The sequence below is a fragment of the Triplophysa rosa genome, linkage group LG17, assembly GCF_024868665.1.
Source record: "Triplophysa rosa linkage group LG17, Trosa_1v2, whole genome shotgun sequence".
In the NCBI taxonomy this organism is placed as follows: domain Eukaryota; kingdom Metazoa; phylum Chordata; class Actinopteri; order Cypriniformes; family Nemacheilidae; genus Triplophysa; species Triplophysa rosa.
The window spans coordinates 9134283-9241766 of NC_079906.1; the positions used below are offsets into that span (position 1 = coordinate 9134283).

Genomic DNA, 107484 nt, shown 5'->3' on the forward strand with positions numbered 1-107484 from the left:
AAATGAATTAATCTTGTATAACAAAAAATAAACAAATAAATTATAAAATGTCAAAAGCATATACCAAAAACTATACATCTAAAAATAAGTTATTCAAAACTATGATATATTGTTCTCTTATTTTTTTGGACATATTGTTACCTTATTTTTTGGACATTTGCTCGTAATTATAGCACTCATATCAAGTTATCAAGCCATTGGTTCCTCTAAATCACCTTTCTTTAATTCGAACTCGTAATGCCAGGCCAGCCATCACCAAAATCATGACCATTGTCATCTACGTCATCAAAACGAGTCATCCAGGACATTCATACATGACTACTGCACTGCAGAAATAAAGACTTCTTTGTTAATTTATTTCCCCTTGATTGATTTGTAGGGAAAATCTGCAGAACGGATTTAAACATGATAAAATGTGTTAAATGGAGAATAATGCAAGTCTTTAAAAACCGTGCAACAATACAATAAACATACATAGAAGGGGCGGACTGTGCATGGACCCCGCTGATGAGTGATAGACAGAACAGCACGAGAACTCGAGCACGAGGTTGCAGAAAACATAAATCGAACAAGGGATATTGAAACCTCGTATTTGAGCTAAATCATGAAAATATTCAATTTAATTCAAATCTATAGTGCTTTTGACAAGTTTGCATAACTGCAAAGCAGATTTACAAATACATTGTACACCAAACACTAGAAATATAAATAAAACATGGAAAACAGGAAAATTATAAAAAGCAGTTTTTTTCTGTACATACACAATTACCAGAATGGGAAAAAACATGAAAGCATGCTGGGGCTTTGAATGCTCTCCTAGAAAGACTGAGGTAAGAATCTTAATAATTGATTAGAAGAGACGTGGAATGCTACATTTTCATTGTGCCAATTGTAAAAATGTGTCTTAACAGTCACCGAAGCGTCTGCCAATGTACTGCACGCCATCTTAAAGAACTGGCGGAAAAACGTAGATATTGATATGTAAATGAAATAAAAAAATCTCATGTAGGTTTTATGCCAGGAGCACCCTTATATTTTTGTCCACTAATTACATTTTTTTACATTTGGCAGACAAAATTGCATCAAAGCAAGGTACGCATGTATCAGTTAAATAGCAGTAAATGTGGTGCAAGTTCTAATATATTGAATGTAAACTGTTTTACTCCAGAAGTTACTATTAATACATCAGATTAATGGCCCGATGCTCTCAACACGTTCTCCGCACCGCTGGCAGTCCCACAATGAACCACGTGAGCGTGAATCTCAACTTCCATAGCAATGAATTACAAGCGTTTGCTGTCCAGTGGAAAGGAAACCCACTGCTAAATTCAATTTTTGGTTAAATTATTCAACTTTAGTATTTAAATTATTCCAATTATTAATCCTTTTAATAGTTAATATACAATTTTATTTTTGCTATTAAACTCAACAGCAATTCATATAAAATCTTAAACTTTACGTAACATTTTTTTTAAATGGCACTTTCAATATAATGTTTTGATCAAATAACAGGGAATCATTTTTATTTACCCTTAATAAATATGTAAATAAAATATTCTGTATATTTTAACATTGTCTTTATGTGTTACTACTATCTGTATTAATATGCATTTACTGTAAAGCTGCTGTGCAACATTGTAAATAGTTGAAAAGCACTATAGAACATTTACATTTAAGCATTTGGCAGACGCTTTTATCCAAAGCGACTTACATTGCATGATATTATACATTTGTATCAGAGTACGTGCAATCCCTAGGATCGGACCCATGACCTTGGCATTGCTAGCGCCATGCTCTAACCACTGAGCCACAGGAAAGCTTACAGAAAAAAGACAAAGCTCAAATCAGTGCATAAATGTTCCTTTATTCATTCCAGCTTTATTCTGAAATCACACATTTCTTCAGATTCCAAGAAAGAGACAAATAAATCAAACCCTCAAAACATTTCCCATAGATTTTTTGTCTTTACAAAATCTTTTTAATGAACACAAAACAAGCAGTGGAGTCAGCAGCACCTCTGTCTCGTCTCTAATATTTGACCACATTTTGAGCTCTGAAGCAACGTGTAATGATTAAAGGTTCTAATACAGTCAAGTGCTTAAAGACCAACTAAGTATTTTGCTTTTCCAGAAGGTATTTATGAATTAACTGAATAAATAAACTGCATAGTTCTGCACAATTCTAAATTGATGTATTTTAAGCCGTTTTAAAGAAAAATGGCAAATTTTCACATATTTCAGTATACAAACTAAGCATAATTTTTTGGTTCAAAGAGTAACTATCTGAACAGGGTCACACAGATGAGGGGGTGAGATGTGTCTGCAGCTGGCTGACTGCTACCCCAAGACCCCCAAAATATCACTGAAACCCAAAACCAACAAACACTAAGTTATCATTGATCGAATCTGGATAAACATCCCAGTTAAGCTTTAACTGTTGGGACTGATCTGTAATACTGAGTATTTGGTGTTGTACAATGTTGCTGCTATTGAATTAAACTTCCTGCAGGTCTGGGTATGAAAAGAATGGAGAGAAGCTGCTATTGATGGATAAAGTGAAACATAAGCCGGTGATTGTGGGAAGGATAGAGGCAGAAGGTAGTGACAGGAGTGAATGATAAACTTCAGAGCTGTTTACTTTGTGTGAACCATTGAGGTGCTGAAGAGCAACTTCTGCTTTTTCTTCTTTTTCTTCCCCCCTTTCTCCTCTGAAGAGAAAAAAGGCAAATCACAAAAATGCAATATATGAAATCTCCAGTCTTCACACATTCAGTAGAGCAAAAGACTCACCGTTGATAGGAATAGCATGTGCTGGGGTTTGATTACCGTGATCCAGCTGAGACAGAGCCGCCTCGAAGGCTTGACTGAAAGAGTTCTGGAAATTGGGTACAGGGACCCGATCAGAGCCGTCACTCTCTCCATCACTGTCTGCTGGTGGAAGGGCCAGGAACATGTCCACACACCCTTGAGGAAAACAAACCAGGTCAAATTAGTACAAAATGATGCTATCAAGACACGGCGTATAGACACAAGTATAAGAGTAAAGAGAATCCTGTGAGACTCACCTTTCTTTGGGGTGGTCTTAGGCCCACCATCCACACGAGCTCTCCCATCTTTCAGCATCTGCACCGCAGAGAAGTCATCAAATTAACACACTCAAATTAGGGTAACTTCATGCAACTCGGAGTCAGAGAATTACCTGAGCAAAGGACATGCAGTGAGAATCCTCCTCTACACTAGTAGCGACACTGACAGAGGGACTGTGTTCACTCAGATTGGGAAACATCACTCCATCTATAATAGAAATAAATTAAAATAATTCATGAGCACAAAAGATGAAAAAAGTCGGAATGTAAGAGGGTGTGTGTGTTACCGGAAGAAGGGCTGCTGCTCAGAGGAGAGGGTGGTCCCAACAGGAACTCTGGGGGTTGCGCTAGTGGGCTGTAATGAGGAGGAGATCCAAAAGCAGGAAACTGCTGGAGGTTCTCAAGTCCAATGTGCACCTCTGGATCTAACAGACAAACATCCACCTCACTCTTTATTCACACCATTAAAACATGCTCATATTTACATGTTTTACATGTCATGCCTCATTTCCTCACAATCGGTGCCTTGTTTTATCAATGAAAAATATCCATATATGCAAAAATATCCAAATATCCAATATACATCATCGTTCTCACATTTGCCTTGTTTTCGGTTCTCCTCCATCTCAATCCTCTTCTCCCTTCTTTTCTCATCCCTCGCCTTCTTCTGCCTCAGGCGCTTCCGTTTCTCCAAGTCATCTTCCAAAGAAAAGAGAAAAAGACGTTTAATACACATTATTAATGCTTTCTTTTCCAGGTTTATCATTTTGCTTAGTACATTAGAAAGTTATCACACTTTTCTCAATATCGTGCTGCTTTTTTATCTCTCTGGGTTAATGGCGAGACAATGAGAGATAATGCACGTGTGTACCTGAGAAGCTGTCCAGGGTCTCTTTGGAGACAATCGGTGGCTGAAGGTTGAGTTCACAGAGGCTGAACTCGCACGTGAGCGGCAGGTGAGAAAGATAACGGTGCCTGCGACGAATATCCTACAAATGAATTACATGCCCGTTAGTCTCTACAGGGTAAGTGTAACCGGCCCTACTTGAACCCACTCGAACCATTGATCGGTCAAGCATGGAAGACAGATAACAATAAACTTTTGACCAGTTAGATCTGCATTATTTTAGTTTACTAAAATGAAAACTTGGAAAATGTTTCTGTTCATTGAAATCAAATAAAATGTTGACCTAAAAAATATTGGAAAAACTTTTTGAAAATTGAAAAAAAAAACGGAAATGTTGCCTCAAAAATAAACTGAAATACGTTTACAGCACTAAATTATAATAATAAACAAAAACTAAAATAAAAGTAAAATAAAAAATTATCTTATGTAGCAACATGAAAATTAACAGATAAATTATAACAAATGCATATACCAAAATTGCTAAAACTTTAAAATTAACATAAAAACTAAAAATCTAAAAATGAAAGCCAATTTAAAATATTAAAACTAAAATAAAAAATATTGTAAATGTAAAATCAACCAAATTTTGAACGTTGATTTTGTTCAGAATTTTCTCTTGAGTTTTAGAGGCAAAATATATGGGTGAAAAATGACAGAACCCCCACAAAATAATCGATCGCACTATCATCCTTGACCTCAAATATTTCTCCAGGAAAAGAATGATCAAAATCAACATTTTTAGTCAGGACACACAGTAGACACAGAATGACCTCAAGGTTTCTATGTGGGTTTCGAGAAAAAGCAATTAGCATTAGTGTGTGTTAAAAAGTGTACAAACCTCAGTGACAGTCTGTCCATCAATCTCCACTACAGTAGCGGTGATAGACTGAGGGCTGTTCTCCAAACTTCCATATTCCCTCAACAGACAGCGCACATTCACTGGATGCAGGAACATCTGCTGACCATCTTCGGCTACAGAGACAGATTTACAGGATATAGTCTTTCTTAAACAGAGCTGCGGGGTATAAAATAAGCTGAATAGTAGACCTGTAAGCCATTACATACACACCTTGATAGAAGTAGTAATATGGGCCATGATTAGAGTTCTGTGGTGGGCCTGCTTCATTCTGACCGCTCTGAGAGGTCTCTTCAACAGGTTTATCCTCAACAGATCCTGCAGGCATCTCTTCAGCCCCCTCAGAAACATGCCGAGGAGCCGTTTCTTCCACCTTTTCCTCGTGAGCCCCCTGTATCTCATCATCAAATGCTGAGGCATACTGCAGCACAGGCTGTGGTGGGACATATAATGTGAATTCAAGCAATTCTCACAAATATTTATTAAATACCCGAGAAGAGATTCTGTATTCATATACTCTATAGACCGTTTCAAAGTGATAACATAAACTTTACGTTACTGCGCATGCGCGCGTTCATGGACTGCCCTCAACTTCCGGTACACATTCGCAAACAATAGAGTGCCTGTAGATTATTTCTGATAACAAGCAAAAGAAACCGATAAGAACCTTTACTTGGCCAACTCTTCAATGTTTTGAATTTAGACTGCGATACCAAGCGCAACCGCTAGATGGCAATGGCCCATGCAGTTTCTTTAAATGCGACAAAACAACAGGACCCATTCAACAAATTGTTACACACATACAACAAAATTCAACAAATCATTTATTATACAATAAATTAATATGAACGTAAATTAAATAAAACATAAATAGTTATTATATTATCAGACACTAGCAAAACGCATACCGGAAGTTAACTGCAGCGCAAGCATCCGATGAAACGGTCTATAATGCTGTATAATACTACGACCATCATGATCATGGCGTTTCACTCAAACGAGTAAAGACGTCTCTACTGACCTTGCAGCTTTGGATGTTCTTGACACAGGTCACCTCTGGAGAGGGGTTCTCACAGAGAGACAGTTTCCTCATATCTGCTATGTCAGCAGAGGCATCGTCCTTACGGCGAGACTTCAGGAGTCCCTCCTCTCGTTCCTTTTGATGATGATAAAATTATGATGAGCTTTACATTTCTCTGTGCAGGGGATAATGAACTACAAGTAGTGTAACAAAACTCAATGTAGTGTCATTTAAACGGTAACAAGTAACATTTGATCAAAACTGACTTATAATTACGTTTATGTAACAAAAGTACTGTTCCCTTAAAGCTTTGTCTAACAATTTGTTTCAAAACGCCTTTCCAACACTAACTGTGTTCATACGCAAGTGTGAATGCATGCCTTACCTGTAGCATTAGTAATGCGCTCTGTATGAAACAGGCCTGTGGGTCGTCTTTCTCCTGGCTGAGCTGCATCTGGAGAGCCTCCCTCTCTTCAGCCAGCAAACCCCAAACCTGCCCCTTAGATGCCAACAGTAGCTTAGAGTATGAACTCAAATGCACATCTGTAGCAGATGAAAAACACAAGAAGTCAAAAGTGAAAAAAAATATTACGATGAACAAGAATCTCACAAACAGAAAGTCTCGCCTCCAAAACGAATCGGCTCCTCTACTTTAATCCACTGGGCGCTAGGAAGAGCCACCAGCGATCCTTTCTCTCTCCGCATCAGACGCATAGTGATGACATCACCGGTCACGTACTGATGGGTCTCCATGGCAACCACACTGAAACATGTGTTACATGACATAAATACACACATGTATTGGTGATTGGTGATACACACACAACAGGTGATTCCAGTACAAACCTCTTGAGGTCAGTGCTGTGCACGGCCTCATAACAAATGGGGCACTTGGACCAACTCTTCTCACTCAGAGAGAGGTAGTGCAGCATACACGGCCAACAATAAATGTGGCCACAACGCGTCATGTGGGCCGCCACAGGGGGATACAGGCAGATCGGACACGACGGCACCTCGTGACTGTTGATGCGCTGGGTGGAATGATAAAGATGTTATAGGCGATTGGTTGTTGCATCATTATAAGAGCGTAAAGATGCGTGTGCATTCTAAAACAGAATTAATAAATGATTGCGATTCCTCACCACTTGCTGCACACAGTCCCAGTCCACCAAAGTGTCTGGATCCGTGAAGTGGGCTTGATAGTCCTGATCATCAATTACCACAAACTGGCAACTGGGGGACAAAAGGAAAATAGAAATTTGAGAAACTATTACTAATAGGACTTACAGCTATAAATAAACTACAGTAACTACAGAAGGCGTCAGTTTTAAGCTGTTTCAGACTTGCTTTGCACAGAAATACTGTGTTGTAGTAGAGAACCAGTTCTCTGGCCATTGTTACATCTAACATCTATCGAAGTGAAATTCTGCTGTACTCACTTAGCCTGCAGGAACAGCTCCTTGTTAAAAGGCTTGTGTTTGTGACCCCACTTGTTGCGGCGACCCCAGCAGGAATGGCCATCTCCTCCGGAGCCTAAATGGCCTCCTCGTGGCTCGAACGTGAAGTTGAGCAGGTGATTCAGACTTATCTTCTTCGGTCCAGCAAATTGAGCCGGGCTAAACTCTGCCCGGCGGTTCTCTACTACCTAAAGAAAAAAGCTTGCAGTTTATCACGGTCAAAAATGACAAGCCCGCTTGTTTTCTCGGTTAAAAGATATTTCAACTTTGACTACTTTCTGGTACTAACATGATTATCACAATTGTAATATACAATAAAGAAACAGAAAGAGCAAATAAATCATTTCTTAATAGGGCTGTCAATCGATAAATCACATCCAGAATAAAAGTTTGTGTTTACCTAATACAGTATATGTCTGTGTACTGTGCTGTGCATATTAATTTTATAATTATAAAAACATACACAAATAATATAAAAATAAATATTTATGTTTATTTTTAATTATTGGCAATTATAAATAATACCTGTAAATATTTCCTAAATATGTATACATGTATGTGTATATGTTTATAAAAACACATTTTATTAAAGACATATATTATTTAAACACAAATTTTTATTCAGGATGCGATTAATTGCGATTAACCATTTAACAGCACTATCATTACTTAAAGGGATAGTCACCCAAAAATAAAAAGTCTCATCATTTACTCGCCCTCTTGTCATTTCAAACCTGTATGACTTTCTTTCTTCCGCAGAACAAAAAGAAGATAGTTTGATGAAAGTTGGTAACCAAACAGCACTGGCCCCCGTTCACTTCTATTGTATGGACAAAACCAATGCAAGTGAAAGGGGTCCAGACTTAGGGATGCACCGAATGTTCGGCCACCGAATATATTCGGCCGAAAATAGCAAAAAACACATGTTCGGTATTCGGCCGAATATGTGAAATGGCCGAATAAATTTTACCGAACATGACTCGAGAAACGATCAACTAGCAACCAGCGCAGAGAGAGAGAGAGAGAGAGAGAGAGAGAGACGTGCGCTTTATTACTGCCGAAAACATTTTGGCAGTGTGTGTGTGGAGCATTTTAAGGTGTCAGAGAAAGACACAGCACGGGACTTGCCGCACGGAAGTAAATTTCCAAAAGAAAGCGTCTTTACCGGTCGGTAACTTTACTTCAGACGGGAGCGGGCTGTCTGACAGTAGCCCCGCCGCTCGCGACATCCTTTGACATCATACAGTGGTCGCGCGCACACAGTTCCGTGTACTAAACAACTTGTCAAAGTATGTTCTGTGCATCCCGGCCACGAGTGCACCAGAGAACAGTCAGCTTCTGTGGGCGGAGTTTGGAGGAGAGACGTGAACTGATGGTTGTCAGTCAGCATCAGTCAGAATTGCTTGCATTGGATGTTTTTTTTTTCTCAAATCATTTTGCAATGTAGCCTATAATAATCCAACAGTTTTAGTTTATTCGTATTTTTAGTTTATAGGCCTAATGTGGAATGACAGTTTTTAATGAACTGTTTTGTTGTAGGGGTACAGAGTAACATTCTTTTACCAGTCAGTTATAGGCCTAATTAATATAGGCTATTAAATTTTTTGTTTTAATGTATTTTGTTTTGCTCAATTTTATATTAAGTTGTATTGTATTTTATTGAAAAGCAAGACACATTTTTAAAAGCAAATTTTGACTATTCAGTTTGTGCAATAGTGAAAAAAATAGCTTAATAAATAGAAGAAATGCAAAAAACATATTCGGTGTTCGGTATTATTCGGCCTTCGGCCAAGTGTTTCACATCATGTTCGGCTTCGGCCAAGAATGTTAGATTCGGTGCATCCCTAGGTCCAGTTAACAACATCCTTCAAAATATCTTCTTTTGTGTTCATCGAAAGAAAGTCATACAGGTTTGAAATGACAAGAGAGTGATAAATGATGACAGAATTTTCATTTTTGGCTGAACTTTAAATGTATTTAATGCATTAAAGGCACCTCTTCTCTTCTCCCACCACCAGTGAGTCCATACTGTCGATCCCCACCGCCACCTCTCTGAGGGGGTCTCTTGTCAAAATTCTTGCTTTTATGCGGCTGGGAGCGGCGTGGGCCCGGAAAGCTCTCACCCTTGGGAAAAGTGGGCTCACGCTTACGGGTGTAGCGCTTTGAGCCCCCATTATTTTTACCATCTAAAGGAAAAGAAAAAAGTGTTTCAGTAAAATATTTTACTTGTCAGCATAAAACAAGTACATAGATGCTAAATAAACAAAGGAAACACATCCAACAACAAGTTCAGAAATGAACGGTCAATATTACAATCACTTTTATACATAAAAACACGCATCTCATTTACTAATTCACATCACTCGGTTTTGACTTAGTGGTTAAACAACATTGCAAAAAGGTTTTGGTTTTGTGGCATTTTTCATTGCTTTGCCAAAATGTACACTGGTCTAACATAATCAACCCAAGCACATGTGTTTCAGAGAGAAGCACATGATAAGAGTCGTGCAGAACTTATCAACCAGCAGCAGAGGATCATGGGCCTACATCAAAACATTAGCAAAACCCAAGACAGAGAACAGACAACTCTGTTAATGTTAGCATTTACAGTAGGGGGCATTCCACCACTGATTCTTCCTCTGGTCACGTGGCAGACTGCTGTCAAGAATAGATCCTGATAACCATCTACCAAAAACGAGGGGGGATAAACTAATGTACTCTGGCGGGTATAAAACGTTCATGGAACTCTAGTTTGTTTGAGATCAGCGTTAATAGTTTTAAAGAAGTATTTATAAAGTGTGTTTGGAAACGTAAAAACACCACGTGGAACAGGCCTATATGGTGTAAAGTGACATTACGTCGTTGCGGATTATGTATCAAAATTAGGCATACACTGATATTGGTAAGATTTTACATTACTTGGTCAATGTAAATAATAGACGGATCAAACTAACGTACCAGTTGCTACGTCATCTTGGCAAACACAAACAAAACCACGCCGTTTTGCACTTTCTTTTATTTCATGCTATAACGTAACGTTACGTGCGTTGACGTCATTTATAAAAGGCTTATCGTTTACCTGTTTTGGTCTTAGAATCTGTAGGAGTCGGGCCTGTTGAGCCAGAACGGGGCGGGATCTTCGTGTTGCTGCTGTTGTTGGCATTTGGGTTTTTCTCCATGTTGAGGCCGAACTCCGGTGAGAGAGCCGCCGAGCTCTCTAGCATTAAACGGAACAAAAGGGGAACAGAACGGACTGCTGCAAACGCGGGTCAGGCGACGGAGGCCCTTATTCATTTCTGTCAAACGCGGAGACCCCATTACGGCGACATCTTGACCACAAACAAACCGAGAAAAACAGAGAGACACAATCCAAATGTCTCTGTAAAAAAGCTGTTCGTTAACACAAAAAACAAGCGCCCAAAAAAACGGGGCCTCGCCCCTTGAAAAGTGTCGTTTTTCTCCGGCGTGGGAAACGTCTCGCCCCACAAGGCGTTAACCGCTCTCCGAAAAGGGAAAGCGGGTGGATTATTGGGTTTTAACCCAAAATTTCCTTTGCAAAATAAAGTCTCACTTATGGCGACAGGACGCCAATCGGGAAGCGCAAATACCCGGATGAGGGTTATAAGCCTCGCAGGGTTTACGAAGTGCGCGTGCGCGCATGTACAGCCTCTGATTGGTGCGATGAAGTGAACCGTGACAGTCATGTCATTAAGCACGTGTTACTGTTAATATTTAATTTTATTTTGACAAAGCAAACTTTTAATGAAGTTATATAATTGACTTTTAAGAATAACGATGCTTTATTTTGTTTACTAAACGACTGTTTGTTGACTATAGTAACATTGTTTTCCATCATTACAAAAGTTTTAAAACACTCATAATAAACATTATCTATACAGCACACCAAGCATATTAGTAGTAATATCTCTGTAATAAGTAAATGATTTACAAATAACAGAATGAATGAAACATGTTCACAAATAAAATGAAGTCAATGAACTTATATTAATATCACAACTTACACTAACAAAAATATCTGTCAACAATTTATTTACTGTTCATATTTATAACATATAAAAGATTTTCCCTGTCATGGTAACACAATTGCTTCATGTCATTATTTGCAGCTACAAATTTAACTTGTTATTGTTGGTTTTAGGTTTATTCATCGTCATCATCGCTGCCTTCTTCATCATCTGCCTCCTCCCCTTTGACATTAACCAGTGAACAATTTAGGATTGCTCTTCTGACCTGTTGTTTTTCAGCTGTTAGGGAAGAGAGTGTGTATATATGTAAATCCTTTACATGAGTCACACTAAGTACCAACGTAAAATATAAAGCCATCAAAGTACCATCTGGCACATGAGTAGCAAAAATGTAAAATCTTTTTAACATTTCTAGAGTTGTGTGGCACACCAATAGGGGTACTCTATTTCATTTCATTATTTTATATTATTTCATAGTACTTCCCATATTATGGGATTGTTGTAAAAGGCATGATAACAAAACTTACCATCTGTTTTGCAGTCTAGCAGCATTCTGTGGAGTTGCTGTCTATTGTACTGAGCGAGAAACTTCTGACATGTTTTAATTGTCCCTGTGGTTGAAAGCAGGGAATGACACTGATATAAAATAACATGATATGTGAAATGTGCCGTGCTCCAACCACCCTAATATCTAACAAAGAAAATGTCAGATAAAATGAATTTGTACTCATATACTCGACACTTTAATGGTACGTACTCAAAGTAAACTGGACAGATTTAAAAACAATTCTTTTTTTCAGCACTTGATCTCAGCCTTTGACCACAACAATATTTAAAGGCAATTTCTACCCAATAAACTATTTTGGAGCTTGGCATAACTAAAAGGATGTATTTTTGTTATCAAAATAAGCAAAGCTGCCAGTGTTGCCAACTTTCAATTAAAAGTAGCATCAACTGCTTAGTAAATGTAGCTGGCTAGATGATGTCATACATATGAATCCACTGATCTATATAAATATAACAGTATGTCAGTGGGCAAATCTTGGAATCTAGATAAGGTTTGTCCAAGAAAGTGCAAGATTTGTCCCTAGATGACTGAAAAGTCCCAAAAGGGGTGGGAAGGTAAAATCCCTAAATTTTAGCTGTTTTAATGCTTGTTTTGTTATATTTTTCAAACCGGTTTAGGTCTAGCCCTCTGGTTGAGGACCACTAACATAAGAGTGTCATGTGACCCTTAAAGCTTCAAAGCAGAATTCTCAATATGAAAGGGCCAATGTTAGACAAGTAATTTAACCACACCTCTCTTACCTCCTACATGTATGCAGTTGAAGAAGCATTGCACATTCTGACCTCTGTTCTCAAGGTGTGTAATGAAAGGAAGTGCAGACCAGATGAGCCTAAAGTGCCCTTTCCTGCAGCGTATAAAGACCACTCCAGTGAGGGCATTCAGGTATTTCACTACAGAAATTAGAGTCAACACATTTCTTTAATAAGTCACTTAATACAGCTTGCATTAGAAAGTACTGATAATTAAAAAATGATTAAATATTGAACAGAATGTTTTTATTGAATTATCCTTATCCATAAGTGACCAATGTAAATAAGACCGTCATAAACAAACAACATAACATTTCTGCTTACCATTAACACCGATGTTAAAAAGCGCTGACCCGTAGTCTCCGTGTGCACGGTTCACGGCTGCTCTGAGTGTATGGTGAATGGCTCTCTCGTCCATCAACTCAAGACTGCTCCGTTCAGGTACACAGACCTCGCAGAGCAAATACCTGTACAGTCGACATGATAAGACGTTAAAATTGGTTATCAAAAGTTGTAAATAGTGCGCACTTTTTTGTTACCTTGATTTAAATCGGACCATTTTTCAACACGTGCGTGACTTGCTTTGAAAACACTGCACTATACTTCCGGGTATCTTTTTCATCCAATAATAATCCTCTACGGTAAAAAGGGGCGGGATTGTAAAGTGACGTCAAAATCATAAAGATAGACGCAAGTTAAAGTTGTCGGTTTTTATTAATATACCTCACCCAGGTATATATATATATATGTGTGTGTGTGTGTGTGTGTGTGTGTGTGTGTTGCAGTGTAACAGCATATATTTTTGTTATTTATATTTATATATATATATATATAATTTATTTTAATTTGTATTTAGTATTATATATTAGTAGCATCAATGCAAGGAACAATTTATTTTTCTTTTATTTAATTAATCCTTTTAATATTATGTAATAAGTTTGCGGTATTTTCCCTGGCTCTTTGTTCTTTTTGTTCATTTTCTCTTTTTTTTGTTAACATTGTATTGCTCAAGATTAATAAAACAAAGTTTCTGAAAAGATGTATTCTGTCACGGGTACTTTATTTCATATGCCCCAGCAACAACGTTTTACTGTATGTTTGGACATTTCTTGTGTTGATGTAGGGAAGAAATGGTCAGTAACGTTTTAAATTGTGCTTTAGCAAATGTACGTACAAATGTCTTATTTCTCTGTTGCAAAGTTTTTGTGTACATTCTTTAAGCCTCCGATAGAGGGCGCTAGACAACAACATACATTTAGCCCAAAAGAGGCGCATGTGGTTACAGGTTATTTGTCACTGAAAACATGAACAATTTATTATTACATATTAATAACAATAATTTATTGTTCAAACAAATAACAATAACATGCAAATAACTTTGTCTTAAAATTATGTAGCGTATCTAACCCATAACCTACAACATTTCAACTATGTACTTCTTTACTCGTTTTTATCTTTTGATTACAAAAAAGTTATTACAGTGCTCGAAAGTCATTTTGAAATGTCTCTGGAAAGTTGCAATGAAGCGCAAAGCTGCATGTCCTTGTGGCACAGAAGTGGTGCCAGCGGTCCCCGCCTTACATTGGCACTGATGCTTAGAGATGGTGATGGTGGGTGTGTGCGCGTGATCAGCACAGATCTGTACAGAGTGGATGTGTCTGTGCAACATACACCACAGCTCTGTATGGCACCAGCCTGCAATCACGGAAGCGTGAACCTGTGTTGCTGTGGATAATTCCAGGCTGAGGATACAGGTGCTTTCAGAGGCACTAAATCGTGTCATCAGGGGAACAGTGTGCGCACACTTTAGTTACAGTTAGTGAAAGATGTGGATCTACGCAAGTATTTTAACATGTGTGCTTCTTTTGGCCAGTGAAGCAAGAGCTTTGAACAAGGTAAGATGTTTATGTTTTTTTGTTTGTCTTAAAAAGAACACTGACTAAACTAGATTGCGAACAACACACTTCATTTACGCACAGATTACGCACAGTTTAGATGGTTTTGACGGAGTACAATGTTCTGATTTCGTCTATTTTGGCTCGGTTCTATCAGCTGTATGACAAGTGCATTTATCATTAATCAATATTCACAATTAATGTCTAAAATGTTGGATTATCATGTTGCGCATGGTGTATTTTGGAGCTTAACTCCAGTCAAATGATGAGAAACAGTGAAAATAGTCTTGATTTTGTAATGCATGGGAGTGTATGTATTGAACTTTTTAAAACATATTTTTATCTATCTGGCAATTGTGTAATAAAATGAAACGTCAGGTCAAAATTAGTTTTGCTTATCATCTCTGTTAATAAAGAATTTAGAAACGCAAAACTTGTTGCAAATGATGGTATATTATATATAGTTTTGCTCATTAGCATTTTATTTAGTGCTTTTTGCACAAATTATACACAAAGGCCCGGTTTAACAGACACGTCTTAGTTTAAGCCAGGGCTATGCCTTGGTTGAATTAAGATATTTATGTCGCTTTTATGAAAATGCCTTTACATTACTGGTGTGCATCTTGAGACAAAACAATGTCACTGATATATTTTAAGATATTTCTGGGCAAGTTATATTCAGTTAAGACAGGTCACACATTCCTTGTAGTCTGAGACTAGCTTTAAGCCTTGTCTGTGAAACCGGGCCAAAGTTTCACAGACAAGTCTTAGTTTAAGCCAGGACTATTCCTTAGTTAAATTAGGATTTTTAATAACTTTTTTAAAAATGCATTAAAAAATATTACTGGCGCACCTTGAGACAACACAAAGGTACTGATATAGTTAATGATATTTCAGCACAAGTTATGTTCAGTTAAGACAGCTCAAACATTCATTTTAGCCTGGGACTAGCCTAAGCCTTGTCTGTGAAACCGGGCAAAAGTAAATTAGTAGGTTGACCACAATAGTAAATTAGTCAATATCTTAAACGTGGGACTTATTATTAAAAGAGAGAGTGAGTAAGTGGGCATATCCTTTAAAATCAGTCAAATAACTTCAATAACACGCACAGAGAGGAGAGCAACATATTTTGGCACATATCCCGTGGCCTAAATTACTACTGGCACTGCCAGAACATTCCAAACTTTAATCCCTAAGATGTCATGGCGATATAATTCAATTGGCATTTTAGTCCTCTGACCTTACTCCAGACCCAGTCCAGCTCTTTTAGCATAAGGCAATCAGAAATGACCACAAGGCTATAAGCACTGTAATTTCTCACGCAACCGTGCATTGTAAAACGCCTTACTGTATTTAACAGTTACCCCCCCCCCAACATTACAGTCAATGTGGATTGAAAGCAATATTTCAAACTGTGGTAACTGTGAAACTGGCGTTGCTGATCCAGTCAGACAGATGGCCAGTTACTGTCATTTACTGAGAGACATCTGTCATTTCTTCAGAAAACCATGACATTTGGTTCAAACTTACTCTGACGGGGTGTGTGAGTGTGTTTTGGGCTTGGTGCCGAGTATAGTAATTGGAGAAGAGGTCTGCTGGGGTTAAAAACAATATATATCTGCTTGCACAGCTGTAGCACTTAAGAACAACCCAGAACAGTCCCATAGAAACATACCCTACCCTCTTATGACTGTGTGTATGTGTGTGTGTGTGTGTGTGTCTCAGACTGTGTAACCCTAACTAATTGTATTATGTTTTGAAATGTTTAAAGCCTCTTTTTTGTTGGTTTAATGTATTAAGAGGTGAGAGGGTTAAAAAGCCTATACAGGGCTATGATAATAAATCTTCTTACTAGTTAGCTGAAAATCCTGTGAGAGCTACAATGTATTGTTTTGTTTCAAGCAATGGTATTGATTTAGGTTCATTTTATTTATTTATTTATCTTATTACTATTGGCAGTATACACCCAAAAGCAGGATCTTGGAAATAATGCCAGTCGTAGAAATGTTTGCTGGAGGGATGTGTAAATACACTCCCTTTGAGAGATCATGTGGAGAGTACGAAAAGAGATAATGATAGAGGGATGAAAAACTATGAGGTTGATGCTATAAAAGAAGGGAGGCAGAGAAAGGTCTACTGGTGTGTCCTGTTAATATTGCTCTCTGTTGGTTGTAGTTGCTTTACCAATGCCAATCCAGCAGTTCCTGTTTATAAAACACATCTACCGCAGGATTTAAACTGGGAATATCTGGGAACATCTGTATCCCATTGACATCGTCACAGCTTGTACCGAGCAGTCACGGATCACCATCATAGGCGATGTCCAGATCTTTCAGGACGACCATATTTTAATCCAGACCAGACAGAGAGCCTCAAAATGCTGCAATATTGCCAATATTTCCTTATACAGAAATTTACATAAGATGTGATCTTCGACCTTGTGGTTTATGGATGAACAGGAAATACATTGGTTATATGGTGAAAAAAATGTGGCCGTTCGGTGGCCCTTCTATGGGTAACTGCTGACCGGCCTGCACAGTTATAACCTGCGGTCTGGACCACAGTAGATGATGTTTGGTTGAAGTTTATTTGCCAGTGTCAACTCGCGCTCTTTGCAGCTGCTTTAGGTCTGACTGTCGGGTTACTTAGCAATTATTTTTAAGTATAATATTCACTTTGTCGTGTACATGTCAGATGCCCTCATAACTATTAAAGCAGTAATGCCTGTCATTGGAAATGAGTAGTGATGAGAAAGCTCTTTAAAGGAATCGTTCACTAAAAATCTAGTCATCATTCTTTCACACTCATGCCGTTCAAAACCCGTGTGACGTACTTTCTTCTGTGAAACACAAAAGAAGATTTCGAGAAATGTCTCAGTGGTTTTGTGGCCATACAACGGAAGTCAACGGGGACCAGTGTTGTTGAGTTACCAACATTCTTCAAAATATCTTCTTTTGTGTTCTGCAGAAGGAAGAAAGTCAAACAGGTTTGAAATGACAAGAGGGTGAGTAAATAAAATCACTTAAAGATTGTCTATTTGATGGTCAAATAGTCTGTTACAGTCTTTGATCAGATTTGACTTTTGAAGGAATCATCTGAAATACTGATAATATCTGTTATACATCCACCATCTGTTTATGGTTCTCAGCCATCTTTTGGCTATATTGAAGGTTGTGACACATAAACACGCTCTGCTGGAATGTGGATGTGTGTCCCCAAAATCAACAAGTACTCACTAAGGTTATTGACACGTATCTTCTAATGGCGTGTGTGTGATGGAAATGTCTAGCTGTGTCTTCAGATCCAAATCCATTGTTTTGTCTTAGTCTGGGATTGCGCTAAAAACAATGGATTAAATTCACAAAATGAGTCTTGTACGCTGACATGTTTTGTTAGGATAGTACATATGATGGATTAATTGTTTTCATTTAGCTTGAATTTTTGTTATCCGTCCCAAAGAATAATAAAGGCACACATTAGATGTGAACTGTGACCGCTGTCGCACATCAAAGAGATTCATCTTTGAAATTTCAGAACGCCCAAGACAGCTTCCAGTGTTTTTAAAGAGTGGGATCATCTTGAAATCAAGCCATAAACTTGGGGGTCATTTCAAAGTCTTAGATTAGAAAAGGACCCTCATAACCTGAGCTACATCACCAGGCACAGGGTTATTGGGTTAAGAGGCCTTTTCAGGAACGCGGCCAATGTTGACAACTGCTGCGGCCAAGTATTTTTGGAAAAACAATTATCTTATCTAAGCATTCCCTGTTTGGTGGCTTGCGAGGTGCGCTGGTACAGTACGACCAAATGTCTGTATAGCATGTTTAGATAACAGACGTGTTTGTTTGCATGACACGTAACAGTTGGAATGCCATTTGTTTAATTGTCGTATACTTTATGTGATAAGAATAGATGTTGTGTGTCTCTTCTGGGTTTCCTTACAGTCAAGTTGAACGTAAGGATTCGTTCCCAGTGAATATTGCACCCATAGATGCTGACAGCAAAAGTGGATGTGGTGGGAATTTTTTTCCAATGAAACTAGCATACAAAGAACTAAGTATGCCTTCATGCATGATACAGACACCAAAATTACCATAACACACTCTTTCATTCTTGTTAACAAGGGATCGCATTGTCAGAGCTCTGTAGGGTATGGACACTGTAAGTTTGTGGGAGTATGTTTGCAAGTGTTACAAGAATTTTCACCTAATAAACGCATTTAAACAAGGAAAACCATTCAGCGGAATGTGTTTTTAAGAAATTACTGACAGACTGAAGCTTTTTAATGTCCTTAAATTAGACCCACTCGCCAGGCTGAGCTTACACAATAGAACAGCACGGCTTTATTAAAACCTTCCACTTCAAGCTGACAGTAGCTCCGTTTTTATATGGCACCCTGTGTGTTTCATTGTGTAGTTGTCATGCAACTGCGTGATTAGCTTAGTGTAGTCTCCAGAAAGACAATCGAACTGCTTTTTATCTGTCAGTCAAGTTTATTTCCAATTAAATGGAAACTTGTTGGTCTAGTAATACTCATAACCGCATTTATTCATTTCTAAAACAACTTCTATTAAAGGTATAGTTTACCCGAATATAAAAATCCTGTATTCACCTTCATGTCATTCAAAACCTGTATATGATGATATTTTGATTGATATCTCAGTAGTTTTGTGTCCATACAATGGAAGTCAATGGGGCAGATGTTGTTTGGTTACCAACATTCTTCAAAATATCTTAATAATTATAATAATAATAATAAACATTTAGTTATATAGCACTTTTCATATATAAAATGGTACTCAAAGTGCTTCACAGGTGCAAAAACAGTAAAATATTACAAATGACATAATATAATAATGATACAAAAAAAGAAGACAGAAAGTCATACAGGTTTGAAATGGCATTAGGGTGAATAAAAGATAGATAGATTTTAACCTATAACAGTGTCCATGGCTTTTAACTTTATGATTAAGGTTTTCCTACAATATTGCTTTCAACAGTTATCATCATACAGTTATTCAACAGTTATCGCATACATATTGATTTAATTACCATGAACAAAAATAAGTCTCAAAATACATGTCATAATTTCACAGATTCTAATTAGCGTGAAAAATGACTACATGTTAGATTAGGTTACCTCAAAATTAACCTTTAGATGACATCATGGATAAGGTATTTAAGTGTGTGGTGGTTTTTGTTGCTATTTAGCATTCTGAAAAAAGTCAAAAAATCAATAGGGCCTTTTTACTCCGTGGTAGCAAGATCAGACCACGGCAGGTCTCAAAAGCACCAAGACAGACAAACAAAAAGATCTTATAATGAAGAATTTCTGAAATGTTGAATTATTTTCACTGTCTGTAAGCTGTTCCACGTGTGCAATGGTGAAGTATTTACAGCGATCTCTAAATATCATTGGTGATAAATGACAGCTCTGAGCTCTTTGGGCTATCAGTTTGGGAGCATGAGAGCTACTGTTAGATGGAAGAGGAACTCAATGTCTGTCAGATGTTGTAGGTGATGTCACCTGAGGGACAGATTCACTGGCTCAGTGCACTAACCGCTAACAGGGTAGACACTTTAGAGCTGTCCCTAAGTGCTTGAGATTGTGGCGGTGTTGTGGAAAAGCAGGTCCCCTAGACAAATGAGTCCACCCCTGCGTCTCAATTCACCTTATACTATGCCCTAATAGTAGGTACTGTTTTTGTTTTGGAAGAGTAGATGCTTTTGAGTGCATATCAAAAGAGTATGCATACACTGGGACACACTAACGTGTGATGGAAGTGACGATTTTTGCCTGTGATCCTTAACAAACTCAAACATCAAAATACAACTCCCTTTTGCATTTAAACATTTCTTCATTTATTATTTGTCATGTAATGTGTACTGTATAGTTTAATTTATTGATTCAGTTACATATCATGAATTTAATTTATTCATTTTACTAAACTCCGCCCTCTCGCGGTTGGTTGTGTGTGATATCAGCCGTCTGAGTGTGCATTGATCTACACTTAAATTTCACCAAAAACAGTAGAGCATCCGGGAACTTTATACTCATTTCAACACACTAGATTTGGGACATACTAATAGAATTTTCGAATACTATTAGGACGGATAGTATGCAAATTGGGACGCAGTGCATGTAAGGACTCCAAAGTGAATCTACCTTTCAATCTTTGATGGGTACTTTATGTAGTGCCTGATTAAAAATCAAACAAACCATTTTATGATGTGTCGTCTGACTTGTGTTATGAGTAAGTTTATTCATTATTTTAGTTTATTAGTAATGTTTCCATCTGCCTATTTTTATGCGCATTTTGGGATATCTTATAAAAAGCACAGGATGCGCCAAGATGTGCATAAATTCTAAAACGCACATACATTTTTTATTGAGTTGGATAAATATTTATTTGTAAGTAATTTTTTAATATTATTAGTATATTATTAATTATATCAATTATTCATTAAAAAGACAATCTACAGTTCTCATATTAGAGAAACTTTTATTTTCCTTAGTGATGTTTGGTGCCAGTTTTTCAGCAAGTTACAGTTTTCTTCTCTTTGCCCCACTGGATGGAAAGCATGTTTTATTCAAAAATGTTTTATGCAAAAATTCAATTTTGCGTAAAAGTTAAATGTGTAACTTTGGATGGAAACATAGCTAGTGTCAAATAAACATCATTATTTATTAATTGTATTCATTTTTTCTGTTAAAGAAATAGAGTACTTAATTGATTAATATTTATTTATTTTGTCTCTGTTATCGTCTTATTATATTTTACTATATTTTCTGAATGTGCATATTAATATATATGTAAGCAATAAGGTACGAGAAGCTGTGCTTTCATGTCATGCCTAACAACGCCCTTCGGCTGTGACCTATTCATGATAAAGCACTAGCCTCAAGTACAATATTGCTTTTATAAAACGGTTCACACAATACAAATGTTAAAGCTGAAAAAAAGGAATCAATGCAACTTTCATGAAGTAAAATCACTTAAAGTCTTCCTTCCGCTGGAGAAAATAGTCCCTGATCGACTGTAAACAGCAACAGAATGTGCGTAGAGATACACAGAATTGTTAGGTGAAGTGGTCATAGCTGTATCGTATCGTGAATAAAGCACAACTATTGACCCGTCGGAATTGAGGACTGGAACTAACTGTTTTATAATATAAAGTAAAACATTCTTGTTCTTGTGTCTGTGTAAATACTAGTTATCGCTACAAAATCAGCCAGGCCGCCTATACTTTACACAAGTCTGAAGTACCTACCCATAATCACAGCAATCCTTAATAGTTTTTGATCGGGCATTACAAATGGCTACCCCCTAGGCAGCCTCCTTTAGCTCGGGGGGATCTAATTGTTCGGGACAGGTCTTGAGTACTTTACATTTCCAAGATTTTGGTCAGTCTGATAAACCTGCACATCTGTGCATCATTACATTTTCTTAACCATATGTCGTCATTCCACATTTGTTTGTTTTGTGCGTTTCGGCCCTGTGGCTCCACATATTCCTTAAAATGTTACCGCTACCGTTCACAGAGCTCGATTTATATTCTCTGTTAATGTCAGTTCTGCAGCTTTTGAAGTACATATGGCCGGCATCAAACAGATCGTAGCACCATATATGGTCAGCTTCTATATTCAACAACACCTGGCTTTTATGAAGCTTAATATTACTTCAATTATTGCTTTATTGCACAAGTACCTCTGGAAATGATATTCATGTGTAACTCATTGAAAGCAGAGACAATGGAAGGCCGTTGTTGTGAAAATGAGCGATACTCTGTCAAACTGTGAGGTACTGGAAGAGGATGTGGTTGAGAAGTAAGTTGTTTATAGGAGAAGGTGCAAATCCACCCTGGTCCCATCCCTGTGCAGAATTTATGAGAATTTCAAGCCCCAGGCCATCTTCAAAGTCAGTGCCATGGTAAAAGTCGTTTTACCGGTCAGGCTAGCTTTAACTGACAACAGATGCGTGCATGTGAAGAAAGGGAGAAGGAATAGTTTACTGTATCTTCTTCTAAGTTTGGGGAGTCTTGATTCATAAAATCTGGCTTTATGGATAGATTTTGTCTTGAGTGTTTTGTGTCGCATGGAATTACTGATAAGCCTTTAAACGGGTTGTACAACGGCACACAATCCACCGGGAAAGAGTTGTGGCGAGTTCAAATAGTGGGCAAATGTTATAGGGACTGGTAAGGTTTTACTGCAGTGACGTCCTCAGGGGCCGGAGTGTAACGGCTGATCACTTCCAGAACATCAGGGTTCAAACAAGAGGCCATATCTGTTGAGCGGTTCAGGGTAAATTAGCAGGGTAAATTCGGTTTGGTGTAGAAAGGCTTTAAACTAATGATTTAAGATGGACGTGAATAGGTTAAATGTCTTGTTTTCTTCTAAATTGCATCATGGTATTCACCTGGCACTTGGTGGGATTTTTGTTTAGCCTGACTGTATTATTGGTATTAGGGGTGTCACTATATACCAAGGGTGTCCAAAGTCGGTCCTGGGGGCCGGAGTCCTGCAGAGTAAATTATTATTTCTTAATTTTAAAAAACGATATTGTAATAATATTGTTACATCGGTGTTGGGCCCGCTATAATGTAAAAATCTCATACCATGACACCCCTAAATTTGTTACCTTGGCATTTCGGTATTCTGGAGTAATACATTAATTTCTCCTTTTCTATTGTATTTTCTGTTTAAATGTAAAATAATGATAATAAATGATCAAATAAACTTATAACTATTAGCATTATTAATAGAAAGGAGTTATGTTTCATGATTTGTGCCAAAACACCACCTATGTGTGTTTAATCATTTAATTTCTAAATCATTGGCATCAGAAGGGAGTTGGTTCGCTCTTTGCTGCTGTAACAGTTTTCATTCTGGAAAGGTTTTCCACTAAATGTTGGAACATGACTGCAGGCATGTGCTGCCATTCAGACACAAGAGCATCAGGGAGGTCAGGAACTCATGTTGGGTGATGGGGTCTGGCTCACTGCCGCCATTTGAATTCATCCCAAAGGTGTTAATTGGGTTCAGAGCTGGGCTTTGTGAAGACCATTCATCAGAAAACAACCGGAAGCGTTCCAACATATGGCACTGTGCCTCCAGAGTTTGAATCCCAGCTCGAGGTCCTGTGCCAAATTCTGCCCCTCTCTCTCTCTCCACCCTGTACCTTCCTGTCAAATCCATTCTGTCTTATTAAAAATAAAGGCAGGAAAAAAAACGTAAAAAAGATTTGTCGGAAATTAAGTGGCCTAGAGAATCCTGGGTGTCCACATACTTATGTTAATGTAGCGTATATTTCTGCAGCCATTTGCTTTACATTTTCATTTTTTCTCATTCACAGATTTTTGGTGATATTGAGCCAGTGAGAATGACATCTGAAGGCTCAGACTGCCGCTGTAAGTGCGTGATGAGACCGCTGAGCATTGAAGCGTGCAGCCGGCTCCGTGACGGAAGCTTACGAGTGGATGACTTTTACACCGTGGAGACGGTGAGCTCAGGCTCGGACTGTAAATGCTCCTGCACGGCTCCTCCCTCCTCACTAAACCCATGTGAGAATGAATGGAGAACAGAGAAACTGAGGAAACAAGCTCCTGAACTTCTCAAGGTAAACAAACAAATAAACAAAAAAAAGTATGTGTGTTTCCAGGGATCGAACCCATGACTAAGTGAGCTAGATTAGTGGAGAAATGAAATTAGCTTCAATTGATATTGATTTCCACTGAAAATAATTTGACCTGTCCCTCAGTAAAATAAAATACAAACAAAAAATGTAATAGTCAGAAATCCACAATTGAAGTCTGCTGCGTAATCTTTGTACATTTCCTCATAGACTTTCATAACCTCTGGCATTTTTTGTTTGTTTAACAAATCGAGTCAAAATCATCTTCAGCGGTAATCAATAGCATGTGACAGATCCTAAAACAAAGCTGAACTTTTTTGAACGTTTAACATTTCTTTATTTACACACACACCAACTTAATAAAGACGATCTGTGTTCACAAGAGTTAAAATTTATTTGCCGAAACTAAGTAGCCCATAGCAAAAATGAAGTATTATCTGGCACTTAAACCAAGTTACATCAAACAGCCATGCAGATATACTTATATATATCAATATTATGCATTAATTATGAAATGGAAATGTACATATTAACCATATATGGGTAGTTGACAAACATACCGTGCATGTGTCCTATGGTGTGAAATAGCAAAAAAATTGAAAACAGACTGTTAACAATATATTATTTTATATTATTAATATGTATAATATAAAATAGCATAAGGGAGATTTATCATCATTGTTTTTTTATTACATTTTTGCTGTCCAACCATAGGACATATTTACTGTTTTATTATGCAACTACTCATATACAGTTAAAAAGAACAATATAATCATTCAAAGAGTTTCTTATTAATTTAAAAGAGTGTCAAAAGGGTCAAAAGTTTGCTTGGATCATCACACCCTAAATAGTCAAAAATGTTTTTACAGATCATTTAACAGTAATGGACACCTGTGTGTGTTGCAAGTGAAGACATTTTTAGGGCTTGAAGCTGGAAATCTGTTACAACTGTTAGTTCAGACAAATGTCCTTCATTTTAACGTGTTTGTGTCTAGCTCCATTCAATGGTGGATCTGCTGGAAGGAACGTTGTACAGTATGGATCTGATGAAGGTCCACGCTTACATGAACAAGGTGGTGGCTCAGATGAACACATTAGAAGAGGTAACCAGTTGTATATCAAATCTAAAACATCTATCAAGCTTCAAGCTATTGATCCTAATGCAACTATGTTTCTTTCAGACCATAAAGACAAACCATACACGGGAAAATGATTTTGTAAGGGATAGCGTTTTGAATCTGTCCAATCAGCTGAAGCGATACGAGAACTACTCTGACATAATGGTCAGCATCAAGAAGGAGATCTCCAGTCTGAGTCTACAGCTACTGCAGAAAGACGCAGCTACAGATAATAAAGCACAGGTATGACACAACATCATTTGCACGACCCCATTTACACAAACATAAAATTACCGTATTTTCAATTGATTTCAGGGCACAGAAAATAAAAAGTCTAAGGAGGTTGTAAAACCGGCCAACAAGAAGACCCCAGTGGTCAAACCTCCATCCAAACAGCCTAAAGACAAACCAGTGAAGCCCAAGAAAGAAACCCCCGCCAAACCAGCCAAACCTGCAAAACCAAACCCCACCACCAAAACCAAGACCCTGGGCCACCAGACTGGTGTCATAAGGGGGATCACATACTACAAAGCTTCTAAGGGAGACGACACCGAGACATATTCAGCTGGGAGAGGAGAGAGAGGTATAAACTGTAGAGATATGTCATTCAGTACACGCTGTTGATCAATTCATGTTTTTGAAACCACTTCATAAAGTTGAAGGTAAAAGGTCTATATGTACAGACTAGATAGGCGGTTTTAAGTTTTTAAAGGTTCTTTAAGGTATTTTGTATTAACACCTCAGATTCAACTCGCATTTTATACAGAAAATTTTACTATTTGCATAGACTATGTTTTTAATGTAGGCCTAATGATTTTAAGGAATTTGAGATATAAGCACATTGTTTGCACCTGTACTTTTTATGACCTATGGTTCTAAAACACTTTCCTGCACCTCTGCTGTATTCTGTATTACACTGTGAAGTCACCCGGTTAAAATCCTCAACAAGTCAACAACAGTTAAAAGTTACTGGAGGTATGGGAGCAGAAAGCTTAAAGACCATTTATTGTTTATATTTCACAAGCCCCTAATCTCCTAAAGACACCTCATAAGCAAGACTGGATCTCCAACATATCCTCTATAAAAGTCTTCCATAATGCCCTCACTCGTATATCTGACTCCTTGTTAAAATACTTTGGAACACCAGAATAGCTCATGGTTGGAAACACAGAATCACTTTTTATGAATCTGGACCTGAGTTCTGTAGGTGGGGTAGTGAGAGAATTTTTGTAGACTATAAATATGGATTTGTATGAGTTTTAGGGCATGTTTTAACACCTCTTCTGGAAAAGCCTTGTTTGGAAAAGTTGTTCTCTTTTCAGTTCGCCCAAACTTTTAAAATCTGTTCTGTTTTATTCACCCTCGTGTTCTTCCAAACCCGTCTGACTTTCTTTCATAGAACCAAAAAAGATGTTCTGGTGCACTTCTTTATATAAAGTGAATGGGGCATCAACTTTCAAAGCTTTCAGGATCACAGCCTTACCACTTTGCATCATATTAAAAGTCTGTAAAATAGCACCGTGTGGACATTCTATTGGGCACCTCTATTGGGCTGTTATTGTAATTCAATAATCAAATCAATGAGTTGAACTTGGAAAAATTGTTAATTTCTCAATTTCAAGCATTAAATTTAATTTAATGTTACACAGTTTTTGACATGGCCTTCCTTACTTAATATTAAAGGGATAGTTCAACCAAAAGTGAAAATTTTGTCATCATTTACTCACCCTCGGGTTGTCTTTGTTCTGCTAAACACAAAGGAAGAATGTCAGTAACCAAACAGATCTCATCTCCTATTAACTACCATAGTAAGGAAAATAAATACTATGGGAGTCAGTTCATTTTCGGGTGAACTATCCCTTAAAAGATGAAGATTATATTTTCATATAATGTTCCTTACATTATGTTGGAGGATTTTATGTAGAAAACAATAAATCATAATCAGATCAAATGACTCCTTTAGCTGTTTTTTACAGGCAGGGTGATCAAAATAATTTCCTTTTGATTTAGGAGAACAATGATGGATGTCATGATTTTTAATTAATAATTAAATACATTTTTGGTATTGTTTCAGAGTTTTATGGACCACAGTAATAATATAAAAAAATATATATATTTTTTTTGTATCTTGACAGACCCATCCCTCATTCATTTTTTAAATGATACATTTTAATTCATAATATTTTATTTATTCAAATGTAATTAATACTTTTTAATTATAAAAAGTTAGTCCAGGAATATTTCAGTTTGTGGAAGAAAGCCTTGTGACATGAGCTTGGGTGTGTAATGTATTTTGGATGAAGTAATTTCACCCAATTTACTTCTCACCTGTATACATCACAACTTACAAAAACAAAACAGTTGGCACAATTACATAATTGTAATTATAATACAATATAATTGTAATAATCGTAATTCAACTTGCCTTAGGAGACTTAAAAAATATAAACAAATAAAAATTAAATCAAATTGTATAGATTTAATACAGACATACAGTATACTACTAACACATGCATACAGAAAGTTAAGTCAAAATAATTATATATGTACTTGGGACACATAAGAAGAAAACCTTTACACAGAATAGCTGACAATTCTGTCCCCAAACTCACATGTGCAATTTCAGCTAAATTCTCCTTTTTGTCCATAATCAAAATGTAAAATGATTGCATGCTGTGATTAAAAATATTGTGTCCAAAACTGTTACACTAATGGCTCCGTGTCCTTGTATGACAGAGAGTTTGTTTTAATATCTGATACACTTATGTCTGCCCCCCTCTCTTGTTTAATGTTCCAGACAGTCCTACAGTGCAGGAAGAGAAAGCTCAGATTAGGGTCTCTCCTCTCATATTGTTTTACGGGGATCTGTTGTACATGGCCTGAGATGAAATGGGCTCAGTTTAGGAATGTTGAATCCAAACATTGTAGGCAGAGACTGGGTTACAATGCAGGAAGTTTCCTCAAGTGTAACATCTCATTAATAATTCCTTTGATGTGAGGCGGAGGAATCAGAATGATTGAACAGAACAAGGCTTTGCGATTCTCTCTCCCTTCTCTGATTTTTCAGAAAACCCAGCCAAAGCTCATGCTGTCCACCAACCTGAGGACAAGAGGAGTTCTGAGCTGGAAGATCCTGAAATAAATTCGACAGTACCTCCAACAACAACCACCACCAGTACGCTCGTTACTATGACAACCACAAGCACCACACTAGCAACCATCAGTCATGAAGCTCTCATCATGGACTCAACCATGTCCACACCAGCACCAGAGAAGATGGTAGACACGGAGACTGTCGAACTGAACGCCACAAAATCCAATGGAGGAAAAGTCAACTTACATAAAGCAGGTACAGTTTCTTACAACTTTCTACTTTTCTAGTTCAACCAAAAAGGAAAATGCTGCCATCATTTACTCACCCCTATGTTATTCCAAACCTGTATGAATTTTTTTCTTCAGCAGAACACAAAAGAAGATATTTTAAAGATTGTTGGTAACCAAACAACATTGGCCCCACGACTTCCATGGACACAAAATAAATTCTCAAAATATCTCAAAAGAAAGAGTCATATACAGGTTTTGCAAAACAAGTAGGTGAATAATTGATGACAGAATTTTTATTTTTAGGTGAACTATCCCTTTAAGCCGTTCCAGTTGGTTTCTAGCTGGTATGGCCGGTCATCCACTTGGTCTCCCAACCAAGTTTGGCCAAGTTGAGAGACTTGAGAGAGACAAAGCTGGTTTAATTGTTCTTTACTTCTTTAAAATAAAGATATGTCATTAAGTACCCTTTTGTTCTTTAAAAAGGTAAATCTCTAGATTGTGAAGGCACCATAGCATCGTTGGAGATGCCAGATAAGCATCACAGCTACGGACGAAATGAAGGAGCCTGGATGAAAGATCCAATGGCGAAGGACAACAAGATCTATGTGACAAACTACTACTATGGAAATAACCTTGTGGAGTTTAGAAATCTGGAAAACTTTAAACAAGGTAGGGACAAGCAACTGTAGAAATAGGTCATATCTCCATCTTTTGATCTTTATTGTTCCATATCATCAATCGCAGGTCGCTGGAGTAACCTCTACAAGCTTCCCTACAACTGGATAGGAACGGGCCATGTGGTCTACAACGGAGCCTTATACTATAACAGAGCCTTCACCAAAAACATCATCAAATACGATTTGCGAATGCGCTATGTAGCGGCTTGGACTCTGCTTCACGACGCGGTCTACGAGGACACCACGCCCTGGAAATGGAGAGGCCATTCGGACATCGATTTTGCCGTGGACGAAAGCGGACTCTGGGTGATCTACCCGGCGCTTGATTACGACTACTCGCAGAACGAGGTCATCGTCCTCAGCAAGCTGGACCCAGGCGACCTCTCCATGAAGAAGGAAACCACATGGAGGACCGGACTGAAGCGTAACTCGTACGGAAACTGCTTCATTGTGTGCGGCGTGCTGTATGCCGTCGACGTCTACAATCAGAAGGAGGGTGAGGTTTCGTATGCTTATGACACACACACGAACACAGAGGCCGCTCCACATCTGCCGTTCAACAAAGAGTACGCCTTCGTGACCCAAGTGGACTACAATCCTAAAGAGAAGGTGCTGTATGCCTGGGACAATGGTCATCAGCTTACCTACAATATTCAGTTTGTGGGACAGTGATGTTTTGGGTCTAAAATCAGACACTGTTTTAATCCCTGTTCCAAGGTGGTGGTATGGTGACTGAGCTGAGAGGGTACATAGTGAGTTCTCTAAAATGAGTGCTCATTATTTGGGAATATGTATTATTTTCTGAACTGAAATGTTTGAGGACTAAAAGTTGAGAAAATGGGATGTCTCAGATTTATGTTGTTCATGATCAGGACCCCAAATTATATACCACTTGTCTATAGGTACAGGTAAATAACGTTCTAAAGAAACAAACAAGAATATGTAATAATTTTACACAATTTATGGAAGAATGTTTTCTCTTTTTTCTTCTGGTTGTGTAATAATATCACTTACAGGAGCTATATGTAGAAAGAAACTCTTATTAGTGACACCGATTGGAGTTAAGTGAATTGCAGCCAGCATCCAAACACTTCATAGTGACACAAGCTTGATTCAGCCAAAACAGTGATTGAACGTGATTCACCCACATCACGTTGAAAGATGAGATCTTTCAAAATTAAGGCAATTCTCTCGGGATCACGCATAGACATCCCTTGGATTTTCCAGGCAAAAATGTGAGTCCTTAAAGGGATAGTTCACCCAAATTCTGTCTCACCCTTATGTAATTTCATACCTGTATAAATTACTTTGTTCCGATGAAAACTGAGAAAGATATTTGGAAGAATGTTAGTAATTTTCAGTTCCTGGACATCATTGACTACCATAGTAGGAAAAATTAAATGGTAGTCAAAGGTGCCCGAGAACTCTTTGTTTTCCTAAATTCTTCAAAATATATCATTATGTGTTCAACAGAACAAAAAAATACAATATTTTTTCCTACTATGGTAGTGGATGATGTCCCAGAACTGAAAATTGCTAACATTCTTCCGAATATCTTTCTCTGTGTTCATTGGAACTAAGAAATTTATACTGGTTGGAAACAACCTGAGGGTGAGTAAATGATGACAAATTTTTCATTTTTGGATGAACTATCCCTTAAAAAATCAGACTACAGGCTTTCATAAACAACCTAGGAAATCAGGAAAGGTCTTGTTTTTAATAAAAAGCAATTAATTTATGAAAATCTGTACATATAGCCGCTTTAACTACAGTAACGGTCTCAATTTAGATTAGGGTCCTATACTCCTTACTAACTAACTATTAACTACAACAGTAAACTTCTTCTTATTGCTTAGTTGTTAGGATTAGGTGTCATAAGGATGTAGAATAAGGTCATGCAGAATAAGGCATTATATGTGCTTTATACGTAATAATAAACAGCCAATAAGCATACTAATAAACAACTAGTTGATAGTGAGGATTGGGCACTAATCTAAAGTGATACCACAATTACACATTGGAGTGTTTGACATGCACAAATCAAAAATAGAATTTTAAGTTTTATGTAAATGTCTTTCATTTCAGTTGTTTGTTTCACTGTAAATACAGTTCCAAGAATAGGTTTTACATTATTCGTATCATTGTGTAAGATTATATTCACTCAACATACACAATTACTCCTGGATGAGTTACGTCTCTTCTGTATGTTACAATTATGTGTAAAACTTCACATTTTGCGCAAGAGAATAAAATGACCTCAACTGCTGTGTCACAATGTTCTCTTTATTGGTATAGAGCTATACAGTATGAACAATATAAACATTTAGATTTGCAATTAATCCTGGTTTCTCTCTGGTTCAAATTCTCTGTTTTCAGGAAATGGAAAAAACACTTTTAACTGATTAAACACTGTGTTGTCAAAGTTGACAAGAACGTTTAATACTTTTTATTGGTTAGATATTTGCAAAACCCAGTGACAAACATAAAGAGTGACTAATAATAATGATTAATGGCAATAAAATAAAAATCACAAAATATGGAGATATAAGGTTTCACAATGGGGGCTTTTGCACTGCAGGAACGATTTCATAGTTCCGAAAGGACTTGCCAGAAATACCCAATTTTTGTTGTTTTCGCACCGTAGGAACCGGACGGAATTTTACTTCGGGAGAACTTTTTTGGAGGAACACTTTGGCCGTTTCTCAATTCCAAGAACGCAAAGAACGGAATCGTGTTCTCGTGGAGACCGATCTTGCGAGGCAGCCTCGGAAGAACGAACTTGGATGGACGCGCCATAGTGACTTCTGGGACTTCAAGCGGGTTCCGTACGCGTACAAGGCTGTATTCGATGCAACATTTATATCGAGAACCCAACCGGGTACTTTCATGCGTTCTCTGTTCTTGGGTGTTTCTCAAACGCAAGGACACATAGTGAGGCTGCCTCTTGCCTATAGAGCAGTCCTTCTAAAGGTAGATGTTTAGAGTACTCTTCGACATTAAACGCTAGAATGAGACGGTCTAGTAAGAGCACATGGCAGCGTCATTACTGCTTCTGCCTCCGCGGTTACTTTAAAGAGAGAAGTCATGTGTGACCACAGAAAAATAAATAAAATCATAGAGAGAGCATCTCCTATTGTTCATTTTATTTTCAGTCGTGCATAATAATGCTGTGCATAACAACGCAACAGTTCATTTTTAGCTCAGGTCCATTCAATAATATTAACAGATACAACTTTTCATTTTAATAATGTCATGTACCATATTATAAATCTACACACATATTGAATTACTCATTTTCTGCATTTTTTGTCTTTTATTACATAAAAATGATGTGAAGAAAGTGCTGACTAGATTCTCGCAATGTTTCTTTGGGAACGTGTGCAAAGGATTGTGGGTGATTTCAGGCAGCGAAGGATAGAGTTGTTGTATCCTGCAAAACAGCCTGAACGAAGGACACAAAGCGAAAGCTTCCATCCAACTGTTTGAGATGTCCTTCGGCGGCACTTGATGACATGGCAGCCGAGATTTGCAACCTGCCCAGCATGCGTCCTTGCATTTGAGAAACACCCCTTGTGTTCTTGAGTATTGAAATTGACTTTCACGGTTATTGATGACGTAGAGCGAGAACACAAGGACACAAGACCGCTGAAGAACGCATATTGAGAAACGGCCATAGTTCATGAACGACAGCTCTCTTTTCCGGTCGGAAAGCGCCTAAAGAGTGGAACGATAGCAGGTACACAATACAGTGTGCAACCATAAACAATGAAGAAACATGTCATTTAGCTACCACTAATCAATGAATGTCTTTGTAACTACATTGTAGGGGCAATTTATCACGGGCAAGCACTATTCACATCTCTTCAGAACATCTCACTCAATACATATTTTCATCTGGCCTACATTTTATTCAATATGAGGATTAACAGTAATATATGTAAGATGTTATTTTACACACGTTGAGCACCATGGCACGTTTTTCTCATCCAGGTCTGAGGTCAACTTCATTCTGTCTGAACAGGAAAGGAGAAACGCAACTTGAATGTTTTCATGAAGTCATTTTTTGTATTTGGGAGGTCTGGGTGTGGTGATGATTGACTGACACATGGGTGTGTAGCGCTTGCATGCACTCAGGAGAGGTGCTGTAAAGTATTATAAGAAGAACTGGGTGGAGGTTCGGCATTAATGTGACGCAGGATTAACCCACAAGACACTTATCTAAACTATACACTGATCTAAACATGGACAAATGAGCCGTAGCAGGTCAGGGTTGTGCAGCTCCGGGGTCTCGGACACCCTAAAGGTCCTCTTGGCTTCTCTACAAGTTGCATTGTGTGTCAAGAAGTCTGCTCACCCTTTCCAATACACACCCTAATCTAAATCACTGGGACCTCTAGTCATCTATTCATTGTTTTTAAAGCCATTGTAGGCTCAAGGGTACGAGAATCAAGGACATGATTGACATGTTGCAGAATTCTATACATGATCTCTGCGATTTTAATGATTTTTCTCAGAAAGTGGATTTAAATTCCTGCCCAGCAGTGACTGTGACCTCACTACAGATTTTCTTGTCTTTATTGGAGCTTACTGACATTTTTCTACAAGTTTTTGGTTTAATGCTTTCAGGGTGGATTTAAAGGAATCTTGACCTTCATGTCGTTCCGAACTTGTATGACTATCTTTATTCTGCAGAACGCAAAAGAAGATATTTTGAAGTATGTTGTGAAATCAAACAACATTGGCCCCCATTGACTTCCATTGTATGAACACAAAACCACTGAGACATTTCTCAAAATATCTTCTTTGTGTTCCACATACAAAAATAATACAGGTTTGGAATGACAAGAGGGTAAGTATATGAAAAAAAATGAGTAAACTGTCCCTTTAAGGCTTACAAAACAAAAGCAAAGGCTGACCACAAGAGGATTGAAAGTGATTATGACAAAATCACAGCAAGAAATCCCCAGAACCCCCCCACTTACGCAAGGCACGGAGCAAAGGAGCATTGCATTGATTTGGCAATCGAAAACGTCTGGCTCCACCTCATATCATATTTTACGAATTATAATACTGAGAACTTGCTTAAGACAGCGATTCTGATTTGTATCTGGAAAGCCATCAAAAACAAGAATATGCGTGATGTTTGTAACAGACTGCTGCTATAATTAAAAAAATCTTTGCTCCAAAAAATAAAGAGTTGGTGGGGTGTGACTCGTTCAGGGTTTGCAACAAAGAACTCATTGACTGATTCCTTTACACGCATCCTGGTGTGTGGTACATGCATTTGTCTAACAGGATGTGAGGGGTATGACTGGAAGAATGAGCAGTGACCCTTGTGGTTCTTACACAGGCACACATCGAGTGAAAGGGCACTGTAGGAAGCTGTTGGTAAAGAAAACACAATGCACGTTTAAGAAGGATGTAAGATGTGGAGTCTGAAGAATTGAAAGGTCCCACTCATGAGGAAAAATGTGAGGCTGTGTTTTGTTGTTGCACTTTGGTAAAGTGCTTCAACCAGGACAGGTTTTTCAACACAATCTCAAGGCAAAATCTTAAAGTGATAGTTCACCCAAAAATGAAAATTCTGTCATCAATTACTCACCCTCAGATTGTACCAAACCTGTATAAATGTATTTGTTCTGCTGAAAACACACAATATTTTGAAGAATGTCAGTAACCGAGCATACCGAGCCATAGTAGGGAAAATAAATGCTGGTGAGTAAATGATGACAGAATTTTCATTTTTGGGTGAACTATCCCTTTAACTTTTTTAAGAAGTGGCTAATTCGTATAAATTTGTACGATCTCAATTGTACACTTTTGCACAATCATTTAAACCTGTATGACTTTGTTCTGAAGAACACAAAAGATGATATTTTGAAAAATGTTGGTCACCAAACAACATTGTCCCCCATTGATTTCCATTGTATGGACACAAAACCACTGAGAAATTTCAAAATATTTTTTAGGAGTTGCACAGAATAAAGAGTCATTTACAGGTTTGGAATGACATGAGGGTGAATAAATGTTGACAGAATTTAGATTTTGGGGCGAGCTATCCTTTTTAGGGCTAAGTGAGAATTATAAGGCCTTATTAAAATTGATATGAATCTTTGCATACATGTAAGGGCTCTACGAGAGCGGCATTTAAATAAACACACATACACCACATGTGTTACATTTAGAAATTATTACAATAAAATTGCATGTTTTATTGTGCAAATGTGGCAGTCCAGTTCAAACATATTCCTTCCAAATAGATGTTGAAAGTGCTCCCATCTGTCTATTTTTTTTTAATTGATTTGTTGTTTTTTGTTGGTGTAGCGTTTTCATGGATGACGCACAAATCCACAAGGAACAAGAGGAAAGTGCAAAAGGTTTAATAACAAAAGGTGTAAAAATCCACAAAAACAAAGTCCAAAACAGGTCAAAATCCAAGGGCCCAAACAGGGTAATCCAACGAACAGAAACATCCACGGACCACACAGGGTAACTCCACACGAGTAAGCCATTAACCTAAGTAACATTACATTAATACTGGACCAAGACCACTAAAACAGGCAGGGTATAAATAATGTCCAGATAACCAGGATGATGGGGTGCAGGTGTGAATGTCAATGAATGAGGGACAGGTGAAAGTCATAAGTATTTGATGACTCACATGTGCATGCAAAAACAAAAAGGGACAGGTAAGGGAGCGTGGCAAAAGAACATCCTTGGGGGGGAAATGGGATAAAAAGGACTAGGGACCGACGGGAGTGTCACAATTGGTCCAACTTAAAATGGTTGCCTTAAAATTTTAAGTTAATTAAACTTAAAAATATTAGTTAAATCAATGATTTTGAATATTTTTAAATTGAAGTAAGGCAACCAAGTAACTTATTTTTTTAAGTTGAACCAACAAATTTATTAATTATCAATAGAATGGATCCAGAGCGGCCCATTTTTACTTTGCAAAGATGGCCTTTTCACTGCTTGCTTTGAGGGCAAACAGACGAAAATCTCACAATTTTACAATATTTCACTATGAGAAGCACTGGAATACTGGAATACCGTACTTCACAGAAAGCCCTCAAAACATCTGTTTGAAATCATTCAAAATACTTGTATTTGTAATTTGTACACCGTCAGAACCCAAGGGTAATAATGTCAGAATATTAAAAAAGGATCTTTACTATTACCCTGACAAGAGGTATGATTCACCCAAGAATGTTATTTAGCTGTGATCTGCATCATTTCTCTTTCCAAATGTAGGCCTGGTGCATTTGTTTCATGTTAGCTCTGAAATTTCAGCATCTGGGAATCATAGCTTGATTGTTCCCATAATGCAACATTGTCTTGAAATGGACCTTGGTGTAACACTTATCACCCACAATGCTGCTAGTCTGAGCCGAGACAGGAGGCTGAATTAAATGCCAGACTTTCAAATTCCATTTTGTCTTAACATAGAGCAAATGTCATGCATGAGAAGAGGGTTCAGACAGAGAATAATGGGCCGTGTTGTGACAGAAAAAGCAGAAAATATTCTGATCGTGATGTAATAAGCTGCAGTCACAGGGGCTTTGTGGTTGCAAGTTAAAATGCGCCTAATGTCTTTAATGCATCAAATTAAATAGAAACTAAAATGACAGCAAAGGGTCACAGGAATCACAAGGGACACATTTGTACAAAGTAGCATTACCTCAGTAAATCCATGTTAGAGAAATAAAGGAAAAACTTCCCAGAGTATGAGACGTCAGACATCTCTAGTTTGATGCTTTCCTGTGGCTCAGTGGTAACAGCATGGCGCTAACAACGCCAAGGGCCGTGGGTTCGATCCCAGGGGATTGCACATACTTTGAAACAAAATGTATAGGATAATGCAATGTAAGTCGCTTTGGATAAAAGCATCTGCCAAATGCGTAAATGTAAATGTAAATGTGATGATGAGAAATCTAAACTTACCTTTTTTATAAAAGGAATACATGATGACGGTGAATAAATGACAGAATCTGACAGACATTTTGAGGTAAACTCATATAGGCCTAGTGGAGGATGTGTCTTGTTCTGAAAAGGGTACCAAACCTCCAAACACGAGCAGCACAGATTACTTCCAGACACGTTGATAGAAGACACACGAGAGGCGGAACACGAAAGACAAAACACATAAAATGTAATGAGGCAAAAATTGTTTTTATTGATTCAGCAGTTTGGGCAATGGTGCTTGAAAGAGCAAACATGTAAGAAAGGAGGTGAGCGGGTTGGACAGCTGCTGGGTTTAACACAATGGTCAGGCAAAAGGCCAAGGCAAATACACACACATCACAGTTAAACACGCGCTCAATCACCAGGCCACACAAACACACGCACGTAAACCCAGCGATGGTGTTAAATGCCAGAGTAATCAAGTCTCACATGCTATATCCACACTGTGTTCACCACCACTGGATACAACGTCATAATGTAAATACGACCTTGTGATTCGAGTCATTCGGCTGTGAAAGTATCTCTTTCAACACTCAGGGGTCAAACAAATCCAAGCACAATAAACACAAGGTGAAGAGGCAATATATTGTAATCAATGTTTCAGAGGTGCGGGCTGGTGGATGAAACGTGGGCTCTTCAATGAGGTTTACAGGTCCAAATGAGACTAAATGATGCCTTTGAAGGGCACATTGAACTTTTTAAAAACTTTCCCAAAATTTTTTTAAAATGAGTTTTACAAGTTAGTGTTAGTTTTTAACACCTACACCCACTTTGGATGATAGAAGACTGTGGACGACTTCAAAGAAAACAGGGCGTATGATCTCCTCTGAATGAAACACTCACCCTCAAGTTGTTTCAAACCTGTATAAATATCTTTGTTCTGTTGAACACAAAAGAAGATCATTTGAAGAATGTGGGAAACACCAAACGGGTCACCATTAACTACCAGAGTAGTTTTCTTACCTACTACGGTAGTGTCCCAGAACTGTTTGATTAGAAACATTCTTCCAAATATCTTTCTCTGTGTTCATCAGAACAAAGAAATTTATACAGGTTTGAAACAACATGAGGGTCTCAATTTTTTTGTGGGTGAACTCTTCACTCAGAAAGCACAGACATTCAAAACAGGCCTAAATCTGAAATATACACGCATTCTGATGACATCAGTCTAAGCAGTGAATGCACGGGCTATTCCATGTTTGTGAGCACATTTGGCAGTGACACTGCACACGGTTGCCCAGGCTGTGAGGTCACAGACACACAGATGACCCATATAATAAACCATCAACACGTGTGACATCAAGCACAACTGCATCAAGCTCAGGTCCAACCATTAGAAAAGGGAATAAAAACAGCTCCTTAATATTTAATTTGCTCTGCCTACCAATAAGATGCAAGGAGAACAAACATGCTTTTGCTTGTCTCTCCAGGTATTCAAATTTTTCGTTATCCAGAAAACCTTATAGTGTGTATTTGAGCAATAATACCCCTTACTTATAGCTTCGCTTCTGTGCTTTAACTAAAATACCATGTTGAACACAAAATGAGATATTATGAAGAATGTACCGTTCTGGGGCACTTTTGACTACCATTGTCATTTTTCCTATGGTTGTCAAGAATGTCCCAGACTGTCAGTTACTAACATTCTTCCAAATATCTTTGTGTTCAACCAAACAAATATATTTATACAGGTTTGGAACAACTTGACGGCAAGTAAATGTTGACGGAATTTTTATTTTTGGGTGAACTGTCCCTTTAAATGGTAGTACATTTTTTGCAAGGGTAGAATTGTATGACAAAAAACAAGATGTAGACAAAAATATTGATAGAACTCTGGACTGTGTCTGTTTATTACAACAAAGTGTTGCTATCTATCAGCAGTACAGCAGAGTCTTGTTATTCGTGTATATGTTTGGAAAGCAATGAACTTCAGGTCAGTTTTTGAAGTGTTGAGTGATTTTAACTGAAGACTTTCTGTCTCTCTCTTTATTTGCAAACAATTCTGTTAGCCTATAAGTCATGAGTAATCGGAATCTTGTCAAATGTTTCTTTCCTTTAGGCAATGGTAATATATTTATACATAAAAAACTATGCTGTCAACAACAACTGTCCCCATAGGCCATGCTCTCTCTACCATAAGACTAAAACCTTTTGTTGGAAACATTTTCTGTGCCTGATAAAAACATTATTTCACCAATGCTGAAAATGTTTTTCTTGACAGCTTTTAAAAGGACCATTTTAATTTCTGTCAATAAATCTCACACACTGGTGGAATTCAGACCAGAGTTTTTTGGCACCTGTTAATGCTGAATTACGATTGCGTGTATTTCACACCTAAAAACTCAAGTCACACATTCTGTCATTAAGGACTAGCTATCCGCCCAAGGTCATGTTCGGTGTATAACATTTCACAAAAAAAACACTAATCACATATTTCCTGTTCCAGCTCTGTTCCCGTTCAAGCCCAAATGTGAGGAAACAACAAGGCAACCTGAACCCAAAACATGCACTTACATTTATTATTTTAAGTAATGCCTTCAAAAAACTCCCAGAAACCCCTAATTAAATCATCCAGTACCCCTGGGCCCAGTTTTTCAAAAAAATGTAATCTGGATCAAATAGATCCCAAACGAGTTCAAAGTTTTGAAAAACCCAAACGGCAGGTTTGATCCAGATCAAATGTAAAATCGGATTACATGTTCTGATCTTAGTTCAGAATCCATCTTTTGCTTTTGAAAAACCCATTTCCAAGATTTGATCCAATCCGTGATCCGAAATCCCACTGGATTACTTTAGAAAAACTGGTCCCAGGTGATTCTAATACAAGCCATACAAGGCAGAGGCTTCGCTTTAATCTGGCTCGCTATGTGTCATGTTTCACGGGTGAGACACAAGGACAAAGGTACAGAGGACCCAGACGCAGACAGCGGGTTAACAAGACATTTAATAAAATATAAATACAAAACAAAGACCCACGTGTGGGAAAATAACAAAGATAAAAACAGGAACACAGACTAACTAAACTAGACAGGACTAAAAAATAACATTCACCATATAAACTACAAAAGACTAGACTACACTGACAACACATGAACTCACCACAAGCAACACACACACAAAAGTACAATGATCCAGCACAAGACAGAAGACACAGGGGCATTAAATAAGGGGACAAATCAAGAGGGAACAGGTGTGGGGCATGAACTAATAACGAGCAATAATGAGGAGACGAAAGGGCGGGAACAGAGACGCAACACCGGAGAGTGGAAGGCCAACAGGGTCAAAACGCCACTCTCCACATGAAACAAGAGGTTCTGTCATGGTTCTGCCACTAGGTCAAGAAAAGCAAGACAAGATGGGGCAGAACCATGACACTATGTTTATCTTATATATATTATCTTATTATTATATTAAGAATATCTTATTATATATATTTTTTTACATATTTACAAGCTTATTGTTTTATGCAAATCCACATATAAAATCTGCTCCATAGAGCCAAAGCCTACATTAGCCATAAAGCGAAATGGGTCAAACACAATTACATTTCTCTCTACGACATGCTAAAACTTTAATGTAAATGATATAACTGGATTTACTGCCTTACTGTTCTTCGAGCAGATTCAGCCCAGGCATCTGAAAAATGTTCGGTTTAATGCGCGGATGATAAATTGCCCACAGATGTTGGAGTGGGATACAGTGTGACGAGAGATTTACTCGCCCCCAGAGAACAGGTGATGCAGCATGTTATGAAATCAGATCGCCCAGCTTCTTACAAAAGATTGCCTCGGTTCACAGACTCGACCGACTCTGAAACCGATGATATTCAGTTGCTGCGCCAAAGCAAACAAGAAATAAAAAAGTTTAGGAAAGTAAACAGCCCTATCACCAGGAGCTTTCTCAGTTTGAATTTGAGAAGTTTGAAGTTTGGTGTCTGGAGAGAAAGAAACAATAGCTAACCACCATGCCAAAAATCATGTTGAACGTTGTACTTTTTCCCTTTTGGAGGATGTATTGACAGAAATGCAATATAATATACATAACTATGTCTTCGGCGGTGTATGAAGACCTTATATAATGAAGCATTATGTTTTTATTACCTTAGAATGAGCTATTTCTATCTACATACATCGCAGGTCCCCTTACATGGAATTCACCATGTTGTTTCTACAGTAGCCCTAAACTGACAAACTGCTCTACAGAGCGTTTAGTATACATTATCTCCTTCGGCAAAGAAACGAAATGTGACGACATAGTTCTGTGTCAGTCACCATAGTGTTTCAAAAGGGAGGGGTGGAGTGAGCCGTTGGTTGCAATTCGCAACATCACCGCTAGATGCCGCTTAATTTCATACACTGGGCCTTTAATTTAAACAGTTATTTCTATAACCCAATACAAACATGGGGTATAAAGTGTGTACGTAAGGGAATTAAGGTGAAGCGGGTACATTTTTCAATGTTAAAACACAGCTTAATTTCAGTCGTGAACCCTGCGGCAAAACATTGTCTTTGCTTGAGCATCTTGAGCATCTCAACACAACAACCAATGGCACGAGTTCAGGGCGGGAATATCTTTTGGGTGACCAATGAAAGGAAAGAGGGTGTTGAGAATTTTTTTTAAATGTTTTACAATTTGGGAAATTATTTGCAATTGGTGATAGTGGTGCATAAATGACACATTTACATTTTAATCTTTAAAAAATAGAGACTGCCTATCAAACTCTTTTGCAAGCACACAAAAAGTTATTAAACCTCTTGAATCTTTATTTACCTCACACATATCTTACTGCAGGGTGATATAACAATATTGTGATGGTCCACATATGCTGGATAGACGGATAAAGAGGCAATATAAAAGTGGATTTACTGGGGTCGTCCACTTAGCAGATGTTGGCAGGGCATTGACTCTTACTTGTAAAAGCCAGGTGGGAAGACCAGGAGCTGAAGTGAATGCCTAGACGCTCACTCCATAGAACTGACTGTTTGGTTTTTATGAAGGAAAGGGCTGTATCTCTAAATCCAGAGAAATAATCACAAAGGAGATACATTATAGTGAATACATAAACCACCGGTTTATTCATTATTTAAAGGAATAGTTCATCCTAAAATAAAAATTCTGTCATCACTTTTTCACCCTCATGTCATTCAAAATCTGTATATGATTATTTATTCTGTGGAACAATGTCTCAGCGGTTTTGCATCCACACAATGGAAGTAAATGGGGGCCAATGTTCTTTAAAATATCTTGTTTTGTGTTCTGCAGAAGAAAGAAAGTCAAACAGATTTGAAATGACATGAGGGTGAATAAATTATGTATTTATTTTCATTTTTGTGTGAACCATCACTTTACGTCAACCTAAGGAAGAGGCAGTCAACAAAATGTTATAAAAAAATGTTTGTCTAAATGAGGAAAAAGACATCTTTAAGCTAAAAAAATGTAAAGCTAATCTTAAACCTGTGTATTTTTCCTTCTTCTGCAAAACACAAAAGAAGATATTTTTTTAAATGTCGGTAACCAAAAACCGTTGGTCCCCATTAACTTCTATTGTATGGACAAAAAAAAACAAAAGTCAAGGGGGACCAACTGTTTTCTGTTAACAACATTCTTAAAACGAACTTCTTTTGTGTTCTGCAGAAGAAAGAAAGTCATACAGATTCGAAATGACAAGAGGGTGAATAAATGAGGACAGAATTATCATTTTGAAGGTGAACTATTCCTTTAAGGACATTATCCTAGGGTCTGAGACGAGAGGGGGTCACCGGAAGAATGGGGCTCCACCCTAACAATTCTGGCCTGGGCCCCATAAAACTTATTGACAGCTCTGATACATCAACTGTGGGAGGTGTGTGAGAGAGTCTCGTGTGATTTAGACTTCAAACTGAGAGTTAAAAAACACAAACACATTCATAAGTAATCACTATCTTAACCCTCGGGCTGCCTCACCAGCCACTTGAGCTTCTACAGCACTGAACTGTTTGCTTGAGATGATATTAAAGTCGGTTTCTTCACATTCCTTACCCTAAGACTCCACTCAGTGAATCCATCACCATCTGTCTGCTTTGATCCAAGTAAAACGTCCAGAGAAAGAATGAGAGCACAGCTGATAGTGAGCATCAATTGCGTTCTCAAAGAGATGATCCAATGCGAACACAGCACCGCGCAAATCGGATTAAACAAGAATGCGTGTTAACGTACTTTACTGCAGAAATAAAGATGATCACTGCAAAAACCGTGGTTGGATCTCACCACAGGGTTTCAGTATCTGTTCTCACTGCTGGAGGCCAGTTTCAATGCAACTAATATGAAATCATGTTTATATTGCAATAAGGCACTTGCTCCATATGTGAAAATCAACAGAGGTCTGAATAAAGGAGAGACTTCTTGGATGTACCTCAAGTGTCGGACTGCCCCATGTCACTGGATGAATAGGTACAGTAAAACCATGGTATGCTGTGTCATTTACATTATGTATAATGCAATGTTGGTGTTGGCTTATGTTGGGAAAGTTGTCATTATACAGCGAATGGGAGAGATATTGGAAAAATATGGATTTTTTTGTATTTATTAAAACTGTAGACTTCGGATTCCATTTGTACTGGGACATTACATATGTGAAACAGCTATTTCATAGCAATAACTGACAAGGAATTAAACACATATCTTCGGTAAAACACATCAGAACAATTTTATTATGCTTGCCTGCTGATACGCCAAAACATTCAAAACCTATTCCACTTGTTTTGCAGCGGTATTCTCAACAGAGATTACATCACACAATCCACTGCAAGGTGATGGACGAATTGCCACAGGTCAGCAGCCCCAATGGATTATAGGGGCTTGTATAGGCCAAAGTGTTGACAGACAGATAGGGCATCAAGTATGCTGTAAACGTTTTGATAACATTCTAATCAAATTCACAACTTTCTTTCTTCTGCAGAAAACAAAAGATGATATTTTGAAGAATCTGGAAACCAAACAACTAGCCTCCATTGATATTCATTGTATGGACACAAAACCACTGAGACATTTCTCAAAATATCTTATTTTGTGTTCAACAGACGAACGAGTCACATGCAGGATCTGAATGACATGAGGGTGAATAAATAATGACATCATTTTAAATGTTTGGTGAACTATCCATTTAAAGTTGTAGTAGATTGGAAAGGAATCAAAGTGACGTTCTATTGGAATGAATACAGTGATCTTAAATCTAAGGTTTTCCTTCCATTAGCTAGGAGACATCATCATACCCTGACAGTTTAACAATGGGCGGGAGACTGAGGAAGAGAACGGGTAAAACGTTAATCCATCTGTTTTTCGTAAGATGCAGTTAGTGGGTAAATTGCAGATTGCAAAAGCTTTCCCATGCAAACGTTCGCACAAGGTGGTTTGCAGATGCCAAGATCAATCTCACAAACTCACATTTCCTGGAATAGGTTAACTTTTCCAAAACACGGAAGCGTTGAGCGTGCCACGGTTAAAAACCGAAACACATAATTACGTACAGCTAATACCAGGTTGTGTTGTTGTCTCCATGGATAACATAATTGGGTCTTGCTCGATCACCTCTACCACCAGACGTTAAACAAACAGTGAACCAAACTAAAGCGTTCCCTTGGAAACTACAAAGATGGTCAGACCTTCAACAAAGAGACATCCATACTTCTGAAGTGCAGTTTAAAACAAACTCTGGGTCTGGGATCTAAACGTTATTGCCAGGTAAGACTAAAGCTGATTCAAATCTTTTGATGGAGTCTTCCCATGCATTTCTGTTTTAACAAAGGAATGGAGACTTACATTCTCTTTGTAGGGATGGGTCAGATGAAAGAGACCTGCTGTCTGTATCACTTTTGTTAGTGGATCATTTAAGGATTTACAGATGTTGTATAGTTTATGGGTGTATGGGATCGGTGTAGTGAGAAGCTGTTGGGGTCTGTCTTCATGTACTCATTCTGAACATTACACGCGAGGCACTGTACAATGTAAAAGTTGCTGGTTTTTCTTGTGTAAAAAATGTCATTCTTATGATGACTTCAAATCAAACCTATATGTATGACTTTTGTACAAATGCTGTGAGGAGAACACACTGTAAAAATCAACTAGTAAGATTTACTTAAAATTTGAGCACACAGTAAATTTTACTTTAAAAACTTTGTAAAAAAAAATGTACACAAAAACTAAGTCAATCCTATAGTTGTGTTTTACACTGCATGTAGACAGTGTATAAAGAGCATGCAATAGCACGCAGGTGCATGCATACTATAAATAACGCATAGAAAACATTGGGCTCTTGTTTTTGCATCTGTTCCAAAATGGTTCACATACCTTATTCTGCCATTAAATCATGAAATAAACACATGATTTACACATGATAAACACAGGTTTTTGAAACAACATGTAATATGTAAAGACAAATTCATGCTAACTTGATGTTTTTCTATTGATGACGTCCTGATTGCTAATACTGTTATACAAGCATTCCATACAGCAAACACAAGGCTTTTCATCATGGGATTGTACCATATCTGAATGTCCAAAATCATAAAACATCAAACGCTGAACAAAAGTTATGTAAAGTCGTACTCAGCTACAGCTTGCATTCTTTGAATGAGTAATACTATTACAGTTAAACCAAACATGGCATTTATTTTTGTCTTTTTACATTTGCTATAGGTGGCACTAGGTAAGCACTTTATTCAGTAGAGTGACTCAACCCATGAACAATCATGGGCACAGCCATGTGATGCCTTTCTGCCCCTTGAGATGTTTCAGAGACCTCACAGGATTCATGAGAAACGCCGGCTCAATGGCATGGAACCCCACGCTGAAACAAAGACTGCAACTACAGATCACAAACCAGAGAGGGGTCCCATCTCTCGACACATTTACAGAAAATGGACGTGGATCATCTTCTCCAAACACTGGTGTCTATAGCAACACCACGCTTCAGGGGAGGTCTCTTAAAGATTCAAGACACCTCTCGGAGAAAACCTCCAGGAAATCATTCATAGGCAGAAAAGCATTGCTTATAGGTAATCTATCAAAGCATTTAACATGAGCAAAATGGTTAGCAAAGTATGAAATATATTCAGACATTGCATGGGGTAGTGAACACATTAAAACAACTTAATATAACATGAAAACAGAACATAAAAACATAACATAATGTACCTGGCAGTGTTGCTGATTAAGGTTAAGAATGATTTTCTTCTATTAATTGTGGTCTGTAATCAATTATTCATGTTTTGTCATCTGTTTTTCTGTTCTCCCAGTATGTTGGGTGTGATGTGTTCTAACACTTGAAAACACAACATAACATGAAACCATAACACAACATAAGAACATTACATGAACACAAAACATAAAAACATAACACATGAAACACAGAATAACATAACATAAAAACAGAACATAAAATCATAATCAAAACCACATAACATTAAAACAACATCATACAACATAAAAAACGTAAATTAACATGACAAAACATAAAGACGACATGAAACATAAAGACAACACAACATAACATAACATAAGCACCTTACACGACAAGAAACATAACATTACAACATAACATGAAAACATAACATAAATACATAACAGAACACGAAAACATTACATATCATGAAAAAAATAATATAACATAATATGAAAATAATGTAATACAACATAAAAACATAACATGAAAACAACATAACATGAAAACACAAAATTAAAAACATACCATGAAAACATAACATAAACACATAACAGAACATGAAAAGATTACATGTCATGAAAGAAATAACATAACATGAAATCATAACAGAGCATGAAAACATAACATGAAATCAAGACATCACATAACAAAACATAAAAAACATAATAAAAACAACAATACAACGTGAAAACATAACATAAACACTTAACGTTATACATGTGGCCACAATACAACATAACGTGAAAACAAAACATAACATACATCCTGTAAAATAACGGAAATATTCTGGCAGCTGCAAGGGCGCCAGAAATAAAGCGTAAAATAAGTTTTTCCTGTAAAACTACATGTTTTCCCCGTTTTTCTTGCAAATTTGTGGGCTTTTTCTGTAATTTTACTTTTTTGTCCGTATTTAAAAAAAACATGAGTTTTTTACATTATACGAGGAAAAAATGTAAAAAAACTGAATAATAATGAAAACAAAATAGCATAACATGAAAACATCATTTAACAGTCAGTGTTGTTAAACCCTTCACGAAGGTTCAGGATGACTTCATACTGCTGGACCACAGTTTAAACACAATTAAACATGATCTGTGTTCATGTTCTCGCAGCGTGTGGGGTGCGGTGCGTTCTGTCACCGCGACCCACCAATTGCTCCGCATCATCAGCCTATAAAGATGAGAAAGATAGACCCCGTTCCTCTCCTGCAAGAGGTGAAAGAGTTGAGAAACAGATGGATGGATGGGCTGTGTATTCTGGGATAAAGAGAACAGAGGAAAGACAGAGAGCGAGGAACAGTATAAAGAGAGAGAGAGTAACAAAGGATTTAACACAAAGGCCTTCCACTGTACCACTGGAGAATCAGACGGGACGTCGAGCACACAGCACACCAGGTATCACAATGACATGCGCACAGAGGCTCCAGTCTAACTGGTCACATGACTGAACAGTTACATGTCATCAGATATTCAGATTCACATCAGTGTCTGGCTTAACTCTGGTCGGAAAGCAACAGATGAATGCATTTATCTGTCAAAGACAGATTCAAATATGTGACCCAGTCTTTGAAATCCAGGCTAAAGCCTCAGAATTTGATTATGAGATAATGAGCATCAAAGTTTGATTTCAAGCATTCATTAAAAAAATATCAGAAATCACAAAAAAATTACTTTAGCTGGGTTTTACGGGCAGGTTCACATATTACGTTAACATGATATTTCTAAACCCACATGAATTGTTCAGTTTAATATGAGCAAGAATTTAAATGATATGAAGATGAAAATAATGAAAAGTCAAAGAGTTTTTTCCTTGTTTGAAAATGCTTTACAGAGATCTACTAGGGATTTTTTCATGGGATCTGGGACAAGTGTAGTTAATGACCTGGTAACATGAGATTGAATGAATTGTTTATATTGTCTCAAATGTCTCACTGATCAGAATGATAAACTAGCAAAGGAACATTGTTGCTATATAAAGAATGATCAATTTATTATGTATATGTAAATGTAAATGTGTGTACTGTATACATAAATACAAATACGTATTCTTCATTTTCATTACTCAAATCTCCCCTACTGATTCTGATTCATTCTTCCTTCAAAAAGAAATCCCCACGTGCAAGATTCTCTGGAGAAGAAAAGACGATCAAAGTTTCCTCCAAAATGGACCTCAACACACCGCTGAGGACCAGAGACCAGATCTGACTCCATTTCTACATCTCTACCTGCCTTCATACCAGCCCAAGAAGAAAAGAGAAGAGCCAATGGAGAAACAAGAGAACAGGTAAAAACAAAAAAGGTCATTAAAAAGCATTCCTATATAATTCAGTATAACAGAGGAACAAGTTGGAGGGAATTAACTGGCTAGCATGTTGGAACGACAGAAATAATAGTCTCATCATTGTGCAATGAGCACAAAGGCAGTTAATGAGAGTACATGAGTGATATCATAAGCTCTCCGGGCCATTGGGGCAGTATTAAATGACACATTCTACACTTTTTGGTTTGTGTCCTGCATTCTGCGGATGACAGTTTGATGTTCTCACTTTAGTGGGAACGCACAATAGAGACTGTCTGTGGTAACTTAGCATTAAATAGCATTAATCTTATAGATACAGATTTAAGCTCAACAAATGCACAGAGCAAACATTCCCGAGCTTAAAAGTGATAAAGCTGGATATAGCTCTTATTTAACCATGAATCACTGAACCTGCCTGTAACATAAAAGCATGTATTAAGGTAACAGGGCATACAGTCACATCCCATTGAATTGAAGTTGTGTGTTTTCATCGTTTCCAATGACTACGCTGCTCACTGCTTTTGATGGAGGGATTGTAAGTCATGTTTTGAGTTGTTCGGTATCTCGGTATCTTAGCAGCTGAGATACAGCTGCAGGTCCGGCTGCAAATTTCATTTCCCATTTGGTCTTTGCAGGTTTAGCTCATGTTCCAGACTAGCTAAATGCTTTTCTCTGAACAAGAGTCTCAGGGGCGCAGCAACCGAGACCTTATTTAGATTTAGTATGCAATCCCTTTTTGGAAATTCGAAGGCTTTTTAAAAGTAATCCTCCAGACAAACAGTCTTGAAAGGGCTACAAATATGTCAACTTTATACCCCAAGTGTACAGCAAATTATTTGGATTGATTAATTGTCTTAAGGGTAGGATAACAAAGATGTCGTATAAGCAGCCAGCTCACACTTTGGATTGTAGTAAGTGTTGACAATTTGTTTTCCTTTAAAGTTTGGAGATTCACAACAAGCAAGCCGTCACAGAGGAAGTTAGAGAGCATGATGTCATCACAGAGAGCCAAAACCAAGACATCACCGTCAACAAAATAAATGAAGAACGACAACATGATTTCACAGATGGCATACAATATGACATCACCAATACCAGTCGGCATGACATTTCAGTTGGCAAAACGCAAGAGGAAAACTTTGAGAATGACATCACAGAGGGAAAAAAATCACAGAGCATCACAGATAATGAAGTCACGCAACAAAATCAATGTGATATTACTGACGTTGGTGAATCTAACAATGTCCCAGAAGACAAGGAACAAAATGACACGCAGGAAAAAAAGAACATACATAGCAGAACTCTTCATACCAGAAGAGTGAGCAAAACCTCTGATGGCAAACTCATGGGCAAAACACGTTATCCCGCCCCAGCTACGGCTCTTACATTCCCATATTCCCTAATGGACAGAAATCCCTCTCCCACTGTTAGTGTCCTGCCATCGTTTTATGGAACGCCGTTTGGCTGTCGCATCAGAAAGTTCAACACTCCCGAGCACGGCAGTTCCAAGACACGAACCAGAAAAGTCTACAATGACATCAGATTTATAAAGCCGACGAATGACATGCGACATGCCATAGAAACAAAAGGAAACCGATGCTTGTTACAAACAAAGGCTGACGCCGTAATCAGCCCCCGCCCCAAAATAATGAGCACTGAGAGGGGGGTCCCGCCTCATAAAATGAAAACCACCAAGACGTTTTTGTGGGGACCAGAGGGGCCCCAAGAAACGAAGACAGTGTGCGAGTTGCAGAGTCCTGTGAACAGGTGGAGAAGCTCGGATTAATGCAAGACGGAAGAATTGTGTGTGGCCTTCGTGCCTTCCGAAACCTCTGATTGAGACGAAACACGAGGCCGTTTGGTCACAAAATGGCTTTTAGAAGAAGGGATAATTGAGAACACCAGCTTCAAAGTCCTTTTCAAGCATAGATGAATTATGCATTATTTGAGATTTCCGACACTCTCTGGTTATTCTCAGTGACTGACCCGTCGGCTCGTGTTGACGTGAGTTATTATGATTCATTGAAAAAGAAATCCCTGCAGGTTTTTGGTGCTTTCTGCCCGTGGGTTGATATAAAACTAGTAGATCATCTAAAAATGTAACTCTTTTATTCAAAAAACATGTCTGGTGAGTGTCTTTCATCATCATTTTTTTGAAACTAAAGTAAAAAGCATATCAGCTTATTGTTAAAAATATCTGATACATATTATAACTAGAAAAGTAATAGTATTCCAAAGTACAAAAAGCACATTTTAAATATTTTAGGATATATGGATATATAAATGTTCCAAGTGCTTTAAATCCTGGTTATTCTTTTCTACATACTGTACATTCTAAAAAAAATAAATTGCTTCAACAGTAAAACTCTTTTGGTTCCATAAAGAACCTTTAACATCTGAAGAACCTTTCTGTTTCACAAAAAGTTCTTTGTGGCGAAAAAGGTTCTTCAGATTATAAAAAGTAAGAAAGAGATGGTTCTGTAAAGAACCTTTGGCTGAATGGGTCTTTGTGGAACCAAAAATGATTTTTCTATGGCATCGCTGTGAAGAACCTTTTAAGCACCTTTATTTTTAAGAGTGTAGTCTATTTCAACAACTGGGCAATTCCAGCATTCTGGATGTGACATTTTCAAATGTTTTCAGTCAAAACTGAAATAAAAATTCTCAGAGAATGTACTTATTACAAATATATTGAATTATCTGTTTATAGTTTACTAAACTCTTTACAGGAGTTTATATTTTAAAAGGGAGAAAATTTCATGCGTTATGGATGTGACAAAAAAGTATTTTTGAGAAACAAAGTACAACGTAGGATTTCTGTGAATTCAAATGTGCAAATCAGAAACAATAACACCAAACAAATGGAGAAGGGATAGTTATTTTATTTTAATTTTCATATGTCCATTTATGAGGAATATGTACCGTTATGGATATGACAATTCACTTACCTGACTATGGCAAACAATGCTTTAAAAAAACAAAAAAATTGCTTTAAAAACTAAGAGAGACTTTACACGGGCATTTAAACCACAAGATATTGACACCTGACCTATCAGCATGGTGAAAACCTTTGGTACAAACTTTTGGCTGACATTTTCATGGAACTGTCCAACTATAAACAGTATGTTGACCTGAATGAATTATTCAAATTCCAGCCATGTTCAAAGAGTGCCATGGAACATGGGACTCTCATCGATGCTGTACATTAGACAATCTGATTAAATGAAAACTAAATTCATTAAAGTGCAGCAGGGTTGTCTGGAATGCCCAGAAGTCACAGACTCATAGACCACTTCTCCCAACATTCCCATACAGTTGAGACTCTGAGTAAATATTTGCATTGCCCTCGCAAAATAGTAGAGAGGATGTCAGCTGGGCATTGATAATGTCTGTTTATACACCACTTAACTGCAAGGCATGAAGGCAGAACTGCTGATGTATTATATTAAAATAACAGAAGAAAACATACATAGGCAAAAACAAACATTAAATAATTAGATTTATGTCATGAAAATCCGGGATGGTATGGGAACAGACCAGGTCAGACTCTCCCGGTCACAGACTTAATATGGATTTGCACGCGATTCACTTCACTTAATGTTTTATTGAAAGCCCAAGGCCATTAAATAGCTGTACTTGACATTTAAATATCTACTTTTTTAATCTAAATAAAACGTACTATAAATAAAATGTTAGATGTACAACATAAATATACTGTTGTATATGCAAAAATGTTGCATTAGATGTGTTTGGGATATTAGAGATTTAAGACTTTCTAACCGGTGTGCACATTGCACAGATGCTCCTGACTAATTGCTAATTGTTTATTTTTATTAAATTGATTGTGTTTTTCTTCCACATGTTTTATACACCAAACAGAATTGAATTGTTTCTGAAATGTGCATGCCTGCTTTGTGGTATAACCAAAAAGTAAACAACAATCTCTCAACAATGTCTGCCTATTGGATTTACTGTCTCAAATAAGAAAAAATGTTTTAAAGGAAAAACATGCTTTGTGTTTTAAAATTATCATATTAATTTTACACCTATATTACTAGGCCCCATGTATTAAAAAGTCAATATCAAGAGAATATTTACTCACCCACATGTCTTTGTAAACTTTTATAACAGTCATAATGAGGGTAAATGTCTGAATGTTTTAGAATGTGAACTGTCCCTTTAAAGGAGTAAAATGTGACTTTTATAGTCTATTAACATTCACTTTACAAATGATGTCATTTATTTGTTTGATTTTACACAGTGTTTAATGAATCAAATTATTCATTACAATAACAATCAACAAGAACATGAAAACATGAGCAAAAAGAGAAAAAGAGTTTCATCTGGTTGCATGTCAATGTAATGTCAAACAGTATAAAACAGAACAAAGGTATTTTTGTAAACAAATAAAATAAATGTATTCAAGATGGAGCAGTGATTTGGCCCATCTGTAGGATTAAACCCAGAACTTTAGAATGCAAACATCTGCTGCCCACTAGTGGACACTTGTGGAGACAAACTGAGATAACTTCAAATATCATGTTTTTATTGCGCATTCCAATTAATATCAATCAAACTGCAGTTGGCTGGTTTTGATTTAAGCCATAATAACTAAAAAAGCACAGTTAACTAACACAATAAAACACAATAAAAACACGATAACATAATAAAAAACATGATTTTTGAAAAATGTTAAAAACGGAGTTATCTCATTTTGGAACCAAACTCTTCATTTATATGCATCATATAATATACAATGTGTTTCCTCAGCAACCAACCAGCTGCTCTCTTCAGAATTACGTCAGAAGAAGGGGTTGTTAACATTGGTTTTTACAAATGTTTTTGTTATTAAATCATTATTTTTGTGTACAATGTGTACAAACATTTAGATAAAGTGTAAAAAAATATTTGTTTGCTCTTTGGCGTGTGACATATGTCATTCTGTATATATATATTTTTATCTAATAAATAACGTGACGTTTATTGTGATTTTTTGCGTCTGTAATGATGTTTAAGGAAAATAGTAACTTGGTATAAGCAGCTTTATTGCTCCTGTATGACACGTCGCTATTCCTCCCTGAACTCTCTGTAAGTCGCTTTGGATAAAAGCGTCTGCTAAATGACTAAATGTAAACGTGAACGTAAATAAAAAAAAATCAGGAGTGATACAACACACACACATGGAGATAACTATTAAAGCTGAAATATTGAAACGGCATTAATAGATTTACGTCTTTTTAAAAATGATACATACAATGCATGTAACAGTTATACATGAGTTATAAATGACTGCTGCAATTCTACAATGAAAAAAGGGAAAATGAGTTATTTCTCGTCGCAAAAAGTTAAACAAAATGTTTCACCTTTCTCACGTTTTAAACACCACATGTCAGATCATATTAATTTGTACTAAAAAATGAAAATACAATTGTAAAATTGGCCAAAAAAAACCCAATATCATCTTTAAATGTTGAGTATTTATTTACCTGGTAAATCAATCGATTATTACAAAGCTCATTTTACGATCAGCTTCCAGTCAATCCGCAGGTTGTACGATCACAGGAAACGGAAACGCCACATCGCACCGTAACCACCGCGTGTGATTCCGTTTCCGCTTTGCTCGCGATTTCTGTCCGCTCTGCAGGAATGTGTGGAAATGCTCGCGCTGTGGAAGAGGTAACAACCGCACCTTCCTGCTGACACATGAACCCATCAACGGCCGTTCGTGCCTTTTGGTTTCGGCGTTGAGGAAAATATCTGTCCGATTATCCCCGTTCCCGCATGATTGACTGAAGAAGCTCCTCCTGATGGCGAAAAACACCCTGTCCTCACGATTCCGGGGAGTCGACATCGACGAATACGACGAGAATAAATTCGTGGACGATCAGGATGAGGCGGCCGAACAGCAGGGACCGGACGCGTCTGAGGTGGACAATCTCATCCGACAATATCCTTCAGTTCACTGCCACTATCAATAATGTATATACTAACAAACATTATATAGACCCGATGCTGTCAGATCTGATGGATTATATCTGTGCTGTATTCTAACAGGAACATTTAGGAAAATTAGTGCATTATAATAGAAGACGTGAGATTTATAAGAGAGTCCGATTCTGTCATTACGTTTTGTATTAACTTACCACAGTTGTAAGTTACTACAAATACCTTGGGTAAACTACGCTGGTTGTTGTGAGACCATAGTATATTTGTGTCTTCTATGATTTTATTGCAAATTAAAAAATGGTGGTTGATGTAGTAGTTATAACTAGGGTAAATATTTGTGAGGAATTTGGTTAACTTGTCCTTGTTGAGATCTAACTTATGCATTATTTACACGGGCTGTGTCACAAAACCCACTCAGCGTCCTAACTAGTCTTCCTAACTAGAGAAATTACGCCCGCGCGTAGCGTGTCTAAAAAATGCCGTTTATTAGCAAAAAGAAATCCAAACTTGAGATTTATTTTTTCAGTATAAAAATATTGTCTGGTCATTTTGTGGACATGTAAACTAATGTGGGAGTATTGCTGTTTGTGTGTAATGTGGGAGTGTTGCTGTCTGTGTATTTTATTTTAAATAGCTGTGAATGAATGTTGCGTTTGTTACTTTCTGTTGTAGAATATGTCAGGGCAAGGTCATGCGTTTTGACATGTGACACGTATACCTTTAAGAGGTCATTCGATTCCTTGGTCGACATGATATGCTGCCTTTTCAATACACTTAAAGGGATAGTTCACCCAAAAATGAAACTTCTGTCATGAATTACTCACTCTCTAGTTGTTTCAAATGTATATAAATCTGTTTTTTTTAATGCAAACAGTTCTTGGACCCTATTGACTACTGTAGAAGGAAAATGACAAAGGTAGTAAAAGTTTCTTTCGACATTCTTCAAAATATCTTCTTTTGTGTTCAACAGAAGTATTTTTTCCTACTATGGTAGTCAGTAATAGTGTTCAAGAATTGTTAGGTTATAAAAATCCCTAAAATATCTTTCTCTGTATTCATCAGAACAAAGAAATGTATACAGATTTGGAACAACTGGAAGGTGATTAAATGATGAAATTTTTATTATTATTTCGATTTAATGTGATCTATTTAATGATGTCAGCAGAGACTGAAATAATCCACTTCTTAAAAGATATTTTAGAGCCATTTTAAACTCACTGTTCAATATACATCATTTAGATTCCTCACATTTGATTATTCTCATGATTAAAGCTTTGGCTTGCCAGCAGTTTATGCATACCTTTTGGTGTTTCATTACCTCAACACATTATTATTTCACAAAAATCAGGATTGTTGTGTGAAAAGGGTGTGGAGAATTTAAGCCGAAACGATTCAGAACACTATTATAGATCTTTATTAAAGCCTGTGAAATCAACCCCAAACATTCTTAATGACATCATTCTATCAGTTTCTGAATTGGGGGTATCCCTGCGGAAAACATTCCCGCACACATCAGTGTAAGATTAACTCGACATGTTTGGAAAGATTTCATTCATGTAAGGAATGCTCATCAGTACTCTCTGACTGACTGGTTGTTCAGCTTTTCTTAACTAACAGTGATGTACAGGGGACATGATGATGGCATTTCACATCGCCTTGAGGAATCCACCAATCAACTCCAAGAATCCAGCTGAGAAAGTAAGAGACGTTTAACTCATTCTCTCGAGAACACGCTGTTATAAGGGGCTGTTAGTCACGTCAAAATAATGTAATATCTCAATCTTCTTTCAGTTTCTGTTTTTCTGTAAATTGTCTTCCGTTCCATATTTAGATTCATTTATATCTACTGGATATTTTGTGCAATGTTTTTTATTCTTTTGGTGCTACGTTAACAAGCCCAAATTGTGCCATTATATTGCTTTACTTGTAGTTGTTAAGGGAAGGGATAGTCCACCCAAAAATGAAAATTTAGTCATGAATTAATCAACCTCAAATTGTTCTAAACTTGTATAAATTTCTTTGTTCTGTTGAACACACACAGAAAAAAAACATATATGTTAGCCACTGAGATTTCTGGGACACCATTGACTGCCATAGTAGAAAAAATGGTTGTATTTTTGTTGTTGTACTGTTAAACACAAAAGAAGATATTTTGAAGAAGTTAGGAAATCAAACAGTCCCGGGGCACATTTGACTACCATTTTTTGACTACCCCAGAAATGTCAGTTGCTAACATTCTTCTAAATATCTTTCTTTGTGTTCAACAGAACAAAGAAATTCATACAGGTTTGGAACAACTTGAGGGTGAGGAAATGATGACAGAATTTTTATTTTTGGGTGAAGTATCCCTTTAAGCTTTTTATGGTCTTCGTGGTTAAATACTAAAGCGGGATAACAGAAGAGTGAGAGGCATATGGATATGATGATAGGCAATGCTTAAAAATGCACACACTTGATAAATATTATAAAGATATTGTAAACAAAATGACAAACAATAGTAAATGAGTTATTATTAGCATGTAGTTTATAGTAATAGACTGCAGTAACTAGTTTTAGTTTGTAGAGATTTATTAGTGTAGAATTTATATGTTCACCGTTGTGTATTTATTGGTTGTTTCATGGCTCTTATCCAATCAGATTTCAGATCTGTTTTGGAAAGTGTGTATATGTTTCCTGCAATTCTCCTGATGAGTTTCTCTTCACTTCATCCGTCAGGAGCGTGCCCAAGCCGTGGTGTTACGAGTGCTGACTGCGTTTAAGAGCAGCGATATTGAGCCAGCAGTGAAGTCTTTGGACAAGAATGGAGTGGACCTGCTGATGAAGTACATCTACAGAGGCTTTGAGAAGCCATCAGACAACAGCAGTGCCGTCCTGCTGCAGTGGCATGAAAAGGTTTGACACGATTATACTTGTCATGTAATCTTGTAGCAATTCACTTTAGTAAAATAATTATTTTTTGTTATAAATAAGTTTTATTATAAACTTTAAGTTTTTTTAACTTAAAATAAAATTTTAACTTTTATTAAGTTTTGTTATAAATAAATATAAGTTTTTGTTTAATGAGAAGGAAGTGAAAATTTGATATCTCTGCTGAATTTGTACTCTTTTGTTTTTCATCGTCTCTCTCAGGCCTTTGCCGTAGGGGGTCTGGGATCCATCGTACGGGTGCTTACTGCAAGAAAGTCTGTGTGAAAAACTCAAAGAATGACATGGACAGCGTCTTTCTCAACTCTGCAAAATCCTTATCTGGAGAAAACCACACACCACCGCAGCCGATAGCCATGTGGAATTATTGTATGATATTTCATGTAAATTATTGATTCTTGAATGTTCTTTAAGAAGTCGTAAAGCCCGACACATTACTCCACCGATGAAGGTGAATGGTTGTTGAAACGATTCACAAACTGCAAGTGAGGGACATTGAATCTGTTGAAAAGAGAGAGACTTAGCTGTATGAACCCTGGGCAGCTATTCAGGGCATTAAATACTGTGACAAATACGAACGTTGTATTTGCTCGTTTTGCTTAGATGGCACTCTCAGATATGTTGTTCTTGTTTCTTTAGTTCCAATTCTCATTTTTCTTATTGTACAGAAAGAGGATGATGTTTAATATATAGTATTTAGGTGGTGGATATATGGTTAAATTTGTAGTGTGGGGTTGGATTGGATTGGGGGGCTATTGTGAAGTGCCTGGTGCAATAAAGAATTTAATGTGTGTTTTCTGACTATTTGGTAAGGACGGTTCCTGATGGCGTTGTTTGACATGGTGTAAATCTAAATGATAAATGATCATCCATCCAGTTCTCAGGACAGGTCATTTTTTCTTTAAAAGGATAGTTCACCTTCAAAATGAAAATTCTGTCATCATTTTAAACTAGTTTGATTTTTTTTCTTCTGCAAAACACAAAATAATATATTTTGAAGAATGTTTGTAACCAAAAAATGTTAGTCCCCATTGATTCTACTGCATGGACACAAAACCAATGCAAGTCAATGGGGACCAGCAGTTTTCTGTTCCCAATGTTTTTCAAAATCTCTTTTGTGTTTTGCAGAAGAAAGTCTTACAGGTTTGGAATGACATGAGGGTGAGTAAATGAGGACAGAATTTTCACTCCTGAGGTTGGATTTTGTTGAAATTCAACAACACTGGACTGGAATGGCCACAATACATCTAGAAATTAAATGATTACATGGAATGGTCTCTTCATTTTACCAAAGCTGTGTGAAGTTAAATCCTTCAACACTTTATCAGCACCGATATCAAGATTAAATCACAAATATCCAGAGACATAAAATGAGAAAGATTTTTTTTAATCAAGTTTTGATGTTTTTTGACATACCATGGAGTCAAATGAAAGTAAGGATGTAGTGGTTTTAAACTGAAACCAGAGGTGAGAGATACCGCTGTGAAGGTCACAGTATCATAAACATGAATTGGATTGTACAAAAGTGCATATTGTCAGTTGCAAACAACAGAATAGAAATTCAAATCAAATGGTACAAATTACCAGTTGGATTGGGTAAAGTTCCAAGGGAAGATAAAGCACAGCAAAGTTCCTGAACCAGTATCGTTTTATGAGGTGCACAGGGAGAAGTTGGGAATGAGTTGATTTACAGCAAGCAAACAATTTCTTTGGGTTTGTTTTTCTGAATACATGAAACGCATCCCAAGACATGTGAGATATTCAAGATTTTTTCCACTACAAGCTGCAGTCATTCAAACCGCTTGACCCCATCGCTCTTCAAGTGTTAAAACACACAAAATTAAGATTGTTCTGTCAGCAAAACCCTGGCATTGACTGATAACCACACTTCAGTCTTCACAGGTAAAAAGACATTCCGAAATGCAATTGATAGTAAGGCTTCAAGTGTACTGAAAAGATGTAATATACACTTAAAACCACTAAAGTACAATCAAAGCATTCGACGTAAGGCATGCAAACTTGTTTATTCAGTCTATGCCTCAATATTACAGTTTCAAGTCCACAGTGAATCTCTCTCACACACGTCACTCGTAAACTCGTGAACAGTTTTAAAGTCCAATGCATGATGAACAGAACATGGAAAAAAACAACAGACAAAAGTAAAATAACATATCGCCACTGATTTATAATCTTATCGCTTATATACAAGTATTCATATATAAATACTTTGGAATGCACGTCGTTTTAATTTACACAAACAAGGCAGATTGAAGATGCTTCCAAATCATTCAAGTGGATCTCATAACATCTCTCGGAAATCAAGCACTGGACAGAAAGGGGCAGAATTATCGTGTCTGGTTATGTGCACCAATGGAATGAAGCAGCAAATATGATTTATCCAACTATGAAGTCAGATCGAAAAAGTGAAAAATAATTTGTGTTAAGACCTCCGGCTGAAAACGTTGAAAATAACAGTGGTAGTTGTTTGAAAGCAGATCGGGTCATCCGCCACACAAACGTTTTTTTCAGATTCTTTTGTCCACTCGGTACATGAGTGACACAGATGATCCTAAAACATCCTTTAACCATCATTTAAAAGGATCAAGCTTCACATTCACAAAAATGATCCATAGAGTGTTTTGATTTCAGTTCCTGCTAAATGTTTTTGTAAAGGGAATTTCTGAGCTACATTGAAACTGTCGAGGCAGAGATTGAAACCGTCCTGTCAGCATTTGTTCCCTTCATAGCGATCCACTGGTTCCCTGTTTCTCTGTCTGTCGGTCTCAGCTCCAGCTTGAGGTTCCTGAGACGGAAGGTCGTATGATGCCTTTGGGTGTGGGCTTGGAACCAAACCAGGACATCTATAACACAATAACATTGACAACAGAATATTAAAGTCAAACGGTGCATGTATTGTCCACACATAAGCAATTCCATGCAAGCGTCAACCTTCCCATGAAAATATTTTACCACTTTTTTTACAGGGTATTGAATCTAGCACAGTCCTGTGATTTCCCCTGCTCGAGAGCCGCTGCTATAAATACCTGCCGGATGCTATTCCTGACCATGACACTAAGTGCTAATGGTTTGATTCAGAGCAGTGATCCAGATATCATGACCCACATTGTCATCGGCTTCAACGGAGTGGCCTAGCTAGCTCACGGGTGTGGAGGAAAACTCTGCTTGATGACCTTTCTGGAAGTACTGTAGCCCTCCGTCATACATGTATCATACGGTTATAATTGCATAATGAACTATATTAGTGTTTCTCAAACACACCTTATACTCCAGTGTTTGTTTCAGCATGTCTTCTTCCTCCTTTGTGAAATGCAGGAGAACAGAAATGGCTCTGATGAGCTGGAAGGCCTTCAGGGAGGATTAAAGAGCGAGTGAGCGAGGTAAACGCATGGGACTAATAGTTTAACCTAAAATGAATCTTCTACAGCCAGGAGTTCAACAGAGAACTCTATTGTTTAGAAAGCAGTGATGCAAGAATCATCTGATTGAATTTAAAGGTGCATTAGGCCATTTCGTTCTTGAAAGATTTACCTCAGCTTCTCTGGACGACATGAACTTCAGCACCACGTGTTTGAGATACTCAAAGTTGATCTCCCGTGTGTCATTGAGGTCTGAACTGTTGGTGACTGTGGTGTTGGAGGAGATGGGCGGCGGGCCTGGGGTCTGAGCGGGCCCAGGGGCTGGAGCAGGAACAGACGTGTCCGAGACTGCAGATCTGTCCTGCCTCCCCTCTTTAGTCTCTGCATCAGCGTCTGGTCTTAGTTTCTGTTTCATAAAAAGGGGAATGTTTATGGCCGCTGACACAAATGATCAAGTTCTTGAAAGTTTTGTAAACTTGTAAATAGACACGCACCAGCTCTTTCTGTAAAGTCCTCTTCAGTTCTACAAGTCTCTGCTGCAGCTGTTTTATTGTCTGGAAAGAAAACACAAATATTTAGTCTAATGTGTTAATCTGACTACTTGGAACAATCAACTGCAATAAAAAAATTCTTGTTTATAAACATAACATAGCAGTCGTGGTTACGTCAGACAATTATAGAGGCTAAGAGAGTGATTATAATTTATTATACAATTTTGGTTAAAGACAAAAACATTTTTAATATGAACATTTTTATATTCATTTTAATTTCACACAATACATAAAACCTCCTTCATACAAATAATGACATATTTGTTACACATTAATTGCATTATGAATTGTATATTCATAATTTTGACACAAAACAAATCTTAAAGAAACCAAACGTTTCTGACTGTTAAATCTTTCTCATTTCATTTCTCACCTTGTTCTTCTCAGCAAGCTGTTGCTCCAGGTCTTTGTTGACCTTCTGTAGCTCATCGAGATCATTCGCAGTAACCGTCCCGTTCTGTTCACCGTCACACTCGTCTGCATGCAACTCTGCTGTTAATCTCGACACTTCATCCTCCAGATCAGACACCTGTCACACATACACATGAACACACATGTCTGTACTACACTTGCTCATTTAAATAAAATAAGACATCACATTGATTCAACACTATCAATCAGGATGAAGGGTAAGTCAGACGTGTGGGTATAACAAACACGCGCACACACTAACCCGTGATTGGTAAGATGTGAGCTGTTGTGTTTTCGCAAGGACTTCCTGCTGTAGTGATGTCAGCTGAGAGTTGAGGTCTCGCTCTTTCTCTTCAGCCTCCAGACGACGAGACTCACACTCAGCCTGCAGAGAGGACAAACTGCTACGGGCCGCCTGCAATTCTGACACAAACAAGAACACGAGTTATTACTTTCATTCAAATTCGACTGTACAGAAAACAAGAACTGTTCGGTGTGCTTTCAGTACTAGCATCAAATTCAGTATCATGAAGGACTGGTTGTTTGTGACATGTAGTCTACATTAAATTCATTCACAGAGGGTACATGCACTAAGACTCTTTTTTGGAAACTTATATGTGAGCAGAATCTGTGTGTTGGGTATTGTGGGGGTGCACTAAAAAAATAAATAATAATAATTTATGGATTTTTACTTAAAATTTGTACGTATTGTTTAAACGCAGTTAAGAAAATGTCAAATGAAAGAAAGAAACTACATTTACAAGTTGTGTGTAAAATCACTACAGATTTTTTTTTCTGGTGACCCAGCTGGGGGAATATGACTAATTTATTAACTGGTACTTTTTACAGTGCATGGGTGGGTTTCTCATGCTTTAAAATCAGAACTTTATAGATGGTTTCAGCGGCAACAACATAAACAAACGTTATGTGGCCCAAACTTAACTTCTGCAAGACCTCTGCAAAGAATGTATAACTTAAATAGTTTTATTTTAATACATTTAACAAAATTAAAATTAATTAATATTAGTATAAATTTAATATAAAATACATTTTATAACCAAACACAGAGTGGAAGTTAACTTCGGGCCAGTTGAGTGTGTCCGATGAAAGCATCTATATTACATATGCAGTTTGTTATTATTACCTTCCTTAAGGGCGCTTAGCTCCTCTTCCTTTACCCCTAATGTTTTAGAGAGCTGACTCACTTCCTGCTCCGCCTTCTCGAGGGACTCTGTCATATTACTGACCTGTCAGAAACAAGCAATAAACAATATTAAGTTACTGGTTATTACAGTTATACAATAAAACTCCTAACACATGGAGAAGACCATATGAATAATAATAATAATAAATTGTTTTTGCCCCCATTTTTCATGAGCTGAACTCAAAGATCTAAGACTTTTTCTATGTACACAAAAGGCCTATTTCTCTCAAATTGTTCACAAATCTGTCTAAATATGTGTTAGTGAGCACTTCTCCTTCCATCCACCTCACAGGTGTGGCATATCAAGATGCTGATTAGACAGCATGATTATTGCACAGGTGTGCCATAGGCTGGCCACAATAAAAGGCCACTCTAAAATGTGCAGTTTTACTGTATTGGGGGGTCTGAAAACCGGTTAGTATCTGGTGTGACCACCATTTGCCTCACGCAGTGCAACACATCTCCTTCGCATAGAGTTGATCAGGTTGTTGAGTGTGGCCTGTGGAATGTTGGCATATCAAGATGCTGATTAGACAGCAAGATTATTGCACAGGTGTGCCTTAGGCTGGCCACAATAAAAGGCCACTCTAAAATGTGCAGTTTTATCCCACAGCACAATGCCATAGATGTCACAATGATCGCAGATGTCACATGCTGACTGAAGGAATGTCCACCAGAGCTGTTGCCCGTGAATTGAATGTTTATTTCTCTACCATAAGCCGTCTCCAAAGGCATTTCAGAGAATTTGGCAGTACATCCAACCGGCCTCACAACCGCAGACCACGTGTAACCACACCAGCCCAGGATCTCCACATCCAGCATCTTCACCTCCAAGATCGTCTGAGATCAGCCACCCGGACAGCTGCTGCAACAATCGGTTTGCATGACCAAAGAATTTCTGCACAAACTGTCAGAAACCGTCTCTGGGAAGCTCATCTACATGCTCGTCGTCCTCATCGGGGTCTCGACCTGACTGCAGTTCGTCGTCGTAACTGACTTGAGTGGGCAAATGCTCACATTCGATGGCGTCTGGCAATTTGTAGAGGTGTTTTCTCTACACGGATGAATCCCGGTTTTCACTGTACAGGGCAGATGGCAGACAAGCGTGTATGGCGTCGTGTGGGTGAGTGGTTTGCTGATGTCAACATTGTGGATCGAGTGGCCCATGGTGGCGGTGGGGTTATGGTATGGGCAGGCGTATGTTATGGACAACGAACACAGGTGCATTTTATTAATGGCATTTTGAATGCACAGAGATACCGTGGCGAGATCCTGAGGCCCATTGTTGTGCCATTCATCCACGACCATCACCTCATGTTGCAGCATGATAATGCACGGCCCCATGTTGCAAGGATCTGTACACAATTCCTGGAAGCTGAAAACATCACAGTTATTGCATGGCCAGCATACTCACCGGACATGTCACCCATTGAGCATGTTTGGGATGCTCTGGATCGGTATATACGACAGCGTGTTCCAGTTCCTGCCAATATCCAGCAACTTCACACAGCCATTAAAGAGGAGTGGACCAACATTCCACAGGCCACACTCAACAACCTGATCAACTCTATGCGAAGGAGATGTGTTGCACTGCGTGAGGCAAATGGTGGTCACACCAGATACTAACCGGTTTTCAGACCCCCCAATACAGTAAAACTGCACATTTTAGAGTGGCCTTTTATTGTGGCCAGCCTAAGGCACACCTGTGCAATAATCATGCTGTCTAATCAGCATCTTGATATGCCACACCTGTGAGGTGGATGGATTATCTCAGCAAAGGAGAAGTGCTCACTAACACAGATTTGTGAACAATATTTTTGAAAAAATATATTGAGAGAAATAGGCCTTTTGTGTACATAGAAAAAGTCTTAGATCTTTGAGTTCAGCTCATGAAAAATGGGGGCAAAATCAAAAGTGTTGCATTTATAATTTTGGTCAGTGTATTTAAACAAGTAACCTGTTGCTGTAGCTCCTCCCTCTGTTTTCGTGCTTCCTCCAGAGCTTTGGCAATTTCAACACTCACTGTCTGTCTGCTGCTCACCTCTGCCTGTGATGCACACAGATACAGTATGTTGGCAATACTGTATAACTCAAAGTAAATGCTCTCCTATTGTCCTGAAAAAAACTCTTAGCATTTCTGTATCCAAAAAATCACCAAAATACATACAGAGTCAAAGAAACCAAGGGTGTAATTCTTACTCTGGACTCTTCCAGTTCTGCAGTCAGTCTCTCCACAGTGCTGTCAACCTCAGCTTTGCTCTTCACTAGCGACACCTTCTCTTCCTCTAGTAACCGCTTAAGAGACAGAAACAGAGGGGGATGAGTCGGAATGCTGAAGTCAACTAGTTTAGCTTATTTATCCAATTTTTTAAATATTTTTTATAGTAGCATTTTAAATGGGATAAATTTAGAGATGCAACTTCTTAGAGAAGATATAATTGTGCTGAAACTGTTGTGCGCGCATCTCTAAATGACCTCATCACTTCACTGCTTTTGACAATAATAATGTTCTTAAAGTGATAGTTCACCCAAAAAAGAAAATTCTGTGGTCATTTAGTCACCCTCTTGTCATTTTAAACCTTTATGACTTTCTTTCTTCTGCAGAACACAAAAGAAGATATTTTGAAGAAAGTTGGTAACCGAACAGCACTGGCCCCCAATCACTTCTTTTGTATAAACACAAAACCATTGCAAGTGAATGAGGTGCACTTAACATTCTTCAAAATATCTTCTTTTGTGTTCTCCACTGGACTGACTGGACAGAATTTTTATTTTTGGGTGAACTATCACTTTAACCTTCTGACCCACTGATGAAAATGTTGCACATCGACAGAACAGTTTGATACAAAAAAACGGTTTTACACACAACACTGTCCAGATAAGTGCTGATCTCTTCTTCTCTCCTCCTTTGCAGTGCAAGAAGTTCTTCATCTAGCTTGGCTGTTTTCTCCAGACCTCTCTGTCGCTGTGTGGAGACATGCTGCTGGAGTCTCTCTCTCTCTTCTGCCCAATCCGCCTGCTACAGGACCAAAAGTCAGAGGTCAACACTAAGCCAAAGGTTAATGGATTTTAAAGATAACAGTGAAGCTTACTTTGTATGGCAACCTTGGAATTGCATTACAAGCCATTTAAAAACCCCTTATCCAATAACAAAATTATCCATGTAGTAGAATTTATTCCAAAACCAGGCTTTAATTCTGTCCACATAAAGGTGCGATCAGATTTTAATTCACATCATGTACCAGTTTTCCTGTGTGTGATTCACTGTCTGCAAGCTTCTGTTCCCAACTGTTTATCGTCTTAGAGGCGTTAACCAGCCTTTGCTCCAGATCTGATATCTGACAGCACAAACAAATCGTGTCGTTCAAGTTTATGAAGCAGCGTCATGTGATGTTTGGTTTAACTGGATGATCCCGGTGCTCTCACCTGTGCGTCTGTTCTCTCTCTGTAAGCCTTGGACGAGTCATCTATGTGCTTCAGCAGAGTCTGGAGATCTGTGATGTTAGCGTTCAGCCGAGAGATCTGGAAGCAAAGAGAAAACAGGACATCTATCGCTGCACTTACAGTAGAATTCGGTACAGTACAAAGAGCCATAAACCATTTTGAAACAACAGTGGTCCTAAAGCATGCCTGTTTAATTGGTATAATTGGCTACGGAGCGTAGCGCTAGCAACGGCAAGGTCATAGGTTCGATCCCAGGGATTGCACATAAACAGAAACAAATGTATAGTATAATGCAATGTAAGTCGCTTTGGATAAAAGTGTCTGCCAAATGCATAAATGTAAATGTTATGCTTTGATACGGTTTTAAATGTTCTGTTGGTTCTGTTTAATTAGTGTCAAAACCATAAAACAGGAAGTGCTTCTGGACCCGTGCAGTTTACTTCTTGCAAAATGGTGTATAGCACGGTGCAGTGGTGTGTGTACAAGGGGTGTGTATAACTGGGTTCTAGGGGAGGTTGGGTGTTACCTGAGCCTCCAGTGAGCTGACTGCTGTTCTGTGATTGGTTCTCTCCTGCAGAAGTTCTCCTCTGGTCTCTTCTAACCTCTGCTCTAATGATGACTTCTGCACACACATATACAGATATTAGATAACCGACAGCAGTAACGTGATGTACGTTTACACGTGTGCGCATGCGTGTTTCCAGACCTCTTTAAGCAGTTCCTGTAGGTGTTCATCCTGAGAAAAGTTAGCTTCCAGTCTCCTATCTAAAGAAGAAGCCTTCTCCTGCAGATCAGCCAAAACACGCTCTCGCTCCTCCTCCATCACTGCGGCCTGACCAATCAGATTACATCATGTAGGAATGAAATGAATTTAAAAATGAAATCAAATAAAAATATTGCTTAAATACTGCTAAATATAGAACGGATCTTTGATACAAATTGGTTTATGTTAAGGATTCTTTACATTTGAAGGAGTGACATCAATAATGATTACTTTACAGTATACTCTATAGTAAGAATACAAGTCAGTTAAGAGTAAATATAGCATCAGGTCAGCAGTGAGGTCATAGTCACATGATCAGACCTTGTTCTTGTGCTGCTCATGTTGTAGCTTCAGTTTATGATGTTCAGATTGGAGATGCTCCATTGACTTCTCCAGTGATTTTACATCACTTTGTGCCTGAAAACAAAACATGCAAAATATTAAAATCAGCTAAAATGTTTATGTATCATTGACACCAGCAATTGTAAATTGTAAAATGTAAAATATGTTATCACTAACAGAGAATGTGAAGCTGACGTCACGCCCTATGTTGCATGTTGCAGTGACGCCGCCATCTTGGGAGGATCATACTCCACCGCTATTATTGTTTTGATATGTACCGTTACTTGTTTTGTTTGATATATGGAGAAATCGAAAGTGAAAGAACCATGGGCTTTTCCTGAATGACTCTGCGAAATGCAGTAAAACAGCAAGAAAAAGTACCATAGTTAGATTTCCTAATCAAACGAGAAAAACAAAACACTGTATTAAACGCACTAGCAGAGATCCTCCCGAGATAGCGCAACATTCAACATGGCGTGACATAGCTTCACATTCTCTATAAGACTTATATTGTTATGGTAGTTTGTGGGAAATGTTTCTAAAGCAGTGGCTTGCCAATTAAACTTTTAAGAACATTTAGTAGATTTCAGAAGACTGCATTACTTTCCAGGACTAGAAGGACCAGTATATGAAATTTAGCGGCAACTAGTGGTGAGGTTGCAAACTGCAACCAACGGCTCACTCCACCCCTCCCCCTCCATTTTGAAGCACTACGGTGGCTCACACAAAACTAAGATATCATCATGTTTGCGCTTCTTTGCCGAAGGAGAAAACGTATTTACAAAACACGGTCTGTAGAGCAGTTTGTCCATTTAGGGCTACTGTAGAAACAACATGGTGAATTCCATGTAACACAGTTATGTATATTATATTGCATTTCTGTCAATAGATCCTCCAAAAAATAGCAGTAAAGCAGAATTGTAAAACTCTCACCTTCTGGAAATCGTCTGAGACCTGCTGGATCAGCTGCTGTAACTCTTTCTCCCTCTTCTCCAGATCTACAATCATCTTCTTTGCCTCTTCTTTCTCGCTCAGCAACTCAACCCTGAGACACACACACAGAGAGAAGAGAAATGGGCATAAATGTTCCTTCTGTAATAATAGATTATACCATCTTTTTATTGTTCCAAAATGATACCGTAGTGTGTTATCGTGATGGCAAAAATGATAGATCTAACCATCATTCAGACTTAGATGTCTACTATTAGAGATGAAAAGGGAAGAACAGCATGCAGGAGACCAAGTGTTGATATAATAAAATGAGCAGAGTTAATTATGGAGAAAATCATTGTTGCGTTTCGAAGATCAGTGATCAGTCTACACCTACGTCTGACTAAAAACACATCCAGCAGGTGTTATTATACCAACACAGACAGTGGAAAATTGCTGCTTCACAACATTGTCTCGTGATGTTATCATGAACCTAGAGAGTGGGACCACTGAAAACCCATTTCTACTTGTGAAGACAATACAAATACAGCATCCAACATATGACTAATCAACAGCAGAATAACTAGATAGAATGAAATGACTATATAACTAATAAACTAAATAATAGTAAAGAATAAAAAAGCACAAGGACAAGAAAAAAGGAATTAAATGCAACACAAATGTATGTCTAGAAACACACATAGACAATCACACTTGTCACACACACGCTGCTTGTAAGCGGCAACAAAATGTTTTATAATATTAGTGTAATATCTTACATTAAACAGTCTTACATATTATAGAATGTAATATTAAAGTATTAAAAGTACCAAAAAAGCCGCAAATCAAAAAAAGAATGGATTTCTTGATATCAAAGATCACCTGATCTCAGCCTGTTGAAGTAGTGTAAGTGCTGTTACCGTTGCGCTCGCAGCTGAGAGTTGAGCTGACAGGTCTCCTCGTGTTCTTCTCCCAGCTCGTAGAGTTTGTCTTGGGTTTGACTCAGTCTCAGTGTGGCTGTGTTCAGCTCCTCTCCTCTCAATTTCAGCTCTTTCTCTCTCTGACTCAGCTGTTCTTCTCTTCTCAGCAACTGAAAGAACATAACAGGTTAGGCATGGCATGAGGGCAAGTAAATAACATTATTATAATTTTGGGGTGTACTGTTCCTTTAAGGTTCACTGTGCTGACCATGTGTTTGACTTTAGCCAGTTCCTGCTGCTGAAAGACCTCCAGCTCATCCAGGTCATCTCTCTTTTGGAACAGACTTATGCTCTGCTCGGTCATTTCTTCAAGTCGAGCAGCCAACGAAGCCTTGTCCTGTTAAAGAGGCAAACTAAATCACTTTGGGTTCCAAACTGCATAGCAAGGATTTAAAAAAAAGTTTCCCCCTTAAGAAATTTAAAGTGATGGTTCGCCCCCCAAAATTCTGTCATCATTTACTCACCCTCTTGTCATTTCAACCCTGCATGACTTTCTTTCTTCTGCAGAACACAAAAGAAGATACTTTGAAGAATGTTGTTAACCGGCCCCCATTCACTTGCATTGGTTTTATGTCCGTACAATATAAGTGAACGGGGGCCAGTGCTGTTCGGTTACCAACTTTCTTCAAAATATCTTCTTTTGTGTTCTGCAGAAGAAAGAAAGTCATGCAGGGTTGAAATGACAAGAGGGTGAGTAAATGATGACAGAATTTTCATTTTTGGGTGAACTATCACTGACTCTCAGACCATCCCCTGTGAAGACTGAACCTACAACCTTTAAGACACAAGCTTAAATCTTTAGCCACCATTTTCACCTGCTCCAATAAAGCGGTCTTTTCCATCCACTCCTGGTCTTTCTTCTCTAATGCTAAGGCCATGCCCTCTGCCATCTTGGCTCTGTTAGCCTGGAAAGCTTCATTCTGGTCCTGAAGTTTCCGCATGGATGCTGAGCAAAGAGAAAAACCAAGATGTGTTTTGTTTAATCACAGTTACAGCTCTTATTTGTCCCTTAAAGAAACATTCCAAGTTATATTCAGCCTGATGTGTGTAGAATACACCCATAGCGTGCTGTCCATTGCTATACAAATTTATTTGAACACCCTCAGTGTGTAAAACAGACAGCCAATGTGTTCACACTTAAAGGGATAGTTCACACAAAAATGATCATTTACTCGCCTTCGAGAGTGATTTCTTTGTTCTTATGAACACAGAGAAAGATATTTGAAAGAATGCTTATAACCAAACAGATCTTGCCCCCCATTGACTCCCATAGTAGGAAAAATTACTTTATCATTTTTTTTTTGTTCTGTTGAGCACAAAAGAAGACATTTTGAAGAATGTATGACAGCAAACAGTTTTGGGGCACTTTTGAGGGGGGGTCTGTCCGGTTATAAGCATTCTTCCAAATGTCTTTCTTTGTGTTCATCAGAACAAAGAAATTAATACAGATTTGGAACAACTCGAAGGTGAGTAAATGACAGAATTATCATTTTTGGGTGAAGTATCCCTTTAATACCACTACAATTGCTTTCACAATAATTTGGGTGAATCATCAGGATTATTTACATGTTTGTATATTACAAGTTTGTATTTTAGCTAAAGCACTGCATATAAATGTTTCAAAGTAACCCACAATATCCATAAACTATTAACTCCTAAAACAGCCTGACACAAAAGCAGTTGGACAAGTGTTAGAACAAAGAGTCGAATTAGACAAATACTTATCAAATGTTGTTAGTGATGCATTTTAAAAAATAGTTCACCACAAAATGAAAATTATGTCATTTATTTACTCTCAGTTTGATCTAAACCTGTATACATTTCTTTGTCATGATAAACACAAAAGACGACATTTTGAACAATGTGGAAAACCAAACAGTTTTGGGTCACCATTGACTAGCATAATATATGTATTTTCCTACTATGGTAGTCAACAGTGTCCCAGAACTGTTTGGTTACACGTTTCCAAATATCTTTCTCTGCGTTCAGCAGAACAACTACATATATACATGTTTAGAACAACTTGAGGGTGAGTAAATGATGACTGAATCTTTATTTTAGGGTGAACTGTCCCTTATTATTATTGCTGAAAATATTGCTTGATTTTTAGGTATCCATGGTTGGAGAGCTGTAAGGCTGATTGTTAGTACATGCATTTATAGTAAATCCCAGCTCTCAATATTGGTTGTGTATATATAAATGGAATGTGTGTAATAGGATTGCGAAAGAGTCTTCGAGCGTCTTCTGAGAATTTGCCTTAGTGTACATCACAAACCTAAACCAAACAAAATGTGTATGCAAATGCAGAATGCTGCAAAGAAATTCTGGAAAATGTTGTAAACTACAGCAATTATGGACTATGGCACCTTTAAAACCCTAAAGCCCAAAGTATAGTTCATTTTTACGCGTTCGTGAGGGTCAGTGTACAGTGCGCGTGACTCAAATTTCGTCATCAGAATAGTACACGCATACTGCACAGCCTGAATTTTGTTATTCCATTTCTTGTAGTAACCACCAGGTGGCAACCGTGTCCTGGGAGCATCGATTCAAGGTAGTAGAAGAAAACCTGACCACTGTAGGCCTGGAGAGGTATTGCAATATGTCGTAATGCGCATGCGTCAAAACCCGTGTGTACGCGTATGAGTCAAAAGCAGTATACTTTGCAAGGCTGTGCGTTCAGCTGTACGCGTACGCTAGCGAAGACATAAAAAAAGAAGTATGCCACAGGCTTAAGGCAACAATAACAGAGCTTGCAAACTGCAAAAAAGTAGTTAAAGGGGTAGTTCACCCAAAAACTATGTTTTCCTTCAATTACTTACGCTCATGTCATTCCAGACCTGTGTGTTCTTCCGCAGAACACATAAGATACTTTGAAGGACGCTGGTAACCAAACAACATTAACGCCCATTGTATGGACACAAAATCTTTTTTATTTGTGTTCCACAGAAGACAGTCATACACAGGTTTTTGAACAACATGAGGATGAAAAAAAGTGACAACATTTTTATTTTTGGGTGAATCATGCCTTTAAGGGGGTTGTGGTATCCAACTAATAATCAAATGATCATTCATTCTAACATTAAAGCACAAACAACACATTTTTCCTAATAAGAAACCAACCTTGAGAACATTTTTAAGCTCATCATGAATACCCAAACATTAGGTGTTTGTGTTTTTAATGTTAAAGCATCGGACAAACAAATGGGAAACACAGTGGAGGGCAGAAAGCTAAAAACAGGTGAAAATGGGAGGAAAAGAACGGTACGTACAATCCTGATACTTCTCTAATGCAATCTCAAGCTTCTCCTTGGTCTTCTGCATTAGCCGAAGCTGCTCAGCGTAGTCTAGGGTTGGGAATGGGATACCAACATACACACACGGCCGGAGGAAGGCAGAGGATGGGGTACGGCGGGAGGAGGGACAAAAACAAGGAGGGGGAGAAAACAAAGGGATAAACATGATTGAGAAGATAAACAAATGGAGGGGAAAAACAGAATGATTTTCTGAGATGAGAAAACCAGACTTGACTGAAGTGACCTTTGACCTAATCTATTATCTCTAATAATCATCTTATCTCGTTCTGTTCTCTTAGGGTTAAAGGAACTTTCTAGATCTGGCTGTGTAATCGCATAACACTGCTGGTTTAGATATCTATTATTTATGCTGAATTTCCAGACGCTAACAATAGTGTCATTTGCATTCATTTCTGACTTGCTTTGTGCTGAAATGTGGCAAATTTGTCCAATGCTGTGTGCTTTATACATGTGCACAGAGGTCAAATGTATAAAGCCTCAAGATGGCTGAATGCAGACTGTGGCAGGAAAGATGAATAAACACATTGTAGCTAAAGTCCTCTTTTCATTTCTCTTTCGTTGTGTATAATGCACGTGGCTATTTTATTGTATTGTGTGTGTGATACCTGAGAGTTTGGCCTCCAGCTTTCGTATATGATCGTTCCTGCGCTGGATCTGAGATGAGAAATCATCTCTGGAGCTGCTGCCGTCGGATGCCTGAGAGTGAAGATGAATACACACTCATCATAATCATATTACAAATCCTGATCGATATACAGAACAACGTAGAAAAATATCTTATATATAGTACAAATACAGTTGTTTAAGTTCAACAGCACAAATTAGAAACAGCAAATAATTTACTAGGAAAAACATCAATTTCAATATTGCTTTGATTTAGACTTGTTACTGATATATCCTTGTCTTCCATCAAGCCCTTGTTTGGCCTTCTGTGACTTAAATTATTCACATCCAAGGACAACCTGAACCTAACCCTGTGTGTGTTTGCTATTAATTGTAGACGAGTGTTTCAGGTTACACTGGTTTGTCTAAGCAAGTGATATTAACACTGGATTTACATTCCACATGTTTCCCAAGAAGCAGCCAGCCCTCTAGTTCTACATTAGTACTACTACCGTAGGTTACTATGCAAACACACTTAAATACTACACAATCACTTTCTCCAAAATGGTTACGGCAGTAAGCCATTAATTATGGTATATACACGTTTTAATTCTCAATACCGTGATTACATAAATTATATGATTTGAATATGAATCGTTTTTGAAAAAAGACCATTTGACCATATCAAGCACTCCACAAAGCACCAATACAGATTAAAAAACTGAGAATGAAAGACACAACAATCACAACCCAGATATCTATATTTTATCATATTTTTCCAAATATCTTTCTCTGCGTTCAGCAGAACAACTACATTTATACATGTTTAGAACAACTTGAGGGTGAGTAAATGATGACTGAATCTTTATTTTAGGGTGAACATCCCTTTAACAAAATGAGCAATCTTAATCAGTATAACCCAGCGATTAATTTTATATGAAAGAAATAAAAGTGGAAAATATTGCTTCATTTTTAGGTATCCATGGGTAGAGAGCTGTAAGGTTGATTGTTAGTACATGCATCTATAGTAAATCCCAGCTCTCAACATTGGTTGTGTATATATAAATGGAATGTGTGTAATAGGATTGCGAAAGAGTCTTCGAGCGTCTTCTGAGAATTTGCCTTCGTGTACATCACAAACCTAAACCAAACAAAATGTGTATGCAAATGCAGAATGCTGCAAAGAAATTCTGGAAAATGTTGTAAACTACAGCAATTATGGTCTATGGCACCTTTAAAACCCTAAAGCCCAAAGTATAGTTACTTTTAACGCGTTCGCGAGGGTCAGCGTTCATCGTACAGTACACGAAAGCTCTTACCATGGAGCTTTCCTGTAGCTGTAGAGCAATAACAACATCAAAGTCATGGGTTTGATCCCAGGGGATTGCACATACTTAGAAACAAATGTATAGGATAATGCAATGTGAGTCGCTTTGGATAAAAGCGTCTGCCAAATGCATAAATGTAAATATATATATCAACACAGGCCATTCTGATCTCCCAACAAGAATAATTAATACTCTCTGTGGACCATCCACCTGCTACAGATATAAAAACATCAAAGGTATGCGAGTGTATTACAATGTTAGACTTGGAAATACAGACGGAGACAGAAGTTAAGAGGTGTACTCACAAAGTCATCCCCTGAATCTGCTCCCACTGAAGTGATGGATTCTTTGCTCATGGAGCGAGGGATGCGGCCGGCACGAGGGGCAGCGGCTGCTTCCTCTGCCAGCTTCTTCTTCAACTTTGCAAACATCTCTGAAGTGTACTGCTTACGTATGAGTGTTTGAAGTAATGACCGTCTATCCTATTGTCTCCAGTATCACGAGAAGCTTTAAGGTCTTCATAATGGTTAATGGATTATGTCCACTGGATATGAAGATCACCCTCGGGTGTCACTGCATGCTGCCTTGATTCTACAGGGGATCAATCACAACATTCAGGAATAACTGCAAAGACTTCACTTGATTTCAAAGGTTACATACAACTGAACAGAATAGAAAGCAGTACTAGAAAGCTGCAAGTAATATCACTCTTCCTCCAAAAAAAGTCACTGACACAAACTTATATCTAGATATCTGGTAAGGTTATTATACTAGTCCTGTTTCTACATGAATATAGTTTTTTGTATTATACTATGCCGCCATATAAACAAATATCACAAATAAAGTGCAACACATAAAAATAGTATTACAGGTATATGAATGCTCAACATAAGGGTCAGATGTGCCTTTAGCATATAGCTTAATTTTAAGAAAACCACAGGCCAAACAGTAAAATCAAATTCACAAACCAGCGGGTAAAACCACATCCTGATGTTTCAATCAACTAAATGGATAATGGGACTCAATGTTTACGAGGTTTGACATGCTACACTATAGTAAGCAAACTAGCATCCGTGATCATAACATGTAGGCTTGATGCGAAAAGAATTCATCCATCACAAACTGACAGTGCAAGAAAACATTTCTCTCAAACTGTCGAAAAAAACCCAGCACCAAAAAACGAGAAGCAATTTATAAACACAGCTAGCTAATGTTAGCATCTGTGCATCTCCCTAACTACTCCAACGAAGCAGACAAACAGGAACCTACCGCGACAACTCCATAAACGTTGACAGAACTGTTTTTTAAAGTATTGGGAATATAAATTTACCATTGACGTTTCTTCGGGAATATCTTAAATATCGTTACGTGTGTGCTCTTTCTGTCGGGCTAGTTTACAGCTAACTAATTTTACACGTAATCTACAGTCACCGGATTCCTGATGACGTTCCAGGAACAACCGGGCAGTAATAGTCGGTGCTGATTGGATGACTGCGAGTGGAGGGCGTGGCTACAGGTTGGCGTGATTTTGTCACAGTAATGTAGCTTACGTCTGTTAATATGTGGTACAAAGCATTGTTCACTGCTTGCATAGATACATACTGTATAAGTAATGTAAATAAACATATTTACTTAAGTAACTAAACATAATGTATATTTTATTTGTCCATTAGTACTGTTGATGAATTCAGGAAAATTTGAATCGAGTTAACACATGTGCAACTACCTCCACATTTAAATGCAGTGTTGAGCACAAATCACAGAGGTCACTTGAATCTTGTTTGACTGTTACAGGGACAGATGAGCACACTCGTTAAAATCACGAAGGTGGCGCCGGTGGTCCGCTGCGAGATGGCAGTAGGATGTGGGGTTCAACGCCTGTAGATACAGGATCATTTGTTACAACAATAAATTGAAATAAAGCTTTTGATTTGTGTGATGTTTACTTGTATATGCATTAATAATAATTAAATTAATTTATTTTCTTACATCAAATCAAAGTATTTTTATTCATGTTTATACTATAGTTTTCTGTAAATAAAACATATGACATTACTTCATGCATCATGTCATTGCTTCACTGAAAACGTATCCATTCACCCTTTTTGTAGTCTGTATTAATGCATAGATGGCATATGGAAATACAATTAAATTTAGTAGCCTATTTTAATACAATATATCATTTGGTCAGCACTTATCAATAATATTGTGCACAAGTGTAGGTGTGGGCTAGAAATGCATTTCTAGGGTACATTTAATTTATAAGCAATAATACTTATATTCCTTGACAATAAAATCAGCAGTGCTCTCCTAAGGCGAGACCCAGCTAACAATTTTTGGTTCCCAGAACGTTCCCCTAACGTTAGTTTTTGGTTACCAGAACGTTCCCCTAACGTTAGTTTTTGGTTCCCAGAACGTTATTTTATAAGGTTCGTTTTTGGTTCTCCAGGAAAGTTTTCTTTACGTTAATAGAACGTTAGTTTCTGGTTCCCATAACGTTCTGGGAACCAAAAACTAACGTTAGGGGAACGTTACCCTAACGTTATAGAAACCATGAAACTAACGTTTATTTCCGTAAAGATAACCAAAAACAAACCTTAAAAAAACTTTCTGGGAACCAGAAACTAACGTTATGGGAACGTTCCCAGAACGTTAGCCTAAAATATTTTTCTCGGTCCATTTACACGTCAGTAATGAATACATCCATGCTGTGTTTTTATCCATCGCAATCTAATCTAATTAAAATAAGTAAACTGCATCATCCCACACAATATGGAGGATGAAATCAATGCATTAGATTATTCTTTTAGCCTAATAATTCCTTTTTCATCACTAAAGTAGCCTAATTTTCGATTTAAACAGCACAGTATATCATTTCTAACAAAACCACACTGTGTGTAGGCCTACCTCAACATCAGACATTATAGATATCGAAATAAAATAACCAATGACTTCAACACAATATTTAAAGCAGATTTTTATTGACAGAAGAATAAACATTGAATTATCTTCAGGCTAACAATATTATTGTCTCACCACAGAAGTATAGCGCGGCTCCGTCTTTAGATTTAACAATCAAAAGCCCTGAGTTTCAGTCCTTTCATCATGGTCTGTTGATTTAGATGTGTCAAATCAATCGAAAATCACGAAAATATAAGTTTACTCTCAAATCTGTACGGTTTTAAATAAAAAATTAAAATAAATAAACCGCTAAACTAATGTGTTAGTGGGTGAGGTAAAACGAAATGACCGTTAATTTTTAAATGACGGAAGTGCGCGACGGAGCGGAGAATGCACGTGCTCGAGCGCGCACACATACAGTAACAGACAACCACACTAAAGAAATACACATATATGATTGCATTTTCATTTAGCTTAACTAGTTTATTATTTTCAGCCATTAAAAGGCACATTTATTAATTTCATTTGGTCAGTATAACATGTGTTAATGTGATCTTATAATTTATGTATTTCACGTCACTGACGTTTACCAGTTTTGACTATTTTTACCATAAAAAATAGCCAAAAATAATCATCAGGGAACGTTACTTTCTGGTTATTTTCTGGTTGCAAAAAAATAAACAATAAATAACCATCAGAGAACGTTATTTTCTGGTTGCAAAAGAATAACCAGAAAATAACCATCAGGGAACGTTACTTTCTGGTTATTTTCTGGTTGCAAAAAATAACCAATAAATAACCATCAGAGAACGTTATTTTCTGGTTGCAAAAAAATAACCAGAAAATAACCATCAGAGAACGTTATTTTCTGGTTATTTTCTGGTTGCAAAAAATAACCAGAAAATAACCATCAGAGAACGTTATTTTCTGGTTATTTTCTGGTTATTTAAAACAAACCAGCCTGCAACGTTCTGGGAACGTTATTTTCTGGTTGCAAAAAAATAAAACCTGAAAAGAACGTTCTTAGAACGTTATTTTTTGGTTCCCAAAAAAATAACCAAAAGGGAACCAAAAACTAACGTTAGGGGAACGTTCTGTGTTTGCTGGATCGAGCAGCTGACCGACGTCTCCTTTGTGAAGGCATTACAAACATGTTGCAAATGCTGGGAAAACTCATGGAAGCTAAAGTTAGCATTACTGATGTTAATGTGCCTGTCTCTCATAACTTAAGTTGTTGCGCTTGTTATTACGTCGCATACTTAATCTCTGGCCCGTGTACACTACAGTACAGTAGGTGGCGGACATGCACCACAAACGTAATTTGCTCCCCGCCATTAAAAAGGAAAAGAAGACCATCAATATGGCAGACAACGGCCGATCGTATTCATACTACACCCATTCAGGGAAAACAGTACGTACCCATTTAGCCCCTTTGAGTACTGAAATTGAGTACCTACTCATTGAGTATGCAATTTCGGACTCAGCCATTGACTTTTGGCACTGAGGGGGCGGGACACTGCGATTTTGTGATGATGTGGGAAAAGTCGATCTTGAAGTTCAAAAAATCTCTCAGACAAAGAAGGTTCAGGTGTCAAGGAGTTAACTTTATTTGATCAGGCCAAACAAAGTGAGATGTCCCCAGTCATCTGAAAACTTGGTGTTTTCCAGTCTACAGTTATAGTGAAACTTAGGAAAGGAGGTCCTTTCCTAAACCAATCAGGTAAATTCCCTTTATCTCTTATTTTTATTATCCAATCGTTCTCGTCTACCACTATTATTTTCTAGGCAACAAGGTTTGTATCTAATGGTGGAATGTTGACTTTTACTTGGTTTTTAACAAATACGTTTTCCTGTTGGTACCAGTTTTCAGGCCTCAAAGTGAACAACATGTTCGACCTTCTGAACTTTATCTAGGTCAGGCCTCAAAGATATCACTGGATTTTGTATTGCTGAAATCTGTTCTATACTTGGTTAAAATACTTAAAAATATACTTATGTGATCAAACAACACTCAATCAATACTTAAGTATACTGATTATATCATTAAATCATCTTCATATATTCACTTGTAACACTCAATCATTGGTCTGATTATTAACACATCTATGGAAATATCATTCCTATGAATACTTATTATAACTGGGGTGTACAACAGAGCCCAAAGTAACATAAAACACAAAAATACAACACAAATGTCATGAATTATTCACAATAGTGACCACAAATGCCATTGGCCCTGCTCCTTTCTGGAACTCCCGTTGTGATTGGCTGTTGCTGCCGCCCTCAAGTCGATGACAGGAAATTGGGAAAAATAGGATCTAAGGAATTAACATTAAGTAATATTTTATATAGGTTCGAATCTGGCTGTGGTTGTGTTCAGTGCTTGGGTGTAAATTGTGCGCTTCGAGTTTGTTTTAACCTATTCTTCTCGACCTGTCCCTTTTTAATCACAGATTTTCTTTTTTTACTCTTGTTGCTCTGCGCCAAAATTGTTCCGCGTTGCGCTTACGGCGCCTTGTGGGCTTGGCCCCCGTATTACTGCTTGCAGCTATATTTTTATATTACTATTGTACAGTATCTCACAGAAGTGAGTACACCCCTTACATTTTTGTAAATATTTTATAATAAATTTTCATGTGACAACACTGAAGAAATGACACTTTGCTACAATGTAAAGTAGTGAGTGTACAGCTTGTATAACAGTGTAAATTTGCTGTCCCCTCAAAACAACTCAACACACAGCCATTAATGTCTAAACCGCTGACAACAAAAGTGAGTACACCCCTAAGTGAAAATGTCCAAATGGGCCCAATTAGCCATTTTCCCTCCCCGGTGTCATGTGATTAGTTAGTGTTACAAGGTCTCAGGTGTGAAGGGGGAACAGGTATGTTAAATATGGTGTTATCGCTCTCACTCTCTCCTACTGGTCACTGGAAGTTCAACATGGCACCTCAAGCAAAGAACTCTCTGAGGATCTGAAAAAAAATTGTTGCTCTACATAGATGGCCTAGGCTATAAGAAGATTGCCAAGACCCTGAAACTGAGCTAAAGCAAGGTGGCCAAGACCATACAGCGGTGTAACAGGACAGGTTCCACTCAGAACAGGCCTTGCCATGGTAGACCAAAGAAGTTGAGTGCACATGCTCACTGTCATATCCAGAGGTTGTCTTTGGGAAATAGATGTATGAGTGCTGCCAGCATTGCTGCAAAGGGTTAAAGGGGTGGGGGGTCAGCCTGTCAGTGCTCAGACCATACGCCGCACACTGCATCAAATTGGTCTGCATGGCTGTCGTCCCAGAAGGAAGCCTCTTCTAAAGATGATGCACAAGAAAGCCTGCAAACAGTTTGCTGAAGACAAGCAGACTAAGGACGTGGATTACTGGAACCATGTCCTGTGGTCTAATGAGACCAATAGTTGTGTACCGAAACCCAATATGGCACCGGTACCTATGTATCCGGTATGTAACTGGACCGAATCAATACGCAGATTTCGGTGCCACTTAAATGCTGACTGAGCCGTCGATTGAGACATTTGCCCTCATTCACGTGAACGAATCGCGCGCGCCCCATAAATCGGAACGCACATGACCAGTGGATTCATCATAGTAAAAGACAGTTTTAACGCGCACTCTCCCTCCCTCCATCTCGGCGAGTTCAGCATTCATAATCGGTCACAGTCTTTAACTTCAACCGCTGCATAAGGGAAGTTTTAAAGGGGTCATATGACTGTGCTGTAACACATATTATCGTTTGTTTTAGATGTAATGCAATGTGTATTCACGATTGTAAGGTTAAAAAGCGCTGTATTTTCCACATACCGTGCATGTTTGTATCTCCTCTTTGCCCCGCCGATTTTTTTCAAAGCTCATCGCTCTGAAAAGTGAGGTGTGCTATGATTGGCCAGTTAACCAGTGTGTAGTGATTGGTCGAATACTGCAAGAGTGTGATGGAAATGTAATGCCTCTTACCATATTTGGAACATCAGGTTCCAAAGCAATTGTACTGACAGGTACGCCCACCTTACTTGCGTATACATTTGGGCGGTCTTAGACAAATCATACCACGAACTGACGTAGATTTGTGAGGGTGTGGTTACACGAGGCGTTTCAGGCAGGTCTGGGTGAGCATTCGGGTTTAGATAGCATGCATGTTTTGTTTCCGACACCTTAATTTTTGCAATGTAACGTGTCTAATACATGCATGGGCAACTTGCTGTATAACACACCAAAGAAACAGAATGCGCCATATGACCCCTTTAAAGTGAAACTGACGTTAATTCGAAACGCACATGATGCATCTGTATTCAACAAATTTTTTGCCCCTATTTAATACAACTATGATGAGCATTTAGTTGTAGCTGGAGGGTAAACAGTAAACACTATAACATCTTTCTAGCAATGTTAGTGTCTAGCAATGTTTGTGTCCATGCTCATTTCACATTCACTTAAAACTTTAGTTGTGAATTTGTTGTATATTTGACAAATCTTAAAACATTATACCAATGACTAATATATTCTCTACAGATTCCACAGTCACAGGTGCTCAGTTTTGCTACAATAATACGAGATGTAATACAGTATTACATATTTATCTAAGTCAATTTTCTGATCACAGATTTTTTTCTAAACAAATTTAAGCAATTCTTGACCACGTATCCTAATAACTACAATTAATTTGTATGTTATCATTTATAAATGGTGTGTGTGCGTGCAAAAAGGACAGTATCGAGTGTCTGCTTATACAGGTGCTGGACATATAATTAGAATATCATCAAAAAGTTGATTTATTTCACTAATTCCATTCAAAAAGTGAAACATGTATATTATATTCATTCATTACACACAGACTGATATATTTCAAATGTTTATTTCTTTTAATTTGATGATTATAACTGACAACTAATGAAAATCCCAAATTCAGTATCTCAGAAAATTAGAATATTACTTAAGACCAATACAAAGAAAGGATTTTTAGAAATCTTGGCCAACTGAAAAGTATGAACATGAAAAGTATGAGCATGTACAGCACTCAATACTTAGTTGGGGCTCCTTTTGCCTGAATTACTGCAGCAATGCGGCGTGGCATGGAGTGGATCAGTCTGTGGCACTGCTCAGGTGTTATGAGAGACCAGGTTGCTCTGATAATGGCCTTCAGCTCTTCTGCATTGTTGGGTCTGGCATATCGCATCTTCCTCTTCACAATACCCCATAGATTTTCTATGGGATTAAGGTCAGGAGAGTTTGCTGGCCAATTAAGAACAGGGATACCATGGTCCTTAAACCAGGTACTGGTAGCTTTGGCACTGCGTGCAGGTGCCAAGTCCTGTTGGAAAATGAAATCTGCATCTCCATAAAAGTATTGAGTGCTGTACATGCTCATACTTTTCAGTTGGCCAAGATTTCTAAAAATCCTTTCTTTGTATTGGTCTAAAGTAATATTCTAATTTTCTGAGATACTGAATTTGGGATTTTCATTAGTTGTCCGTTATAATCATCAAATTAAATATATCAGTCTGTGTGTAATGAATGAATATAATATACAAGTTTCACTTTTTGAATGGAATTAGTGAAATAAATCAACTTTTTGATGATATTCTAATTATATGACCAGCACCTGTATGTGCAAACGCGATCTTCTCTTTTAACATAAACCTTTCGACACGTCGGCAGCAGGCACGTTTTTTTTAAATGATGCGCGATGCATATAGGTTCACATGACGCGCCGAACACACTTTGAAATGACGAGCCACACGCATGACGGGTTAAATACATGTTTTGATGAGCTTCGCATTCCTGCACCCACGGAAGTCACCGGCCGCAACTGTTTTTAATGTTAATCATGTTAAATGTTGAATGTATGAAAAACAAATTAGTAATATATTATTTATAAGTACATTTCCCAAAAGTGGTACTTAAGTACACTTAATCTAAATGTATTCTTAGTACTAACACTTAAATTGATTTTGTGTATGGTAATTATAAGTTTAAATTAAAATGATTTTAAGAAAAACATATTAGTAACATACTATTTATAAGTACATTTCCCAAAAGTGGTACTTAAGTACACTTAATATAACTGCATTTTAAGCACTAACACTTAAACTGATTTTGACTGTGGTGAGATAAAGTACACCTATACAGAAGTGTTTTCAAGCGCATTCCTTAAAAGTGCATATTTGACAGGAATAAAAAAAATATCACTAAACACCACAGTCTGTGTGTCAGTTAACATTTGAGACAGGCATGACAACAGCATCTTTTCTAAATTGAGTAATTTGTACTGCAGAACATTTAATAATAAAACCTGCAGTCTTTGAAGGAAGTAGTTTTAAGGGCACCTTGTATGCATATTAATGTGTAATCAATTATTACTTAATCTCTCTATATATTATTTGGGAGTGGAATAACATACTTTTTAGCTCTTGACTGGACATACTGCACTGCAGTATAGGCACTGCACATACATTCTTGGACTCCAAGACCTCAAACACAAAAGTGGAAGTAATGTTTAGTTCATTGTCCCTGCAAAGCAGTTTACCAGTCTTCTTGAGCTCCCTAACCAATACACAGTGCAATGGTACATTCTGCATTGTAATTACCACCATGCTCTTACCATTCATGATTTCTTGAGTCAAACCACAGATTAGCTAGTTGCCTTGTCACCCCAAGGCAGACAGAGTGTTGATACTCTTGAACAAATCAGTTTATCATTTGAAAATTGTCAAGTTTCATTAAAGGTGAAGGTCCTTTAACTCCCATCACAGGTTTCTCTGGTTTTGCAACCAATGCGTGATCAAAGTGCTCGGCTTCAGTTCGAAGATTCGGCACAGGGGCTTTGTTTGTGTAAGGACCACCTCCAATATGGTAACATCATAGAAGATGTTACCTCCAAGAAATCACATCCATAAAATCCATTAAACTGTTTTGTGTTCCTTAGAAGTAGGCAGGCAACTGAATCAGAGCTACATATAAGAGCAAAAACCTTAGAAATATGCTCAACATTTGCAGAGTCTTTCCATTTGATACCATGTTTTAGTAGAAATGGCAGTTCATCTACGAATGGCTTCAAAATGTGATCATACATGGCTTCTTTTACCCAAACCAAAGACAAGGAAGACAGATATTTGCCTTGCGTTCTCTAGGCTCGAACTCTATAACCTGGCACAGTATGGGCCAGATTTGGTACTTGGAGCTCCTAAACAGTGGGATTCCATCACAGATCCAAATTAAAGATATGTCATCTTCACCCATTGCACCGGAATCCTTAAGTTTTTGATACTCATCTCCACATTGTATGTCTGAAATGGTATCTGCAATTGGTCCATCTTGTTTTTAAACTTGTTTGTTTTTGCTCAAACAATGTCTTAATCTGTGAAGCCAGACTGAGCACTAGAAAAAAATTGCCACTTTTAAAACAGCTATCTGAATCAGTTACTGTACAACAAATGTCACACATACCCCTTTTCCACCAGAATGAACCTCCTGGTTCTGTTGGTTCGGAGCTGGTTCCACTGGTGAACCTGCAAAGAACCGGTTTGGTTTTCCACGGGTTAGAGAGCCACAAGGGAGCGAGGCCATACGTCACTGACTATGTCTCAACTTTCCCAGCAACATTAGCGCGGTAGCGCCAAACCTAAAACACCATCAACAATGGCGGACATTGCGTTGCTTGTGATGTTCATGGCTTTGCGAGCGTACATCTCTGCATCGGACCAGAGTGCAAGAAAACAGTTAGTTTCTTCCTCAGACCAGTGTTACTTTTGTTTCACGACCATCGTGAATTGAATTTCAAAAATGGCGGTCAGTGTTCATCAGTGGTCACGATAACCCCGCCCCCAGCACCTGACGCAACCAGTTCTTACTTCTAGCCCAGCAACGTTTCAGTGCTAGATAAGAACCACTTTTTCTGGTTCGGAGCTGGTGCTTTGGATGTGGAAAGACAAAGAACCGATTTGGAACTAGGCTCTGGCTCCGAACCAGCACCGAAACTGCCTTGGTGGAAAAAGGCTAACTGTAGCTCACCAGTATTTCTCCCTAAGTAGTTTTCACATGTTGGACAGTAGAAATGTGGTTCAAAATTTCCGTACTGACCATAAGTTTTTCGGAAAAAATATGTGGTGACTGGTACCATGCCTGGAAAATGCTCATTGAAAATCTTCAGTAGATGGTCTAGTGAAACAGCTGTAAGATTGTGCCTTAGTATAAAAGACATAAGCAACAGTAAACTTTGTCCTTTCATCAGAGGTGCTCCGGGATACACAGGATCATCTCCATTCAACAAAGGTTCTGCCTGTGATGACATAATTAGAATAATAATTACTGTCAAAAATAACCTGAAGAATAAAACTGACTGTGTAAAGGGAAAACATACAAAAAATAACCTTTTTGTTTGTCATCTCTTGCAGGTTGGCGGTTGTAACAGATACAGTATGTTCTCTTCTGGCTGTCTCCCGGATATTTCCTGTCATACTTAAGAGCATAAATGAGTGCATTTACTTTGGTGTTCTTTAAGATGGTTATTTACAATAAATTTACTGTGCACCCAGACAAATTTTTTGTAGTTTTGAAATAAATAATGGGATAGATTTCTGTGTCCACTGATTAAACCTACTCAGTCTCACATGATTACAAATTTAGATAATTTTGTTGACATATGTGTTCACATTTACATTGAATGGTATATTGAAGCTGTTCATTGTTTAAAAAAGCCAAATTAAATGCACCACATTACATTAAGAAAAAGTCACAAAACGTGTGCATAAACTAAACCAATAAATCTAATTACATTACAGCCATCAAGTGCTGAACTTACAAGTCATTAAGCTGGTAACCTAATTCTTACTGATCTACTAATGAAGTTAAAATGGGCATGAATCTGTCATGAATGTATAATCCAACCGTACTTTACAGTACAGTATTTAAAGCAAAAGTATTTATAATTCGAAGATATATGCCAATTTTGTGTTGACATTAATTTCTCTATTATTTAGAGGTTTTGTTGAGAAAAATAGAAAATGTTCACATTATCAGTTAGTTGTATGTCTGTTTGCATTTGTACATCCTGTTCGTCACCACTTATTTCAGTAAAAGTGCTGCCTTGGTCTATCGTGGAGGGTAATTCCATCACTTGAACAGAGTGGGACTCTCTCCAGGCTCCCTCACTGGCAGGCTGTGTAATGTTCCGTACAAGTGGGCATTAAGAGAAACAGTGCTGCTAAAAGCAATTTTACATGTATAGACACACACAGGGAACAGGGTTTGAACAGTACATATCATTTCACTGACAAACAACAGGGAAAATTAGGCCTAAACCTAATTTACTTCCATTTTAGGACAATGACAATAATGCAATAACAAGCCTATATATTCACTGTAAAATAAGAATGACTTAAAGGGGTCATCAATCAATCAATCATAGCACACCTCGCTTTTCAGAGCGATGAGCTTTGTAAAGAATCTGCACGTTTCAGAGAGGCGGGGCAAAGAGGAGATACAAACATGCACGGTATGTGGAAAATACAGCGTTTTTGAAACTTAAATCGTGTAAACACATTGCATTACATCTAAAACAAATGATAATATTCGTTTTAGCCGTGTCATATGACTCCTTTGACACGTTTCCACATGCTGACATTTTACCTCAGATGATTTTGTTTTGTGTGTGTCCTGCTGCTGCACTCTTGCTGTCTGAATGCTTTCACCTTCTGTGACAGGTTCTTCATCAGGAGCAATCTGGGGCAGCTAGATTATGATACTATAGCTAGTGTTATAATGACAAACACAATTCTGAATGAATAACCACTTGAATATGTAAAAATTGAATTTAAAATAATGCTGCAATCTTAACTTTATTGACTACTTAATAGCTACATTAAATAACTACAAACTAAACAAGAAAATAAGAATAAAGTGTATCAAATTCAAGAACATGTATGTATAGGCAAAACTGCATTTATCTAACTAATGTTGTCCCATTCAATCACCTGATGTAGGCCACAGTATGTCAAAGTCTGCAGCCTCAACAAAGATTTTATATGTAATTCGTTTTTCCAGCTGGAATAGAAGTCACCAGGCCAAATATGATAACACATCAAAGTGTCATAGGAACCAGCACTATGGAAGCATATTGGTAGCAATTATCAATTATATATTATGGATGGGTCGTGTTTGGGCTATACAGTCTCACAAAACGAACATTTCTGAATGATTGTGTGAAGATATTGTGACTAAACAACACTCAAAATACTGAATGTGTTCATGATGAAAACACGTCTGCACGCGTATGAGAAAGTCTACATGAGACATTCAGCATAGCGAGCTCACCACCTAATAAGGCAGAGAATTTTCTGCAAGATGTTCTAACTAGGGATGCACCGAATGTTCGGCCACCGAAAATGTTCAACCGAAAATAGCAAAAAATGCAAGTTCGGTGTTCGGCCGAATAAATTTTACCGAACATGACTCGTGATACGATCAAGTAGCAACCAGCGCAGAGAGAGAGAGAGAGAGAGAGAGAGAGAGAGAGAGAGACACGTGCGCTTTATTACTGCCGCAAACATTTTGGCAGCGCGTGGGTGCGTGTGGTGGAGCATTTAAAGTGTCAGAGAAAGACACAGCACGCGACATCCTTTGACATCATACAGTGGTCGCGTGCACACAGTTCCCTGTACTAAACAACTTGTTAAAGTATGTTCTGTGCACCTTCTGAGAGAACAGTCAGCTTTTGTGGGCGGAGTTTGGAGGAGAGACGGAACTGAAATGGTTGTCAGTCAGCATCAGTCAGAATTGCTTGCATTGGATGTTTTTTTCTCAAAATCATTTTGCAATGTAGCCTATAATAATCCAACAGTTTTAGTTTATTCGTATTTTTAGTTTATAGGCCTAATGTGGAATGACAGTTTTTAATGAACTGTTTTGTTGTAGGGGTACAGAGTAACTTACATTACATTCTTTTAGCAGTCAGTTATAGGCCTAATTAATATAGGCTATTCATGAAGGGAGAGGGCTCAATTTTTTGTTTGAATTTACTTTGTTTTGCTCAATTTTATATTAAGTTGTATTGTATTTTATTGAAAAGCAAGACAAATTATAAAAAGCACATTTTGACTATTGATTCAGTTTGTGCAATAGTGAAAAAAATAGCTTAATAAATAGAAGAAATGCAAAAAACCATGTTCGGTGTTCGGTATTATTCGGCCTTCGGGCAAGTGTTTCACATCATGTTCAGCTTCGGCCAAGAATTTTCGTTTCGGTGCATCCCTAGTTCTAACAATGCAGCTACTAGTTCTATCATCTACAGACACCTAATAATCTTAAGAAACATTTAAGCCATTTCTGTCTTTGTACTCTAATTCGTGTGCATGCGATTTATTGCTTTTATCAGCTCTGTCTGCAGCCTCACATCAACGCACGTACACCTGGCTCCGCCTTCACGCAACGACGCTGTATCGGGGAGGGGGCGTGTCCAGCTCGAAATGCATTCTCAAGTCCACATTGAATTTTGCAACACTCGGCGTACTGTGTAAGGAAAATGCAATCCAAAATGTTCAACCCGTGAATGTTAATGCATTTAGAGAAAATAACATTTGAATGATCATTTTGCAACAGCTTTGCTTGGCTATCTTAAACACATATACTCAATCCGGGGAATGCATTTAAATTTTGCAACTTAAAGAGCGTTAAAATATGCATTTCAAAATACATATTAAAAGTAGTGTAAGAACGGACAAATGACAATTGAATTTTCATTTTCATTTTGCAGCTAATGTTGCACATATGTTATTTTAAATGTATATTTAAAGACATAAATGCATTGTCATTTTACATACTGCATTGCCATTTTGCAAATTGCATTTCAATTTGATAATTGCTACCAATATGCTTCCATACCAGCACAAGCACAGCCTTTGTATCAAAAACTGTGGGATGTATAGTTATGTAGTCAATGTTGTCGTAAAAAATTGCACGCGACTTCTGCACACAATTAACTGCCCACCTCCACTAATATTATAAAATTGAGCACTAAGAAACACATGTCTATAACTGTTGTTGTGAAAGGAAACATGTACCATACCTCTTTTAAGACTTGTCTCCTTTCTTTGTGGGAGGATGGATATTGTAGATATTTTTTGTAACTCACTCTACACCTACTCCTACACGTATTCCGAAATGAACAAACCATGCTGTAACATTTGCCAGTCTTCTTTTACATTATTATTATTATTATTGTTTTATCATTAACATTATTAACAACCAGGTCTATTTGGCTAATGCTCTTGTTTAACTCCCTGTCTACACCGCACAACAGAAGATAATAGAACCCATTACCATAGAACAATTATAAAAAAAACATTACCTCAGATTCTGTTATCCGTCAATATTTCGTAGCCTTCGTAGGCTACATTCATCCAGTAAATATTCTTTATATCTTCTTCTGTGCGCCATCCCTTCTGCACGTAGAATAACTTACAAGTCCATTTGATGGATACGCAAGCGCGGACAGGATAAAATATTGCATGTGATTGGCAGAAATTGTCAACTGTCAATTGCAGCCAATCACAAGCATCATTTAACTGTTACACTGGTGCGAAGTTTTACACAAAGATGGCGTGTTCTAAGGGAGCGGGAGGCTGCGGTCCACGTCCACCAAGTGTAAGTATAACTTGTTTCGCTTAATAACATGCTTATAAATTTGGTTGATATTGTTGATAATGTTAATATTGTTACTTAGAGAAATTCTTCTCGTCCGGTGTGCTGCCGGTATACAAAATGCAATACTAAAGTTATCGTCGATTGAAGGCATTAATTGTAAAAGTGAAATACGTTAGCAAAACATATGTCAGTCTTGATGTCGTTGCAGAAATGTCAAAATATTGAGTTGTTTGGCATAAGTGCCTTGATACTTGGTTAATATTGATGTTATTTGTACAGTATGTAAGAGTAATTAAGGGAAAAACTGCCTCTGGAATCTATTTTAGTTAACGATGAGCTGTTGTAAGACCTACTGGCGCTAAAATCAGTTTGATAGCATAAAATATCCACCCAACCCCTCATCCAATTACAAGTCCCAACGTGTCCTAACCAAACACAACGCGATGCCGCGAGACTCTTTTTGATGTTAGAATTTTTGTTCTAACCAGCTGCAACATAGACTCTGTATTAGTAACGTTTTTTTAATTCGCACGTGGAGTCGCGTTTTAGGCCACGATGCAATAGTCTGTAAGTTAGACTATTAAAATTGGCACTGATTAACTGATTGCATTTTTATACAATTTTACAGGTATAACATAGGTATAGGTTTGTTTCAGTCGAAAATACAGTATTTTGTGTTTTTGTCTTTGGTCCAGAAAAAAAAAACATATAGAAAGTTCTGATGATGATACAGACTTGGAGATGATGTGAAATCGAGACATAACAAATGTAAGTATTTACAATAATATTGTGCAACACATGACACATTTTTACTAATGACCTTAACTTGATAATTTAGCAATCCTTTTACTGTACATCCTCTTAGTGATAGTTACAAAGATAATAAAAAGAGTTTTGTTTATAGACTCCATGTACAGCTGTCCTGTTGGCCCTTCCTTGTTTTGTATTTTGTATAACTTAGTTTTTTTACTCAGGGTTGGGTGTAACTAGTTACTAAGTAATTAGGTACTGTAATTTAATTACTTTTCCCTTGAAAAAGTAAAGTAAGGGATTACTCTTATTTTTTCTGTAATTCAATTACAGTTACTTTTGAAGTAATTAAACTAAATACTTTGTGTAATATATGTGTGTGCAATAGTGGAATTGACATCAAAATTCAAAGTCTAACTTTAAAACCCTTGCTTTAATGTATAATTCTCACATTTGTAATACTTTGGTCAGTTAATAAGAGTACTTTATGTAGTTTAATATTATTTATTTGAATGAATTAAAAGAGCCGTTTCATGTCTATCCTTGAATGACTTAAATAATTAAGGTTGATATAGGATATAGAAAGTAATTAGTAATAAGTAACTAAATACTTTTTGGAGAGAGTAATTTGTACAGTAATCAAATTACACTATTGAATATGTAATTAGTAACTAGTAATTAATTACTTTTTCAGAGTAACTTACCCAACACTGGTTACTTCTTGTGAACTTTGGTTGAGAGACAAAAAAGCTAGTAAAGGAGATTATCCTCAATCAGTTAAAGGAAACACTGAGGAAACCACTCCACTCCGCTCCTCGCAAAAACATGCCATCCCACTCCACTTCATCACATAGTGAGGAGGAAGCTGAAGCTGAACCCGTGGACACAAATGTGGATGTGTTTGATAACCCAGAGGCTTCTTTACAAATCTTATGTATTTACAGACCATAAGCAATGAACAAAAACATGTGAATTGTATACTCCACCTAAACTATTTTTAAGCATAATGTATTTGATCAGATTTTCAAAACTAATGTGTCCTCACTTAGCATTTTTGCAAGCAGAAGACTCTCATGCAAATGCAATTTTCTTAACATTTATTTATTTAGGACACCTCAGAAGCTCCTGGGGCAAGTGGGGAGAGTGTGGAGCAGTCATTTGTCAGCAGTGAAGTGGTGGAAGCTTTGAAAGGTATGAAATACCTAGAATGTTTTTTCTCTGCTAAGGGGGGTTATGTGGGGAATTCTGTCTTGTATGTACAATTACATTTGTGATAGAGTTTCTCAATTGACTTGCATTCTAATCAACCTTAGCTACCCTCATGGTAGCGGATGATGTCCCAGAACTGAAAATTGCTAACATTATTCCAAATATCTTTCTCTGTGTTCATTGGAACAAAGAAATTGATATAGGTTTGAAACAACCTGAGGGTGAGTAAATGATGACAGATTTTTAATTTTTGGATGAACTATCCCTTTAAGGCTAACAGATTTTTCATAAAAGGAAAAAACTTTCATATTGATTTCAGTGGATCTTTAAGCTCGCCTTTAAATAATATTAAATATTTAAAAATGATAGCAGTGTAAAACCACAGACTATCATAATGTGTTGAATTTTAGAGAGCAATCCAGTAAGGTCTATGAAGTTATATATTAGTATAGCACACAACCTTATACAGCTAGTGAGCTGACTATGTTCTGTAGCATCTGCACTATGATGATAAAACAAGTAATTATTTCCCACATCCAAGTTCAAGGTTCTAATATGAAAGCCTAAACATTAATCTCTTGATTTTGTGGTAAAAGTGATACTCAAAGGAGAGGTCTAAATATAAAAAATGCACATTCAAGGGGCTACTATTCTGGTTAAAGTGTTTAGACAGCTTTCAGAACGGGCACCAGACAGTGTTAACACATGGACACTCATATCTCAATGCATAATGATCTGATTGATTTAAAATTACAGGAGGTATGACATCAAGACATCAGGAGGTATGGTAGTTAAGACATCAAGTAGGACAATAAATTATTTTTTTCTTTTTATAATCTGAGCTCAAAGATGGAAGTGTGCTTAATGGGTACATGAGCTTAATAGATACGTTTACCCTAACAATCATATTCATAACAAATGGGCCTACCTTTAGGTAAGTGCCAACGTTACAAACAAATCAAAATAACTCACTACATTTGTCCTTTTGGAGAAAAAAAAGTAAAAACTAGAGATTTAGAGTTTTTCCAATGATATGTAGTTTGGCAAGATTTCTTTACGTTTTAAATAGAATATTATTATTATTATTATTATTATGTCTTATTACTATGCAGTAACATGATACCTTTTCCCACCTTTTTGCAGAAATGCCCACCTTAGTAAGATGCGTTAAGGAGCTAATATCCACAATGAACAGAGGGATTGATACAGCGATTACAAGCTCGGAGTCCCCCAGCACTGCACAAGAAGTGGTATGTTATGTCTGCTTTGTGCTCTGTGAACTGGTTACCTGTTAGAGTCAACTTATTTAAACCATAGTTTGTGCTTTTATCCAAACAATTTCCAAATATTAACCAGTGGTGTAAAGCAGATCGAGGTCCCCAACCACCGTGTTGCGACCCAGTACCCAGGGTTTTTCCTGGCTCAAAATGAGGCGGAGGTGGTGCCCACCTGATCTTGTACACACACACGCACGTGTATGCTTACTGTACACTGTAAACCCAAATGCTCAAAATAATAAAACAGATTAAGTAATGTAAACTTAATTTGATAAAAAGTTATACGTACTTCAATATTCAATATAAACGTTCCTGAAACACATTTTTACTTTTGAGTAAAGTATAATGATTATTTTTGATTAACTTTTGACTAAAACAACAAAAAAAAATGATTTGCTCCTCGTTCAATGTACTTAACTAAAACATGTTAATTCAACACAAATGGTCGAGAAGGATTTCCAATTCCCAGAATGTTTTGCATCAGACTACATTAAGAGAGTATATTTTAAAATATGATTATTTTATGTGTTTTTCAGTAAAGTTAAAGACTTGTTAGTGTTTATGTTCATTTATCTTGGATATTTAGAACAGTTTTTTTTCAGTTATTTTGTTACCATTGTTAAGAAGAGTGGTACATGTGCTTAGGCTGTGGAAGGCTACATGTAATCTGTAGCATGTGATATGTCACCTAACCTAAGTGAGCAATGACCGTGTTAATGCCAGTTCTATTATCAGTCTCTTGCTCATTTTGGGTTGCATAAGTCAAGGTGTTTGATTTCTGCATACTAAGACAAAGAAATATGTTAAATAAAAAAATGAAACAATTGAGTTTAGTTAACTTAAAATACATCTTTGTGTATTTAAAAAAAGTTCTGTCTAATTAATTTCATGAGAAGGATGAATGAAATTATTACGTCATTTACTAAGATTTATTAAGTTACTTTAATTATTATTAAAACCCGGTCATTTTTTATTTACTGGGCAACTTTTTCTTAAATAATATATTGGTGTGGTGTCGATATTAATTCCATTTTGTACCTACTACAGTCTTCCAACTACAATTTCTTTGTAGTTTAGAATTTGTATATTTATGTAGATTCTTTCTTTCCTGGGCACAGATTTGTCTGGGCAACACTGCTGTACAAGTCAGCAAAAGCTGCTTTAGACGACTCAATCGTAGCAGGATGTCCCTCTTCAAGCAGGAACTGGCAGTTTTATTGTTTGGGAGGGATGTTCTGGGATCATCAAGCCTCACCAGGAGTGGGTCGCAGAAACACAAGCTAGACCCAGAGAAGGTCAATGCACTTTTACAGTTTGTATCAAATCTGTATTTTTATTTTTTGCCATTTTTTTCTAGCTTCATTACCCCAAAACTGTATGTGTAATCACTGTATGTCTCTTGCTTCTACCAAGCATTTGTACAAAATAGGGCTGGGCACTACAGCTGAAAAATTTATCCTCGAAAAATGTTTCAAATCATTCGATATCGATAATTATTGCTGCATTTAAATTAGGGCGGTGCAAAAATATTGATACATGTAACTATTGCAATATTCTTTTTTTCGATAGTGATACCTCTACTATCGATAATTTTTTATCTATACGGCCAAAAGTAAGTGGAAGCGAGCATGGCGAAAAATATAAGAACGCTTGGAGCTCTCAGAGCTGATGTGTGGGTGTGCTTTGGTTTTCAAAATAAGTAATGGAGTAATGAGTTATATAAAATAATGCTGTTTGTAAGCTTCGCAAGTCATAACACAAGGCACTTGGCTACTGCAGTGCATTAGACAAAAAGTTTATTAAGAAAAGTAACAATGACATTTATTGTGCTTTCACGGATGTGACACCAGTATGAAGGTAAATTCGTGCCATAAAGATTTGCATGCGCAGGATAACATTTGTAAAAGCGTACGTGACATTGCAAGCGTAAAATAAATTTGCATTCGCAAAAAAGTTTTGTAAGGGTGTAAATCAAGCTGCAAGCGAAAGAAAACAAGTTTTGCAGCATTGTATCATTTTTCGTAAGCGTAATTCATGTGTTGTGAAACGGCAACTTCATATTACGTCAAATAATTATGATCTGTATTCTTCTGACCTCCGTTTTTTCCACGCTTACACTTTTGGCACGTTTTTTGCGCTGAAATACAGCCAAAAGCATTGCGAGTCTGTAAACAGAGGTGTGCTTGCAAAAACAATGGTGTTATGAACTGCAAAACGGATTCATCGCGCAGAACCTGCCTTTGTGTGTGTAAAATAAATCACCTACGCAGGCGAAAACTGTTTCTCGCAATAAACCGAAGTGTACGGTTCCGTCTCGTGCTTACACTTTTGGCACGATTCTCTCACTAAATTGAGTTTACAAGCGTGAAGGGGGAGGCGGGGCTACCTTCTTGTGACCAATCAAATGAGGTTCCTGATGACTCAAAGTTTTCTCTTATCTGATTGGTTCAATAACGCGCCAGTCAAGCAGACATCAGACACTTTAATGCATGCACCCAGACGATCATAGATATCTAATACTTAATATATACGATTCTTTAATCATTTAGCTGATTGGCATGTGTTGATACTGAATTCTTAGCTGGTGTCTTGGAAAGAAAATCTTGTTTAAAATGTATTGAATTATCAGTGCTATAAATTCTATACATCATGTAAATCTGCTTAAACCATGAACTATAATTATACAATCTACAATTAAAACAGTTAATACCAAGTTTCTAGATCTCGCGTTTATGCAGTGCTTCTTCCCAACAATACCAGCAGCCATAATTTACTGCAAATGGCTGAGATTTGGGTGACTCAAGTTCTCAACACGTTTTTATATTTTTAAACTATTTATGCAGGAAATTTATAAAATGTGCATAGCTAATATGCATAGTATGCTAAATCCTGGGAAAACCTAAACTCCAATAAGTCTTAATCAATTGGTTGTGGACTAAGCAGGTGGGACAGTCGCAAATGAAGCCTATCCAATACAGCATCCATCATCAAATCCTTAAGAGACAATTAAAATTACAGTGTAAATTCTAATACATTTGGAATTAACAGTTTTAATTATAGATTGTAGCATCAGTTCAATGGTTTAAGCACATTTTCATGATGTACAGAATTTCTATCCTTATGAAATAAACCATGTTTTTGTAGTAGCAACCATGGTGTTAGGATTACCATTGGCAAACCCAAAGTTTTACTGTGGTTAAACAATAATTTTTTAATTTTCGTAAGGGTATATAGTAGTAATTCAACACATGTCAGTCAGGTTAATGTTTAAAGAATCGTGTACAAATGAGATATCTATGATCATCTGGGTGCATGCATTAAAGTGTCTGATGTCTGCTTGACTAGCGCGTTATTGAACCAATCAGATAAGAGAAAACGATGAGTCATCAGGAACCTCATTTGATTGGTCACAAGAAGGTAGCCCCGCCTCCCCCTTCACGCTTGCAAACTCAATTTAGTGAGAGAATCGTGCCAAAAGCGTAAGCACGAGATGGAACCGTACACATCGGTTTATTGCAAGAAACAGTTTTCGCCTGCATAGGCAAGACGTTTGCAACAGATTTATTTTACACACACAAAGGCAGGTTCTGCGCGATGAATCCGTTTTGCAGTTCATAACACCATTGTTTTTGCACGCACAACTCTGTTTAAAGACTCGCAATGCTTTTGGCCATATTTCAGCGCAAAAAACGTGCCAAAAGTGTAAGCGTGGAAAATGCTGCAATTATTTATACAATTATTAATACAATGCTGCAAAACTTGTTTTCTTTCGCTTGCAGCTTGATTTACACCCTTACAAAACTTTTTTGAGAATGCAAATTTATTTTACGCTTGCAATGTCACGTACGCTTTTACAAATGTTATCCTGCGCATGCAAATCTTTATGGCACAATTTTACCTTCATACACCAGCGCATTTACAGCAAGGATGAAGCAGAGGTTTTATACTGCCCATGTTCAGTGTTTTAACTGTAATGCACCACAACAGCCAAGTGACTTGCGTGAGCCACCTTATTCCCCTGTGCTACCCACTTGAGGGGCGCAATCCACAGTTTGAAAAATGTATTTAGTTACAACTTGAAGTACACTTAAAATTAATCATAAGTATATTTACAAATGTTTGAAGTGTACTTCAAGTTGAAACTATAAACATTTTTTAAATGCAGAGATAGTATGTTAAAAGTACATTTTAGCTCAACTTCATGGTGTCTCAAAATAGCACAGTTGAGTACACTTAGATGATCTTAAGTTTATCTTAACAACTACTAAATACTGCTTTTTAGTATATTAAGGACAAATTAGTGTGCGAAAATAGAGCACTTTTAGTACATTATACGTAAATGTACTAAAATAAAGTGTATTTTAGTGCATTTTTTTCACCTGGGTTAATACATTTTGTATATTATTTTAATATATTACTATCATACTTCAAACATTTGTAAATATACTTATGATTAATTTTAAGTGTACTTCAAGTTGTAACTAAATACATTTTTTAAATGCAGAGATAGTATGTTAAAAGTACATTTTAGTTCAACTTCATGGTGTCTCAAAATAGCACAGTTGAGTACACTTAGATGATCTTAAGTTTATCTTAACAACTACTAAATTCTGCTTTTTAGTATATTAAGGACAAAATTAGTGTGCGAAAATAGAACACTTTTAGTACATTATATGGAAGTGTACTAAGTCTACTTAAATATAGTGTATTTTAGTGAACTTATTTTTCACCTGGGTAGACGAGAATGATGTAACTGGTCGCTTTTGATCATAGTAACTTCGGCCTACTTATGTGATTATTTTATGTGTCTGTGACATGAATAAACAAATGATGTGTTGTGTGTGTGTGTGCGCGAGTGAAACCCGCCACAGCTCAAGTACAAAAGCTTGTGTGAAGAAACTATAGAAATTTGATCAGATATCCAGATGTGGAAGCCACTTGACAAGTGTAAACGAGCTGTGTCCTGATTGTCTGAAAATCTGATCTGCTTGTTCGGATCACCGAGATCGCACGTTAATGCCAAATATAAACGCACCCATTGACTCTACGTTGTCTAAGTTTGTGACTGTTTCGGATGTGCCTGGTACAGTATTAATACATTATCATACTTGCAGTCCACACCAAGCGTTCGAATGTGTGGTTCTAATTCTGTAATCATAAGGCAGTTGTCTTCTCAGGCATTATTAAATGCGAGTTAGTAAAACACCAACTATTACTTCTAAAAATGTTTAGACCAAAAAAAACATACCTTCAAAGAGGAAAAGCTTAAAAGCGGAAGGGGGTGGTTCTTACCTGAACTTAGCAGAACTCTCAATAAAGCTACACCTGACCTTCATCCCTGCTTGAACCACTTGTGATCTAAGAACTCATCTAATGTGAGCCTGTCTGCCAGGTTGATGCAGGTGCTCTGTTCTATCAAGTCTGTCAATTCTGTATGGGCAAGAGTACTACAGTAGATGCATGTTCTTTATAACACATTGTCATTGTAGCTACTGAAATATGAAGTACTTTATGTTTTATAGCTTGGTTTACGTTTAACAATCATATTTTGTTATTGCTGTTCTCTTACCTTCAGATAATGGGTCGTATTGTCTTTGAAAAACCACATTATAAAAAGAATTGCACGCATTGATTTCCTTCAGCAATTGTCCCAAACCATTGACAGTATCTGCAACCGCATAAGCTGGGTCTGTAACGTAAGCAAGAAGTGAGCAAAACATTTCATTACCAAAAATCATTCAAATCACAGAATAATGGCATCAATCATCCCGGCAGCACTTTATTTTACAGTCCTGTTTCCATGTACATGTAAATATAATAACTGGGTAATAACTAGGTACTAACCCTGAACCTACCCCTAAACTTATACCATGTAGTTACCTTATACTACCCAGAACTTTCTTAGGTAAGTACACTATAGGTACACGTACTGTAAAATAATGTGCAACCATCATTCCTGTAAATTTTGGTAGTGTGCAATTGAAGGAACACAAAGCTTGGCTACATTTTTTGTAAATGGGTCATCACATCTGGGCTTAATGCTATGGCAACACAGAAACTCACCACAGTATCCTTCGTCTAGGTTGTTGGTAGTTGATATAAGCTTGCCGCATCCAAAGTCTATAATTTTCACCTCCATCGTCTCCGTATTGATCAGGACGTTGTTCAATGACAGGTCACCATGGTTGACACCGTGGTCAAGCCAGTGTTGAGCTGCGATCACTGCTTGCCTCATGAAATGACGAGCCAGTGTTTCACTCGCGTAATTACACTCCAAAAAGTCAAACAAGTTCAAGCAGGGATGTGGGAATTCCATAACCATGGTGTGCAAGGATTCTTTTTCAAACCAGTCTAACATCTGCACGATGTAGGGGCATTTCTCAGGTTTGTGTAGCTGTAGATTTAGAGCCACTTCCGTGAACACAGGCTTGGAATACCCAGGCTGGTAAAAAAGGGGTCAAAAAGGTTAGCTGACCATAGGAAATATTCAATTTCAATGAATCATTTGTGTTGAGATACAGTGGGGTCTAAAACTCTGAGACCAATATGAGAAATGCATTTTTTTATTCTAACTGATATTCTTAGCATAACAACTGAAAGACAATAATTTATATACATCTTATTTGTTATGTCCTCCTTTCAATATAAGCATGCACTCGAGCTGATGTTTCATCACAGTATGCTTTTGAAATGCTTCAAACCGCTTCAACACACAAGAATAGTTTTTGTTAAAAAAATGTCACAAAATTGTTCAGTTACATGTCAATGTCTCAAATTTGCTGGTTTGATTAGTAACCTAGAAATTGCACATAATATTTGATATTTCCTCTTAATTTGACATCGTCCCAGATATTTGGACCCCACTGTGACATTTTAGATCAGTTGACTCACGATATTATAGCGAAAATAGAAGATCCCGGGCACAAATTTGATGGCAACCTGCAAAAGGCAAAAAATTACAATAATCACTGTACAGCAGTACATCACACTATACGGTCTGTAAATTCATTTAAACATGCATCTCTAGGTTAGGACACAAAGTGGGACATGTTTGATAGCAAAGGTGTTTCTACCTTCTGGCCATCGGATTTGCGAATCCCCTCACGCACAAGGCCAAAGTAGCCTTTTCCTATTACTTGGCCCAATTCATAAAGTGATGAAACTGATCCTGAAAAATACAAAAGCAGCATAAGATAAGATACTTGTTGTCTCCAATAGCAGTGCTGCTTGTGACTTTCAGAAAAAATAGTCCTTTAAAGGGATAGTTAATTAAATAGTAAATAGTACAATTAATTTACTCATCCTCAGATTGTTCCAAACCTGTATGAATTTCTTTGTTCTGATAAACACAAAGGAAGATATTTGGAAGAATATCAGTAACCAAAAAGATCTCATCCCCCATTGACTCCCATAGTATTTATTTTCCCTACTATGGTAATAAATGGGGGATGAGATCTGTTTGGTTATCATCATTCGGGATCATTCAGTGAGTAAATGATGACAACATTTTCATTTTTGGATGAACTATCACTTTAAATAATGTTCATATAATAGAGAGGGGTTCAAGTATGAGTGAAACAGCAGGAAAATCATAAAAAATATTATTTCATCAGAATAACACTTAACATATTAAAGGCATCATGATTGTCTGATGTATAAATACACACATTAGGGTAACCAGCAAACCAGCCAACAATAAAGAGCAGAACAGAAAGAAAGTGAAACTGTTCAGTATACTCACGTGCTGGTTGAGAATCAGCTGGTTCTTCTAGAGCTGTTGGCTCGAGTACAGATGGATCTGCCTGAAGATCAGATGGATCCGCCTGGAGATCAGATGGATCCGGGTCAGACGGTGAAGGAAAAGGTGCCACTTTGTTCTTTCGGGAGCGAGAGAAAGTGCCCTTTACACCCCGCCACGCTCTCTTAAAGCAGGAAAAGTGTTTCTTCTTCTTTTTGTTTTCTTTTGATTGTTCTTCTAAAAGATAAAAACAAAGAAACAGAAAGACATATATTTCTAGTATCTGTTGGTAACATCTTTTATATCACTCAACTGTCAAATAAATTAATGTAATGACCAGGGCCACTGAAGGCTAATTTAATATTCATCTCTCATTTTGTGCTTTTACATGATATAATATGATTTATATGATACGGCTCCCAGATAAAACATGCAGCACATTTGAAGCCTTGTTAGTTGCGCTTTGCATTCGTTTAAAAAGAAAAACTAAATTTGTCAAATATCAATTTGTTGAATGTAAAATCTCTCAAACAGCCGTTGTTAACACCACAGTATAAACTGCTTATCAAACTACACCTCACTATTATCTAACATATTTTTACTGTATAGTAACAGTGACAGTGGCACTCTGGCAGACATGTTGTACAATAATATTATACAATCTCTTAATGAAATACACTTTTCACTTTTAGGTTTTTGTTACCATTATGATTTCTAAATGTGCTTAAGCTAATTCATCTTATGTAAATAAGGTATTAATTTAGACAATCACTATAAACAATCCCAAATTCTATCTGAAGCTATTTGCTCCATGTCAGACAGACCTGGTTGGTGGTCAGCAGGTTCTTCAGGGGCTGCTGACTGAGGTCCAGATGGACCAGGCTGAGGATCATCTGGATCTTCAAGAGGTGTTTGCTCCCGATTACAGGAAACAGTGAAGAAATCACCAACAGGTATTTCCTGTGCGACCACTGGCTCCAAAACACTTAAATGTGTCTGGACAGATGGATCCGGGTCAGACGGTAAAGGAAAAGGAGCCACTTTGTTCTTTCGGAAGCGAGAGAAGGTGCTCTTTACACTCCGCCACGCTCTCTTGAAGCAGGCACGGCTACCCTTCTTCTTTTTGTTTTCTTTTGTTTGTTGTTCTAAAAAATAAAATCAAAGAAAGAGAAAGTAAATATAATAGATCTTATCTGCAGATACCAGAAATATATCACTAAACAGTCAAATGAAAGTAACTACCAGGGCCACCAAAGGTGAATTTACTTAATATTCATTTCTCATTTTGTGCTTTCATATGACTATAAATAAGGTGGTAACAATCCCAAATTCTATCTGAAGCTATTTGCTCCATGTCAGATAGACCTGGTTGGTGGTCAGCAGGTTCTTCAGGGGCTGCTGACTGAAGTCCAGATGGACCAGGCTGAGGATCATCAAGAGGTGTTTGCTCCCGATTACAGGAACCAGTGAAGAAATCACCTACAGGTATGTCCTGTGCGACCACTGGCTCCAAAACACTTAAATGTGTCTGGACAGTTGGATCTGGCTGTAGATCAGATGGATCCGGGTCAAAAGGCACCACTTTGGTCTTTCTGTGGCCCTTTATAGCCCGCCATGCTCTCTTAAAACAGGAACCCTTCATTTTGTTTCCTTTTGTTTGTTGCTCTACAAAATAAAATCAGAGAAAGCGAAATTACAAATAATAGAAATGACCACTAGAGGCCAGAAATATATGACTTTAACAGTCAAGCAGCTAATTTTGTCAAATATCTCAAACACTTGGACATCTCTGCCATTGTAAACAAAATATGCTTGTCAAACTACACCCTCACTCTTATCTAACACATTTGACCATGAAGTAACCGCTTCGGTTCGGAGACACTTTGACAAACATGTTTTACAATATTATACAATTGTATCTAGAAATTTAATCTATTAGTGTAATAAACGTTCTACTTTTAGGTTTTACGTCAGCTGATATAAATAATGTGGTAAATTAGACCTCCACAACCACAATAAAGAATAAAAGTACTCTCTGAAACGACTTATAATGCTTATAATCAGTCAATCTATGTAAACATATGAACTTGCTTCATTAAACATGTCACTAACGTTACAACCCACGGTGTATTCACTTAAACTACACATAACTTACTCATTAATACTCACAGTCATCAAATGAAATAAAACGAAACACAATCGTATGGTTTAAACCTAAAGATATTTCTAAAACACGGACATTATCTCATTGTAATGGTGTGACTAACCTTCCATATCGTGTAACGTTAAAGTTACTGGCGAAACTGCTTCTTGTACAGCGATTGCTTGTTCACCAGTAGCGCCTGTAGAGCTTCTCAATAAACAGAGTATTCGGAGTATTTCGTTAACGTACAATCTTGTATCGACATCGTCGTTATAGTAAATGCTCGTGCGACCTGCCCTCACTTTCACTCGTGTCAACAAACTTAAGAGCTGATCTGCATCAACGCTGTGTGTGACGTCACTACGATTTGACGCAGGACATTTCGCTTTCAAACCAATACAATTGCAAGGTTTGAAAGCAAACTGTTTGGTGTTTGATGGTTTTTAATGGAGCGAGTTTGATTCTTCACACATAAAACACGATGTACGCTTGCGTAGCCACTTTCACATGCATAAAACCTAATTCACGTGCACAAATTATACATATACATTCACAAAAAAACAATTCACGTGCGTAAAATAAAATGATATTCTCATAAAATACGTTTCACAAACGCTTAATACAATTCACAAATGTACAACTGTGCACAAATATTTCGAAAGATTAAAATGTACAAGTTTATCATGGAATGTGCAAATCGTCACTCACCTGTGAAGCGCTTTGGATTTGTGTGTGTGTATTTTGAGACTCTCTTGGCAGCGTTGTCCCTCCCACTTGAGTTATCATCCTGTTTAGCCAATCAGATTCAACCTTGCCATTCAACCAAGAGGAGAGATGCGTTTTGTACAATATTGTGAACGTTATCCCAACTACACAGTTATTTCACGTTTTAAAACCACGAAAAAATAACGACCTCAGGAATCTCATTGGTGGATACAACCATGGTTCCTGCATGATTTGCTTACAGTTGCAATTTGAAGAGTAAGTAATACGTGTTATTTTGTGCACGTGTAAGTAAAGTAAAAGACTTGCTAGACTTGTTAGTGTTTAATGTTTATTTGTGTTGGAGATTTAGGAAAATGTGTCTTTGTTTTAATTTTTGGAAAAAAAATATAGCTTCGGTCTTAGTGCATTGCTCGGTATCTGCTACTGTCAGTGTCGAGGTCCGTTGGGATCATTTATTCATTTCATATCTAACGTTATTATTCGACTCACAATTCATGTCTTGTCTCAGTCAAGCATGACAATATATTTTTACTAATGCTAACTATAGTGCAGTATTTGTAATGTCAAGTTAATTAATTAATATATTGTATTTGATTGTTTTAAGGGAAGAAACCATCGCTTTACACAAATCGGTTTTACTCCAGTAAATGACATGGAGGCCAAATCAACAGGTTAGTCATGACGATGAGAAATGTCGGCGCTGGTTGTCTGTAATATTAATGTAATGTTGTGGAAAGTTAATGTGGGTTGTAGTGACATGTTCATAATTTCTCATATAATGACTTGTTTACACAGATTGTGACTGATTTTGGAGTTGTTTTAGAGAGTAACGTTACTTTGAATGTTTAGTAGTAAAAGTAATGGAAGTCATTAAAAACTAAAAGTGAAACGTCTATTTTACTAATAGATTGCGGACCAGGTTCGTCTAGCCTGAAACCAATTGGCCCTCAAGAACCAGCTGACTCTCAGCCAGCACGTGAGTACTGTCATTGGCTGTGTCCGAAACAGCCCCCTATACCCTAATATTGTGCACTATTTGAGGTGAAAATTTTGAGTATGAGTGGTGTCCGAATTCATAGTGGACATTATTGAGTGCACTCAATCAATCCCATGATGCATCATAATAACGAGTGTACAACCGATGTACTATCACCGCTAGCTGCTAGCAATCTATCGTGATGCTCGCGCTGAATTAATTCCCTCTCCTCGGCAGAAGATTGCTCCCACAGCGTTTCCAGTTACCGATCGTGTCCAAATTTACTCACTCGTTACTCACTCGTCCTTAAAGTGGACTATAATAGTGAACTAACGTAGGGAATAGTGAATGAGGGTATAGTGGGCGATTTCGGACAGTGTCCCGGTTCATTTTTATTCCGTCCTGCTTTTTATTGTCAGCTTCACACCTGTGCCTGTTACCCTAATGAGTGTACCAAGCATTTATGCAATACCTTTTAAGCCAAGCTCACATTACACAACTTTAAACGTCGGCCGATTGCTGAGCTGTTCAGACTACATGACTTGCTCTCTGTGAAATCTGGAGTCTATAAGTTGTTAATGTGTTCACAGTACGTGACACTAAGTAAATCATCTGCAAGCTGTTTGCTTGATGATCTGCTCGGAAAAACCTAGAAAATAAAAAAACAAAGGATATGGGTGAAAGAATGGATCAGCTTACGGGGGCATTTCCGGTGACCTCAACTAGTGATGCGCGGGTCGTTTCATAACCGATATGCTCATAATATCAGTTAGAAAAAAATTTGAAAATGCATTTCTCATAGTGGTCTCAGACTTTTAGACCCCACTGTATCTCAAAGTAAATGAGACAACAGTCAGCTAACCTTCTTTTATGCTTTTTCACCAGCCTAAGGGCGAGCGTCTACCTAAAGAAGTAGCTATAAATCTGGAGCTAACTAAATCTGAGACATGCCCTTACATTGTTCAAATGTACGACTGGTTTGTGGAAGATAAGCTTATCATGACAATGGAATACCCACGGCCATGCGAGACCTTGTATGATTTCATCAGGCGTCATCCAAGTCTTCTGGGTGAAAACCTGGCATGTCATTTGATGAGCCAAGCAATAACAGCAGCCAAATACTGGATTGGCCACGGTGTCAACCATGGTGACTTGTCATGGACCAACGTCTTGATCAATACAGATATGATGCAGGTGAAAATTATAGACTTTGGATGCGGCAGGCTTATCTCAAGTATCAACGACCAAGACGAAGGATACTGTGGTGAGTTTCTGTGTTGCCATAGCATTAAGTCCAGATGTGATGACACTTTTATAAAAACTGTAGCCAAGCTTTGTGTTCCCCCGGTAACACATTAGCAAAACTTACAGGGATGATTGATGCCATTATTCTGTGACTTGAAGGACTTTTGCTAATGTTTTGCTCACTTCTTGCTTACGTTACAGACCGAGCTAATGCGGTTGCAGATACCGTCTGTGGTTTGGGTAGAACTCTGGCACTATTGGTGGGTTGCTGTTGCTTCACTGGCAACACTCACACCCACATCGTATCTGAAGGTAAGAGAACAGCACTAACAAAAACATTATTACATGTTAAATGCAAACTAAGCTTCTGCAGTGTTTCTGGGTGTTCTCACCAAATAACTTCCCAGGTATAAATTAAAAGGAAAATGTAGGATATTGCTTCTTAAACTTTAAAACACACCCCATAAGTGCTTAACAAATGTATTAGACCACCACTTAATGTCTCTGTAATGGTTAATCCAGCAGTATGTGTCAACTCTTTAGTCACAGTAGTATTTCTAATGCTAAAATATCATAATTGCGGTTTTCCATGAATTTACCAATGTACTTTTATACAAGAAAAATTGTAAAGCACCTTATTTTTTTATTCAGATGCCCATTATGTTATTTAACATAAAGCAAGATTTTGACAGATTCCTAAAATGTGTGTTTCCTCTAAGGTGGTCTAATAAATTTGTTAAACACTGTTATAACCTGCCTATTTCAGTGTTATAAATGACAGTGTGTTATAAAGAACATAAATGACTATCTAGTGCTCTTGCCCATTCAGAATGCCATGACTTGATAAAACGGAGCATGGAACCAGCCGACAGGCTCACATTAGATGAGTTCTCGGATCACGAGTGGTTCAAGCTGGGAGAAGCTCGAGAGTAATTTTTCCATACTGCATTTTGGTTTATTTAGAGTTTTGCTGTGTTTTGAGTAGGGCTGCAACTAACGATTATTTTGATA

The 107484-nt window shown here is 37.5% G+C and overlaps 5 protein-coding genes across 8 annotated transcripts; 2 read left to right on the forward strand and 3 right to left on the reverse strand.

Moving 5' to 3' along the window:
* Positions 1 to 1844: 1844 nt before the first annotated feature.
* rnf10 (ring finger protein 10) lies at positions 1845 to 10916 on the reverse strand. Of its 2 annotated transcripts, none has more exons than XM_057357215.1 (17): positions 10406 to 10916; positions 9322 to 9512; positions 7309 to 7514; positions 7012 to 7102; positions 6716 to 6900; positions 6496 to 6632; positions 6255 to 6412; positions 5870 to 6004; positions 5062 to 5281; positions 4831 to 4964; positions 3957 to 4074; positions 3683 to 3784; positions 3373 to 3510; positions 3199 to 3293; positions 3065 to 3122; positions 2826 to 2963; positions 1845 to 2707 (listed from the first exon to the last, which is right to left on the reverse strand). In XM_057357215.1, exons 1-17 carry the CDS (start codon positions 10548 to 10550, stop codon positions 2634 to 2636), a joined length of 2325 nt encoding a protein of 774 aa, XP_057213198.1. In that variant the 5' UTR covers positions 10551 to 10916; the 3' UTR covers positions 1845 to 2633. The 2 variants fall into 2 exon arrangements, with proteins under 2 accessions (XP_057213198.1, XP_057213197.1); XM_057357214.1 differs by having other exon boundaries at positions 2790 to 2963; positions 10406 to 10914.
* Positions 10917 to 11075: 159 nt separating this feature from the next.
* Positions 11076 to 13260, reverse strand: pop5 (POP5 homolog, ribonuclease P/MRP subunit). The gene is made up of 5 exons (XM_057357216.1): positions 13169 to 13260; positions 12954 to 13096; positions 12621 to 12770; positions 11840 to 11923; positions 11076 to 11591 (listed from the first exon to the last, which is right to left on the reverse strand). Exons 1-5 carry the CDS (start codon positions 13186 to 13188, stop codon positions 11488 to 11490), a joined length of 501 nt encoding a protein of 166 aa, XP_057213199.1. The 5' UTR covers positions 13189 to 13260; the 3' UTR covers positions 11076 to 11487.
* Positions 13261 to 14243: 983 nt separating this feature from the next.
* On the forward strand, positions 14244 to 31575 carry olfml2a (olfactomedin-like 2A). The gene is made up of 8 exons (XM_057356635.1): positions 14244 to 14524; positions 23881 to 24144; positions 25155 to 25262; positions 25341 to 25520; positions 25593 to 25860; positions 28345 to 28626; positions 29085 to 29270; positions 29346 to 31575. The coding sequence occupies exons 1-8, from the start codon at positions 14456 to 14458 to the stop codon at positions 29948 to 29950; spliced, it is 1962 nt and encodes a 653-aa protein (XP_057212618.1). The 5' UTR covers positions 14244 to 14455; the 3' UTR covers positions 29951 to 31575.
* Positions 31576 to 54333: 22758 nt separating this feature from the next.
* On the forward strand, positions 54334 to 58430 carry arpc5la (actin related protein 2/3 complex, subunit 5-like, a). The gene is made up of 4 exons (XM_057357659.1): positions 54334 to 54687; positions 56312 to 56384; positions 57402 to 57578; positions 57816 to 58430. The coding sequence occupies exons 1-4, from the start codon at positions 54548 to 54550 to the stop codon at positions 57876 to 57878; spliced, it is 453 nt and encodes a 150-aa protein (XP_057213642.1). The 5' UTR covers positions 54334 to 54547; the 3' UTR covers positions 57879 to 58430.
* Positions 58431 to 58982: 552 nt separating this feature from the next.
* golga1 (golgin A1) lies at positions 58983 to 76299 on the reverse strand. Of its 3 annotated transcripts, none has more exons than XM_057357476.1 (23): positions 76189 to 76299; positions 75164 to 75449; positions 73533 to 73623; positions 72883 to 72957; positions 70429 to 70559; positions 69822 to 69950; positions 69554 to 69723; positions 68637 to 68748; positions 67683 to 67778; positions 67305 to 67430; positions 67125 to 67220; positions 66581 to 66676; positions 66397 to 66492; positions 66021 to 66173; positions 65354 to 65449; positions 65112 to 65201; positions 63095 to 63197; positions 62213 to 62373; positions 61913 to 62068; positions 61483 to 61542; positions 61161 to 61394; positions 60891 to 60977; positions 58983 to 60472 (listed from the first exon to the last, which is right to left on the reverse strand). In XM_057357476.1, the coding sequence occupies exons 2-23, from the start codon at positions 75287 to 75289 to the stop codon at positions 60395 to 60397; spliced, it is 2562 nt and encodes an 853-aa protein (XP_057213459.1). In that variant the 5' UTR covers positions 75290 to 75449; positions 76189 to 76299; the 3' UTR covers positions 58983 to 60394. The 3 variants fall into 3 exon arrangements, with proteins under 3 accessions (XP_057213459.1, XP_057213460.1, XP_057213461.1); XM_057357477.1 differs by having other exon boundaries at positions 76128 to 76242; XM_057357478.1 differs by lacking the exon at positions 72883 to 72957.
* Between the last annotated feature and the right edge of the window lie 31185 nt (positions 76300 to 107484).

Coding starts and splice junctions, on each gene's coding strand:
- rnf10 (XM_057357214.1), bottom strand. CDS start 10,550: ATGCTAGAGAGCTCGGCGGCTCTCTCACCGGAGTTCGGCCTCAACATG. Junction 6,901..7,011: donor GGGACTGTGTGCAGCAAGTG/GTGAGGAATCGC, acceptor CATTCCACCCAG/CGCATCAACAGTCACGAGGT. Junction 3,294..3,372: donor GAGCAGCAGCCCTTCTTCCG/GTAACACACACA, acceptor TTTCTATTATAG/ATGGAGTGATGTTTCCCAAT.
- pop5 (XM_057357216.1), bottom strand. CDS start 13,188: ATGGTCCGATTTAAATCAAG. Junction 11,924..12,620: donor CAACTGCATACATGTAGGAG/GTAAGAGAGGTG, acceptor TTTCAACCACAG/GGACAATTAAAACATGTCAG. Junction 11,592..11,839: donor GCTAGACTGCAAAACAGATG/GTAAGTTTTGTT, acceptor CTTCCCTAACAG/CTGAAAAACAACAGGTCAGA.
- olfml2a (XM_057356635.1), top strand. CDS start 14,456: ATGTGGATCTACGCAAGTATTTTAACATGTGTGCTTCTTTTGGCCAGT. Junction 28,627..29,084: donor AGTCAACTTACATAAAGCAG/GTACAGTTTCTT, acceptor TTCTTTAAAAAG/GTAAATCTCTAGATTGTGAA. Junction 29,271..29,345: donor TCTGGAAAACTTTAAACAAG/GTAGGGACAAGC, acceptor CATCAATCGCAG/GTCGCTGGAGTAACCTCTAC.
- arpc5la (XM_057357659.1), top strand. CDS start 54,548: ATGGCGAAAAACACCCTGTCCTCACGATTCCGGGGAGTCGACATCGAC. Junction 54,688..56,311: donor GTGGACAATCTCATCCGACA/ATATCCTTCAGT, acceptor ACAGTGATGTAC/AGGGGACATGATGATGGCAT. Junction 56,385..57,401: donor CCAAGAATCCAGCTGAGAAA/GTAAGAGACGTT, acceptor TTCATCCGTCAG/GAGCGTGCCCAAGCCGTGGT.
- golga1 (XM_057357476.1), bottom strand. CDS start 75,289: ATGTTTGCAAAGTTGAAGAAGAAGCTGGCAGAGGAAGCAGCCGCTGCC. Junction 72,958..73,532: donor GCTGGAGGCCAAACTCTCAG/GTATCACACACA, acceptor TCCCAACCCTAG/ACTACGCTGAGCAGCTTCGG. Junction 68,749..69,553: donor TCTCAGCTGCGAGCGCAACG/GTAACAGCACTT, acceptor TGTGTGTCTCAG/GGTTGAGTTGCTGAGCGAGA.